General features: G+C 39.9%; 3 protein-coding genes and 1 long non-coding RNA gene across 15 annotated transcripts; 1 reads left to right on the top strand and 3 right to left on the bottom strand.

The window, feature by feature from the left end:
- Positions 1–4,161: 4,161 nt before the first annotated feature.
- On the bottom strand, positions 4,162–12,718 carry CUNH4orf33 (chromosome unknown C4orf33 homolog). Its single transcript, XM_017829928.1, is given in 7 exon segments — positions 4,162–6,656; positions 6,853–8,483; positions 8,591–8,642; positions 8,843–8,893; positions 9,670–9,679; positions 10,941–11,124; positions 12,604–12,718. Coding segments are annotated over 5 exon segments (501 nt in total). The 5' UTR covers positions 11,122–11,124; positions 12,604–12,718; the 3' UTR covers positions 4,162–6,656; positions 6,853–8,276.
- Positions 12,719–12,834: 116 nt separating this feature from the next.
- SCLT1 (sodium channel and clathrin linker 1) lies at positions 12,835–48,098 on the top strand. 5 transcript variants are annotated; one of them, XR_001877194.1, is made up of 20 exons: positions 12,835–13,112; positions 16,153–16,214; positions 17,120–17,189; positions 18,267–18,322; positions 18,691–18,823; positions 19,565–19,687; positions 22,272–22,337; positions 23,626–23,696; positions 27,546–27,636; positions 27,808–27,899; positions 28,535–28,712; positions 32,524–32,622; positions 33,129–33,200; positions 33,863–33,937; positions 34,465–34,610; positions 35,000–35,192; positions 36,543–36,739; positions 40,434–40,488; positions 41,759–41,874; positions 44,628–44,706. XR_001877194.1 is itself a non-coding variant. In XM_017829923.1 (20 exons), exons 2-20 carry the CDS (start codon positions 16,195–16,197, stop codon positions 47,907–47,909), a joined length of 1,920 nt encoding a protein of 639 aa, XP_017685412.1. In that variant the 5' UTR covers positions 12,837–13,112; positions 16,153–16,194; the 3' UTR covers positions 47,910–48,098. The 5 variants fall into 5 exon arrangements, 4 of the variants coding, with proteins under 4 accessions (XP_017685416.1, XP_017685414.1, XP_017685413.1 ...); XM_017829923.1 differs by lacking the exons at positions 40,434–40,488; positions 41,759–41,874 and adding exons at positions 45,797–45,892; positions 47,847–48,098 and having other exon boundaries at positions 12,837–13,112; XM_017829927.1 differs by lacking the exon at positions 41,759–41,874 and having other exon boundaries at positions 40,434–40,497.
- Positions 30,246–40,767, bottom strand: LOC108504645. Its single transcript, XR_001877195.1, has 3 exons — positions 40,421–40,767; positions 39,759–39,919; positions 30,246–30,600 (listed from the first exon to the last, which is right to left on the bottom strand). It is a non-coding gene; the product is annotated as an uncharacterized LOC108504645 (long non-coding RNA).
- A 2,584-nt stretch (positions 48,099–50,682) lies between the features above and the next one.
- JADE1 (jade family PHD finger 1) lies at positions 50,683–107,681 on the bottom strand. 8 transcript variants are annotated; one of them, XM_017829916.1, is made up of 12 exons: positions 98,113–98,157; positions 96,635–96,741; positions 91,312–91,389; positions 75,373–75,455; positions 71,786–71,943; positions 68,533–68,720; positions 61,843–62,054; positions 60,649–60,816; positions 59,965–60,081; positions 56,917–57,441; positions 55,225–55,342; positions 50,683–54,353 (listed from the first exon to the last, which is right to left on the bottom strand). In XM_017829916.1, exons 2-12 carry the CDS (start codon positions 96,708–96,710, stop codon positions 53,464–53,466), a joined length of 2,613 nt encoding a protein of 870 aa, XP_017685405.1. In that variant the 5' UTR covers positions 96,711–96,741; positions 98,113–98,157; the 3' UTR covers positions 50,683–53,463. The 8 variants fall into 8 exon arrangements, with proteins under 8 accessions (XP_017685405.1, XP_017685404.1, XP_017685406.1 ...); XM_017829915.1 differs by lacking the exon at positions 98,113–98,157 and adding an exon at positions 97,914–98,084; XM_017829917.1 differs by lacking the exon at positions 98,113–98,157 and adding an exon at positions 97,289–97,304.
- Positions 107,682–125,121: the final 17,440 nt, after the last annotated feature.

Raw genomic sequence — 125,121 nt, 5'->3', positions numbered from 1 at the left:
TTAGGTTTAGGGTTAGGGTTAGGTTTCAGGTTAGGGTTCGGGTTAGGGTTAGTCTTAGGGTTAGGGTTAGGTTTAGGGTTAGGGTTAGGTTTCAGGTTAGGGTTCGGGTTAGGGTTAGTCTTAGGGTTAGGGTTAGGTTTAGGGTTAGGGTTACCACGTTTTAGGGTTAGGGTCAGGGTTAGGGTTAGGATTAGAGTTTGGGTTTAGGGTTAGGGTTACAGTTAGGGTTAGGGTTGAGGGTAAGTATTAGGGTTAGGGTTAGGGTAATGGTTAGACTCAGGGTTAGGGTTAGGATTAGGGTTGGGGTTTAGGGTTAGGCTTAGGGTTAGGGTTAGGGTTTAGGGTTAGGATTAGGTTTACAGTTAGGATAATGGTTAGGGTCAGGTTTAGGGTCATGAATAGGGTTAGGGTTATCAAGGGTTAGGGGTACGGTAAAGGGTTAGGGTACAGGTTAGGGTTAGGGGTAGGGCTAGGGTTTAGGGGTTAGGGTTAGGGTTAGGCAGAATGTGTGTCAATGTTCGATCCAAAAATCATGGTTTTAGCCCATTCCAGACATGCAGCGGTGCACAATAAGCCACTTTCAGGCTATAACCCTGATTCACTGCCCACCGCTCTCAGAATCTTTTGCTTTTTCTCTTGAGTGTCTGCTTTTGCTGTTGCTATTCTGTTGCATGTCTGGTAGAACACGCACCACCGTCCGGTATGTACTCTGGTTATATAGAGCACTGGCCCCGCCCACTGAGCACAGTCAAGAGGCGGAGTCAGCTCTGATTTGTCCGTGTCACTGGCTCCGCCTACTGGGCAGAGTCAGCGCTGATTGGTCCACAGAGCAACTGCAAGCTATGCCCAAAGCCTGTTCCCTAAGCTTAAAAGAGAGACTGCAAGCTATGCGCAAACCCTTTTCCCTAACCCTAACCTTAAAAGAGAGACTGCAAGCTATGGGCAAAGATAGTTCCCTTAACCCTAACCATAAAAAAGAGACTGCAAGATACTAGGGTTAGGGTTAGGGCTAAGTTTAGGGTTAGGGTTCAGGTTAGGGTTAGGGTTCGGGTTAGGGTTAGGGTTAGGTTTAGGTTTAGGATTACGGTTAGGGTTAGGTGTTAGGTTAAGGGACAGGGTTAGGCTTAGTATAAGGGCTAGGGGTTATGGGTTCGGCGTTAGGGTTAGGGTTAGGATCAGGGTTAGGGTTACGGTTAGGATTAGGGTTAGGGTTAGGTGTTAGGGTTAGGGTTAGGGTTAGGGTTAGGGTTAGGCAGAATCTGTGTCAATGTTCAATCCAACAATCAGGGTTTTAGCCCATTCTAGAGAGCAAAACGGCCTCAGAGCTTTGCCAACACACCTTGCCCCCGTTAAGGCACAAAGTGAAGTGTTCTCTCTTTATAAGGAGAGAAGCAGAAAAACTCCTCCCCCCTCCCTGCAGTTTTTAGATGGGCTATTAGCCGGGAATGCAGGTCTGCGAGCTAGTTTTTTTGTATAGTCAATTACCCTTCCCCCTCCTCGTTCAACCTCCTTCTTTCATAGTGGGAGAGGGGAAAGGAAAATTTCTGCTTGGATTTTTAGAACAAGTAAACCTATGACAGCATAACTGCAGTGTTTCAGCCGTCCCCATTATGGAAATGAAGACCTCGCACAAGGTCACTGTATTTTCTTGCTGTACTAAAATTGCAGATTTTTTTTTGCCAGGCTTCTACTTTCATCTTGAATGTTCTTTGGAAATTTGGTATCAGGGAATAGTTGTCTTCATCTTCTAGGCTACAGAAATGTAGCCTAGACAGGCAGCATTAGAAGGGCATCAGCTGTGTTTTCAACTTTTCCAGCACCTATAAAACTTTGAAACAGATCTTAATTTCTAAGTGGTATAGTATGAAAGTGGAAAATGGTTTCATCACTGCTCTGGGTGATTGCCTGTCAGTGATTTTTGCTGCTATTTTGATATCCGAATATTAAAGTTGCCATGAGAGAGGCACATGGTGTCTTATCTACTTAGTTGTTCTTGCATGCTGATCTTAGTATTTGTAATGGCAAGGAGCCAAAACTTTCAGATTTCATTTGGTCTTTGCTTTCTACTGCTGCAAACAAGTGGGTGGCTCTGATGAAGTGTCATGTTTTTAAAACTTGAGTGGGCAGCCAAAGAACAAGGTCCTAGGTATGCACATCAAAATAGATGATTTATATCCATATCTATCTATACATGAATAAAATTTAACCTGTTATCTTCTTGGGGTAAATTCAACCAAGGCAACCTGAGGATATGACTTGGAACTGAAAGACACTGCACTGGAGCTGTGCTGTCTCCAGTCATGTGTCATTTAGCATTGGCTATTTCTGCAGGCTTCAAGAAAAGCTGTAAGCTTCCTGCCACAGGTAAAAACCAGATATACTGACAAGAGAACATTATACATCTAAACACACAGTAGATTACTTACATTTGAATGAAGCGGTTTAATAGCCACCATCTCCCTTTCCTTCTGGCTTGCCTCCCTCCACACAAAAGTTAGTGGCAAAGCTTATAAAGTAAATAAGGCCAGAATTTTTTCACGACTTGCAGACATATGCTCATGCTATAGAGTTTCAAGAACAAAAAAAATCTAAACCTTTCCCTTTTCTATATGAATTTTTACCTTCTAGAATTAGTCAGATATAGCTTTCTCAGAAATCCTTGTTCAGTAGGAGAAAAAGGAGTATAATGTCTGCCTGCTGCTTAAATTTCTGTAAGAATCTAATGTTTTTAAGCATCTATTGCCTTTGACATTATATTTTATAGATATTTTTCATGTGCAACTCCTGTTCTTTAGCCCCTTCTTCCCCACTACTCCTACCCCAAAGGAGAGATTATACATAACTCTTCTGCAGCAATCCAACAAAAGATTACATGTTCACAGAACAGCTTAGCAAAGCTCTGTTCTAAATTCTAGCTGTGGCCATGCCAGTAAAACATGCTTTAAAACACTTTGTTAATAGTAGATGATGTCCTTAAATTTTAAGTTAGTCAGTTGTGCTTCACTTAACAGTTGTATCTCATTAAATGATTTCATGGAATCAATCTTGTAAGGAAAGGGAGAGAGAGATCCGTTGAATTTTTGCATTAGTAATTATCCTCTTTAAAAAGTTGCAAAAAGGAGAGATGGGGTGGATCAAGATCTCTATGCTGCTGTGAATATGTGGTTCCTCTGAAATAGCTGGATAAAGAATCCAGCTACTTCAGTTTAATCAACTTTTATTGGATTATTCAATATTTCAGATTGATGTATTTCTTTAGAAAACTGTACCTGGATTGAGGGTAGAAAAGAAGCCAAACAGTTGAATGTACAATACTTAGAATTTCCAACAGATGGCACTTTATAGCAAGGAATCTTTATTGTCTACCGGAAAGAGAGCAAAAGCAATTGGATGGCTGTGCGCACTGACATCCTAAAGTCTGCAAGAGAAAAAATGTAATATCCTTAAATCTGAGAGTAGAGTTCTATAAAACTGAAGGAACAAAGAGGGAATCTATAGCCAAACAAAACCACTCAACTAACATTCTATCTCAGATATTAATCACACTGACATGTTCTTCCCAAAAGTGGAATATTTCCATCTTCTTTTCTTCTCACTTACAGCTAAACTGAAAGACAGCAAAGAAAATATGACCATCAGACTGCGGTTATTACTGCATACAAGCTCAGAAGAAAACAGAGAATAGTTTCAATAATATGACTTAGAAAGTCCAGTCTTGTGGAAAGCTTCACAGGCATTTTGATATCTAAAGCTACACAGAAGATTTTTAGAACCACTTATGATCTAAATAAACAAGAAAGGCCTGGAAGCATTTCAGCCTCTGAGTTACAACCCAAATTACTACCCAATTTACACTTTTGTCTGTCAATATTATCTAAGTAGAAGGTGCTTACTTACGAGATTCACAAAAGGCAAACTGAGAATGACAACATTTAAAAAAATCTGTGGGAGCTAAAAGTTATCTTCAGCTACCTGAACAATAGTTCAACAAAGTCAGTCTTCTTGGATATGCACAGAGAAAGGACAAAATGATGTGATCAGATGTGATGATGACATTTCAACAGGATGCAGGGTGTCCTTTTTCTATTAAAGATCCGAGAAACATGTCTTGGTCTGAATCCTCTCACTGAACTAAGTAGTTTAATTTTAAAGTCACCTATGTTTCAGATGTAGAATCTGCTTAGTGGGCAAGCTTCCCATTTTCTAAGTTAATTTATATAGGACTAAGTCAGCAGCCAAAATCAAGCAGTACTTGCTATGCTAGACAAAATAAAAGGAACATGTAATTTGTAAATCCTGTGAGAGTTTACAGATAAGATATTACCATTTAACAGTATTTACTAGTGTTTAAACTATTCATGCCAACATGTAGAAAATATAGCTACATACATGTACAGTATTTCCAAATCTAAGTGGCATGCAAAAAAATTCTCAGACTTCTTTGCTATATCCTTAAGGTGATGTATGTCAAGGGAGAGTGGAAGGTTTAGACAAACTTATTTAAAAAAAAAACCCTGCTGCTGATCACGAGGTGCAAAAAGGACTCCCTTACTTTCTAAAGTCCTTCTCGAAGACGGGCTGAGGTGTGCCTGAAACCTCTCTTAGCCTTGGAGTGTGTCAACAGTTTAAATTTAAGGAATTATAGAGGTGTGATTAAAACAGTTTGTTCTGCAAGTTTTTAATAATGGCAAAATGGATATATTTATATAAAATGAATTATCTATTATCACAAATGAACAGACAAGCGAACAGAAGAAAGACCATAATCAGAATTATACACTACACAATATAAAAGCTAAAAATCTCCTATTAGGGTATCATATAACATAAAGTAACAAAGCTGTAACAAAGCAATTATATTAAACCAATTGTATCAAAGCTAACAAAAGAAACAATCATTAAGTAGAGATTGGTAGAGATGAGATAGCACAAAGATCTTTTAACCCCTAGGGAGTAACCAGGAAGAGGCATCCCTGCTTCAGGGAGAAGCTCCACACTTCAAGGAAGCGTGTGGAAGAGTCTGCCAAATGAAAGGTGGACCAGGCTTTTATAGTTGTGCCAGACTATATAACTATATACTCTGGTAGTCACAGATTACAGGCAAGCAGACTAGCTTATCTGTCAAATTCTGCTTCAGAAAAGCAGGATTCGAAATCTGGTGAACCAGGCTGGTTTTAGCATAATTCAATACCAAGACAGCACCTGGTACCAGCAGTTGAACTTGCATGATAGCTTGAGTGATGGTTTGCATTGCATGCATTCTCTGATCAGATTCTAGGCCTTATCAGGGTGGGCTATCCTGCTACAACAGGACAAACCATCATTTGTAGGCACTCAAGTCTATCAAAAGATTTTATACTGAACATTATGTGTTCCAGAACCTTTTCCTGAAATTCATAAAACCTTTTCTAAATCTATCCTCTGTACCTAAGTATCACTAGAAACTCCACACTGAATTTGAAGCCGAGATGTCTGTAATACAGATGAAGTTCTCACTTTGGCACCAGGCTAGGGAAAACGTCAAGTATAGGAACATAGAGGAAAGGGTAGTGTTATACTTGCAGTGCAAGTACTGGGACACCAAAATCCATGAAAGCTACATTTCTCTCTGTTCCTGAAGGAGGCATTTTTTCTGCTGATTTTGATCGAAAAATTAGGCATATAAGAATGTCATTCAGCAGTCAAGAAACAAAAAAGTAGCAGTGAAAATACAGCAGAAATGCAGCAACTACCAGAATCCAAATGATTTCAAGCCAGGTATTGGCCTTATCAGGCTTTAGAGCTCTCATGAAAACACAGCTGTAATTTTAGCATATTTTTTCACTGTCATTGGTAGCAATAGATTTATCTCTTGCACAGATGAAAAACTCCATACCCAGATGAATTGAAACATGAGCTGTTCATTCATTTAGAATCAACTGAGCCACATACTTTACTGTTGATTTTAAGACTGATTGATGACTTTGGTGTCAAGGAAAGCCTTACTAATCTGATATTAAAAAACTCTGCTCAGAATGGTGTATTTAACAGTAAATCTGAGACAGAGAGAGATAGAAAGAAATAGAAAAAGGGTGGTGAGGGCAAGAAGAGAGTGAGAGAGAGAAAAATAGAAAATGTATTACTACTCCATGTAATTGGGCAGCATCCCATAGGTCCCATTTTTCTGGTCTTGGTGGTGAGAGGGATACCTTGGGGGTCTTTGATTGTTTATGACCCCTTCTCAGCTGCCTCTCATGTGAATGCCCCATATGTACGTGGTCATCCTGGGGGGGGAGGGGGGCAGTTTACTCTGCTTCGTGTGGAGAGATTTTGCCATCACACTCCCGGAACCGTTCTCCTCTGCCACCCACTGAGCTCAGCTAGGTCAGATTCCCTGAGCCTTGTTTACTTCTCCTCAGACCTGAAATGATTAGACAATAGTCTTATCTCAAGCTTCCCTTCACAGTCCAAATTCCAGTCAAGAAGCATATTGAGGAAGAGGGGGGGATTTCAGTGGTTGCAGACAGGCAGTTGCTTCCTTGCAGCTTGACAAAAAGGCTTTCTATGATTTTGACAATGTTTAAGACATTAATAACATCTCAGTCCATCACAGCTACTTCCAGTCTTCTCCTATTACTTCTTTCATGTCTAAATCCTTGAAAAATTCCAGACAATGACTGCAAAGAGAATAGAAATAAACAAAAAAAGTCATAAGTCTTGTAAACATGTCTTTAACAAAAGACAGTATTCTCAATACGCTCAATTCATCTTTATTTTATGGTTTTCTTGGACAGGAATGTAACCGGCATTTCATGTGTTCATTTTCCAAAATTTGAGTTTATAAATAAAAAACACTACTGTGTTTCTGAAAACCTTGTACTGTAAAGCACGGGGCAAAATCCTCAGCTATGAAGAAGTATCACCCAGCAGAAAGTGAAGTTAACAAAGTGCTCGCCTTTTAAACTCCCTCAGCTTATGCTGCCTGGAACCGCTGTCAGAGAAAGAGCAATGACATCTTGCCTTATGACATATCCGCACTCCAGTGGAGCCAAAATTTACAAGTCTTGACCAACTTACAGAGGAAAGGAAGACTGGATGGGATAAGGAAGCCAGTAAATATATTTTTTTTATAAGACTAGAAACCTCATTTTCTTTTAAATACTATGAATCATTTCTTGTTAAGAATTTTTTCTTTAGGCTATCATACAGAAACAATAGAAGGAAGGCACCAAAGCCAATTGCTAATAAATACTTACATTAAAAAACCGCCAAACAGTAAATAGAACATCTGACACCACATTAATCATTTAAAAAGGTGAATGGAACTCTTGTATTAGGAGGTAATTTGTAAGAGTAAAGACAAACTAAGAATAATGAAAGCAGCAAGGAACAGCCTCTTCGTATAATCGCATCTGCTACCAAGGTCTGAAAAATACAAGGGTTTTTTTTGAAAGCAATACTGTAAAAAGAATCCCTTCTTGAAATTATTACAGGCTATTACAGAGAAATAAAAATATCAATTTCTCACAGAACACTGCTAATGTATTTTATTAGCAATAGCTTAGAATTTTTAAAAATAAATAGCTGCAGAACCTAAGTTTTTCTTAAAAAAAAAGGCAACAAAGAGTAATTTATCTATGATTTACCTTACTTGTCATTGTATGTTGTGTGACAAGGTTGCATAGGAAATATAGTCTGTTCTCTAGAGCTAGTTAATTTATAAAAAATGACCAGAAGTAACAAGTTTTATCAGACCAACCATCTCAGCCACACAGCCAAAGAAAATAAACAAGCCCAAAGCACAATTTAAAAATCAAGATTCTCTAGTTCTTCTAATGATACTGGGTATCCTTTTATTATGCTTTTTGGTTTAGTCTGCCTTTTCAATTTTTTCTACAGTATGGAGCCATCTGTAGAGGTGAAGTTGTTTAGAACAGTAGGGGAGTAGCAAAAGAGATTTACAGGAAATATATCTGGTGAAATTATCACTAAATGGCACTTCAGGAGGTGCTGGAGGCAAGGGAAAAGTAGAACAACCTATCTATGATTTAGCTCAGGAAGGTGATCAAGCAGATGTCAATAGTATTGAATGCATTGTTTTCTATACACCTAGGGGATAACATGGAAATCAAGCACTGATTACAGCTATCTGCCTCAGTGCTCTATACAAAATACAGCACCAATGGATCCAGAGCTAAGCAGTACAATTAAAATACTAGTGCCACTCAGTCCTAAAACTAGATTGGTTTTCTTTAAGTATTCCAACAATAGTGCAACTAAAAGAGTTAATTTTATGTTTAAAAATCTGCTTTCTGTCCTTCTTGTAGTTCATGTTGAGGCACAAGATGAAGTGCTTTGTATTTCCTCTCTTCTTTTGAGCCATGAATTGCAAATCATTGAACTTGTTAGTGCATTTATGGTGGAAAGTAATTACAAGGAATATGAGCTTTACCCTCCCTTTTGGTTTTCATTATGGTCACCTCAAACTCTAAAGGAAGTTCTTTCTGTTAAAAGAGAGAAAAAAAAGAGGTAATGTCATCTTTCGATCAGAAAACAGGTACCTAAAAGTAGTTAGTTTTTCTGCACATTGTGAATGTACTTTACTACTTACTTTCCATACTTTTCTTTTGCCAGAAAGCAGCAGTAGTAAGTGCTGCCCGTGGCTGTCAAAAACCCACAATTTTCTTAAAACGATGTCAAGTTATCAGTGCCAAGTTATTACTGCCACAAAGATGTACATTCCCCATATTTAAACAATTTCTGTGTCGAGTATGTATATATGTAATACATACATATATATTACAAGCATTAGAACTAGAAGTGTAAATTAACATTTGTGACTTTTTCAGAGTGCTATACTTACGGACAAAGGTCAACTCCTAAAGAGTGCTCAGTTCTGTCACTTGGAAAAATGCTTCTATAACTAAAAGAAAACCCAAAACCAGGCTGTCAGTATTTTATATTAACTACTTTGTAATGTCCTGAGATCTTCATATCTCATTAAAACCATTCTGTTTTCATGATTTTCATGCCAGAGTTTGACTTGTTTGTGTACAAGCTACTGACAGTTTTCTAACTATTCAAAATGCTGTGCTATAATTCTAACTTCAAGATCTTTTATTTTTCATGCCTCTTATCACAAAATGTGTTATAACGTACTGTACTAATTTTATTAACTTTACCAACTCCAGCTTTGAAAACACTCACCTTGATATAGGAGAAAAATAAGGCAAATCTAGTAAGATTAGTTCTCCCTGGAGTAAGAAATGCATAAGCATACAGTTATTTCATCCTGTATGCTTGCTGTGAACAAAGCTAGCCAAGACAGAGTAATCATACTCTCAAGCAGGCACTCCAGGTAGAGCACTTAAGTGCATAAGTCTTGTGTTTGCTGGTAGCCTGAGGATTCAGAGCATCAGACACTTACAGCAGAGCACACCCCCCAAAACTATGACTGCTAAATCTCAGAAACAGTGAGAAAACATTTAGCTCTTAAATGGTTTTTCCCTGTAGATGGGTGATATTTTGGACAGAGGATTACTGACCAGGTATACCTGAAAGCCGTCTACTACAGAATCGTAGAATATGATGAGTTGGAAAGGATTCACAAGGATTATTCAGTCCAGCTCTTGTCCCTGCACCAGACCGTTCCCAAGAGTCACACCATGTGCCCAAGAGTATTGTCCAAACGCTTCTTGAACTCTGTCAGGCTTGGTGCTGTGACTTCCCTAGAGAGCCTGTTCCAGCACCCAACCACCCTCTGGGTGAAGAACCTTTTTCTAATATCTAACCCAAACCTTCTCTGACACAACTTCAGGCCTCAGTTATTATAGTTGAATCACATTTCAGGAACACAAAGTAGAACTACAGCGGTGTTTGTCACATAAAATTACAATGGTAATTGTAATTATTAGAAACCTTTAGTTAGAATTATGATTAAATATGACTGATATATTTATTTTTACATAAGCCTATTATAATAATATCAAAGAGGTGCTAATACTGTTTCAGTAGAGCTTTAATCAGAATAGCTCAATAATTAGGAAGTAGAGAACTTCTGGAAACATTCAATTCTTGCATTACTCAAAGCAATGAGTAAAAGTGACAGGAAAAGGAGAAAAAACAGCATTACTATAGAATTTTCCCCATTACATTTGGGTACAATTTTGAATTGTATTTTTTGAGCTGCAACTTCTGTGTTTTACACCTTCCTATTCCTCAAAGAAACTTTGGAAAAGCAATTAAAACACTTTACTTCTTAAAGTAGAAGTAGAATCTATCTTTAGGATTTCACTTCTACTTAGTTCCTGCAAAGGAATTTATAGATATATGCCACAAAACTATTTTGATATTCAAATATGTCAATCCTCTGATAGACCACAAGTTATATCAGTTACCCAAAAACTAAGTTTGAGTGCATATACTATTGACAAGATCAGGAAGAGTCAACCTGAACATCACTGAAGTCAATTCAGCTCAATGAGTGACCCAATACACTCGCTTCTTTTCCCAGTTGTCTGAATTGTTGCACTACTACAGACCTACAACTCATGGTTAGCAGTGCCAGTGATGAAAATCAATTCCCTACCTACAAAAAGAGCATCACTCCTGAGTCAATCTGGAGTAGTTTTCATCTGAATATAGCAGGAGGCTTATAGTTACTTGCGGAGCTGTTTAAGGGTAGGGCGATGATTACAACTGCATTCTTTCCCAGTATTCTTTCACAGACTCCTCAGGATATAGCAGAAAGGAAAATTTTTACTTTACATTTTAGGTCTGACCTGTAAAAGCAGTACTGTGACCAAAGAAACTGGATTAGATATCATACAGACACAACTGTTAGATCAGTTTGAAAAAACAACCATTAATGACTGTTAAATAAAGACTAGGCATATTAACTTCAGAGAAACATCAGTGTCCACAGAAATCAGATCTATTTGCAGCAGAACAGTTACATTTACCTTCATAGTCCCACAGCCTATCGAAAGGTTTCCCTGGCTCTCCAAGTGGTGCTTGAGGGTCATTACAGAAGGGACCATGAACTTCCATTAGCAGTCCTGCATTGTCTGGCCTCAGCCGAATCATAACCAGGTTATGGCTCACAGGCAAACCATCCCATCTGTGTTTAATTCTAAATTCCATATACTACATAAATGAGACAAGAAAGTTCTGTCAAAGAAGATCTCAGATTTCATGCTTACCCAGGAAAAAAAGATATGCTTTCGTATAAAGCAAAAAAATAATATTTTTGACATCAAAACTGAAACAGATTAGCTTTGTAAAACCACTAAATAAAAAGTTACATGAAGGCTGCTTCTCATAGGTTTTTATACCTGCAGGGTTACAAATCACTCTGAAGTCTTATCAGGCTTAAGGCTTTTCAATCAAGCATCTAAACCTTCCAAACCCACTAGAAATATTTATCAAGAGAACAGATAAACAAAACAATCTCCATCTCATGGTCTTAGAAGATTTGGTAACACAAGAAAAATAGATTGAGAAAAACCTTTAACGAATGTTCGAGATACAAGAAAATGAAGCAATTAGCTAAAGCTTTTCTTTGCGGTCATTGCAAACCAGACAAACTAAGGGATTTCACAGAAAACTGCAAGCACATCTTGTTAAACACACTGAATGTTTGCAGAGCAGTCAGAATAGAGGATACTGCAATGAACAGCTGATGTTACTTAGAAATAACTGTACAAGCCTTAAGAATAGCCTCAATCTATCTAATAAGCAAAAGAACCAGTGGTACCCAGTTTACAACCATTTTATGGCCTGTTACTCCTACCCTTCTCAGTATTACAAGTTCATGCCCATCTCTACAAAAAGTATCCTTGACTTGTTTCCTTTCTCATCTCCCAGCCATAGGAGAGAACTGGCAGTGCGTAGCCTGACTGAGAATTATGCACATGCTGTCAAATCCTGTGACTAGAGAGGTGCTGGCTCTGTAGCTAAATTGTAACCACATTCCTTTCAGTTGGAAGCACTAGATTGGGTTACTTTATCTCTACTCAGATACCCATTTTCTTGGGAATCACAGACCTTGGTCACAGCAGCTTTACATCTCACCAGCAAGGAGACAGGTACTGTCATTGCCTCCCGTTTCACCTTACCAAGGGGATTTGCCTCTTCCATCCAAAACTGACGGCAAAAAGGGTAGAAACAAGCAGGAAGGAATAAACACTCTGTTTATTAGTTGCTTCCAGGGGGAAAGTTGGAAACTGAGTCAGAGACAGCAGCTTTTACAGTATTTAAGATTTCATTACTTGAATCACAGAATCAATTAGGTTGGACAACTCTTCCTGGAGGTTTTTAAGGAAATGGATGTGGCACTTAGTGCCATGGTCTAGTTGACATGGTGGTGGTTTGCTCATAGGTTAGACTCGATCTCAGAGGTCTTTTCCAACCTAATTGATTCTGGGACTGCCATCCCTAGTGTAGCTTAAGACTGTGCCCTCTCGTCCACTCGCTGACTGCCTGGGAGAAGAGGCCGATCCCCACTTGGCTACAACCTCCAACAGGTGGAGCGGGCTCCACGTCGCTCCCGCTTTCGGTTCCCGCCTCTGCTATTCTAGCCACAAACTAATTTCCCGAAGGGGAGTTTAAATCCTGAGCGCCCACCTTTAACCCAAAAACTCCTCAAGCGAAGTTTTAACGAGGGATTTCTTACACCTTCAGACACCCCGCCGCTGCGGCTCCCGAAAAGAAGCCCGGCTTCACATGGAAACCGAAAGCCCCTACCACCACTCTCCCCCACAGCCGTAGAGCCCCGCCCTATCTGGGCTCCACGTGACCGAGGCCGTCGCTGAGGGCGGAGCGGAGGCGCTGGCGGACGGGAGTTGTCCTGTTCCGTTGTGAGGCTCCGCCGTCGGGTATGGAGGTGGCTGTGGTGGCACTGGGGCTGTTTTCCTCCCGGAGCTGACGGTAGGGAGCGGAGGGACAGCTCCACTCTCCGGTCCCGCCCGAGCGCGTCCCTGGGTGAGGGGAGCCGGTCCCGGCGCCCGCGAGTTGCCGCCTCCACCCATCCAGAACGGCTCTCGCCTTCCCTGCTCGCGAGCGGCTGGAATAAGTGACTTTTCCCCGGGTGTTTGACGAGGGGAACTCTGCGGTGGGAACGCGGGCACAGCCAGGTGAGCGTTGGTGGCAATGAAAATTTATATTCTTCATCAAGTAACAGCGTGAATAATAGTTTTAGTTAACTAAACACTAGTAATTAAAAGCTGCTAATTACGGTAGTAGCCAAAACCACATGCGTTTCTGTGTCAATGCCTCGTTAGTTATGAAACCACGGCATTTCCTATGCTTGGCTTACACCTCAGAGGTAGAAAAAGCGCTCTTGCCGTTTACTTACGAAATTTGCTTTACAGACTAAAATCAGTATTTTTAGTTACACGATACAATTTTGATAGTTTTAATATTTCTTAACATGACAATCAGACTACACCTTAGCAAAATACTGGCAAAAAGAAGTTGCTTCTGCACAGCTTATATTCCTGTAGATAGGAAATGGGTGGATGTGTTGTCCGAAGAACTGTCACTGTCCCTAATTAGTGTCACAGGAAAACTTTATAGGACAGTAGTAAGACAAGGTCACAGTACATGAAGTGCTATTAGCTGTGCATTACTCAAACCTTAGAATCTGAATTGGTACCAAGTTTCTTGTGATGGCTTTAGGTGGCCAAAGATGAAAGACCAGTTCTTGATTCCAAAGACCTCAGTAGCAGAAAAGTTTCTGTTTGAACCAAGAGTCATTCTGGTTCAAAAATCTGTATGTTTATTGAACTTTGCGGGAGTGTTCATTATGCTGTTACGTGACGAAATCATAGTTTTTCAAACATTTGGAATTTTGCCTTTTCATATTTATTTACTTTTTCTGGCTCTACCCTCTTATTTTATAAATCTTTAGGCTCTAAATACAACTCAGACTAAATGAACTGTGAAGTGGTAAGAGTTGCCTTTCCTATCAAAGAACTTTATTCTCTCTTAAAAATAATATTTATACATTTTTATGGGTGCCAAAAGACAAATTTGATGTTGTCCTGTATACCAGCTGAGCCCAAAGTTGTTTGAGGCCTACTCGGAGTCTGATATATGGATTGATATTTCTCTTATTTCATGAATGTAAAATAAAAGTTCTAAAACACTGAATGTGTGTAATACACCTAAAAAGAGATTCTCTAAGCTGTACTGTATTTGATGTTTTAGAATAAGTATATGTTGTGTTAAATATGTACCTGTAAAGAAGGTTCTTGGAGTGAAATTCTAGTCTCTGGCACTGATCAGTTTAAAAGCTGGGTTTTACCTGAATGCTTTTTGAAATATTAGCATCCAAAACTAAAAATAATAGTCCTCCATTATATTACATATTATTGTGATGCACTGGAACTTTTACCAGAATATATTTAATGATTCAGGGTTGAAGATGAGCTTCTATAAGGGATGTATAAAATTTGCCCCCTTTTGCACCTATGGCCTCTTATGTTTACATACTTTGGCAGGTAAGGGCAGCAACTTTCCCCTTCCTGTTCCTTACATTCTTTTACTGTTACCTCCTTTCTATTGCCTCTATCTTTTTCCTATACCCCCCTTTAGAAGATTAGAACTAGAAAAAGAACCGTGGGATATATATCAAGAGAAATAGTCAAGAAGTTGTGTAAATCATTCTTCATTCCCCATTCCAGTTACAAAGGTGTTACTCAGATTCTTACAAAATAGAATAAAATATTTCATTTGGAAGAAACCTACAACTATCACCTAGTTGAACTGCCTGACCAGTTCAGGTCTGGCCAAAAGTTAAAGCATGTTCTTTAGTGTAGTGTCCAAATGCCTCTTAAACATTGAGAGTTTTAGGGTCTCAACCTCCTCTCTAGAGAGTTTGTTCCCGTGTTTGGCCACCGTCTCAGGAAAGAAATGCTTCCTAATGTCCAGTCTAAACCTTCCCTGGCACAGCTTTGAACTGCTCCCAGGCACCGTATCACTGGATACCAGGGAGAAGAGCTCAGCACCTCCCTCTGCATTTCCTCTCCTCAGGAAGCAGTGGAAAGCAGTGAGGTTGCTCTTCAGCCTCCTTTCCTTCAAACTAGACAAACCCAGAATCCAGCTAATTGAATCTGATACACAATGCGATTTGTTGCCCTTAGACCTTGCAAATCATGAAGATATGTATGTGTTTGTGTGTTTTCTAGGCAGAAACTTCATTTTTTAGAATTTCTTAAAACAGAAGGAATATGAAAGGAATGGAATTCATTATTATTACAGTCTCTGTAGGCTTTTTCAAATCCTATTTTCTTTTAAACAATTGTGCTAAATAGAAGAATTTTAGAAACATTTTTTTTGCTCTCAAAGCACTGTACTGTTAAACATATTTCTGACTGGCAGTCACATTTATGTAATAATGTGTGATGTTGTAACCATGATTCTCAAACTTGGTATTTTTTAAATCTGAGGCCAAATATGGCACGTAGACACTATGAAGCAGATGAGATTTATTTTAAGAGTTATTGCTGAGCAGGTATATGAACTCAGGAATGGAAGTAGTAAGAATTTTTGCAATGAGGTTTTGCAACAAACAACATAGAGCACAGCTCACTTCAACATGCCCTGGCCCTGCTTTGGGTCTGTCACACAACTCAAGTTGCTTATTGTTTTTCCAAGGAGAAACAGCAGAACAAAACTGTCCTAACAGTGAATTATGGTATTTTTGGTGCATTTTCAAAAGTTTTATCCCTGAAAGGACATTTGATTTGTAACTTTTTTATTTTTATAGACTTCTCTTTTCTAATAGATTGGTCTCATGCTGAGGTAACTTTTTGTGCTGGGTACCATAAGCCTGTCTGAAAGTCTGTTCAGAATTTAGGGCATCAGCACATTCCTGGTGCTAAGGTGCATGGAAATGGACTTAGCACTTAGACAAACTTATGATTGTTCTTTTAAGATTGAGGTGGTTCCCCTTCAGATGCAATTATGCTTTATATCAGATAACTCCAGGAAAAAAAAAATAGTATTTTTACATATTGGGCCAGAACACTAGGGGTTTTAAACGTAAACCTGAAAGTGATTCTGTAAGATATTGTGTACAATTACAGTACAGACAGTTTTGGGTTACATATAAAAGTTTAAAACTACATACAGTTATGTGCAAGTACTAATATGCGAATAATTCCATTACAGAAAAATGCCCTTGGTGGTGATGACCTATTAGAATCCAGGGTGATGGACCAAAGGAACCAAAGGTAACTGATTTCAAGTGATAAGTTGGAGTGCTACAATGGATTTGAATGCTCATAGAAGTGTAAATATCCAGGTAAACTGAGTCTTATGTACAAGTGTTCAAAGGTCTGAGAACTTATGAATGGAGTCTGTAGAGGTGTTACTGTAGCAGTTGTGTTTAGATAGTAGTGTATTTATTCAGGAAATTAAATTACTGACTTTGCTTCCACAATCTTGAACATAAAGGATGAGAGATGAATGAAGGAATTCTCTACTCTGAATCTAAAGATAATAAACAAAAGTTCTGGTAGGATTGCACTGATCCAGGTAACCCAGGTAACTGCTGTCTGTTGAGGTCAGGTGGATGTTTTTAAAAATGTTTATTTGACAGTCTTACACTAACAGTTGCCCATCAGGAAATGGTTTCATAATCACTGTAATTTCATGTTACAAAAATAACCTAGCCTTTCTTGTTAGCTTTTAAGGCATTATTACTCTAGACAAATATAGAATTTTCAGAGAATTACTTTCAATTATGAAAATATTAGGAAGGAAAAAGTATAGAAGTAGAATTACAGTATTTTACATTGTCTTATAGGCTACCTTACTGTTGTATGTGAAAACAGCAATAAAGTCTAGTCTTTTAACATTTGGAATTCTATGTATGAAATGTTACTGTTGTATTAATGGTCATTTATAGTGTCCCATGTTCTAGTTCTGTTATACAGAACTCATGCTGTTAATGATCATAGTTTAAAAGTAGTAATTAAATTTGTTCATTAGATTCTGGGGAATGTCAAGCTTGGAACTCAAGAAAAGTGACTGTTCCGTTCTGGTCTCTAGATTAAGAATTCTTTAAAAATAGTCAATTATCAGAATGTTTCAACATTTACAAAACTTATCCTAAGCATGTTTTTCAACTTTATAGCGTGTCAACTCTAGTCACTGAGTATGATAAACACTTGGAGGAAATGAAAGAACAGCTGCAGCTTTATCAGGTATGGACATTCCTAACATTTCAGACTGTGTATTGTTAGTGGTCTTAATATCTAGGCCACTAGTTTTTGTCATGCTCCACAAACCTGCTGGACTGCAGTCTGCCTCAAGCAGATGAATGGAGAGCTTTCTGTGAAAAGATTGGGACATTGTCCAAATTGCAACAGTTTACTGTTTGGAGAAGCAATGTGGTGAAATGAAACGTGCACACTTTATTTCTCTAGATGCTCTGATATGGTTGCAGGCATATTTCTAGGTAACATTGAGACAAGGTAGCTGTTTCCCTCTTTCCTTCCAGGTCTGATCTGATGCAGTCCAACTCAGTCTTGCAAGTATGGAATACACCCAGCCTTCTTCATTCTTGTTAATTCTTCAGATTCAAATATTTCTTTAAATGTGTATTATCATGGAGACTGAAGTGGAAGGGAACTGTCCTCCATTCTGTCACAGAAAATGAAACTTTTTAATGCTTTGTAACATGACTGAAAAATGAAGTGATATGTTTAAAACCTGTGGCATACAGAAAGCAATTTTTTACTTGTGATCTACACGCAGAAATTATACAGTGGTTTTGGTTTAACACACTGAATTTGTTTGATCTGTCCATCATAAAGATTTTGCAAATAAAGTCTTCAAGCTTGGCTGATTTCAGAAGGCAGCAGAAGCAATAAGGTTTTGTTGCACTAGTTAACGGAACAGCCAGTTTGATTAACGTTAACTGAAGTTTCTCCTCAGTTTCCTAAACTTTTCTCAAATGCTTATGGCATGAAAGATGAGAGGTATCCACTGTGCCCCTAAAAGAACTTGAGTTAATTAAAAATCAAACTGTAAGACTGATAAGAATTTCAGAAGGTTAAGTTTAATTCCTGAAATAACATCTGAATGCTGAGGTATAACAGGACTTTGCAGCTGTTAAATTTAAGTGGCATCCCTTAAAAAAGAAATTGACTTTAATTTACTGTATTATGCTGAATTAAGTTGTCTATCCTTTACAGTATCACTCAGAAATAAAAGATGAAAGAATTACCAGAGTTTGTGTAACTTAAATGAATGCTTACTCTTGTATGTGTTGGTGTCAGGTACAAATGAGCGAGATGAGGCTAAAATTGGAAGAAGTCACCAAGGAAAATGAAAGGTAAATAATTGCACTGGCGTGTTACTACTGCTCTTTCTCTTGATTTTTGAACATTTAAAAGCCTTTTTTCTAGAACCTTGAAATCTTTGAAATCTTCAACTACTAAGTAGATTCAGGATCTTTAATGTTAGAGTCTTAAAATGCTTAATACAGATTACAGCACCAGGTATAGGAGATTTAACCATAGCACTAGAAGAACTAGATATGACACTATTTCAAACTGTCTTTTGTGTTTATAGAATGTAACTTAATAGATTTAAATTTGACTAAGAAGTAATATGTACAGATGGAAGGCACGGTATATTTCAGTTGTTAAAAAAATACCTGTTAAAGAAATACTTTCCTGAACTTAGTTCTTTGAATTTCAGGCTGCATGCAGAGTTGAAAGAGGTTCTTGAGAAGCAACTGGAGGCTTTTCCTTTCATGCATCTGGAAACTGATATTCCTTCAGATAAGGGCATAGTGAGAAACCTTCAAGAACAACTACGACTGGCAAAGCAAGTGTGTGAGATGAAAGATTTATACTGTTTTATTTCTCTTGTTGTGCCTTCACAGATTAGGGAAAACTGTTTTATTCATTTTTTCAGAGTTCTTGGAAACTGTTTCAAGGCCCTCTTGACATGGAATTTGAAGACCTGAAGGAACTTCTTTCCTAGATTCACAGAAGAATTTTTTAATGTTAATTTGTGCCAGTAATTTTATCTAGTTGACTTGATCTGTATGTTGAATTCATGACGAACAACTTAATGATATATTTTGTTCAATTCACGTTTTTTTAGTAGTTTATCAGTTTAATCAAAACCACTATAATGTCCTATGAGGAGGCCAAGTATATGTGAGATATAGAAAATAATATTTAAATCTGAAAATACAATCAAATTTTGTTCAGCTTATTACAATGATCTATCAATCCAGTTGTGTATGATTAAATTGAAGTTAATTTGATTGCTGAATTTGGTATTTGAATATTATCTATACTGTAGGCCTACCTTAAAACCTGTGAAAGTTTGAGTTCTTCAAAAAAAAAAGCAGAGAACTTGTGATTCACTTGTAAGTGGAATTTGAAATTCTAAGCATGTTTTCCTTCATCTGAATTTGCTCTGTGTATTTAAAATGTGAGCAGAAAAAAGTATAGGTAGTGGCATTTCTTCAAAATAGGAGTTCTCTCTTTTTAGAGAATGATAGATGAACATAAATATGCTATAATAGAATATTTTTACAAGGTATTGTTCTGTAACTTAGGAAAAAGAACAAGCAGTTGAGCTCTGGCAGACGTTGTTACAGGAACATGATCGACTTCAGCAGCAGTACCAGGAACGCCTGACTGAAACGCAGATTCACGTAACTGAAAGGAAAAGGCAGAATGTAATTTTCATTTATATTTTTGTTAATTTTGGTGTGTCTTCCTATACTGTAGAGATTCTGGATCTATGTGTAGTCAAACTGAAGTGAGTAGGTTCTGACAGTACTTTTATGATTTGGTTATTAAAATTATTAGAGATGCGTCTGCCTGAATTAAGGTACAAATGAGACCAGATGCCCAAGGCAGTAGTATGGGTTTTATTTAATGGTAAATGTGAGACACAGAGATAGAAAGAAATAGGAAAAGCAGTTGGGGGAAGAAAGAAAATGACAGAGATTAAAATAGAAAATGTATCACTGCTCCATGTAAACTGTTGGTGTCTTATCAGTCCAGTTCTTCTGGTCTTCTTGGTGGTGAGGGTCCCACAAAACATAGAGTCCAGTGGATTAAGATATGTTCAGGAGATGCTAGGCACCTCCCCTGGGGGTGGGGGGGAAGCTTTGCAATCTCTTGCGACAGGCTCTGAGTTTGTTGTCTCACTTGGATCACATGCAGTCCTTTAGTGGTGGAAGGCCTCAGGAATGAGTTGTGGGGGCGCTTTGGGGATCTGATAGTTTATGACCTCTTCTCAGCTGCCTCTCACATGAATGTCCCATGTGTACGTGATTTTCCCGGGGCAGAGGGTGGGAGTTACTCCTTTGGTTTGATGTGGAGAGATTTAAGAAAGCACCATCACACACCCAAAACTCTTCTCCTCCACCAGCTCCTGGGCCTTGTTTATTTCTCCTCAGACCTGAGATGATTAGACAGTAGTCTTACCTCAAATCCCCAGTCACAGTCCAAAGTCCAGTCAGGTTTTAGTGGTCTCAAACAGGCAGTTGCTTCTTTGTTTAACAAAAAGTCTTTCTATGATTTTGACAATGCTTAAGACATTACTGACATTTCAGTCCATCATGAGTACTGTTAACTATTCTCTATAATAGTCATCTAAAGTTGAGTGGTCAGATGTGGTCACTGATTCATCAACTAAATGCACTATTACGATTGGAAAAGTTCTTTATTCCAAAAACATGGGCAGAAACATTGGGGAATGCCCTGAGTCTGAGTACATATGTATGTATATGTATACATACACAAGATATGCATGTGCATATAAATAATTATGTATTTGAACTGCATGGTTGGAAATCTTTAGTAGAGTAAAACATCTGAAAAAGTTTCCAGAGATTTCTGAAGTCTCAAGTGAAAGTCTTTCATCTGTTCTCCTGTGTTTGAATAGTGGGAAAAGTAGTTTCCATTCCCTATTGCTATTCAGTAAGGAAGCATTTGTAAACAGATGAAAAATGAAGTTGACCAGTATTTGTCCAATGTTAGCTTGTTTCTCTTCTGCTGTGTCTGGGGAAGACCTTTCAGGAAATCTTAGAAAAACTCTTCTGCTCTGATGAGCTATATAAAGATGCTCAGTGTGTGAAGAACTAATAGAAACTTTATGCCTATATGTACCTTGCTACATGTATTTCTATGTCTGTAAAGAGAAGCTACAAATTTTTAGTATTTCCTTTCTATTTTCAAGTGCACTTGATTTAAGGGCACAGTTACCTCAGAAATATTTTTTTACAGATTTTGGGGGTTTTTTTCATATTAAGTTCACCTTAGCAATGTGATCTTTTCTGAGAAACAGGATAAATATCTGTATAGCTACTGAGCTCTGTCAAGTTTCATAATTATTTCAAGGAATGAGGACTCTTATCTTTGTGTAGTTCCAGCTTTCTACTCTTATTTCTTCTATTAAGTTATTTCTTGTGTTGTATTGTTAGTTACTGCTAACCCACATAGTAGATTATAGAGATCCATTGGTAGCTGTTGAAGGGTTTACGGCTGTCAAGTTCCACTTTTCCTTAGTAACTAAATTTTTGGTGGATTTTAATGCCGTTGGAACAAGAGTGAGGTTAATCAGCCTTTTATTCTTAAATGCTATTGGTCACCCAGCAAAAACACTTTTTAGTTAAATAAACTTTTATTTTAGGGTTGCTTTTATAAAATAGCTGTCAGAAGTAAATGGAAATAGTTAGATATTTCAGCTCAGGGACTTCAGTTCTTTCTATGCTCTGAAGGCACTTCGCATGTTGCAGATGATTTTTCTGTGTTACGCTAGTTTTCCTAGGATGACAGATTTCACATCCAGGGACTCAGGCTTAATTGAGCCATTTTTTCTATGGACTCAAGACATCCTATATGGCAAAGAGCAAATTAAACACGTCTGTACAAGCATTTTTTTAATTAATGGGTACATGTCTGTTACCGTACTTAGAAAAAATGCTTGTAGTAGCATCATAGTTTGTGTGGCTCTTTATAGGCACTGCTCATGTGTGCTTTCATATTTTGAGAGTAAGTGCGTTATGAGTATTGGAAGGAGACAGTTTGTAACTGAGTGACAATTAGATACATTGTTCAGTAGTATATCTAATTTTCTGAATTATGAGGTCAACAGCTAAAAGCAACCTAATTAAAATCTACAAAGGCATACTGAGTTTCCTGCTACATGTAGAGTTTTTTTGAAAATATTTTCAGTTGACTATGAAATTTTCTAATTATTTACTTTTTATTATTATGATGATTATAAGAAGCTTTGAATTCTTGTTTTAGGATCAACTGACTAGCTTTCAGCAGTTGACTCAGCAACTACACAAAGCCAATGAGAAAATAGAGTTGGTAAGTAAAACCTTCTGAACAGTGAGCTAGTAATTTTTTTTTCCTCAGAGTATAAAACAAAAGCAAAAAGGCCTTCATAAATATCTGGTTGAAAAAGAAATTGTGCCACTGAAATTTGCAAACTTCTCCAGGGACTAGACAAAAATCAATTAGTGATGGCTTTATTCCTAAACTCCAAACACCACGTCAATGTAGTTGAGAGGTTACCAAAGGCATGTCATGGGATAAAGCAGCATGCCCTTTTTTTCAGCTAACAAACTGAAAAATAGAAAGTGAAGAGACAGAGTAATTAATCAGGTTTTTTATTGTGATAAACCAGCTGTGTTTCCTAGATGTGCTCAGGTTGGAGCTGTTTAGTATATTTATGTGTGTTCTAGAAATGAGATTCAGTATTAAGGCAACAGCGTTCACTGCTGATGTTAAAATATTTAGAGTAGTGAAAACTGAAGTAAACTGCAGAAATTTGTAGAAAGATCTCGTGATGTTGATTATCTGATGTAATTTTATCAGACATTTTATCGGTATCATAAAACCAAAGTAATACATGTGGGCAAGAGGGGCTTTCACTTTGGGTATTCCATGATGGTCTTGAAATTAACTTACCATTCAGAAAAGGTATTTTAGAAGTAGGAAGTGTTTGAAAACAATTCTTAGGAACAGTCAAAAAAGCAAGAAGAATATTAGCAATTAATAGGGGAGGGGAGGAAAAGGAGAATATTGTGCGTTTTGAATGCTGTCTGCTGTTACGGTCATCTTTAATATCTCAATGTAAGATATATGTAAGCTCTAGAAAAGGCTAGTAGGGTAACAAAAATATGAAATTATTCTCAAATGGGAAGACAGTTGAAGGAGAATGACACCTCCAGCACTCTGGCTTGCATACAAAAGAATGAAGGAGGAGCAATTGCTCATTGTTCCTTGTCCCTAAAACACAGGAATTTTTTGCAGCATTTGTGGTCTGCTGTGGTACTAAGTGTCACAAGGGATTCTAGGCACCTAAACTACATGGAAGTGCAGATGACAGGTCTGAGCTACTACAGTTTTTGTCTCATGAAGTTGTTCTATTACTAAAATATGGACAAAGAAGGGAAGGAACATCACTCTGCTTTTGCCTTTCTAAAATACTCTACATAAATCTTGGTACTTGAAGACCAGCCATAGTGTTAAATAGACCTTGTTGGCTATTTTTATTATATAATATTCTGTAGAAATGTCCTATAAAAATTCTGAATACATAACATTTTCAATACTATAAGGAACATGTTACAAATATTTCCTTATTTTGCAGACCAATCAACAGTTTCTGAGAACTGTGATAGAACAGAATGTGGAACTAGAGCAGCTACGACAAAAACTGAGGTATAAACCAGGCAATTAAAAACATATTAAATATCTTTTTGTATCGCTTTTCCTAGCCTGCTACTCTATCATGGGCCTTGTTTGTAGTGCTAATTTCATTCTAATAGTTACAATGGTTCCAGTTAATGCCTCTGGAGCTTGTTAGACATGTGTGCATCATTAGTGTTAGGGTAATGCATTTCCAGTTAGTGTTGTTTGGTTCAGCTTTTCCCTGAAATGTTCAAGATTTGACCTTTGATTTAAAAGGAACAAAGTGTCAGTATCATAGCACAGTTGACTCTGAAGAGAGGTTTTCATTACAATACAGTTTGCTCAAAATCCAATTACATGGTTGCTCATTACTGTTCTGAAATCTGAACGTTCAAACAAGCTTCAAGTTTTAATGCTTTTAGTAAAATTTACATTAATTTTTCAGTAAAGAGCTCTAAACCATACATTCTATGGAAGTTAGAGGTAAGAATACTGTTAATTACATTCCTGGAGTATATCAAGGAAACTGTGGAACAATATCTGTGACACAGTTTCATGATTATTTGTGTTTACAGCCAAAATCTATTCAATGCTAGTTTACTATGTCTGTTCTCTCTTTAAATTAGTGATGTTTGAGGTCAACATCCAAATTTAATTTCAGTACAGTCGATTTGTGGACTGAGAATAGAAAAAGAAATGGAGTCATTATCCAATGATTTATTTTCTTTTATAGCAGTACCTAAAGCGTTAAATAAGCTTTTTAAAATGAAATTTTCAATTTATAAACTTAAAATGTATAATGTACTTAAACTTTGTTTTAAACATTGTTTATTTTTATGTTTTCTTTGTACAATACCTTTAGGACTAGAATCTAGTTACAAATGCTGATTTACTTCAGTCACTGAAGATGAGTTTTTATGCGGGATTTACTTCTTAGCACCTCTCATTTTTATTATCCAGGATTTTTCCATGGAAAAACTATTTTCCAGAGTAGTATGTTTTGAAGAAGGAAAATGTTGTGATAAGCAATCCAAGATTAATGGGGTATACAGTGTATCTAGTAAAATAATATGTTTTCAAACTCAATCATCACTTGCAATTTGTTTGTGTGTGTCACTGTTTAATTCTTCAAGGGAACGAATGATATTTTTTTAAATTTCTTTCCTTGCAGAACATACAAATGCTGTTTTGGTATCTCATTAATCTATAAATCTTTGTCTTGCATTGATATGCTTAAATTGACTCATGTAGTTAGTGAGGACAAAAGCAATTACCATTCGTTGAACCCATTTTAGACATCTAGTAAATTCTATCAAGATTTAGTTTATTTATGCATTTCTACCACTCAATGGTTTTGATCAAAAACAAAACAGCAAAAAACCAACAACCAAAACCAAACCAACAAAAACTTTAAAATCATTCAGGTTATGGTTGAGCAGTTGAGTGTTTTTGTCAGAATTACTGATAATCATGATTTCCTTTGGTCTCATCTCTGTTTCATTTTTTAAAGAGAGACCCTTTTTAAGTTTGATCCTTGGACTTACCTGAAATTCTTTAATGATACCACTTTGATCAAATAATTTAGAATAGGGCATGACAACCAAAATGGCCAAACTCTTTTTTTCACAGTTATGAAAACACACAAGGATTTGTAAGACTGTCTATTCTACTCTCTAGCAGAAAGTAGAAGGGAGAAGTGTATGTTTTTTGCTTATACTACAGCTTCGGGAAGAAGGTATATTATAAGGTGACTTACTGAAAGCTGGTGGATTATCTTGCTCTGAACTTCTATTCCCACATGCCCAAATATGTATGTGTATTTTTGATTAGTTGCTGTTTTATAACTAGTGAAATTGTGAGTTAATTTAGCCTTTCATTTAAACATCCACAGGGCTGGATTAGTCATTGTCCTCACTTCAGAATGTTAGGTTTCTGATTTAGTATGTTCCAGGTGGGCAAGACTGCTCAACACATTTGTCTTGAGTGTTTTTGTAACTGTTTAGTTTGTCTGGCGATGATCATGAGCAACCTTTGAAATTGTTACTTCCCAGTAGTATTTTCGGTTTGGGTAAAGAGGCTCCCAGATGAACTTCGCGTCTCTAATTACAGGTGCTGATTACGCTATATTCCTCTCAGATCAGCTAAAAGTCCTTGCAACCCTAAAAACAGTACTATGTCTTATAATAATGGCCAGTCTTCGCGAGCGAAGATTTGGGAAAGGTCATTAACCCTTCGAGCCTGCGCAGTGGATTTTTTTTAGGTGAGACACAGCGTGCGCTGAACTGAGCCCACCCTTTAATCCTGAGGTTCATCTGCCGGGGCTGAGCAAGCTTGGACAGTGGCAGTGAGGTCCTCAGAACGTAGGTTTGTTTAGAGTGACCTTCTCTTAGATGGATTGCCTCACAGGGCTAACGAGCTCCATCTGCCCGGGGGGCTGGGAATCGAACCCAGGTCGCAGCGGTGAGAGTCCTGCACCCTAACCACTAGACCACCAGACTCCCAGAGTTAATGACAGCAGCTCTACCTACCCCTAAAGTAAGTGCTGCAGTGGTTCTCCAAGAAGTCTGGAATATTTTCACTGGTTGCTTCTCTAAGATGAAGTTACATAGACATAGGTCACATGGATTATGTAGCATCTAGCACAGACAATTCTAATCCTTTGGGATGTTTTTAATAGATTTACATGATTTATGGTGATTGAGTAGTAAGTCTGGAATGGAAAAAGAGATTTAAAAAAAAACAACTTGTGTATTAGAGAATTAAGGTTTGACTTAGGTTTGTGTGGACTAGACAAAACACACAAACTAAGAAACTTGGCATTACTAGGGCATATATCCGCATTTCAGAATCTTAAAGCTTGTAAACAGAGATAACTTGCCAAGATTATGTTAAATATGCATTGTACAGTAAAGAATAAAAGCTGCATCTTTGAAATCAATTTGTTGCCTGTAAAATTTACACCTCTGCATTTGATCTGAATCTGAATTTGGTCATTAAAATGCATTTTTACTACTTAAGCAGTTCTCATTTTTATGGCCTTTTTATGTTTTTCTTATTTTTCCCTTCTTATGCTGCCTTTTGAGTTTTTATTTTGTTTTACAACACCTTTTAAATATTTTGGGGAAGCAATTTAATGACCTGAATTTAACAGTACTTTTTGTAGGAGAAAGATGCATGATTCAGATGGAGTAAGATCAAAGTTTTGAACCTGCAGTGAAGACCTGTGTTTGGGAATAACGTTTTTATTGTAGTTTTTTCTCTTTAAAAAAATTGTACTCAATTTAACTTTCCCAATTAATTAGGCTGAAATAAAGCATTCACTCTAAAATTGCTTGGATTATGTATACTTTGCTTAAGGTTTTCATGTAGGTATAATATGCTTGTCTTTTATGCTGTTAATTCAAAAATTTTATTTCTATAAGAAATTCTTGCTTGAAGTTGATTGTTAAAAGTATTAAGTAGTTTTCTAGCACATAATTTAAATTCTTTAGAAGTGTTTAATGATTTTTTTTTTAATTCCTAGTCCTATTACTTTAAAAAGTCAAATCTAATTCTGTAAAAGAGTTCTCTGTTAGGTATCTGTGATTAATTATACTTAAGCTTTTGAATCACCTAAAGTTTTTGATTGCCTAGTCCTTCCAAATATTTAATCAATGCATACACCTTCCTTTTAAGCTGACTTTGAGAATTCATTTCCACAGGACTCTGGAATTTAGTATTCCTCTCTTACTGTACCACATAGTAAGAAGGTAAAGGGGGAAACCTCTTCTGCCCTGTAAGAACAGTATTATGAAATCTGACTGCCCTTCACAGCTATTTCAACAAAGTTGTAATGGAGCCATTTTTTTCCTCTATAATAATTGTTTTCTTTATATACAGGCAAGCCAAAATAGATGGGCAGGCAACAAATGCTAAGCTTGAGGAAATGACCAAATTGAGAGAGAAGCTTCAGAGCCAATTGGAGAGAAAGGTATTCTAGAGAAAGGAATAATTTCTGTTGCAACTGAATGGCCAGTCAGTTTCTGAATGCCGATGTTAAATTATTTGCAAGTTGTTATTTAGTTTGTTTTATGTGAGTATATCTTTATTTTGTTTAGGGAAGCTCAGATCCTGTCATGGAGAATACATTTATTCTTTCTAGGAAGAAGACATGATATCTGCTCGAGAAAGAGAAACAGCATCTGACAAACGCTTGCAGCAAATGCAATCTAGTTTAAAACAATTAGAAACCAGGTAAAGATAACTCATTGGGTGTTACTAACAGGATACTTGCAAAAATTATGCTTTGATTCTGCAAAAAGAGAGTGGTTGTTTTATGACAAACACGTTAGAAGGAAACAAAGCACTGCTGCTTGCGAAGGCAGCCTGAGTGTTGCTAAAGTGCTCGTTGAGGATATTTAGAGCTGTGCTCTTCATTGAACCAGCAGCACTTGTGAACTTCGAGATTTTTTTGAGGATCGCTCTGAGGCTCTCTTGCCCTTTCTCATGCTTACTGGTGCAATCATAGGAATTTCTGAGCTGTTGTTTTTTTCTTCTAATAGTCTAGCTGCAACTTCGTTGCCCACATCAAATTATTCCGTTTCCTCCACAGGGGAAAACTTTATTTCTTTTGGGGCTCTTCTATTCTGGTTTAATATAGAATATTTTCAGAGATGTATCCCAGGATAGCAACTTTCTTCTGAGATTAGATATCTGAGTTAACTCCTTTAATTCTGTTTCTTTCTAGGACTTGATTAATATCAAACTCAAAAACAATGCAGTTTTGGGTAGCTCATGAATAGATGCTTCCTATTAGTTCAGTCTGAATGGATTAGTGTCTTAATTAGCCATGTTATTGTTAAATGAGTAAAATTAGTACTGTCTTGTAGATTACTTGTTACTGTCCAAGATGCTGAACAGCTGAGAACAGAAAGAGCAGTCCTGGAGGAACAAATCAGAGAGCTTCAGGCCAAGGCTGCTAATCTAGAGAGTGAGAAGTATGATGCTGTTGTAAAAGTCCAAGACTGCATACAGCTCTTGGAAGAAGCTAACTTGGAAAAAAGTCAGGTAAGTCATTGGATAAAGGTATTTCTTAGAAATTAGAATACTTTCATCACTTACAGTTGTGAAGAGCCTGATTGCATATTCTCACAGGCATATACACATGCACGAGCTGACTTCTTTTATGTCTGTTGTACTAAAATTAGTAACGCACAGATAGCAAACTGGGATATGACATTACTTAGGCTTGTCATAGAGTATAAATTTCAAACAATATGTTGAGTGCCTGGATAAATGTGATCGAAGTGATAATACTGTACCTGAACATGAATTTTCCAATTTTTTTGACAGTTTCTTATCACATACATACTAACAAATTCTGCTGTCAGACTGAAAAGGAAGGTTCTGTTATGAATTTATCACTTAAAAATGGCTAGGAAAGAACAGCTAAACTAAAGGGACTTTTTTGTTCTATGAGGGACATAAGGCACCAAGAGAGAGATCTGTGTTCAGAAAAAGTGACTGAGTAATGAGTGGGTAAAGTCTGCAGTCAGGAAAAATTTGAAAATATGTTTATTAGTCTATTATAAAATGGCAGAAAAAATTCAAACATACCATATTGGCTGCTGAGTTTAGTCTTATCAGTCAAAAAACAATTTAGGAGATAGTGTGGATCTCTCTTAAGAACACATTCACACAATCCTCAGTGGTGCTCGATACAATTAATAGGATGTTCATAATGGGAGTTTAAAAAAAAAAAGCCTTTAAACATAATGCCCCTTCATGTGCAGTTTAGATCAGCCCATTTCAGACAAGACATAGGAAAACTAGGAAAGTGTAGGAGGAGTCAACAAAGAAATCTAGATATGTGGAAAGGCCTTAAAAGAAATTTTTATATACAATGTGTGATTAAACTGTCATAGGTTGATGTGTATACCAGAAGTATAGATATGAAAACAGTAACATGCACAACAGGGGGATCCACCAAAACTTCCTAAAGTACAGGACCTAATCTAGCAAGTCTTGATAAGCCTGTTGATCAAAAAAAATTAGACCCCCTATTTTCACAGTTCTTAACTTTCTTAAAGTATCTGCTCTTTGCCCCTTTAGAAAATAGGATATAGGGCTTGGTAAACTCTTGTCTAATATGGCCTCTTTGTATTTTAATGCTAAGCTTCAGTTCCAGTCAGACTTTTGGAAAATTGTGTTTGGTTCCAAGGCAGAACTTTAATGCCCATCCAGAGGTTGTAGCCATCAGTTGGTGAAACCCAGTTTAGTTAATGTCTGTGGGAATAAGCGGAGGATCTTAGAACTGATTCTGTTTCGGCTTAACAGTTCAACACTGTTGAGCAGTTAAAAAGATAAACACTTCCTTTTAGCCTGGAGTTGCTCTTCAAACTCAGAGACAAAACAAAGCAGACAATTCTTAATTTAGTGCTCTGGCTAAAACGTCCTGAATTTTTCAAACTGGGAAGTCTATTAATGAACAAGATACAAAAAATGCACATAGCTGTGAACGCTTTGTGTTATAAACTGTTTTCTTCCTGCTCTGTTAGGGGTTGTCTTGGGTTAAAGACAATGTTACTGAGGAGGTGGGACCTTCAATGGGAGGTCCTACATCCCATCCATTAAAAATAATGGGACTTAAAAGGAAGGAGTATAAACAAAGTAACAAATTTTACTAAGAAAAAGGGCAAAACCAAAATAAAACAACAAACACACAATTATAAAGAATATCACCCAGAAAATCACTCTGTCCACTTCCGTGAGCCAGCAAAGCAGTTCCACGTGGCCCCTGCGGCACTGTCACACAGAAAGCAACAACAGTGGCAACAGCAGCAGCGGCCGGGAGAGCTCCAACATGCAGCGCTGGTGCTGGAGCGGGCAGGAGCGGAGGGCACAGAGAGGGCTGGGACCAGTGGGAAGTCCAGAACGACAGGAGGCAGGGAAGCCCCTGTGGGAAATATCCCTCTCTTTAAACTTAGAAAGACGGCAATAAACTTAGGGAACAAAAACAAGGCAGAATTTATTCAACGCGTTGGGTCTTTCTCGGGGGAAAAGACACCTTCGGTTTAAATTCCATACATTTTATAGTTTCACAAAATCCCCTCCTTTTCAGATAAGTTTTAATGTATTTTTTTTTTACCTAAAAAGGTTTCTTTTCTCTGAAAAGGGGCTTTCCCTTTATCCCAATTGGCTGCAAGCCATCCCCTGTCAAAGGTGATGGATATTTCTTTGTTCTTAGCCCAAAGAGAAGAACCCCGTGTACAAAATGGCCCTAAAAGATTTAATTTTTAAGAATTTTCTCATTTCCCTTATCCCGTCAAAAGAGACCCTGATACCCGAGTTCAGGTCTTGGAACTTGGATATCTTACAACTTCACGATACGCCTATTTATAAAAAAAACCCGTATTTTTAATTCTCATACCCCAGTGGGCACAGTGAACCAGCAGACGCCTATAGTTGTAGCAGGTGAGGGGAGGAGGGGGGCGGCAGCGGCTGCCGTCCCGGCGTGGAGAAGCGGGCTGCAACAGGCCGGCTGGAGGCTGCGGCAAAAACTGGTGCGAGTCTGGTGGGGGCAGCCCCTCAGGAGCAAGCGGGACAGCGGTGGACTAGCAGGATACTGGCGTGGGGGAGAGAGATGGTCTGGGTCGGGCAGGCAGCGGCTTCTTGTCAAGTACTGAGCAGGAAACAAACAGGTAGTCCCCATGCCAGCAGTGAGTGGGTTTTATCCCCCCCAAACTCCCATGCCACTTCACGCGATAACCCCCTCTTCAGTCGGTGTGCCGTGCCTCTGTGGGCAGGCCGCGGTGTTATCAGCGGGTGCCCCCTAATGGTGGTATGGGAAAATTACAAGAGAATCTAAAACCGTAGCAGAGGTTGAGGTAGAAATTGTAATAATGCTGCTTCTGTTAACATTAAAAAGCACAAAAAGCTAAGCTTGTAAAAGGACATCAGAAGAATTTTAAGAGTAGTTTGAGCAATAAAGAGCAAAGTTGAATTATATAGGATCAGTAAAGGAGATTATGACTAATGAAATGGCATGTTATTGCCTGAAGTGAGTAACCTTCTACAGGCTTAGCTTATTTCATCCATTAGGGACTTTTTTATGTCTTTCTCCCTTTGTGCATATACACATTCTCTATGTGTCACCTAGGATTCTTGATAGGTGACATAAAAAATCCTATATTCTGTAATCTTTTCAGACCAGTATCTTGTGTTATACTGTAACATCAGTAACTTTCTTGCATCCCTCAGAGGAAGGGTTCCTTGCTACACTTTCTTCTGTAATTCTCCCAATTTTTTTTATGCTGAAGAGCTGTTTCGTTCACTGCATCCAACATGAAAGGGTCTGCATACCTGTTCCTTAGTTGCCTGTACATTTTTATTCCTTTACTTTTAGTTTTCTCGGAGATGAGTAGTATATGAACCATAAAAAATGCTTAGCTTTATGTAGGAGTGTATGTGTGTATACAGGTATTCAGTTTCCTAATAGAAACCTTTTGCATGCATCATTGTCAGCATGTTTTTATTACAGATACTGGCACGAGATAGAACACTGGAAAGTAGCTTTGCCATTTGCTCTGAGTTCCTGTGCTTGCTTCTGTGTGAATTCCATGCTCAGCCAAAATCTGCAAGTCCCAATAAAAAAGGCACCTACTGATACTCTTTGTGTGATTCTGATTTACAAGAATGTGCATTTAGTGCAACATGTTTTCACTGTTCTTGTTTTCTTGTTGAGTCTCAGTGTCAACTGCTCCAAAGTAAAAAGGAGAAAAAGTGTCTTTTGATCAGTGACTATATGTGGTTTCTTCTCTCCATGCTAGGTACTGTGTCGCATTAAAATATCAGTCATATTTGTTATTTTTTTTTCTAGGCACTCTTTGGGGAGAAACAAAAGGAAGAGGAGATCAAAAAAATGAAAGATGAAATGTCTCAACTTGCAGAAGATACTGCTGCAAGAATTAGAAAGGCAGTAAGTTACGATGTTTAGAATGGGAAGATTTTTTGGTTTTCCTCAGGGTGAAAAGCCCTTGCTGGTGCATGGTCATCATGAGCAGTTTTCTTAAAAATGTTTTGATAATATAAGTGACAAGGCAGCATGCTGATAGTACATACTCTTCAGCTTTGTTGTCTAGACATGTATTCCTCTGAACTAAGTGGTATTCTTAAATCTCTCAAGAACCAAAACTGTTGATGTCTGTGCAGACACTGGTGTAGACAAGGCTGCACTGTGAAGATGTAAAGAATGATACTCGTGGTGTCTTCATGTGTGCTTTTTTTTCTCGACACCCTCAATTAAAGTAGTATTGATAATAATAATTCTTCTGACATTTACGTCATAAGATTTGTCAGTTACTGCAGTCCCAGATATTTTCATGCATGCACCACATATAGGCTATATATGTGTATATCAAAAAGCAAGATGGAAAACTAGTTTGTGGGACTAATTTTTTAGTTTTACTTTGTTTTTACTCACAGGTAAACACTGCAAAGAAGCAATGTAATATGCAGGTTTCTCGGCTAACAGAAGAAATTTTGGCTCTTCAGATGGTAAGGAGTTGACTGATAAAAACATTTTTGATAGCAAAACATTTGAGACTTCTAGTTATTGCTAATCAAATAAAATACTATATTCCATTAAAAGGAAGCCTACTAACATGATTAATGAGTAACTGTGTAGGACAATACGATATTACTATAGAGCACAATGCATCCTGTATGTTTCCAGACATTAGTTCACAAACATTTTGTCAATGAGATCTGTGCTCTAGAAAATATTTTCTCTGTGATGGCATTTCTTAAGTATCCCTGTTTCTTTCAGGGATAAGCATAGAAAGCTGAGTTTTGCATATCTATAGATGAGTATGTAGAAATTAAGTATATGAAAGCTGATAAAGTATCCTAAGACAAAGTCTGTCCATCACAATCATTGTATTCTTGAATGAACCAGGAACTTATAATAAATTATGCAGGTGACCAAAAGAACTCAGTGCTTAATGCGCCTATTTATGCATTCAATTTATTTTTAAAAGGTTTCATTTTACGTTTCTTAATTTGTACATTGAATGATCCTATAGAGAAAATAACGAACAGGTAAATACAGTCAAATGCATACATAGCAGCAAGAACTGCATTTACAGGTTTGGTTTTGGCACTTCTTGAATTTTTACTTTGAATTATTAGATCTATTTAAAAATTACTTTTAAAAATAGGAATGTGGAGAAAAACAGAGTGAAATTGAACGAGCCATTAGAGAAAAGAGAGCAGTGGAAGAAGAACTTGAAAAGGTAAGGCAATTGTATGTATTTTTACATCACATTTAATATCTCTTTTCAGAAGGAAAAGTTATATTGATTTTTCCCATTTTCATGTGTTTTCCCCCTAATTTTCTTATTTTATTTTTTTAGTAGCTTTTCTTAATTGTAAATTTTCATGTAATTACTTTAAGGTTGGTTGGTTGGTTGTTTTTTTTTTAATCCAGAAAGTGTTTTAAAGCTGCAACACTAAACTGAAAAAGAATGTTCTTTGAAAAGTGTAAAAAAGTAAAAGAGAGAGATTTAGCATAATCTGAAAGAATACTGGTCCAGTTAAACTCAATAGACAGAAAACTAAATAAATGTCAGGTCAGATCTTTGAAAACTTTTTTTTTCAAGTAGCAGGAGCAGCACAGATACAATGACAGAAATTCAGTTTTGTTTTAAATCACTGGCAAATAGGATGCAATGAGGAGTAAGTAGCCTCCTTGTCAGTACTACACTGCCAGTCACCAGGGCAAGGTAAAGATGATCTTACATGTACATTTACTCTTCTTCAGATTTCGAGGGAAGACAGAGGGTATGAATCTAACAGTAGGAAACTAGAGCAGCTGTATCAGAAGTACTTACTTGCAGAAGCTGCAAAAGATGACCTTCAGCTAAGTCTACAGACAACACAAAATAAACTGAAACAACTGGAAATTAAGTAAGTGATGTTACAGAAATACAAGAGAAAGCCAGAGAAATTATTTCTGACAATTTAAATTATTGAATATGTGACAGGGTTTTGTCACATCTTTTTAATCAGTAGCAAACATAGTATCAAGATACCATAATTCTGAAGCATAATTCTGAAATCTAGTATTAGATTGATTTTATCAATTCCATCATCTTGATAAAATTCTTTGCTGACTTTTGCATAGTTCTAGCTGTCAAGCCCATTAAACATGTTGAGCTAATAAAAACTTTCAGAAGGAAATGGGGGAACAGCTGTACTGGGTCATACCAAAGACCTGCCCTGGTCTATATATTTTGTTCTCTAATTCAGTAGTTGTTCAGTTCTTGAGTTACAACAGGACTTTCCTTCTCTTTCAGCTCTGAGGAAGAGAAATCTCGTTGCCAGGAAGCTATCTGTAAATTGCAAAGCATTCTGGATTCAGAACGAGAAAAGAGTGCCTTTGTCAGTGAACAAAGACTAAAACTTCAGCAAGAGAATGAACAATTGCAAAAAGAAATAGAGGGTTTGAGAAAACTGGCAATAGAGGCTCAACAAAAAGCTAAAATAAAGGTATGCTTTATATGTTATTTTAATTGTAATGTAAAACTTATATTTGCTTAACAAGGCAGCAGTTCTAAGAGAAAATCATTAAGTGTTTAAATTAAGGTTAGAAGTTTCAATGGTGCTTCCTGGTTGCTGATTAAAAGTAGTTTTATTGTAGGATTGTGTCCTCAGAATCTGTTGGGTAACTCAGTCTCTGCTAATTAAATTGTATTTCAATGTGTATTAAATTCTCCTTCATAAGAAGACCCCAAGTATTCTTTGTTTTTTATAAGATGAATAGATTAAATAATATTGTAGTTCCAGATCTTCATTTATTTATTGTCTCTAATGTGTTAGAAATATCTCTCTGACTTTGAGCTCAGAGTGTTCCTCTACTTGTGTGTCCACCATGTTGCCAGGGCAGTGTGTAACTAATAAATAATTTAATAGAGTGGTTGTGAAACTTTTGTTCTGTATTTTCTGGACAGAGAACATTCTTCTATAAGAGTAGTTGCAAACAAGGTAATTAGCTGAAAGATGGTTGTTCTTTTTGAACATGTTCCATTAGGTGCACCTGAACAGACTGCATGTAGGATAATGAATCAGTAGTAACATCAGCAAATTCACGATACCTTTGGCTTCTGGAGAGAGGGAACAGCTTTGATCCTTGGTGTGCTTTCTGAACATATATAGCTGGTACTTTCCTCTCTGCAATGTAAAGATACTGAAAAGGGATCTAAGAATCTGCAGCAGTGAAGACAAACTCAGTAAGCAGTTTTCAAGTTATGAATGGGGACCATCTCAAATCTAGTCTCCACTTTGCACCACAAGATATAAAGGAAGCTGTCAAATTTAACAGGAAGTCTTGTCCAGCTCCAGAACCCTTTGCTCAAACATAGCTTAAAACCAAAGGATTAGAGTCTTGTAACAGATAGGCAGTGGTTATAAAGCATATACCAAATCTTTGTCTCATTTTAGTCAGACAGGCTTCCATTATAGTCACAAATAACATTTACTGCTTGCTTCTATTTCCCTCTGATGTACAAAGGATTTCAGATGCAGTTAAGAAACTCCTAACACATTTTAGCTAGATAAAAATGGAAGAATGTGTTTCTGTGGAGAAAACACAAGGGAGAAGGATAAAGATTGTTTACAAAAAATAAGCATACACAACTCATTATCCTTTATTGTCAATTATACTATTTGCTTAAATCAGCTTTGGGAACATGTATCTCTGAGCATCTAATTACAAGTGTAATTATTGTATGCTATATGCTTTCAACAAATATTTATAAATTTACCTCAAGCATTGTAAAACAAAACAAAAAAAGTAAAGAGTGAGAGATTTGATTGTACCCAATTTGTGCTTTTTTGTAGATAAGCACAATGGAGCATGAGCATGCTGTGAAAGAACATGGGTATGAAGCTCGACTCAAGGAAATGGAAGACACCAGTCACAAGTCCACTGCTGAGCTTCGATGTCTGTTAGTAGCTCAGCAAAAAGCAACCAACCAGTGGAAAGAAGAAACAAAAAATCTTACTGAAACTGCAGAAGCCAGGATCAGAAAGCTGAAGTAAGTGCAGTTTTGTTCCTCTTCTGCAAAGTGTTAGTGTTTTAGCTACTGTGTGGTATAGGGCAGTAGACCTGCCGTGAAAAACCAACTGGACTAGATGATGTGCTTCCAACAAAACAAGGAAGAATGATCTAAACAGAACTTTTGATGCTCTCTGTGAAGTTAGCACTGAAGTAAAAATTTCACATCTTGCTGATAATGTGTGAGTTTTTGTAATGACAAAATAAATGGAATGTATTACTTTTAATTTACTCTTTCAAGATACAGCACACTCAATTTAGAGAATTTTAGCCTTGGATTATGTAAACTTCTATACTTATTTCGAAAAGTCACCATAACATCAGTTGTGGAGTTAGTCTCCAGACTTCTAGAATAAACTGGACAAAAACCTATTGGCATACACATCTAATGTTCTATTCTGAGCAGTTGCTGTCATAATTGAAGATACAAATGGGTTGTGTGATTGTCCTAAGAAAAAATACGATATAAACTTTACTTTATCCTAGTTCATCTATGTTGCCAAGTAACTGGCTGATACTTGGATTTGCAGCACAGAATACAAGAATATTTTCAGTTTTGCAAGTTTGCCTTATGCTTTATTTCTTCTTAAGATCAGGAAACTCTGTCAGCTCAAGTAGACTATAAATTAGAGATGAGCCTGATATTTTTATAGAACTGGATAGAAGTTTATGTCCTCAAGATCTCTTCCCCTTCAAAATTGGTTGAAAGTTGGAAGAGATTGACAGACCAGTACACAGTAACTTCTAAACCAGGAAGCTTGATTTCATAAGTCTCACTTCTTTAAAATGTTTCGAGAAGAATATAACTTTGCATATATCATTATCGTTTAGGGTTTTGTGAAGAAAAATTAAGGATATGCCACTCTGTTAACTTTATAAATTTGAAACGACCCTTTAATCACTTAAAGCACAGGATGCAGTCTTGGATGGTTCATGGCTCAGATTGATTTTAGAAGCTGCTTACTATCATGTTAACAAGAAAGCAAAGCTTTTGCCCTATTAAAATTGGAATGCTACCTTTCATTTCCTTTAGAGTAATCTTGGGATATTTTTGTGTTTTATTATTATTATAAAGCTTTACATAGTCTCTGCTCAAACCATAATATTTCCAGTATCTCGTGCAATTTTTGGAGTCACAGTTTTTTAAGCGTAGCTTGGCATTTCTTGGCTGTCAGAATGCCAATGGTTTGAGTGGAATTAGAATCCAATTTTCTAAACATGAGCAAGGAAAATAAATTCCTGAAGATGTTGCCTACAAAAAATCTACCCTACCATTACTCCAACCTGGTTTTCCATCTTTGTAGAGAAGTATGTGGTCATCTTTACCTCTCCAAAGTAAACTGTTACAGGGTTTTTTTACCTTACCTATTCAGATATAGGCTGGCTTTATTTTCCCTTAAAATATACTGCATTTTGCCAATATCAAAGAACAATTCTTTAAAAAGGAAAAAGTCTCTTTCAGAGGAGACTCAGCATCAGTGTTGAGCATGTCTGCAAGGCACTGGGAGCTGTGCCTATTCACTGACAGTTTTAATAGCTTCACTGTATGTAATTAGCTGGCTCTTACTAATAGTTTTTTAACATCTTTTGTAAATGCTGCAGTAACTGGAGAAGAAAAGTATTTTGCAATGTTTCATGCTAAGGTGAATTTTAACTCTTAAACTTGTAGTTTATTTTCTGTAATCAAAATACAAAAACTCACAGTTGAGCCATCTGGATTCATAACTAGATCCTGAATGTAGTTCAGCAAGTTCTAATTAAAAGGGAAAAATTGCAGACTTTCACCCATTAAAGTTGTCTGTGAAACAGCTAACCTTTAATGTTAAGTGTTAAGTGTTAAAATGTTGTTACTGCAGACCAAAAAATTTAGACCTCAGTTATCTGCAGCAAAATGCTGACATAGAAAATACAACAGACATGACAGGAAGTCTGCTTTGTGAATTTGGATGTAAAATAGGTAGTAAATTTTGAAAATGTCCCTGTTTATATGACTTCAGTAGATATTTTAGTGCAAGTCTAAAAGCCAAGTTGATTACTTTTTAAGATGATTTTGCATGTTATGCTTTTTCATACTGTATAAGCTAGAAATAGAAGTTTTTATCAGGTATATGCTCTACCTTGCAAGGAAGCTGGCAGTAGGAACAGAAAGGTTGTCATTTAGACTGACATGAGGAATTTCATATTAAATCTGTGCAGTGATGCACTGATATTATTATGAGAAGTGGCCATAACAGAACCTATATGTATTATCTGGAAATACTAAAATTAGCCTACTTTTCACATTATATACATTAACAGATACTGAGTTATATAGTGTGGAATGCAGTTGGTATGAAAATTAGCTCCTGACTTACGCTCAACACGAAAGTCCTTGCTTGTAATATAAATGAGTACTTATCATTTTTTTTTAATCTTACCACAATAACAATTTGAGTATTTTGAGTGCAAGTGCAGAACAGCAAATCACTTCTTACTATGTTGTGAACTAAAATCAAGTTGCTGATTTTTTAAAAAGCAGAATGATTTTGCAGCAAATGCACTTATCAGAGAAATTTCAGTAAGAGCACTAAATACAGAACACTAAAACCAGACTGATACTGGTAATATATTAATTAATCTATTATTATTTAAAGGCTCTGTTTGAAAGTCCTCTTGAGGCTAATGAAGGAAATGGTCTCACCAAGTCTCCCAGTGGGGTCCAAGAGAACGGGGGATTCATGTAAATATATGAGCAAAGGCAGAGGTTGTGTTGGTGGCTTATAGCAGAATTTCAGTTTTTAACAAAAACACAATTTTAACAAAAATCATTACTCTCAAAGCATACTAATGTGTTTTATAACTGAGTGTTTTTCAGGAAGTTATAAACTTCCTAAGAAAGTCCTATCATTGTATACCAAGGAGGTAGTTTACATTTCACCAGGAGTTTGCCGTTGGTGCAGCTCTCATAAGCACTGAGTCAGTGTCCCATTTGTTAGTGTAGGTAGTTCCCGTTCCTTTACCTTAAATTCATGATCTCTTGGTGTTTCTCCACTTCTGTCCTCCTTGTTTTCATTTTCCATGTGAAGGAAACATTGTGGCTTCATTATTAAGTTCCCAGCAGCTGCTACTAACTTTTCCACATTGTGCTCCTCATTTGTCATCTTTTAAGTCTGGAAGTGTTCTGTTGGTGAGGTGTAATCCATATGTATGAAGGAGGTATTAAAGAAATAGTTCTAAGCAATGAAGAAACATCAGTGAATGTTAGGTGATTTTTGATTTTAAAAAAATTAAGAAGGAAAAGTAAATTTTGCAACCTGTAACAATAGAACAGAGTAATGATTTTGTAAATTAAATGAGAATCTAATAGATCCATGAAAAACCTGTAGATAAAAATGTTGTTAAGTTAACTGATAGTTCCAGGCTTCATTGAAAATTAGTCTGTGCTTCCCTGGACGTTTGGATCTCATTCAAGTTAAACATGATAAAGTTGCTGATAAAACTGAATTTGAAATTCAGAATCACTGCTGAAACAGTAGGCAATGCGTTGAACTTGTAGACTAAATTGCACCATTTTCTTCATAAAAATATATTATAGTCTTAATTTATGAGAAGTTTTCTTCCCTCTAAGCATTTTAAGATGCTTTATGCATCTTAAGGAGGATTTATTGGTAATAGACCTCACCTTCACCTTGCAGGAGGGCAAGGAACCGGTTTTGCTTCACTATCCTTGTGCCAAAGTCAGTCTTGAAGGTAAATGAGGTCAGTGCTGCTTGCAAAATGGATCGCGGTTCCATTGTAGATACTTCGAGTTCTAACTACATGTACTGAACATAGACAGCAAATATTTACAATTATAAAGTAGCAGCAAAATAGAGTGATTACAGTTAAAGGTTTTAAAAAAGGTAATCTTTCATATTCTTTATAGGGGTTTAAATGGAAAACAGAAGTAAAGAAATTTTATAAAACTATCAAACTTATTTCAAAATGTAATTTCATTCATAACACGAAAAGAGCTTTTAAGTCTTGGTGAATAATTTAACTATTGTATGTTCATTAGTTTAATAACTGATACTTGAGTTTCTATTTGATTTCTTATTTATTCTTCTCTCTATATAGCTGGAATGTTGTCCAAGTAATCTAAATAACCAAATTGGGAATGTTGTCTAATTAATCTAAATAACAAATCAGAACTAGATTTAATGTTGAAAATGTTATTTTGATCTTCGATGTCACTTCTATACCAATGTGTGTAGAATTTGATAAGAATTAGAAGTAATCCAAGTTGCTGTTGCTGATCTACAGGGTGTAGAGCTTCCAGTTGTAAAGTTGTAGGCTCTAAGATCAGTTTGAATGTTCCAAAAATTTAAGTTGCCTTTGACAACTGTGGTAAAAAATCTGTAGCAAGTGCTTCCAGCTTTTTACTTTTCTTGTCTTCATTTGAAAGAATTTACTTTTGAAAGAAGTGGGGAATACATGTGCAAGTTTTTACAGGCTCTGTAGTTCTTCAGACTTCAGCTGAGAAGAATAAATGACATCAGATAGAAAATGGAATCAGCAATAACAAAGGAACATTTAGGAAATCTGTAAATTGGAAGGAAACAAACTTCAGTAACGACAGAACACAGTACAGAATGAGAAGGGATGAGAGAGACAGTTCTAGCAAGAGAATGTAGGCAAAACTAGAGTAATTCAATCTGCCAGCATTTGCTCAAAGAAAATAAAGTGCCCATACTGTATGCAGGTTTTAAAAATAAGGGTAGATTATTCATTCATTCTGTAAAGTCTTCCCTGACCGGTCTGTGCTAAAATGAATGCACAAATACAATAGATGGTTAATCCCATCTAATTGGCATATCAATGTTTTCCATAGATTTTTATGTCCTAATCCTGAGAATGAAGTAAGAATTGGGGTAAATAGAGAGGGAATTTTGCAGATAACCAGATAAACTCTTACCAGACTCTGCACCAGTGGCCAACACCATGAGCTTATTTTTGTTGAACATGATTCTGTTTGGAGCAGGCATCAGGATAAGATTCGCTTGGATAAGCAAAGTGTCATACTGAATCAAATAACTGAATTATCCATAGAATGCACTTCATTGGAGTAGATCTGGAAAACTGCAGACAGAGAAAAAGGTAGGTCTTCTAACTTGAAAACTTGACAGGGCATTGACAGTTTTCTCAGCTCTGCCATGAATATTGCTTTGGCCTGTCAGACGTGGATGTTTGCTTGGTTAAGGTACGGTTTAGCTTGAATTGGGTAGAAATAGGTATGCACAGGTCTGTTCTTCTACGAAACAGTACATGAAACAATTCATAAACATTACCTTAAATGATAAAGATGATAAGTGTACTTCCATGTAACATTTGAGGAGTTTTAAAAATCTGAACTCTTTAAATAAAAATGTAATAAAATGTAATAATAATACATAGTATGAATTAGTAAATTAATAATCTTACCCATCTGCCATTATGTCTAGTAGATTCAGCTTTTTGGGGGAAAAAACCAAAAATACTTGTTGTAGTATAAATCCATTATATTTGAATAACTATACTGAATGGCTTAATTTTTTTAATATTCAATTGAATTATTATTGTCAGTACTTAAAAAAAAGGAATCCTTGCCATATTGTTTTTAAATTGAAATACTTAGCTTAAGTGGTCTGATTGCAGCTATTTTGGGTGTCTGTGTTCGCGTTTCTGCCTCTCACACATTTCTGTGTCATAGTTGGGAATCCCTGTAGCCATGTGTGGGGTTTGGAGTTCTCAGTTTTATCTCTTTTGTAATTGAAAAGAATCTGCCTCTGAGCAATGACCTTTTTTGGTGGCAGTGTATGAAATGTAGAGTACATGCAGTGAATTGCACAGCATTTGAGATGAAGAAGTTTCCTCCATTTCTAAAACATTACTCTTGGCTGCACTTGTGTAATGTTTGGCAGCTGTAGCTGCTTATTTTAAATTGTTCATTAAAGAAAAAAATTAGCAGGGTAAGAGACAGATGCAGGTACTGGCAGTATACAAAATTCGTAATTACTAAGAGTAACTGAATCATATTATAGTATAATTCAACCAAAAAAAACCCAGCTGGCACATGCTATATTTATCATGAGAGCTTTGCAGAAAGTACTTGCTGCAGCTGGTGGATTTATCACCTGTCTGCCAAAATGCTAAAAGCTCACCTTTTGTTTCCTACTCACTTGTAGACAATGTACAGTGGGGGCTGATTTAATTATTCAGCAGTTGGGGGGTTATTGCTCAATTCTAATATTGAGATCTCATAATGTGTATTTGGGGAGGGTTAACACTCAGAATGAATCAACTGTCTGGCTCAATAGGCATCACATTTCCTTATGCTTACAAGGTTAAACTGTTTTCTTTAAATATGTGTTCAGTGTGATCTCATTATAAATATAATTCCTTGACCACAGCTGTATATGAGCATGTAAAACTGTTTATGGGCTGTGCTGCTAAGCATGCTAATTCCATACTCAAGTGCAAGCATAGGAGACAGACTGTTTTCAGTAATGAAGAATTTTTAGGCGCCTTAAAATTGGTCTCCTATATTGAAAATGCCTCATCTTGATGCTTGATATTGATCATGGAGGACAAATTGCAATAGTGTTACATATTAACATATTCTCTTGATCCTGCAGTCTTAATCCATCTGTAATTCTTACTTTATATGAAAGTGTTCACATGTGGTAACACAGGCAGATATTTAAATCCTGTTAAACAGTTAAAATTATATAGAGATTATACCTATGTACTTTTATTTTTATGAAAGTTAAAAGTTGTTGAGCCGTTTTTGTGATATCTACCTGGGATTGGTGAATGGGGTTGGTGGAGAACAGGGGAGTGGAAACTACTCACCTGGTACAGTGGTGACCTGATGTGACAAATACATTGCAACCTTGTATTGCAAGTGCTGTATATCAAGTTTTCAAACTTCTATGAAATACTAGGTTTAAAAGTTTATGAGTAAATTGCTGAGAACTAAGTGTCATCATTAAAATATCAGAGGCTTTTTAAGATTAAGATCTGAGGCTAAAGTATCTTCTACTTTACCCCCATTCCCTCAAAAAGAATAAATGCTTTAGGTTCCATTACAGTACCTGTAGTTTTGGTAGAGCATCTAAAGGTGAGGTAGTGGAGTAGAGACTGGTCAAAGGTTAGATCAGTTCAGTTTTGCACCTTCCTCTGGCTAAAATTACCAAAGTTTCATCTTTAGTCATCCCTCTTCTTCTGTGCCTTGTGATGACAGGAGGCAAGGACTGTTTCCTTTAAGCACTAGGTCAAAGATGTCTGTCATAACCCAGATGGTTTTTGTCTTCAATACTATGCAAATTGAGGATCACTAAAACTCATTCAGTATAAAAGTAAAAAGACTGCTTTGAAGTAGGTGGTATTTTCCTTTTCCTCATGAAGTGTCACATTGTTGTCTGTCTCACAAGTATAGAATGATTTATTTTCAGGTACTTCAAAGCACCTTTAAAATGCCCACGTTGAAGTCTGGTAAAGAAACACCAATTAGAATGTTAATCTCAATATTGAATGCACTGTGCAAATGCAGCTTATATTTACTACATACTAGATATCATGCCTCCGAAATAAGATTCAATAAACAGAAATAAAACCCTGTAAAATGTCAAGTGCTCTTGACAAACTCCTGCTGATTCCAACAAATACATTTCATTCCTCTGCCATTACAGTTTTGAATACACAGCATGAAGAAGTGATGTGTGGTGCTTTTGAAATCAGTGTTTTAAGAGCAACCCTGTAATTAAAATCCACTATAAGCCCCTACAATGCAACGAAGGACCTATGAAATTATGTTCCAATAACTGAAGTACTACTGTGTGCTAATCAGCATCTTTTCTTCTGATTCATAGAAGTGAGCTGTGTCAACAAAAACTTCGTAGCCAGGAGCTCATTTCCCAGCTGGAAATAGCAAATGAGAAGGTAACTGAGGTAAGATAATGACTGATGTGACAGCTACTTTCAGTTACAACCTGATGTGTGTACACTTGGATCTTAAAAAAAACCTGTTTAGGTGAGTTATGTTGCTGGTTTAGAGAAAATTAAGGATATTTGACAGGGATAGTCAGTAATAATTGGAAAACTTCACTGTTTCTGCTGACTGACATGTTCAAACGGCAGGAAGACAAATGAACTTTACTCTCAAATTACCAAAGTTAAAGGAGAGATCATCTTTAAGGTGACTAATTTAGACAATTCAGGAAGTGTTTCTGAACTTACTTATGCCTGTGGATTCATGCAAGCCTCTAAACAGAAGCAGGCATTGACATTGTGGATAATGTGGCATAGACAGAGATACCAAGTTCTCCACATGCTATGTGGACAGTGGAATTTACCTTCTGTGTCCATATATGCATATAGCAAAGGTATTATCCCTTAAAGATTAAGGACAGGGTTGTTTTGGAATGTGCATTGTTCAATAATTAAGGTCCACTTTAAAAAAGGACTTTCCTGTCAGCCTCATAAATCTGGGAAAACATCCAGTTCTACCCAGGATAAGTCCTTCTATCTTGTTTTTTGTAGTGCTGTGTTACTTAGAGGAGAAAATTGGGTCTGATGCAAGAATAGATTTCTTTGAGTAAACGCTGGTTAAGAAAGGCTTTGTGCGGACCCTTTGAAGAGAACAGAGGAGGTCTGTAGCAGGTTTATCAGCCCATTTGTATTATCTAGTATATTCCTTTTCCTTTTGAGTATAGCTAAAACATTTACATGTTTTACCTTACATGACAAGGTTGCGTGAATTAAATTACTTGAATTAAAATGTCAGCTTTTATGCATCTTGCTTCAAGATGGTGAAATGAGTAAAACTTCCCCTGCAAATTAGTCTGAGTGGAAAAGTCACGTCATGTCATATCTGAGCTGGAAATTCTCTATAATGTGTCAGCAGTTTGTCTTCAGGATTACTGTAAAGGGAAAACATTTCCACTTCTGACATTCCTTTGTGTTAAGCTTTTTTGCTGCAGTATGTGTGGATTCAGTGAAAAGAACTTGGCATTGGTAATGAGATATTCCATTTACATAGGATGAGACATTAAAGATGGAATATCGTGAATACATCGATAGGCTCCAAAGACGACTGAGCCAGGCAGAACAGAGGGCAGCCACAGCATCTCAACAGGTACACAACTCACAGAAAATGTTATCTAAGCACATTGAATACAAAAAGCACAGAAGTACTCACTTTGCATCATTCCTGAGGCAGAGATGATCATTTACGTGCATTATTACTAATATAATTTTAACAACAAACTTGTATTTTGAATGTGTTGCCTTCTGACAGGATGCCTATGTGACAGTGTAGGTTTGTTTATGGAAACCAGTTTGATATGAATTAAACTTTAAAATGTGTTAATGAAGGTGTACGATCATTTCCAGCTTCAGAAATGGCAGCAAGCTAGCAAAGACAAAAGAAACCCTTTCACTAACTGCAGCTCCTGTTTGCACAGAGCAGGTTGTTTATCTGTTGAAGAACACCCCACTGCAGTTACCATCAGCTACGTGTAACAGCTGCAATAACTCCTGCAGTGACAAAAATACTGAAAATTGTGCAGACAGAATAGGAAATGCTTGTTTTTTTCCAGGCCATGGGAAGAGGGAAAAGAGAGGTGGTGTATATGTATGTCACCTTAATTTTTCCATACTCTTTAAGCTATACAACTCTAAACAAATCCCCTGGATGTTTATACCCTGGGATCACTTATTTTCCAAGGAGGTTAATTACTCAAGTTGGCCTCCTGTTAAGTAAAGATGGTCTTTTTGCCTCCCACGTTTTTTTACAGTGATTTAGGAAACTGATTTGCAAATTATAACTTGTTAATATGGGTGACCCCATGTGAGCTGCAGAGAGAAAATATTTTACTGACCTAAATTGTCCAGTTTTAGGACAAATGGCATTTTTTTCTCAACAGGAGAGAATAAGAGGGCATAGCTGCCAAGCCGTAATAACATAAGCTATGGTTCCTGGCTCTAAATGCTCTCTGTCATGACAAGGTCTACTCAGCTGCTGAAGATTTGCTCTGAAAGAGTAATTTATTTATTTATTTAACCTCGTGTTTGTTATAGGGATCTGTTCAGCTCTCATACTTCTGGGATGCTGTCTTCCTATAAAAAAACCAAACATGGTCATGTCACATTTCAAGGGAGTAAACTTGTGGCCTCCGTGCCCATAGAGAAAGAGGTCCTGCTGTTCCAGCAAAGATTGGTAGTTAGCTGTTCCTCACCAGGCTCCCTCTGAAAGGTAACAAAGAGATTTGATAGACGTTCAGCAGCTGAACTGTTGCCCATATCTTGTTGCCAGAGTTCAGAATTGCCTTGACATCTTCAAGCTTGACAGAGGTCAAGCTTGAAGCTTGCTGTCAGCTGTCAGGCCTGGCTGCTCTGTAATGACCTCAGAACTGCTGTGCCAAGCCCCAAGAAAAGACATACCAGCAGTGTCCTACTAAAGTCTGGAGAAAGAGGTCTCCGGGAGTAGTGTTGCAAGAATGTCCACTCTTCTGAATCTGGGTATTCTCGTCCAGGTCTCCAAACACTGAATGTTTGTGTGTGTGTTCCCTCAGATTCAGAATGGGATTCTCTGTATCCTCAATCTGTAGGCTGAGGGCTGCTTTCTGACTTAATTGTGTGTTCTCATTATATTATCCAGCTTACTTGTAAAATTAAATCGAATATAGGTTAGAGGTGGACTACTAGGGAGCCTAGAAATTACACTGTTATTGTGGACAGTTCAATTACTCTAAATTTTAGCTTATTCTCAAATAATAGTAATTCAACAAGAAACATAAAAAATACAGGATAATGGCTGCATAGGTTTAAAACATGTCTATTCTGTAGGTGTTCTTTAAAGTCTACTCCTGATACCTGATCTTTCATCATCTTGAATTCTTTGGAACCTAAAATAAGATAAAAGCAGTAGTCATCTATAGAGCACATTGTAAATTCTCTTGTTTATCCCAAATTCCCATTTATCTGTGCTTGTTCTCTCTCCTTTGTAACACCTTCAATATAGAAGTTCTACTGTTACTTTGATCCTACAAAGAATTATTAAGAAACTGTTTGCTTGTGTTTCATTACAGCTCAGCCTGATAACTACACAGAATAAAAAAGCTGCTTCTCTGAAGGATCTGGAAAATATTTAAATGTATGTATTGCTCATTCACCATACTGGAGTTAAGAAGATTGCTGGAGAAACTTCATATTGGAGCAATAAAGTAAAATACACAACAAGGCTTGTAAAACTTAAACATTCTCTGGTTTATTCCGGTAAGAAAGGGAGTGGATGAAGGTCCTGTTTCTGTATGCACAATAAAGATTGGAAGAAGAATGCAGAATGTTGTTGGTAAAGTCCTTTAATATAGCAGATGAAAAAATCTGACACAATGCTGTGGCATGTTTGGGTTTTTTGGTCTAAAATGTACCAGCTATGACAAGATTGTGTACAGAGAGTAGGTAACACTTATACTGAAATTCATCTTGGCTTTGGTCATGTACAGTCAATACCTTTAATTTTTCTTTATAGTGCAGTAACTTGGGAACAATTTAAAGATCCTTTATGAGCCGTAGCAAGACTAATTACATAACAAATGCCAAATAGTTGCTTGTTTTGTGGTCAGTGTTTGAGCTGCAAGATGCCTCCATTGCCTTCCAGTTTTAAGAATTTTGTTCCGTTTGGTCTGGTGCCCCTGGCATACAGGTAGTAACTAAAATGCTGTCATGGCTCCTCAGACAGCTCATTTCTAAGGACTGTAATATTTCTGCAGTTGTATTTTTTCTTCCTAATTACTATTTTGCAATTACTTTACAATTCCTTGCTTTTCTGTTGATCTGCTCCCTTGGTTTGTATGTGTCTGGGAACATCCATTCTCTGACTTCAGTTTGCACAAAGGTGACATCATCCAGCTTTTATGCCTTTTAAAATAGGGGGATTGAATTCTACAGATGCCAGTATGTGGGATTCCTCTTGTCTACGTGTTTTTCCTTGATAGTTGAGAAACTTCATATCTATCATTCTAAAATCAGAGCCGAACTCAATTTTCTCTTTCAGCACATATTATAAGCACTTGATAGGTGTTAACTGATTTTGAAATACTCCGATCTTAGCCTTAAGTGACATAATTTCTTGTCCTTCCTCTTGAATGTCAAGAGTATAATTTTGCTTTCTAACTTCTAGTTCCGTTGATGGGTAGTGCTTACCCAAAACTGCTGGTTTGGACTAACAAACCTGTATGATCATGGCAGTGGATCTTCACCATATTTGTATTTTAAAAACGCAGAGCTGGGTTGATCAGCTCAAGACTTTGTGCCACCTCCTGAAACCCTGGCTGTGCAGGTAGAGCCTGCAAGATAGATGCAACTTCAGGAACAATTCCTTCTTACTGCAAGGGGAAGTCACTAGTTCCTACAGTGGTACGTGTCTTTACTAGTGCTTTTTTCATTTGATATAAACCCGTACTCGTTGCAATCTAATTTTGCTAAAATGATATTGAAGATTCTTCAAAGTGACATGGATACACTGTTCAAAAGCTCCAGAATTCTGTAGAGGTCAAGTTTCATTAATCAGCCATGTGTATGATACAGAGGGAGGCAAGTACCAAGCACCTTATTTTCATTTCCATAATGCACAGCTGAGATGATGACCAACCACCTGGGAGATTCTGTGTGAGCTATTAATCCCCTTCACTCCTCTAAGACAGGCTCTGGCTGTGAAGTGAAGGCTGGCTGGAAGCATCAGGCAAGCCTGAGTATTTGTTTTTGTTCTTCAGGGCACAGAAGGGCACCTGTGTGGTTCCTCATTAATTATGGATACATTCTAGCTCTTGTGTGATGGCTGTTTGCCAGAACAGAAATTGCAGTGATGACACAAGCACCTAATAGTGAAGTTAAGGGGCAGGAGAGCAATTACAGCACATGACACAGGAAAGGAGAAGGTCTGCCTAATCCTCTGAGCAGCTAAAAACAGACCAAATGCATTTGGCTGAACCACGAGCAGGAATGTGGTCACATGGAGCTCATCGTACTACCACCAACTCCTGTCATTTTCCTTCGGTGTCTAAAGGAGACTGCTTGCATGTTGTTCCCAAGTTGGGCATTCAGAGGAAAGGCAATTGCTAAGGCAATTAAAACTTGAGACTTGCTAGTTAGGTAAGTTTTGCTCCTTTCCTTGATATGCTTCATGGCATGGAGCTTTTCATTTAGCTGTCCTGGTTGTTTTACATTTGTTTCTAGCTGCGTATTTCTTGTCCCTCTTCCATTGGAAAGTTTGTTTCTGCAAACTTCCTTTCTCCACCCCCGTCAGCAGGTTTTGAGTAATTTAAAGATTCCTTACTTAGTGTGATAGTACTGCCTCCCATTGACTAAAAATGTTTTTGACTATTTAGGAAACACTTCTAGGTGATCAGATTCTTTGCATTCAACAGGTGAGATTTCATTTTGCATCTTCCCAAGAGCCCTACCCCTTGTGAAACAGGCCAGACAGTGAAAGATCTATCACTGGTGTTTTTCAAGATGCATTGCTAGATGTGAGCCTTTACAGCCTTGTCCTTTTCTTGCTCTGCTCCAAGTCCATTCTGCATTTCTGTATCTTGAGTTTAGAGGAATCCTCATCTTCTAGAAATCCTGCTATAGCAGGATATCTCCAGGCAATTCAGAATGTGAAATGAACATTCAGCCTAATTATCCTGAAAATCCACAGGTACGAAACCTGGTGTGCCTCTTCCAGTGGAACATGAATGAAGATTATGGACTTTGGAAAGACATCACAGATCAACAAATTTAAACATTTTGAGGTAAGCAACATCTCTTGAAGGATCTAAAGGGGAAAAAAAAAGTGTTCTGTTGATGGGATGGGCACAGCTATCAGTAAGAAGTAGTCCTTAAAAAAAAAAAACAACTAAAAAAATCTTGCAACTGCAGTCTGCATTGTGATATCTGTACTAATCCAAATTAAGTGCTTGTTTTAACCATGAAAGTTGTTGACATCACTGTAGTGAAATGTTTCTGTCAGAACCCAAAGAAGAATACTGAGAAGTCTAAAACACTGCTGGCAAGGATATTGCAAAAATGTACAGCATTTATTCACATACAGACAAAGGCACAGTTCTACCAAATATTTTAACAAAAAATACAGCTGTCTTCACCTAGGTCTTTAGAAATACTTCCGAAAAGGGAGAAAATAAATACAGGATCGGGCCATGTCATATAAAATAGTCATTTCTACATATACTTTTTATTTCTATCTGTTTCTCTTCATGCACCTTTTTTTAAATTAATTTCAGCTGAAGGGACACCCAAACTAGGCACATAGTGAAAAATCTTCTGTACAAGTTTTTCAAATATAATGACAATTTTCTTAGATTTCTGAAATTAGGATTTATACACAACACACAGAACCCTTCATTTACATTTGTCTGAGTTTATAACCTAACAAATGGCATTCCAGGCAACTTTACAGACATTCAACTAGCCTACAGCTTGACAGAACACACTGATCACATCAAAGATCTCTTGGTCAGTCTGCAGAAGGAAAGGGAACGCTTGAAAACAGAAATCCAGCAAATCCCAATAAAACACAGAGGTGGGTTTGTACTATAACTGCAGTACTTAAAACACCTTCTGCTGAGAGCTAAGTATGGAGACAAAACCAACCTATGGAGATGGTCGTAACCACAGCTGGCTCACAGCCTTTTCAGTTTTCGTTCAACTCAACTGGAAACATTACAAAGCTTTTTACCCTAAATGTAAGGGGATAAAACAGGTAAGGCATTAACTCTGCATTCATAATAGTGCAAATTAACAAGGTACCTCTGTCCAACTGGTGTGAGGTTAAAGGTTTACTCAGAATCCAAATTTAGGTTACTCCATCTATGGCTTGACAATTCTCATGTGATTATGAGCTGCTTGCTTACAGCAGCCTATCTGTCAGTGCCTGTCTAGAGAACATTGCTGGATGTTGAGTAGAACTTACCTGCTTTTACCTCTTGTCTGCTGTTTGTACTTTGAACACATCCCAAGAGTGATTATGTAACCTCAGGCACCAGTGCCCTGCCTGACTTTCACCTTTGCAAGTCACATAATTAGTCTGACAACTTGGGACCAGCAACAGGAATTTAGACGTACATAAAATTCCCCTTCCTCAAAAGGTTAAGACTTCTGAGTTTTAAACAGTAATAGAGATGCATTCTGCTGAAATATTTACTTGATAATGATAACTTGCATAGAAAGGGTGTTAATAAGCCTTTTTTATTTTCTGATTGAATCCTCTGGAAGACTCAGTTATGGCAGAGGAATTCTGTGTTGTCAAGTGTTCCCTGCACAGGAGGCAAGGGTCTGACATTCCGAAGTGAGTGGACACTGTAACAGCAGGCTTGGAGTGGGAAAGGGGAGAAGGAGGTTCTTTGCACCTTTCATTGCTGCTAAAACTTTTTCACCAGTACATACCTGTCTTACATCTATGCAGAATTCCAAAATCTACAGGCTCCTAACAGTCCACTGTGCTGTGTGCGCTCTACTTGGTACAAAATGGTGTCCTCACAACCTGTTAATATTATTGCTGACAGCTTAATAATTATTGCCATTTGCAATTATTAAAAAAGTACACAATCAGAACATGAGTTCCCTCTTCCATCAAATCTAGTCCAGAATAGAACGAAATAATTTTTCTTCATTTGACTGTAAAGAGCTAATCACAGTTTATTGCCTTTGCATTTTATTCTATTTAAAAATATATATTCATGTCCATTTAAAGCAATCTTTTCAGTGTCATTAGCCTGGCTTTCCCAGTACATACTATTAGTGCATCTGTGGTGGCCTTTGGGAAATTCTCCTGACTAGTGCTTTAGGAAACTTCTGTCTTGAATTGTCATCACAAGCCCAGAGGACAGTGACTGACTAACAGTGAAGGATTATTCCATGGGGTGCTGGAACCCACAAACCTGCCCCTTGCTCAGAACTGAGCCAGCTGGGAGCATCGTCTGTGCTTGGTCTGAGTCTTTCCAGCCCTGCCCTGTCCCTTCCTCCTTCTCTGGTACAACATCATGTCTACTCCTGGTCATCATTTCCATGTAAACTCTGGAGCATACAGAGGGGTTTGAGCTGCACCTGTGCTCAAACTGAATGCAACAAACACATTCTGCAAAGAGAGGAGAAAGAGCTGCCACCATCCAAGGACAGTGACCATTTGTAATGGGATTTAGCAGTGCAGTGCAGTATGGTCTAACAACCATCTTCCATTCAATACATGAGTTAAATTAAGAGCTTGTGCTTTTTCAGAAGGCAGGGGAAGGAAGTAAAATTTTCAGTACCTTGTAGCTAAAAGGGATGAATGCAGCCTGATTCCTCCTACCCACCCTAGCCCCTTCTAAAAGATTTCTGTGAGTTATTTTACTGTTCATCCCAAATCCTATTTAAGTAGTGATGACATTTCTCTCTTACTCAGGAAAGTTGCAAATAAAAGAGACTCAAACTTCATTTCTGTGAGAGAAATGGAGGTAAGGGAGTGAGGGGATGGAGCAGAGCAAAAAACAAAAAGCTTAAAACAGCTTTAAGTGCATGTAAACATATTTAAAACAACTCAGAAAGAATGGGTTATTGTCAGTCTGTAGCCATGTCTAAGAATGCTCCTCTCTCGCACCAATGAATAAACATGGAGTTGGCTTGTAGGCGGTGACTCTACTGACACTGTCTCCCTGTGTCCAGTCAGGATGCCAGGATGCTTCTCCTAATAATGTCTGTCCTCCTGCTGATAGTGCTGTTTGGACTGAGCCTCTGCTGCCTGCACTTTTTTTCAACCACTTCAGTCTCCGAGTCGCTCATTTCAGCATCAGGGACATATCCATCATTCTCACTGTCAGGCTTTAACTTCCTTTTTGTCCTGTCCTTCGGCGGAACTCTGCCCATGCCCATGTAGGGGTAGCTGGAGTTCTGGCAGCAGGACTCCTCCAGGTTTTCACCCTGCTGCTGCCTCTCTCCCTTCTTTGGAATTCGGAATCCACCCCAGTTTTTCACTGGGGTCGTGGGCGTTGTAGGCACTTTAACTACTCTCTGATTAGAGTTTACTTTGATGAGACCCCCATTGCATTTAGGCACTATATCCCTCCCAGTGCCAGGTTCTGACCTGCCACTGGAGTGGTTCGCAGCCCTTTTGTTTTCTGATTGCCTCTGAGAGAGTTCTGTGGGTCTCAGTGGTTTGTGGTTGTGTTTAGAAGTCTTTTCTTTTAGTTCTGCCTTGGCCACCTCGGACTGTGAGCGACTGTCTCTCCTCTTCCTGTGGTCTGGTATAACTATATCATTTTTCTGCTGTGCTGACACAAACCGTGTTTCTGCAAAGGTCTTGTCAAAATTTAAAAAGCTACCTGAAGCAGCACTGCCTTCCCTCGGGCTGGGCTGCCTCAGCAGGGATTTGCTGTCATTCCCAGACCTGTCTCTCTTTTGCAATTTTTTCAAGGAGTGGGTTAGAGATGTGCCCATCTGTTTCCTGAAGAATGCAGAATGCCACTTCAGATCCTCGATCTTAGGGGCATTGGGGCCCAAAGATGGACTGTTGAACAACACTGTGTTTTCCACTGAAGAGAATGAGGAAGGCACACCTGAATGCAAACAAATTAAATTCAAGTCATGCAATTCCATATCTGTGTAAATAGCAGTTTTGAACAGCAGTTCCTCATACCTGACTTCCATATCAGAAATAGGTATTTAGTTGCCTGTCATGCACCTTTACACCACAGCTCCATAGGTATGTTATGGTTTCACCACATCCTGCTGGTGTAGCTTGTTTTCCTGTAGCCAAGCTGCACCTTATTACACTTGTAGCAAATACAAGTCATAGCATTACTCTATCCACTAAGACAGAGATGCTTCTCAGAGAGGAAGGCAAAAAGCAACCAGCAAGTGGATCTCACTGATTCCATCTAAAATATCGTTTATTAGTTACTGAATACTTAAGGGATAATCTAGTCACTGCAGTTAATTTTGAAGGTATTAATCTTTCTGAGAAAAGACTGTCAATAAGATTAGGCATAAAAAAGCCACGGCCTTAGAAAAACAGAGTGCTATCTTTTCATGTCTTTAAACTGCCATGGATGCTGCAGAGCAGCACATGCTAATGCAGTGGCACTAACAAACCACAGTGGCACTAACAAACCACAGCCTTGCATGGTGCCATATGGCCCCTGAATGTGAGTCATGGTCTCCCTGTCCTAAGGAATCATTAAAGCATCACACCAGCAAGGAGCAGAAGCAGCAACCCAGGATATGGATATGGACAGACACAGCAGTTCCTACAACAATGTGCCCACCATTCCAGCTACACGCATTCTCATTCCTCCTCCTGATGCATGGTGAACTCCACCACATTTTAATGAGAACAAATGAGGTCCTGTTTGTCCTTCACAATCAGCTGTCACCCTGTAAGCAAACCTTGTGCCTGTGCTCTCACATGAAGAGAACACTGAAGCATACCTGAAACTCTTTCTTGTTCCAACTGCTTGGCGTAGCTATTAAATATCTGTTCTTGAACTTTGCAAACAGATCTCTTGATTTTTTCCCTCCGTGTCACCATGTAAGTGAGGTTACGCACCTGGAAGGCAGCAAGTCAATGAGTTTTACAGGAATTATGTTTCTATGATGTTGTCTATCTGTGCTTTGAATTAATTCAGTTGAAGTACTATACACCATTTAAACAAGTTAGTAATGTATTTAAATTTAACCACCTTCAACACATTTCTTAGAAAAGAGTCTTAAATACCATTTAACTGACAGAATATTCTATCAGATTTGGAGGGCTGCAGCACAGAACTAACTTCTATGAACACCTAAATCACACACACATGAAACTTAAACAAATGTTGGAAATCCTTAAATGTACTCAAATATTAAATATTTCCCAGATGAGGGAATCACCGAATAGTACACATGGATGATTCCAAGGCTTCTCACTCAGTTCAGCTGCATACATTGTGGTGCCCTGTGAACCTTGCAGGCTGATCTCAATAAATGTAAAAAGTGTAACTGTTTTTGTAGAAGTCTCTTTTTTAAAAAATCCAAATTATCTTGGGGGTACAATCAGCAGAAACACAGAGTAGTAAAATACTAAAAATACTACAAAACTCATGTATCTTGTTTTGATATCACATGTAGAAATGGAAAGGATACATACAGAATAATTTAAGATCCAGAGAACATAGTTACAAACTCTTAATTATTTAGCAGATCAAAGAGAGGATGAAAAGAAATCTTGAGCACATGGAGCAGGAACAAAAGATCCCAGGTAACAACTAAGATCTTATTGAACTAGAGAAGGCCCATAGGCTGGAGTTGAAACTAGAAAATACTCAGAAGAACTGCAGCAATGACAAGAGTAAGTCATCAGGATCCTTTACAAAGGATGCAGTAGATGCATAAGCACCTGCTGTCTTGATTTAAAGATTAGACAGTATTCTGGAAGAAAGGCTCTCGTTCACCTACAGGTTACTGAGTAGGACTCATGCTTGTAGGGATGTGAAAAACTGATTTCAGTACTTTTTCTGTCTCCTCTAACAGCTCTTAAATTCTACTAGTTAACCAGAAAAGGAAGGAATTTGGGTCATTACAGGACTAGATGTACTTAAAACACCAAAATGATCCTACTGAACTGTTCTTTAAACATTCAAAACCTAAATGACTCGAACATAATTTGCCTCTCAAACCTACTACACAGATTGTCCAGGGAAACGTCATCTTACTCTGCTGTGCCAATGAAAACCAGATCTGCTGCAAATCAATAATCTTTTCCTTCTTGTGCACCAGCTGAAAGGAACGTGAAAGGAATGTGCCCTTAAAGGCAAAGAAGGCTCCAGCTGAGGGCTGCAGTGCAGTCCACAGCCATCAGTGTTAATCAGTAAAAAAGCACTAAAAAAACCATCAGTAACAAATCACAAAAAAAACCAAAAAATCCAACAGTCTACCTGTAGGAGACTGAATACCACAAGCCAAGACCTGCTGGCCCCTGACCCTTGGTGTGCAAAGGGTAACTGCTATGCTCTGGAGAAATTCAGTGTTAATGGTATTTTCTGACAAGGCAGCATGAGGTGCCCTGCTCACACAGGCCATCACCAGGAGAGTAATTTGGCATCTTGGCCAACTCTAGCTGGCACAGGTGATGTTGTGTCTTACCCGCTCCAGGTCCTGACGGAGGTGTGTGAAGAGCTGCAGCCTTCGGAACAGAACATCCTGTTCCCGTTTAGCCAGATTGTCCTCTTCATCCTTCTTTGGGGTAATCAAAGGTTTATTGAAGTTGGCTTTTCTCTTCAGCTTCCAGTACTGGTAAAGAAATTCTACCGGCTCCTCAGGTAGCTGCAGCACTTTAGCCACTTCCAAAGACTCAACAAACGTATAGAACTCATCCTCCAGCTGCTGGAGCTTTTGCTTGCGAAGGCTGACTCTGTGGGCCTCCTCCTGGTTTTGATCCATGCTGTGGAAAGGGTCAATGCAGGCAGGAAGAGAGCTGTCCTGAATTCCCTTCTCCTGACCTGGGCTTTTATTTGAAATCTCATCATCAGCTTTCTTGGTGGAACTGTGCTTGGGACAGTATGACTTGAACTTCACTTCGTCATTCTCTGCCAATATCGTCTTCATCTCCAAGCCACGGTCAAATGCACAGGTGACGTGAAAGGCTGTTCTGCAGTTCTTCACTGAACACTACAGAAATTAAAGTTAAACAAATAAAGTTAAGAAGCCACACTGCCTAAAACTATTCAAGGAGCCAGGGCTGCTTTGGAAGAAGAATGCTGTTACCATGTTCTGCTTCTAAGCTGCACATACTTCCTTATTCCTTTTTAGTTAGGTTTATGATTTAGTGCTTTCAGGTCAGGAAAGGATCAAGTGGCCCACAGGGACAGGAGTGGTTAACCTCTCACAGCCCCATCATGCTATTCCATAACCAGCAAAGCCACAAAAGGAGCGTTCCTACTGACACCAGAGCCACTCGTCTACGGCAGTGTTACCCAAAGGAAAGTGTTCCCCCTTGGACTGTGCCAGTATGAGGGGGGGAAATATCTTGGTGGCTACAGGCCAGTCTGAGACTTTTAATTAAAAGTCCTTCCTAGCACCTTTTGCTACACAAAAGGCCTCAACTGAGAGGCATTTTTTTTCTGCTGTTATGAGGAGGAGAATAGGAAATTCAATTTTTTGTCATTTTTCTTGCCTCCCAGTGAACCCAGCCATCATGGAGTGATGGGCACTAATTCACCTGATTTGGCACTTCACTTCCATCATATCTAACTTCCTTTTGCAAAATGTTGTCATAGCTATTGCCAGACACCAACTGAAAGGTTTAAAAGTATACACACACATATGTGTTTGTATCGATTCACACCTCTGCCTCTGGTGAAGAGGATTTAAAGTGGAAATGAATATTAGTGCTCCTAACTAGGAAACAAAACTATGCTTAACTCAAGCCATCGACCCTGAACGAGCAACACACTGCACTAGGATGTTTATACAGCAATTTGTAAAGAAGCCAAATCTCTCTCTCGTCTGGGTTTTCCTGCTTAGGTTGATTCAGCAGCCAGATGGCTTATAAAGGTACAGCTTGGTTTAAACTGCACAAGCTTCAAATGAACAGTCTTTAATAAAATCAACATATAAAAGGAATTAAAAAATATCAAAGCACTTTTTGCCCTTTACTCTCCTACTAACAAATAGGGCAGAAGCATCCCAAATGGAACACTGAGCAGTATAGAGGAGTACTTCAGCCATAATTAGCTCTTACTGCCGACCAGGTTTTAATTGGGAGAAGAGGGGAAAACCTGTCTCATCAGAAAGAAATGTGCTGAACCTAGGAGAATATGCAGTCTTGTTTTTTCCCAGCTTATTGCAGCAGCTATCTGCCCAGCCCGACACACAGTTTCTTAGCTTTCCTAATTGTTGGGCACATCTCAGAACCTGGTGTGGAGAACAGAACAAAACAGTTTCAACTATGAAACAGTGGCCAAGAGGAAGGGGACGGCTCTGCAAGGAGGTACTACGACTGCAAATTTATATACTGTGGACAGATTTATTTTCTCTAGTTAACATTTCGTATTTCAGACATTCCTTACATGGAAGCAGATTCATAGGTTTCATTGGAATTACTGCTGGTCTACAGCTCTTTCTGGCAACCTCATCGATTGACTTGGAACAGGGGGGAAAAGGGAAATGGATATAAACTAATTTCAAAGTAGTGTGGGATTTGAGCAATTTGTGTGCCTTAATGATGGTCTGACCACCATGGGTACTGTAACGTCAGGCTAGACCCCAAAAAGAAAGGGTTCTACTTCAGCGTCCTTATGAGACTATAGTATCAACCTCTCTGTCTCAGGGAGCTTCCTAAGGATCACTTTGCTGAAGTACTGGAGGTGCTTTGAGGATAAAGAGCATCACCACAACAACTAAGCTACATCTTACTATCTTCTTCTACACAATCACAACATTGCCCAAAGGGTCACCTGTCCTTACACTCCCTCATCATTTATTCTCAAATAAAGGAGATCAAAGTTTTGTCCAGTGTCTCAGGAAACTAAATACCCCCTCTTACAAAAATCTGAGACTTGGAAATGTGTTTTCTCCATCTTTCTAGATTTTAAAATTTACCATTTCTGAGTGATTTTCCACTGTAAAGGATCTGCAGGTGCTTTAATGGCAACAACCCAATGCAACTATGCACATGAAATGACACTGCCCAGTCTGAAATGCTCTGGTGCGATCAGTTCAGTTATTTAACAGTGACAATTCAGAGGCTATGGTCAGAAAAGCTGAACCCAAATCCAACTGAAACTGCAGAGAGAACTTAAAAGGTAGGCCATGAGACAAACAGGCACTGACTCAAGAATGTGAGCTGTTGGTATTCAACAGTTTAGAAGTCACTAAATAGGGACAGGAAGATAGGTTTTAGTATTCAAGCTTCATTTTCCCATGTGGTACATCACAGAAATATATTTTTTTCCCTCAACAACATTGAAGTTTTATTTCAGCATAGTAATAAAAGTATCAGCCTATCAACAAATTAGGAACTCTTATGGGATGACCTGGTTATTATTATTAAAATTTTACTAGAAAGTAAAAACAAGCTAACACTCCAAAGCCCTTTGTGTGCACTTAAGTCCATAGTAACAACCAGGAATACATTTTGTTATCTACTAAAAACTTAAAAAACCCCACAGTGTATTTGTATGATTAAATTACCTGTATAGAAGCTCCAACTTTTTCATTACAAAGACTGCACACAAGTGCCCATCTACTACTGGGAATGTGCGAAACTTTTGTGATGGGCTCCATTTTTTCTGGACTTCCAATGCTCACCTAAGAGAAAAAAGGTTAAAAAACCAGTGACTATACACTGTTAACTGGAAAGAGAAACAATTTTATCAAAGAAATCAAATTCACTGTGTGCATATGCAAACTTAGTGTGTTCCAAATTTCTCAGTTTATAAGGAATTAAAATTCTTTTTTTAAAAAAAATCAGTTTCTCACTTCATGAACAAACCAGTTTCAAGGTGAAGCCCATGAATTTAAGATTATCATGCAAGATGAATACTTTGATTATAAGAACCTGCAGGAATTTTCACTGTCACATCCAAACCTTCCTGATTCACTTCTACAGTTCCATTTACAAAATGAAACCATACCTTGTGTCCTTGTTAAATGAGCTTTGCCAGCAGAAAAGGTCTCATTTTCCAAAGCCTAATTTTGGCTGACAAAGGAAATGTAATTACTTTCTTTACTGATGAAGCATCATCCTGACTGACTCTATATTTAACCAAAATTCTTTTATACTGCCTTCCTAAGTCCCGCTAAATCTATACTACACACATTGAAGCAACTCCCAGAATCGCCACAGCCTCAAACCCCCAGAGGATCGGCACATACCTCTGGAATCCACAGAGCACAGCTAACATGCACCCACTTGGTGCCACTCCGGGTTGGCTTCATGGCACCGCCCTTCTTGGGACACAGGAGGCACTTGGGCTGGACACCCAGTGCGCAGGTCCTGCAGAGCCAGCTGCCTTCTGGCACCTTGAGGATCCCATAACATGCCTGCATTCCCACATACAGCACAGAGAAAAAAAAAAACCAGAAGAAAAAACATTCATTTCTGGTACTTCTTAGCTGTTTACACATAGCCTCTCACGACTCTCAAAATTTTTGTATTCAGAGGGAAAAGTGCAGAAAAGCGATTGAGAACACACTTTTCAGAAGATTGCATCTTTATGGAGACTTCTATCCAAATTACTGTCAGTTTTAGTGCACTTAAGTTTCAGGTTTGATGTGATCAGAAAACCACTACAGGTCTAAAAACTTCTGCTTTACTCTGCATACCTCATAGGGTAGCCATTTGTACCTTACAAAGGTCTTCTAGGTTTGGTTCTTTATCATTAGTACAAATGCATTTAAGTAATGAACATGCAAGAAAATGTGTTTCCTGCTCACCAGACAACAGTTTTCCGAACACAGAATGACAACACAAATTTGTTAAAGCTGGGAAGGAGGGACAGGCTGATAGGAAAGCATCTGCCACAGTAAGAGGCATCCATGGAAACAGATATGCTAAAACTGTATCTCTTCTTTCATTTAAGAAAACTGCCACAAAAAGGCATCACATAGTGGTGCTTCCTTAGGTTGGCTCAGTAGGTTCTCTATGAAATTATCTGTAATAAATCCTGTGTACCTACTGACTGCCTTTTTTTCCCTCCCTGCTGAGCCTAAGCTGCTGATCCTAAAGGTGTGTTAGGCCCAGAACTGCACAAGGAGAGGAAAATACAGGAAAAAACGTGGCCAGGTGAGAATGTACAACAATGCACAATGTATGTTTTGGGGAGGGCAATTCGTCACCTTACAGCTTCCTCCACACATGCACAATACCACTTTTAACCTTCTTAGCATAACATTTCTAGAATTACTCCTTCTTATTTACATAATTTCTGAATTCATCCCATTGCTCAATGGTGAACCCTGCAACAACTTAACTGTCACTGAAAAAAAAATCTAACCTGTTATCTTCAGTGGTTTGAAAAAGTTTCTGTCACCACCCTACATCCCCCTGCTGTGCTTGGGCTGCCATACCTGGTGCACACAAATATTGCATTTGTCACAGAACACCATTTCATTGCCATCTTCTCCATCTGGAGACTGACAGACATCACAGACAACATCTTCATCATATTCAATCCCGAGTCCTTCTTCTGTCTCGATAGCATGATTCATGTTGTCGTAGCAGCGCTGTTCAAACTCCTCCATGACCCTTTCCATCGTGTACTCATCCAGCTCAGGCATCCCTGGAAGACAAGAGTTGTTTATTAAAGGAAAGAGTGATAGCCATCGCCACACACAACTCCACTTTCTTTTTTAGTAGCTGAGTGGATACAGCCAACCCCCACATGTACACATTTCATTCCTAGAAAATCATGCCTATTCCAGCATAAATCAGGGAAATTATAAAAAAAAGTCAAAGTTGTTTTCTAACTGTATTAAACTAACAAAAGTGGAGTATCCAAATCTTTCAAAATTCTGACAAAATCTTCCATAAACTGATTTTGGCTTCCTGATTTTGTTCTCATTTTCCTTCTGGGACAGCACCATCTATGGCTTTTGCTCCAATTCTGCCACCCAGATGTTGACTCTTTGGTGAAAGATTTGAAACAGTTTTGAACTGAAAGTGATGGGGCAAAATCCAAAGATACCAAAATCTGCTATGATACTTGGTGCAAACTTGCAGTTTCTAACATCAGTTGTTGGTTTATCGCAAGTTCCAACCCAACAGGGTGCAACCCCAACTAAGGTCTCCATCAGACCCTACTACACCAGTAAATTAACTTGTTTTAAAAAGTGAAAACCACAGCTGAAATAAATGCAACATCAAATCTGGAATTTGCTCTTTTCCAACAGAATCCATCAGAAAATTAATCATGACATAGAGCTCATTATGTCATGGTAGTCTATCATTCACTATATTAAATGACTATTATATACCTGGAAAAAATATCTATCACAGAAATTGCAAGAAAAGTATCAAAAAAGAGCACAGTGCTTCTGGCTTCCATCTCCCACTTGCTGTGACAAGAAGCTGGCTGTAATGCTTCCAAATTGGTACTACACGAATCTTTCCCACAAAATCGTGCAACACAAACACCTGTGAAACCAAGCAAGTTCTGCTACTGCAAAGAATCACCTTCATTTTGCAAGGTTGGTTTAGCACAAGAATTTCCATAGACTTAAATCACTACAGTGAAACGTAGGCTTGGGATATCCTGCTTTTAGTCTAACTCCCATAGAATGTTTACTGTAACACTGTTGTGGTTTAAGCCCAGCTGGAAATGAAGCACCACACAGCCACTTGCTCAACCCTGCTCTCTTCCCTCCCACAACAGTGCAATGGGAAGGAGAATCAAAGTAAAACTTGCAGGTTGAGATAAGAACAGTTTAATAATTGACAATAAAGTAAAATACAGTAATAATGGCAAATGATAATAATTATAATAAAAAGGGAAAAACAAGTGATGCACAATACAATTGCTCACCACCCACCGACTGATGCCAGACCCCCTTCCCGAATCCAAATCAGCCCCCCTTCTTGGTTACTCCCCCTAGTTTATATACTGGGCATGATGTTCTGTGGTGTGGAATACCCCTTTGGTCAGTTTGGGTCACCTGTCTCAGAGGTACTCCCTCACAGTTTCTTTTGCAAACCTTCCTACTGGCAGAGCATGAGACAAGAAAAAAGTCCTCGACTTAGCATAAACGTGATCTAGCAACAACCAAAATGTCAGTGTGTTATCAACACCATCCTCATTCCAAATCCAAACCGCAGCAGAAATTAACTCTATCCTAGCTTAAACCAGGACAGACATATAGGAGACAGCAACTTCACAATGGGTGTTTAGCAAAACCTCCTTTCGGCTCTCTCTGTGAATAACTGAGCCACAAATTCCACAAAACAAAGGTTTTTTTATTAAAAACCTCTCTAGCTCCCCCTAATCAGAAGACAAACACTCCACAAAAGTACTTCTAGCTTTCCTTACTGACAGGTGGCAGAGATCAGTGCATCCCATACTACCCGAACTGAGCAGCTGAAAGGTAGCAAGAGGGAACATCCAAAATCCTGCTGATAAAAAGAGAGTGAATTTTGCCCTGCATGCCAGAACTACTGCACTAGCAAAGCAGATGATGGCAGGTTTTACAGCAGTTTGCAACTGAACTCTAGCCTCATAAATGCTATGGCTTTCTAAGCTTTTGGCAGCAACTGAGGTAAGCACTGGGAGTGAGATCGAGGTGTATGAGGTGGTCCCTGAGCTCAGGGACACCTGAGCAGCAGCCCCAATCCTCATCAGTACACAGAAAGCCTCAGCAGCCAGCCTGGAGAGGAGCAGGCAGTACTGAGAGCATCTGAGGGAGATTTAAAGGCAGCAAACAGACTCAGTAGCTAGTAAGGAAGAGTAAAGAGATCCTTTCAGATCCAACCTTATTAGCACACCAGTTTAACCTTCCTCAGTTATGGCATTGACAGGCCATAAAGTTCGATCCCCTGTAGGTGCAGGAGTCACTGAACCACCCATTTTTGGAAGCCTCCAGCCAGAGGAGGCCTCCAGCAGATGCAGCTCTCCAGGACAAAGGCTGCCAGGAGTGCCTGGCAGAGGAGTGCCTCTCTTTGTGAGACTGGGGCCAACAAACAGTTCATTTGCAGAAGGTGTGCCGTGGTTGAAGAGCTGTGTTGCCAGGTGAAGGAGATACAGGAGGAAGTGAACAGGCTATGTAGGATTCGAGCAAATGAGAAATAGATTGACTGGTTATTTTCAGAGATGCTACAGTTTCAAGACTCTTGGGAGTTGTGATGGACTGAAATGTTATTAGTGTCTTAAACATTGTCAAATAACAGAAAGAACTACAAGGAAGCAACTGCCTGTCCAGGACCACTGAACCCTGATTGGAATTTGGACTGTGAAGGGAGACTTGAGACAAGACTATTGTCTAATCATCTCAGCTGTGAGGAGAAGTAAACAAGGCCCAGGGGGTGGTAGAGGTAAAGGGTTTTGGGGGTGTGATGGTGAAAGCTCTCCACACCGAACCAAAGGAGTAACCCCCTCCTCAACCTCTGTGAAGGCCAGGTACACACAGGACATTCACATGAGAGGCAGCTGAGAAGGGATCATAAACCATCAAAGACCCCCAAAGTGTCCCCCCAACTCATTCCTGAGGCCTTCTACCACCAAAGGACTACACAGGATTCAAGTGAGGCAACAAATCCAGAGCCTGTTGCAAGAGACTGCAAAGCTTCCCCCCCACCCCCAGGGCAGGTGCCTGGGCATCTCCTGAACATATATTTATCCACTGAACTCTATGTTTTGGAGGACCTTCACCACCAAGAAGACCAGAAGGACTGGACTGACGGGATGCCGCAGGGTTCCATGGAATGGTGATTCAGGCAGAGGCATTTCTAATAAGTTTAATAACCGGATCATAACAGGAGTCTTGAACCTCTGTTGTAGTGGAGAAGCAGGTAGACTCAGAACTCTGCAGAGTACTTAGTCAACAGACTGTTAATCAAGGGTCTGTTAAAGATGAAGACTGGAAGCTGGTCACTGCAGGAACAGGAAGTAAGTTCCTCTTCCTTCTCAGAATTTGACAAGTAGGACTGGAATCTTCTACAACACATATGAGGCCCTGGAACTAGAAGGCCAGACAACTGATGAGGTGGGCAAAGGTCCTTCTTGGGGTAATGGGCCTCCTAAAGCAACACCACCTGTACCCTGCATCAAGACCTCCTCTGTTAAGAGATAAAGAAGGGTAGTTGTAGGAGACTCCATTCTGAGGTGAATGGAGGGCCCAATATGCAGACTGGAGCCAACTCAGAGGGAAATCTGCTGTTGCCCAGGGGCTCGGGTAAGAGACATTACTAGAAAACTCTCCAGTCTTATAAGGCCCTCTGATTACCATCCACTGTGGGTTGTTCAAGATGGCAGCGACAAAATAACAAAGAAAAGTTTCAGGGTGATGAAAAGAGACTTCAGGGCACTGGGACAATTGGTAGAGGAATAAGGAGCACAGGTAGTGATTTCCTCATTCTTCTGGTAACAAGGAGCAATATTGATAGGAATAGGCAGATCCATCAGGTCAATGAGTGGCTCCGAGGTTGGTGTAATGGGAAAAACTTTGGGCTTTTGACCATGGGATGATCTATTCAACATCTGGTTTACTGACACCTGGACAGGATGCACCTATCTCAGAAGGGAAAAAGAGTTCTAGCACAGGAGCTAGCAGGGCTTGTTGACAGAGCTTTGAACTAGCTTGGAAGGGGGAAAGGGACAAAACCAGCCCTGCCAGTGATGAGCAATAGGACGGTGTGCTGAAACTTGAGGAAAGGAGCACTAAAGGGATCCCTCAATCTGCCTCAGCAGGTATTGGCTACAATGTACCACTCCTGAAATGTTTCTACACTAATGCATACAGCATGAGGAACAAACAAGAGGAGCTCGAAGCTTTGGCCCAGTCCCAGAGATTTGACAGCACTGACATGACTGAAACCTGGTGGGATGAATCCTGCGACTGGAGTTACAGGCTCTTTAGAAGGAACAGGCAGGGCAGAAGAAGTAAGGGCTTGGCACTGTATGTAATATAAGGGTTAGAATGTAGAAGGGTTAGAAGGCATGGAGCCCACAGTTGGCAATGGCACAATTGAGAGCCTCTGGGTAAGAATCAAGGGGAAAACAAATAATGCAGATGTCATCATGGGAGTCTGGTACAGACCTCCCAGCCAGGACGATGACACCAACAAATTATTCTCTGAGGTACTAAGGGACACTTCCAACTCAACTGCCCTTGTCCTTATGGGGGACTTCAACTTACCAGAAGTTAACTGGGAGCATCGCACAGCTGGTACAACCCAGGACAGAAGATTCAAAAAAAACCTGGATGACAATTTTATGGAACAGGTCCTAAGGGGGCCAACTCAGAAAGACACTCTCCTTGATCTGCTGCTTGTCAACAGAGCAGACCTTGTGAGCAAAGTGGAGATTGGTGGCCACAGCAACCATGGGCAACTGAGTTTAAAATCGGTGTTCACAGGGGGAAAAGTGCCACCAAAATCTCAACTCTGTACATGAGGAGAACAGACTTTAGGCTGCTCAGGGAATCAGTAGGTAAGGTCCCCTGGGAAAATGATTTTGCATGTGCTGGGGTCCATCAGTGCTGGTCACAATTTAAACATCACTTCCTAAGGGCACCAGAACAGCAATTCCCAAATGTCGGAAGTCAAGCAGGCGAGGCAGAAGGCTGGCTTGGCTGAGCAGGAGTCTTCTCTTGGATAGAAGGTGAAAAAGGAAGATGTATGCCCAGTGGAAGCAAGGTCAAGTGATGTGAAGAATACAGAGATTCTGCTTACCGCTGTAGGCAGAAAACTCATGTGGCCAAAGCTCATGTGGTCAATGTGTTATATGCAGCATGTACTTTAAAAGGTTATGCTAGTGTAGCAGAATGGCTACCACAAGGCTTCTTGCAGAGGTACAAATCTGCTCGAAGAACAGCCCCTCTTGTGCTGCTCATACCCCAGTGTAACACTGTGGGAGCTCTCCTCTGCTTTTGGCAAAAGACAGGCAGACTGGATAGATGGATATCAAACAAGCTTTGAGGAAAGCTAAGGGATCTTGCTGCTGCTGTTTTCCTGAAGACAGCTGGAAAGGTAAGCTAAACTGGAATCGTAACTGAAATCCTCTAAGCCCTACACTAAACCTGAGCAGGATTGATGTGAGATCTGCAAAAAAGACCTGGTTAAGAGACTAGGTCCAGACTCAGTCATCTGTTTCTTTTATGTGTGGGTTTAATAAGGAGAAATAACTGTAAATGGTCACTTTGTGGTTGACCAGTTTTTCAGCCATGCCACGTATGGGCTACAGCCAGGTGAAACATGTTTGACTAAACTGCAACCCAAAGCAGGGAACTGCCACAATGCCAAAACAAAAACCAGCAGCGTTCACTAACATGTCTCAACCTCTTCCATCTGGGACAGCATCTTTTCCCTTATCCAAACAATCTGGTGAAAGTTCTGGGCTGACTTACATCCTATTTATTTCCACTGAAATCCTCTCATGAAGCACACACCTTACCAAAGAAATGTTCCTGTTCTTGCCCCTCTCCCCTGTCTTGTCCCACGCACAACCCACTCTGTAGAAAATGGAACAGCTGTTCCCCTTGTGACAGCTCCTTTTCCTGCTTTGGAACTAGAGCACACGGTGACAGTGAGGTTTGGCACTTTCCTCCAATAAGTCACTCAGGAATTCCTTACTGTCTCATTCCCTGTACCATTCAGGTGGTGTAGGTTCTCTAAAACTCTCAAGACTCATCATCTTGCCTTCTTCACACTGAACACCACTAGCTAAAAAGATGATACAGATTTGTGCTGAAGATAAAAACAAATAAGCAAGACTACCTGGAAAAACTACCAGAATGGTCTATCTGATGTTCTCTTTGAGAACTTGGATGGCAAAATGGGAACTTTGTCAGAATTCTTTTGTAAAAGGGAAAGCAGCAGAATGAAAAAAAAACAACACAGGGCCAGATTAAGACCACGTCTAAGCAGATACAACACAGCATATATCTTAGGGCTTAATCACATCAGGTCTAGTTTCCTGTGGCTCATATGATTATTATTTTCTCATACCTCTACCATCTCTTGCTACTGCTGCCCTCCCTAAAATTATTCTTAAGATTGCCAGCTTTAAAAACAAAAAGCAAAAAGAAGGCAACAAAACATTCGTTGCTCACCCATTTCTTTGAATTCTTCATTGGCAAGTTGCAACCATTCTACATCCACATCATTGAGATCATAGCGACACGTACTGTCCGCCAAGGTTCGAATGTCAACATAGCCCAGCTCTGGAGGCTCCGAACCCGAGGAAACAATGTACTTCCTGGGACGTGTAAATGTGACAGCTTTTGTCTCGGACACAATCCTGAAACAGACAAGCAGACATGAGGTGTGCTGGGTTGCTGAGAGGCTTGTTTCTAGAGAATTCAAAATGCCTCAGTCTAAGTGACTAACAACCATCAGAGCAGCCAGATGGTTAGACATCCCAGCAATCATCTGGCACCACTGAGATCAGAAAACAGTACCATGCACTTCCATAACAGATTGGTGGCATTACAAGAACTGGAGTTGTCTAGAAATCCAATTCATTACCAGCATTCTAAATAAAATTAAGTATTAGAGGACAGAGCTGTGCTTACTCTTATCTGAAATTCACACTTGTTCAAAGCTAAAGTAGGAATGCTGTATTTACACACTGATGGCTGCCATACACACAGATGTTAAACTCTGGTTTAAGTCTTTTTTTAAATCAATCTGTTTAACTACAACACTGAGAACAAGAAGATTCAAGAAAAAAAGTAATACTCCAACTGTCTCAGTAGAAGACATTGCACTTTCTCTTAGTTAACAACATGCACTGAAATTCAGTTTGGATGAAACGCCCTTCATGACATAACCCTGGTACCTCCACGAGCAACAGGCCATGCTGCCAAATGTCTGCCTCCTGCAGTACCAGTGGACGTGATTTTTTGTTGTGCTAAGGCTACAAGGGAGGAGACTGTACCACTGTGGGGCTGCAACTGTACGCTGGAAACAATCTAAGCTCCACAATAAGCAGGATATTTCCCCCATCTGAGGTCCACTGTGTTAACTCCTTCTCCTAGCAGAAGACCCTTATCTGCCACTACTGTATTTGCACAAACAGATATCAGTAAATCCTCTACCTATTTCAGTCTTCTGCACAGCACTAAAACTTCTCTCTCTAGCTTATTTCAGACAATGAACAGAAATGGTAAGCAAGAGCCAAATGATGAATTTGGGGCTTTTGAAGTGCTGTGAAAAAATACAAATATGAATGACCTTGCCAGCCTAACTGCACTCCCTGAACTGTTTCTGGTCACACCACACAGTATTAAAATGTCACAGACTACTGCATCTTCACAGAGAATTTACTTTCAACTGGGCACTGCTCTCCAAATCTTCCATATTGTAAATTCCTTCCTGAGTATCTCTCCATGTGGAAATCATAACCTCTGGGTAACACCCTACACATGCTGTCTAAATATCATGGTAGTGTCACAGAAGAAACAAGCGCAGCTGTTCTGACCTCAAAACAAACCCCTTTCCTGGCATTATTTCCATGAGAGAAAGAAGTAAAAAAAAAAAAAACCAACCCTTACTACATACTGAAAACCATTCGACTGAATTATCTATCCGACCACACGCTTCCAGTGAATCTCCAAACGGCCTCAATCCTTTCCCCCAATCTGCGCCTACCAGTCACTACAAGGCCAAACCTTTTATTTGCTGCTATGTATCTCAGTAGCATCAGTTACTCGTATAGTCTTGGCTTCTGTCTTACACCAGGTATGATTTGTCTATTGCTTATTCAACGTACAGAACACCCCCTTCCCTCCCAAAGTTAGGCACAGAACAGCTCCTGTACTCCAGCACCACCATGGCAGGACTCTCTGAGTCTTGTGATCAGGAGCAAAGAGGACAATAATCAGGCATCAGAGGGCCATTCTGACAAGCAGGTGCTCAGCAGCAGGACTACAGCAACTAGTTCAGCAGCTAAAACAGGAGCAGTGCCTGCTGTGCTGATACCTAGAACTGCAGGTGCCTCCTCTCCCTATCCTTTAACATCTTAATTTGGAGCAATATATCTGTTGGCCTTTGGCAGAGCAAAGCTCTCTCCCAAGTAAGTACCTGAATCTGATATAGTCACCAAACCACCTCCCTGACATACAGAGCGGGAATCCCCTGGGAGGTTTCCCTCTGTTCAAGTCCACAGGTCTCTCATCCCTCCACACCCTTGGGAGATGCTTGAAAGAGAAATCAGTAGGCAATGTGAGTACATGTAACATGAGTGTGCATCTCTGCAGGGACTGGGTGAGGTCAAGGTGGAACAGGGAAATGGTATGTTCCCATGTTCTAAACTGCAGAGCAGAGGGGAAAATGCTGGTTCTCCTTGGAGCTCCAGGTCCAATCCTTCAGAATAAGGAAGTACAGGGTTTACCTGATGAACAGGCAAGTTCCTCATTGTACAGACCTAGTGGGGCTGCATAGAGGTCTGCAGGTTGCTGCACAGAACACAAACAACACTAACAAATATTCCTGTAGCCCCTCTAATCCAAGCTGACAAATGCAAACCTAACAAAAGCAGTGTAGCATCATCACAAATTTTTTGCTATATATCAGGCTGTTCTGGTCCCACCAGCACTGGTGGGTCATTTGGTAATGCCTTATGGGCCAGCCTGGACTTCCTCAAAGAGATCTAGTATGATTAAATGGCAAAAATCTGTGTTCTTACATTCTCCAACTCCATCCCAATTAAGCATAAAATAGGCTGCAGCACACTCCCACCCTTACAACTGCACTGTTTAATTTGAAACAGCAAACAGTATCTAAGTGTAGCAAACAAGGTAAGGAAAATAAGGGTTTCTTGGATAAGAGCTAGGATAGCTCGCATTATTTAGCTTCATGCGCATCTGGATGGTTCTTAAAACAGACGAAATGTTGTACAACAATCCATTTCCTAGGTTAGTAAACGAGATAAAAAAAACCCAAAAAAACAGGAAAACAAAATAAATGCTGTATTTTCTCTAGCCTTTAAGCTTGGTTTGTCCATATGTACCATTTGAAAGCAACCTATGGCTTGGAACTAAGAAAACAGAGCACCACACAAGGGCTCTTCCAGCAACGATGAGTGAGCTGAAGTCTGGGCTTAAAAACAGAAGATATTTTTAAGGTTCTGTCATCACACTCCATGCTAACGTAATGCCAAAATCAGTTCTCTGACATTTGTATTTCACACAGGCAGAACAGGTCTGACTCTTGACTTCTCTGACCATTCAAAAAGCTGAGGCAGGTTGCTCTTTCTCTCCAAGAACCAAGACCTTCCTAGACACTCAGGAAGTCAAGGCAATGTAGGGCATAAGATGCTAGCATAAACGTGTACGTATTTGTTCACATTCCTCCAAACTGTACCTGGCTACTGGTTCTGGGATGGTCCCTGGGCTAACTGGCACCTGAACTCCCTTTTCCCACTCCTGCCTCCAGGGATCTGCCAGGACATAGTATTCATCAGGATTCAGCTGGAAGGAGTCATGTAACTTCATGGCAGTGATCAGGTCCGTTCTGAACACCTGCAAAGAGAGTGACCAAGAGAGAAAAATAGAGACATTGACATTTGATATTTACACTCTGCGATTCACAGCTTCAGGGTAACCATGGAGCACAGCGTGTAACAAGGTCACTGTACCAACAGTGCACTAACCCAGCCCACTGCAAGACAGGAGTTTGGTTTCATGGCAGGGAAGGGGGTGGCTAAGGGCATGAATCCTGACAGGATAACTTCCAGCTAACTCCACTACAGGTCCTGGCACTCCACCTGCACTGGAGACATAACGCTAAAAGGTGTTACCTACTTTCATCTCCACTTTGGCTGCAATAAAAGCTTCAGGAGCTCTGAGTTGTAAAACAGCAGCATAAGGAAGATCCATTTTTGTTCTAAAGTTTTTTGGTTTTGTTTTTTTTAATTATTGGAAGCTCTGACTAATCCTAAAACATTCTATAAATTCCTTATGGCAGAAATCAAGGCGTGATTCCACCATGACCAGCTGCAAAAGGAAATTCTAAGGAGATGACTCTTTATGTAAGTGTTTAAAAAAATAACCCAAAAGACGAAATAAGACCCAAACTGGAATTCTGGTGGCAGCTCCCCTGTTCAGCACAGGTGCTTGTTATTCTATCAGCTAGAGACAGCTCTGTCATAGCTGTAATTTTACTCTGCCTTGGCAAAGGTATCCAGCTCTAAAATGAGCAGAATGTTCGGCAACTTTTGAGCCAGCAGCTGTGAATAAGCAGCCATGCTGTCTTCAACAAGCCACAGAATGAAATAAAAAGGGATTCACTCCTGCAGCAGGCATGCTGTGGCACTGCTGGGGCAGCTTCAGCCTGACTGGCCACGACCTGTTGGCGCTGCAGAAAGCAAAGTGTGCTCCTATCACAGGCATCCCAACTACAAGCCTGCACTTGCCAACACCAGCCCCCGCACTCCCCACCCTGATCCCCACAAAAGGAAAGACTGTTATAGGGCTCCAACATTGCACTCCTCACCTCCATAACCACTAATTTGTAACTACGCAATGCTATGTTCAAAGGAAAGCGTCAAAAAGCAACCAGGTGACAGAAAATAAGCTTCATCAGAACAAGAAGACGGGTAACATCTTAAGAAGAACTTCCTGCAGACTTCTCAGTTTGTGGTGGTCAGAGTCAACATCCACTCAGCCCCATGTTGCAGTTACATAGGAAAAGATGGTTTATCAGTGCAGTGCTCCTAGATTCCCTTATTAGACTGCTAAGGTGGCAGAGTGACCCACCCTCCCATCCCCAAACCAATGATCACACTGGTTAGCTCAGCTTCAGCCTGCTGTTTCATGTGGTTGAGGAAGAACCAGATGGATACAGAGAGCTAACTAGGCAGGTCTCCTCAAAACAGCCATTTCTGTCACAGAGTGTTCACACATCTGAAAACTCCAGGATTTTGGGGAAGTATTTTAAGCAAACAGTGTATCTGATGGCTAATTATACTTCTGAGAAAATTTTCAAGTGTGATTTGCCTTACGACACTGCATCATCTTGAAACCTTTCCTCCCTCTCAACACAGACATAACTAGCCCACTTCTGTCTCCGTATGTTTCCATTTCACTCTGGTTTTGTCATAAAAACAGCACAAAATCATGACACTTTTCTTAACATTTGTCTTGACATGTTCAGAAAAACTGCCAGCATTAAAAAGTAAATAATGATATTACCATATGAAGAACAGGGTGAATGTAGGTAATGAAATATAATGAAATGTTTTAAACAATCCAATTAAAAGTCCTGTGAGGCTTCGACCAAGAAATGAAAAGTAAGCCATAAAGTAAACAGGCTCACAAAACAAACAAGCACAGTTGGACAGGGGATTCTGCATTATTGAGTGATTTGACTTAAAGCAATCAAAAGTCAAATGGAAAGAAGACTAAAAATATAAAATGGGATGCAAACCTTGCTCAATCTCAGAGCCAAAATAACTCTGGGTCTTAGATAAATTTGTAACAAAACACCCTCAGAAGCAAAGCTAATGCAATACCTGACAGCCAAGAAATTCCTTCCCAGGCCAGTTGCCCTGTGACACCATTCTTTCTGCTCTAACTTCTGATGCAGAGTGCCTGGAGCAAAGCTGAGCTTACAGAAGTGCTGGCTCTCAGAAGCACTGAAGACTTCAAAGCTAAAGGGCCACACTGAAGTCAATGGGAATTTTGCCGCCAATTTCAATGAGCCCAGGATTTCAACCGGAGAGTTTAACAAGTGTCACTTTTCTGCCAGTGTGCTTCTCATCACAATAGTGTGCTGTGGTGAGCAGGGACACTGTACAGGGAAGAAGGAAGAGGGGAAAAGGCTGTGAAACAGAGTCAAAGGGAAGTATAAGAGAATTTAATCCAGCCTTAAGAAACATGAGTGAACAGCACAAAACTGCAAAGATTCTGACAATAGCAGCAAGGTAAGGGAGAGAAGAAAACAGAAGCACACAAAAAACAAAAGCAAGACTCATAATTATCTCAGATTATTTCTTGATAGCCTTTCATGAGGTAGTTCTCAAAACCAGGTATAAGGGGCTACTTCTAAGGGATGCACAAATGATAACTAAGGGAAACAAGGCTATCTCTAGCAAGAATAAATTCACCAGGGATCTCCACATTCATTAAAAAAAAAAAGTCTTTACTGGCCTACAACCAAAAGAAGTTGGAAACCACTAGTACTAAGTGTAGTTCACACTGAACAATGAGTAGGATTCTCCTTGTGAAAACTCTTCTCTGAGACTTAGGTATACTGTCATTAGGGAGATTAATAAAGCATATTTTCCTCAACATCACTCACTAATGCATTAGAAATACATGTACAGGGCAAGCAAGTCAAATGAGAAATTCCATCTCCCAGAGCTAAGCTTCTACAAAGTCTGCAGTGTAGTATTTGCCTGAAGACAGGGAGATTCAGCAAGAACATTTCCAAAGAACTGGATCACATTTGTGTGTTACTAACAGCTGATCCATCCTGGAAAGTTTAAAGATTTATATCTCCCTTGATAGGATTTCTTCAAAGCATTAAGCGAGACAACTCTCAGGAAGAAGATTCTAGTTTGACAAGCATTTTAACAAAAATCACATACCAAGACTCAATACCAACTTATGAAATAAATGCAACTAATGTAAATCTCCACTGTTCACAAATCAAACTACAAATAAATCCCAATGCCTAAAATAGTACAAGAAGGACTCTGCAGCTATGTTGAATGGGTGTCAGACTACAACAAAATTCACAGATAGAAACTGGTGCTGGCAGTAGCTGTGTCAACAGCTGAACTCTCTAATCTTTGGGGAGGGAGGGGCATGTGCCAGCCAAAATGTAGCAAAAAGAAAAGAAAACGTAAATGGGAAGAAATGGATCCATTACCAGAACACGTATGTATACACTGTGTGTATACATACTGTGACAGATGTAACAAAATACAAATCAAATTCCAGAAATACCTCAGAAGGTTTCTGATCTTCATCTCTGGAGCATGAAGTTCTATGATGTTGAGATCTGGAATGCTGGGACCAGGCAGACAGACCTAAAATACAGAAATAACCATTTACAGGGTTCTGTGACAAACCTCCAGGAAAGTCTTTCAAATGTAGCAGACAATAAAAGTTACTCAGTCCTAAGCTTCTGTGATGACTCTCCTGGTTCTGTTTTGTTTCTCATTCCCTAACTGAGGTATGCATGTACTGGCTGCACTGCACTTACCTGCTTTCCACCCAGCATTTGAAGAAAGCCACCTCATAACATCCTTCCCTCCGAGCATCAATAAACAACTTTCTGAGATAGACCAGAAGCTCTGCCAATAGCCTGACTGCAGTCTTTGAAGTCAATGTATTGATGTCCTAGATACCTATATCGGTTTACCAGATTTCTGTCAGCACAAGCCTTTTGCAAATGAAGCAGTACCACGCACACACAGCAGAGCCCACAGAACAAGCTGTTGTCTCTTCTCCTGAGCAAATCTCACAGTGTGGTTGTACGATTTTTGTCTGCATAATTATTCACTACGCTCCAAACAAATGATATCTTTTGCCTTGAAACCTTTCGAGAGTCTCTGTCAGCTTTCAGAAATATTGTAACAGGAAAAAAGGGAAAAGAGGGAGAATCTGCACTCCTATGACAAAGTAGTGCTTTGACACCAGAATATATTATATCTGTGCAAATCATCTAATTTCAACACAGTATGATTTACAGGTACAGCAGATATTTTTCACTGCCAACTACACAACAGTAATGAAAAAAGTCAATGAATCCCTCTGGGTTGGAGAGATGAAGGACTTGGAATAGGTTTATCTGATAGGGAAGCTCAAACCTGTATGTTGAGCTCTGAAGGATGCACATAGATTTTGCAAATCTGGGCATTAACTGTAGAAAAAAAATCAAACCAAACTGATGCAAAGGCCTTCCAACACTGCTCATTCCTTCACAGCCTGTGCACATACACAGCAGGAGTAAAAAACAGTATGGCTACAGCCTCTAAGGGCAGCATATAGCCAGCAAAAACCTCTCAGGGATCAGAAATCACTGTTCAAAAAGCACAAGATAAGTTCTCTACTAAAAACAAAAAATAATTTTAAAAGTGAAGTAACTGTCCGAGACTTTCATTGGAAAGATATGACTGAATAATAAGTCACTAGAAGAATTCATTATGTTTTAGTTATCTATCTGCCTTCTCTTTTCAGTTAGTAATATACTAAGGAATCTGCTCCAGTAAAAACTCTCTGGAACACAGCAATGAATAACATACTACACAGAACATGCATAATGGTCAAAATTTAAGCAAGGTTCACAGCAAACAGCTAAAAATCTTATCTTCTGAGGTAAGAACACAGAAAAGATTATTTTAAGCAAATGTTAATGTTTTAATGTAAAAGATGGTGAAGTTATTAGCACTCTTCCTAAGCCCTCTATTTTACAATTACCATTTGCTATTTCTATGAAGGGAAAAAAAGAAAAAAAAAAAAGGAAAAAAGTGACTGACTGCCATTTACTGATCTGTGAGGAAAGCCAGACTCCCAAGATCATTTAACTACCACTCTATTTAAATGTTCTCTTGAAAACTAAATCAAAAACACAAGCAGGAGTATGAACCCTTTGTGAGGATCCTGTCCGCCCATACTCAAACTCAACCAAAAGTGAGAAGGGAATAAGTGAAATCCCTCAAAAAGATATACAGCTAAAATGCATGAAAAAACACTCAACATTTTTTCCTGCAATGTAAATATTAACATTTGAACATTCAGACAAACATGATTTCTTCAATGAACAGCCTCACTAGAAGACACAGACCACATACATATCCACACAGATTCAGTTCTCATGGGTTCTGATATTTTCCATTGGCAAGACATTAATATCTGCCACTGAGGTGTTCAGTGAGTTAAACCACTGCACCAGCAAGTCAGGCATTTGGAAATTTCCAATTCATTTATGGATCGGAGTGGTTTTGTACACTATTGGACCTGGGAGAGGGATGGCATACAAGGTAACGAATTAAGAACAAGCTGTACTGGCAAGGAAAAGAGCTGGTGAGTCTGGAGGCTTTAATGCAGTTGTTCCCAAGTAAGGCAAGTATCTGGCAAAATTAGATACAGTGGCAGTATGATATATTTCTGGGTCTTTACCAGTGTCCTTTAATACAGCTCTGATTACAACTTATCTTAAATTGAATTTAAAAAGCATATAGGCTGCCTTTTTTATTTTTTTTTTTTTTAAAAAAGCATATTAACAGATGGTCTCTCTTGTGTCACAAAGAAGATACAAAAATGAGGAATAAAACAACCCTTGCCATATCTGCCATCTCCATTTCTTTACTATGACATCTTACACATCAGAACAAGTGTCTTACTTCTACGTCCATGTACACAATGGTTTGGACACTGGATTAATTAACTATTCCATATAACATGAAAGGTCAACTCTTGTCACCAAAACTAAAGGATCTTCATTTTAAGTGACTTTTTAAAAGTGCTATAAGAAAGCACACTACATAAAATTTCCATGGGTAAGGGACAACTCAAATGCAGCCAGTCTTCCTCATGATTTATTATAATGAGTATTTTTTTCCATGCCAACTAACTTCCTACACTGAATAAGGGAACAAATTGTTTCTTACATAGTTCTTTAATAGCCACTTCCTTGCACATAAAATTGGTGAATGCACAGGGAAAACACATACTGTTTTCACTAAGTTACTGAAGAGACTGTTGTATTTTTCTGAGCAATGTAGACCAACTGTACATAATATTAGGAGAAAACAGTGGAAGAATTTCTCACAGGACTGAGATTTTACTGTGCACTGCAGCCAATAGATGACCTTTGGCAAGGGCTTTACTTCAATAGGGAAAACATTTACTCTGAATAAACAAAGCCCAACTGTAAGCCTTGAATTCATAGATTCAAACTACCACCACTACTTCGACACAAAAGTGTAAGAAATTGAAGAAGCCAACCAAATGATAGTAAAATATCCATCCCATAACAGTATTGAATTTAACTACTTCTGAAATCTCAAAAAAGAGTTTCAATTCTGCTTCCATCAAAGCTAATGGAAAAATATCACTGCTTTCACCAATGCCAAGCCCAGGTCACTGAATTTCTCAAACCTGCTCTCATTAATAAGCAATCCGCCCATTCTGAATACAGCAGTGCAGGAGGAAAATGAAGGATGTTATTTGTCTTTTAAGCATCCTTTTTCTATTTTCATACCTAAGCCAGGCAAGAGACCTCACTGAAAGCAAAAATTCACAGGCAATTAAAACTCCTTCAGTGATCAATGATCTGATTTTTACATGTAAATGCATGAAGTAAGAACCATTCCTGGAATATAACAATCTACTGTGGTCAAAACAAATACAGGATTTAAAACATCTCTTCTGTACTATGAAAGCACATGAACTTGAGTTATTTTAGAAAGATTCCAGGCATTTCTCAACAAAACTATCCTCTTGCATTAAGTATCCAAAATTACTATATTCATCAATGGTTTTCTGAATACTAGCCTTCGTTCCAAACTAGATTAGGACCACCAAAACTAGGAAAACAACTAAAGATCAAGACAAGAGTTAAATTCACTTTTAGTAAAATAAAATTTAAATTTCAAAAAAGAAAATCATAAGGGAAGCCTGAATCACTGGGATTTGGAAGATATAGAAGTTCTGTAAGATAACATTATATACCTCCATGGGAAGAATGAGTTCCACAGCAGATATAACGAGTTGTTAAGTGAGCTCATACTACCAAAAGCAATGTGAGAAACAGTAAATATGAGAAACACACAATTCCAAACCACAAAGCTAAATAAACACATCCAAAACATGCATCACCATCATTGTCAGACATCAGAGACAAAAGGTATCTTACTGAGTGTTACATGATCACGCAAGTTAAGGATGAACACAAAAGCCTAGTTAACATCAGTCCAGAAGATACACCAAGCTCATTTGGATTCTTTTACAGTTAGAATCCTTTCAGATGGCCAAGGATTTTGTCACTGAGAACAATGGGAGAGTGATGATACTAATACTATATGCCTCAGTTTTCCCTTTGTATTTATCTACTTAAAGACAAAAAGCAAAAAGAAATCCCAAACCACTTACAACATGTAACTCACAGCAAGGGAGGAGAGCTCTAACACACTACTGGTGCTGCAAAGGCGACTTCTAAGATTCAGGTAGGAATTTTTTCTTTTCCCCAAGGCTACTTTACATTTCACACTGTAAATACAGTGTTTTTATAATATCACCACATTCTGATAATAAAAGAAAGCAATAAAGGAGTGTGCATTCTTCTTCCATAGTTATGAAGAACACATGCTTCCCAAAAGGAAAAACATAAGCAATTTTAACTGTATCAATTTATTAAATGATCTGTCAAGAATATGTTTTGATTCCAAAAAAGTCCATGAAAACAGAAAATTGCTCAAGACCAATTCAAGCCTCCAGGTAATTCTACCTCACAACTAATATACTGCTCGGCATGGGGCTGGAGGGCTGGGCCCAGAGAGTGGTGGTGAATGGGGCTGCATCCAGTTGGTGGCCGGTCACTAGTGGTGTCCCCCAGGGACCAGTGTTGGGCCCAGTTCTGTTTAATATCCTTAGTGATGATTTAGATGAGGGGATTGAGTCCACCATCAGCAAATTTGCAGATGACACTAAGCTGGGGGGGAGTGTCGATCTGCTGGAAGGCAGGAGAGCTCTGCAGAGGGATGTGGACAGACTGGAGAGTTGGGCTGATTCCAACGAGATGAGGTTCCACAAGGCCAAGTGCTGGGTCCTGCACTTTAGCCACGACAACCCCCTGCAGCGCTACAGGCTGGGGACAGAGTGGCTGGAGAGCAGCCGGGCAGAAAGGGACCTGGGAGTTTGGATTGACAGGAAGCTGAACATGAGCCAGCAGTGTGCCCAGGTGGCCCAGGTGGCCAATGGCATCCTGGCCTGGATCAGGAACAGTGCGGCCAACAGGTGCAGGGAAGTGATTCTTCCCCTGGACTCGGCGCTGGTGAGGCCCCAGCTGGAGTAGTGTGTCCAGTTCTGGGCCCCTCAGTTCAGGAAGGATGTGGAGGTGCTGGAGCAGGTCCAGAGAAGAGCAACGAGGCTGGCGAAGGGACTGGAGCACAAGTGCTATGAGGAGAGGCTGAGGGAGCTGGGATTGTTTAGCCTGGAGAAGAGGAGGCTCAGGGGAGACCTCCTCACTCTCTACAACTCCTTGAAAGGAGGTTGTAGCCAGGTGGGGGTTGGTCTCTTCTCCCAGGCAGCTCTCAGTAAGACAAGAGGGCATGGTCTTAAGCTCTGCCAGGGGAGGTTTAGGTTAGATATTAGTAAGAAATTCTTTACAGAGAGGGTAATGAGGCATTGGAATGGGCTGGCCAGGCAAGTGGTGGATTCTCCATCCCTGGAGGTTTTTCAGATGAGATTGGAGGTGGCACTCAGTGCTATGGTCTAATAACCACAGTGGTAGTGGATCAAGGGTTGGACTTGATGATCTCAAAAGGTCTTTTCCGACCCAGCTCATTCTATGATTCTATGAGCAAAAAAGGCTCAGCTATTGGGTATCATGCACAAGGCTGTTGTAAAGACACCTATAGGCACTCAGCTGTGTCCCTGGAGAACTACCTGCTGCCAGAGCCTCTGAACACTTCGAAGCCTCAGATCACTGTAAGCACTTCTCGCACCATAAATACACTCCTGCTACCCAGCACAACAGAGCAAAACAGCCCTGACATGGATCTAGGTCTGGCTGTCACTTCTGCTTAACACTGCTGTTTCCAGATGCCTTTGCCATTCCAAGACCAATGAGGTGCTGCTGTCAAAAAGATCAGAGGAGAAAACAGAGATGCTCAGTCTCCCCATTTAATGCCTGGCCCACAACTCCTTACAGCAGGGGCTCTTATGGTAACTTAGACATGTTTCCATGTCTAGACCCAAATTCCAGCACAAAGCAAAAAGAAGTAGATTATTCTATGGGCAGTTTCCATTATGTCGGGTACAGAAAGAGCTGGCTGGGCAGAAGTAGTCTTCAGGCCTTATCACAGAGAAAGCAGCATGCAAGCGAACACAACTTGTGATGTCGTTTCATATAGCGAAACTTCCGTTCTCACTTTTCTGTTGTTAGAGGACTTGCTCACCTATCTTTCTTATCTTTATAGTGTATTATTATACAATAATCTCATTCAAGATCAAAATAGAAGCAGCAACGACCTTTTATCTCTTGTCAACAGCCATGTTACTTAAAATTTAGTGTCATTTGACAACTCCCCAATTGCAGCTGCTGAACACTGCATGGATCCAAAATTTCTTCAGTGCTTTACAACAACACAGCACAATTGCTAAGTCTCCGACACACATAATGAACCGTCCTTGCAGCTCCCTACCACAGCAGTTTAATACAAACTCCCTCCTGTCATTCCTTTCCTCAGTAGCACACGTTTGAGTTTTATCATCTCAAAGAACACACACAAAACCAGGAATAGGCATGTGTCACTCTTCTAACAGTCAAGAATTCCTACACCCCATCTTATTTTTCAGCACAAGATTCAAGTGCCATTCTAGCTGCCCAGCTCAATTCCCATGGTAGTCATGTTTTACCATAACAGTACAGTTTTAACTCAAGTTACTACAGGTTATCAATTTGAGACCTCCCATGTATGCATTTTTAGATTGATATCATGATGTTGTCAGGCCTTAAAAGTCCAATGGAGCTAGGGGTACTCAATACTAGTGGGTCTTATAAGAAAAATATGTCTTTCCAAAAACAAATCGTAGAATATGCTGAGTTGGAAGGGACCCACATCAGGACCACCAAGTCCAACTCCTGGCCCTGAGCAGGACACCCCAAGAATCATGTGCCCAACAGTATGGTCCAAATGCTTCTTGAACTCTGTCAGGCTTAGTGCTGTGACTGCTTCCCTGAAAAGCCTGTTCCAGTGCCCAACCATTCTCTGGGTGAAGAACCTTTTCCTGATATCCAACCTAAAACTCCCCTTACTCAGCTTCATGCCATTCCCTTGAGTCCTGTCACTGGTCACAACAGTGAAGAGATCAGTACCCGCTCCTCCACTTCCTCTCATGAGGAAATTAAAGATCTCCCCTCAATCTCATCACAATGAGATCTCCCCTCAATCTCCTCCAGGCTGAACAGACCAAGTGACCTCAGCTGCTCCTCACAAGGTTTCTCCTCCAGACCCTTCATCATCCTCATGGCCCTCCTTTGGAGGAGCTGTCTAACAGCTTAATATCTTTCTTATGTTGTGGTGCCCAAAACTGCACACAGGACTCAAGGTGAGGCCACCCCACTGCAGAGCAGAGCAGGACAATCACCTCTTTCCACTGGCTGACGATGCTTTGCCTGATGCCCCCCAGGACACAGTTGGCCCTCCTGGCTTGCCAGGGCACTGCTGACTAATATTCAGCTTGCCATGGACGAGGACCCCCAAGTCTCCTTCCACAGCACTGCTTTCCAGCACCTTGTTCCCCAGTCTATACATACAAACATACAAACCTGGGGTTGCCCCACCCCAGGTGCAGAATCCAGCACTTCCCCTTGTTAAACTTCAAACAGTTGGTGATTGTCCTCTGACTTTTTGAGGTCTCTCTGCAGGGCCTCTCTGTCCTTCAGGGAGTCCACAGCTCCTTCTAATTTAGTGTTGCTGGCAAACGTAATTAGTATTCCTTCAAGTCCTGTGTCCCAGTCATCAATGAAGATGCTGAAGAGAACTGGGCCTAAGATAGAGCCCTGCAGATCCCACATCAGTCACCAGCCCAATGTTACCCCATTCACTGCAACCCTCTGTGCCCAACCCATGAGCCAATTGCTCACCCACTTTGTAACGTGGTTATCCAGCTGTATGCTGGACATTTTGTCCAGAAGGATGCTGTGAGAGACAGTATCAGAAGCTTTGCTGAAGTCCAAAAAGATTACATCTACTCGTTTTCCTAGATCAAGTAGGTGGATTACCCAGAAATCAGGTTCGACAAGCAGGACTTACCCCTCATGAAGCCATGCTGGCTGTGACCAATGACTGCATTGTTCTCCAGGTGTTTTTTCAATACCTCCCAGAATAATCTTTTCCATGATTTTACCTGGCACTGAAGAGAGACTGATAGGCCTGTAGTTTCTGGAGTCCTTCTTCTCGCCCTTCTTGAAAATCAGGACAATGTTTGCCAGCTTCCAGTCAGCTGGGACCTCTCTGGATTCCCAAGACCACTCAAAAATCATTGAGAGAGGTTTGGCGATGACATCAGCAGCTCTTTGAGGATTCTGCGATTGATTGTATCACACTCCATAGATTTGTAGGGATCCAGCTGGAGCAGCAGATCCTGCACAGTTTCAGGGTCAACTGGGAGTTGATCATTCTCACAGTCATGGCCCTCCAGCTCAGGGCACTGAGACCCCCTTGGTCCATCATCCGTGTTGAAGACAGAGGCAAAGAAAGTGTTAAACACCTCTGCCTTGTCTCTGTCCCTGTCTGGGAGGTGACCATCCTCATCCTGTAACAGGCCTATGATATTTCTACACTGCCTATTGCTATTAATATATTTGAAAAAACTCTTATTGTCCCCCACATTTTGACAGCTGCAACTCCAGTTGAGCTTTGACCACACGGATTTTCTTCGTACAGCGGTAAGCAGAACCTCTGTATTCTCCATGTCACTTGACCTTGCTTCCACTGGGCATACACTTTCTTTTTTTGCCTTCTATCCAAGAGAAGACTCCTGCTCAGCCAAGTCAGCCTTCTGCCTCGCCTGATTGACATCTGACATTTGGGAATTGCTGTTCTGGTGCCTTTAGGATGTGATGTCAAAAAGTGACCAGCACTGATGGACCCCAACACCTGCAAAAACATTCTCCCAGAGCACTTTACCTGCTAGTTACCTGAGCAGCCTAAAGTCTGCTCTCCTCATGTCCAGAGCTGAAGTTTTACTGGCACTTTTCCTCCTGTCAACTTTTTTTCCTGTCAAATGACGGTGATGATTATGTGAAGTCCCTTCCTCAGATGTGATACCCTATCAGTCCAGATAAGCCTTTCAAATCTCTCTTCCAGAGTGCTCAAACAACTTCACCAAAAGCCACCCTGCCCCAATGAGACTAACGTTCAGGTAAGATCTGTCATCACTCCAAATGCCTTTTTCAAAAGTGCAGTAGAGACTGCTTAACTTGCTGCTTTGCCCAAATTCTTAGCACTGTAATGGCATTAAATTTTGTTATTTAATCACCATCCCTCACCTACCAGCCAGTTTAACTGAAAAGCAAAAAATGTTCTTCATTCTTTTTCATAAAATACTGCACAGTATTTCAGTATGTAATCACCACATTTCAGGCCAGCAGCAGCTACAATTCCACAGTAAATGACACACACACCTAAGGTTACATACTCAGTAACCTTTGTGAAAGCACTCTGGGGTCCATCTCAAACACTACAGGAATCCACTGGGATTCAAAGCCCTTTCTAAATCTAAGATCCCCATCATTCAGTCAGAGCAATGGATATTGGCAAAATTCGTTTAACTTTAAAATAACATTTGTTTAGCAATGACAGAATAAGGGTCTGCCTAAATTACAGAGCTCTATTTCATAATCCATAAGTATTAAATCTTTCATTTCTCAGAACTCTGAACCTCTGTACATCTTACAAGTATTTTTCATCTGCAAGCGTCTTCAGTTCTTCTCTCAGACACACTTCATGTAGGAGTATGATAAATTGATAACCTCTCCAAGAAAAAATGAAGAAGCATTGTGGAAGCAAGTAAAGTGTGAAGAAAATCATGCTCTGAATTCCTTGCTCATGGAAAACGGCAAACAAACTTTCTTTGACATCGAGTACCCAGATTTCACCCTATCTCGCTACAGTACAACTGTACTGTACAGTACAATGTCTGAGCTTCAGACATTTCTCAAACACAATCTGTCCAAGTGTCCAACCAATTTGTGCAAAAAAGAACAGTTTGAAGCTATGAATAAGAACTAATCAACTGCACAACTTGATCTCACCAGGAAACAAAGCATATGGAATATTCAGCACAAACCACCTTTACAGATTTACAGACCAACCAGGCAAAAAAGTCAGGTCAAACACCGATTAGGAAAGCTTACATGGCTTCAGTATTTAATTGAAGTGAGACCTGGAACCATAAAGAGAAGGTTTAGCAACAGAGGAGCAAGCTGAAATGCAGTGTAACAAAAATTGCTTAAAAACTATCAAAACCCTATCCAGCCACCAGAAAACAGAGGCATAATTGCCTTGAGATGAATCAATTACTAATTTCTTTAATACAGGCTTTGAAGAAGTTACCATGCACATCACAAGGCTTTTATGATGGGCCTGGCTAATATTAATGTCTATTATAATTGCTGTACTACAGTATCTGCAAAGGGACAGAAACTAAAAAGCTGCAAGGTGACAGAAAAAGGAAAGCTTCCAGGAGCCAACACTCTTAAACAGTTCACCAGGCCCCCCTCAATATCATTCCTTTGTATTAAGCCAAAAGTTCAAGATCTAGAGTGCTGCCTGCATCACATTTTTCATTCAATTATATTTCATGGATAAAATGTTCAAAACTGACCTCTAATTTCAGAAAATAAAATCCCTGAGAAAACACCTAGATATCCGGGGACTAAGTGCAGAACTGTTGGGCACAGCTGGCACTGACACCTCTTGCCCAGTGCTTCAAATACGCTATTTTGGCCTCATGTTGAAATGAGGATTTGGAATTCCGATTTTAAGGGGACACAGCCTAACAATTTTCAGTAGTTAGGCTGAAGGACACAAAATAAATACCTTTGGGAGCTTAAAGTCTCCACTTAGCTTTTGGGAAAGAATCGAGTCTGAGGGCAAAGAAGTGATGAGAAAAGTAAGGGTGCTGACTTTAAGCTGCAAAGCTTTAAAATACTGCAAATAACACATAACGACCAACAATAAAATAACTTACATAAGTCAGTAAATACATGTATATACTCTAGGACTGCAGTCATGTTGTTAAGCTTTCTTCTCTTCTGTATTTCACCCCTACATGAAAACCACTCTCTCTTCTTTCATCTCACAAAATGAGAGCACCTTTTTTTCTTCTGAAGAACTATTATATTTTCAGTATAATGTATTTTTAGTGCTTGCGGTATGAGCTCTGTTTTTCTATCACCTTGTGACTATCAAGGAAACTGTCATAGGTTTACTTGTTCTAAAAATCCAAGCAGCAATTTTTCCTTCCCCTGTCTTGCTGTAAAAGAAAGATGTTAAATGAGGGAGGGGGAAGGGGTAACTGACCCATACAGAAGAACTAACTGGCAGACCTGCATTCCAAGCTGATGGCCTTTCCTAAAACTGCAGGGAGGGGTGATGTGTTTTTTTTCTTCTCTCCTCCGAAAAGGGACACTTCACTTTTGCCTTAACTTAGGCAAGGTGTGTGTGTTGAAAAGATTCCAGGGCCATTTTGCTCTCAGCCTGGTCATCCGGCTGTTTTCTGGCCTCAGTTTGTCTGTACCCTGCTCTGCCCTCGGCCCGGACTGGCTCAGACTTCATCAGAAAGGTTTGGCCCACCTGCAGAGGAACTTTTTGGGGAGGGGGTCGCCCTTTTCCCTCCTCCACTTCCCTGTTTTGGCAGTCATTTGTGCCCATCCATGAAGAGGGGAAATCCTGGCCACAGCCAGTCGCAGACAGCTGATCCAACAGTGCCCCCTGCTGACTGTGATTAGAATTGCACCAAAGGACGGGAAGTATCGAACTGTTTCTTTTTTGAAGGAGACTTTTGGGTACAGGATTATTGTATAGTTGCATTTGTGTTCTTTTGTTGTCCTGCCAATACACATATATCCTTTAATAAAGGGCTGTTATTTTTTTCTTTCTCCATACTTCCTCGATTGGAGCCTCTTAATTTCAGATTTACAATTGCTGAGAGAGAGGAGTTTGGTCTACCCCATAACTCATCCTCCTTAGCAAAACACTTCTGTCTCATTAAACTGAGACAGAAACTGATTCAGGTCAGTGACCCAATGGAAAACAACACTTTTTTTTTAAAGATAAATTCTATTATTAGTAGCATCATTATTATTGTATTACAAATATTCAGGTTCCTGAGTTTAACAGAATAAATAATAGATTTTTTTCATACCAAAGTATTTTCCTGGTGGCGCTACTCTACATGCTGGAGTTCACTCCATAAAAGCGCCATGATTTCAGTTACTCCAACCACATTTATCCACTGACACACATGATGAATCTGAGATGTCTGATCAGCCTAGTAAGGCACAGTATGAAAACTCAGCTTCAGAACTGCAGAAAAACAACAGCTGGAGGCCCAATCCTCACCTTGAGAGATAAGGGAGAGCAGTGCTGAGCCCTAAACTCAAAGACTATTGAGTTCAGAATGATGGGAATGCAAAAAGCCCACTGGAGGGTCAAGAGGTACCACTGACTGAAGGGAAGCAGATGTTTGGCAATAGGATTCCAAGTGTTGATTAAAATTTCAACTTTTCAATTAAAAGACGTGTCTGAAGCTCCCAGAATAGTCAATTTAATTGTTTTCTGTCTCTGGAAATTCCAAGAAGGAAAAATAGCTAGTGAACTTAAAGACTTCAATAGTGAGTGCAAAAACTTGCTTACCCTTCTAACATTACTGCAAGTACAGTGGATTGGAGATACTACTGGCAGAGTAAGAATACAGAAACAAACAGTAAGAGTAATCAGTAATTCTACTAAAGGCAAGAAAAGAACCCGTGAAGGTGAATCTGTAAGAGGAGCCCCTTGACATTCAAACATAGTTGCAAGGAACAACTAGTATCTTCTATAACAGGAAAAGTGGAGAGAAAGGGTCTGAATGTCAGTCGTTCTTCTCAAGGAAGCGTGAATGACAAAAAGCCCTGGAGGTGCTGACACCACATTCAAAGTTATCTGGGCTTCTGATTAATAACCCTTAATCTGTTTGAATGCGTATAAAGTAATAGAATGAATATGCAGGAACCTGTATCTGAATTTGCCAACTAACTTCAAAAGAGGAAAAAAAACATAATCAAGAAAAAAAAGCGTAATGAAAGGGACGTGGTATATATTTCAAATAATCCTTGAAAATATTTTAAATTCACTGCCTTTGCCATGCCATTTATTCAACAAAGTTATTTGTAATAAGTAGGCTTTAAAATAGAGACACCCTAGCAGGACACGGGGTTTGCTTTTCTTTTCCGAACTCATTTTCTTAGATCTTGATCTATGGAACAGATTTTGTGGAGAACATATTTCCAAAGTCAACAACTCTATTCTGAATAGTTATATATCAAATGACATTACAAACAAGCGCTATAATCAGCAACAGGTCAGTCAATTGTATCTATTTCAGGACTTCAATTACAAAATTAGCTGCTTCAGATTTTATTTGGTAAAGCCTGTAACATAAGGTACATGAAGGGATGGAAGAAAGAAAAAACGCAGCTAAGGGAGTGGAAATAAAGACTATTATCAATATGAAACACTTTATGAAGCTACTAGGGAATAAAAAAGGGTGAAGCAAAATTCTAATGGAAGACATCATGTTTGCTGCTACTTGCCTATTTTACAAATAAAAATACACCTTTGTTTTTGGGAAGTACACATCGCCTTTGAGGAAATGCACCGACTTCAATTTTTATAACCCCAAGTAAACTTCTAACCAAGAAAAACAGGTCTATTTTGTTTGGGTTTTTCTTATTCCAAAATTCCCCGACTGCAGGTGGTTCTCCAAAAACAAGGGAAATCCCTCACCTCTAATAGATGTTACCCAATCCTCATTTGGACTAATTCCTAATCAGCTTGCTAGTTCTTACCTTCTCTAATAATTTACTGCTTCATTTCAGCAATAGTTTGCCTAAGATTGTTTTAAGAGGAAGATCTAGCCATACCTGAGCAGACTCCCATGCAGCAAAGACACCCCTAGAAATGCATGTGGGTGAAGCATTCATGTACAGAGCCGCAGCACAGCACAGGGCTAAGTTCTCAGAGCAAAGCTTTCAAAAGGACCTGGAAAACCACCTCGACCATTTTCTGTTACATTTCAGACTGAAGTTTTACAAAAGACTTCAGATTTGAAGACATGCACCCAGACAGATCATATTAAAACTAGGAAAATTTCTGACAACAGGCTAAGCTGCACTATTGTCAAGTACAATCTTATTTGGGCAAACAAAACACCTTAGCACATTTCCCAAACTGCCATTTTGCCTCCCCCTCCTCCTTTTTTCTGCTTAAATGAAAGATTATCAATCACTGGAATCCAAACACAAGAGAAAGATTACCCCTGCATTGGGTTTCTGTGGCCAGGTTTTGGTAGTGGGGGGGCTACAAGGGTGGTTTCTGTGAGAAGCTGCTGGAAGCCTCCCCCATGTCCAGTAGAGCCAGTGTCAGCCAGCTCCAGGATGGGCTTCCTGCCGCTGGCCAAGGCTGAGTCAATCCAGAATGACAGTAACGCTTCTGAGGTAACATATTTAAGGAGAAAAAAATTGTTGTGCAGATGAACACTGCAGCCAGAGAAGAGTGGAGTGAGAACATGTGAACAGCTCTGCAGACACCAAGGTCAGTGGAGAAGGAGGGGGAGGAGATGCTCCAGGTGCAGAAGCTGAGGTTCCCCTGCAGCCCATGGTGAAGGCCATGGTGAGACAGCTCTGCCCCTGCAGCCCATGGAGGATCTCAGGAGTGCAGAGGTCCACCTGCAGCCTGTGGAGGAGACCCACACCAGAGCAGGTGGGTATCTGAAGCAGGCTGTGACCCTGTGGGAGGTCCATGCTGGAGCAGGCTCCTAGCAGGAACCTGCTGATCGGTGGAGAGGAGTTCGTGCTGGAGCAGGTTTTCCTGGTAGGACTTATGACCCTGTGGGGGACCCACGCTGGAGCAGGCTGTGCCTGAAGTACTGCACCCCGTGGAGTACTTTGCAGCAGTTTGTGCAGAACTGTTGCCTGTGGGATAGACTCATGCCAGAAAGGTTCATGAAGGACCCCACAGGGAGCAGGGAAAGGACTCCTCTCCCTAAGCAGCGGGAGAAACAACTGACCGCAACCCTAGTTCCCTGTCTCCCTGTGCCACTAGGGAGGAGGAGGTAGAACTCAGAAGAAGGGAGAGGTGGGGAAAGGCGTTTTTGAGATTTATTTTACTTCTCACTCTCCTGCTCTGATCCTGTTAGTAATACATTTAATTAATATTCCTACTTTGCGTCTGTTTTGCCCATGATGGTGATTGGTGAGTGATCTCTCCCAGTCCTTATTTCAACTCATGAACCCTTCGTTATGTCTTGTCTCCTCTGTCCAGTTGCAGAGAGGGGCAAGAGTGAGTTTAGTGGATACCTGGCATCCAGCCAGGATCAACCCACTACAACCACACAGAGCTCAGTCTTAGTTATATCAGTACAGAAACAGTTAAAAAACATAAATACATTCTGTATCCAAATTACTGATTTACTGAATTCAAATTCTTGAAAGTTGTTCCTCAAAGATAATCTTCAAATGAAGCAAGGAACACTTTCATGTTCCATCAATCTTTTCTGCTTAAGCTTGAAGCACTATTCCACTGTATAAGAGAGTATGAGAACACTGAAGCAAATTTAAAATCCTTATGCAAAATTCTATGGACAATGTCAGCAGATGTCTCCATGCTTGTTCCGTCCTTGCAATGATAAATTATGCTACTTGCAAAGACCTTTAAAGATGACCACTGACTTCTCCTCTTATCAACTAAAACTATATAATTCAACGGGAGGATCCTGAATCTACTGTCCATCTGTGCTCAGAATAACTGAGTTCAAAACTAGATCCTTACCATACACATTTCTACCAGTTCAACAAATATGCAAAATGCCTCTGGCACATAAAACACTGCATTAAAACATGTTTTCAAACTCATAACCTCCTGCACTCTACAACAAAGGAGCACTTACTGCCATCGTCATCAGAGTCCTCGCTGCTGCTAGGAAGCCGATGTCGTTTCATGATCTCCTTGGAAAACAGCAGGGAGCCTATGAAGCAATGAGACAGCACTTAACCCAAGGTAATAACACACCATCATCAATTGTGTTTCTGATGGAATGTGAGGATTTACACAAAGGAAAACAAACAACTTTAAGCAGCAGCTGAAATATGAACAGTGAATCTCTCAAGGATGCTTAATTAGGTAGTCATTATATGAGCAGGTGAACAACACTGGAGAGTATCAGTGACAACCCCACCAATCCTTTCACCCCACAACAAAAGCTTATTTTGTCCTGAGAGGTCTTACTGAATATCTACAGTTAATGTGGTAAACTTCCTCTGCCCATTCTGACGTTAGATTTGCAACAGAATAACACTTTTACTGCTTGTGTAAATATTTACTTTGGCTAATATGTTTTTAGAACCATTTTATGCCTGTTTAAAATGCCAGATTTACAATATCTGAGATTAAAGCCATCCACTTATACATAAAAAATTAAACATAGCAGTAGCAAGCCCAGTTTTCCCAGATTAACTAAACATGCATCATCTATGCCCTGGAAAGCACCACCCTCTAAGGTGCACGCATATTTCTAGCGTCATTCCTAACACTAACTGTTCTTTGTGAATAAGACTGATTATTCAGAAGTTCTTCCAAACCATCAGATTCCTACCCATATTGAGTTCAACTGCACACAAGCCAGTGATGTACAGGGAAAAAATTCCCAGTCTTTTTAACTGCTATTCTCAGGGTGCTGGTACTTTCGTGTGTATTCTCTCTGGAAGAAAACCAAATCCAGAAAAATCAAGGAAGCTGTAAATAGCTAGTCAATATTGTAAAAAGCTATTAAAAAGTATAAGTTGAAGAACAGAAAAAACACGACAAGTGCAGAAAGGCATATCCACCATAAGTTAAACTGACAAGGACTCTACATGCACATCAAAACCCCTAAGTCTTTGCTTACCACGTATCAATCGAGATATCAACAAGGTTTGGGCATTCTGCTACGCCTCTGGGGTACAGATTTACAGATCAGATGCCAAAATATTTTTTTGCTTCTAAGTAGGTGTAGAAAATCTAACCTTCTTATTTTCACATGCATTTGTATTTCCTCAGAACCTCTCAACAAAACTCTTTTCATTGACCCTTCAGTATAAGAATTAACTGCTTCAACTTTGTTCACTGACAATATGGCTCATTGTAGGAAACTCAATAATACTTTTATGAAAGTATTTTACACACTCTTATAAGACTAATCCCCAAAATAAGGAAATCCAAAAAGCCTAACGAAAGCCTGACACTATTTCCAAAAGAGCACAAAAATATCTGTTCTTCTTAATATAAAAAGAAATTAGTATTTTTGAGGGAGTTCATTTTAGCAAATCACAAGCAGCTGAACCTGAGATTCTATTTTACACTTCCAATGAATTTGATATAGTTGTAAGAGCCCAAGCATTGCAGGATTGCCTCCTTTTTCATATTATACCTGCAAACAAAGTTAGGGGGAAGTCTCCCTCCCACAGAGTGGCTTTTCAGAGTGGGATTTAATACCTCTGTCTTTGAAACATGTAACAGTTTTCAGCTGCAAACTTTGTTCACTAAAGAGAAACTGAATGGTTCACCTTACCAAGACCTTTTGTCACCATTTCATAGAGTAAAAGTTGACATACAATGTCTGATGCCAGGGAATAAAGAATCATAAATGACAGCCTCTTACAGTGGTAGAATTCTCTCAAAAGGACTGCTTTGAAGCAGGCCAAAACTTTGTGTGTATGGCAGATGGAAATGCTGCAAGTGAATACACACACAGATCAGTCTGGACCACCAAAATCTTCTGAATACAGATCTCATATAAATGCAGGAGATTCAGAGCCAGTCAATTACTGTATCAGTTCTGATACAGTCAGTTATTAAGATAGAAAGTCAAGATTCAGATCCAAGACAAGCTAAGACAGAACTGAAAAATCAATTAACTGTTATGAGGACAAAACTAGGGGGATAACTATTCTGTAAGGTACTTTTTCTATTAGTTCACTTATTATTAATAACAATGTAAAAGAAGATACTCACTACCAATGAAAACATCCCATAAACAAAGCAAAGAAGATATGGAACAAAATGAAAAATTGCTCTATCTCAGAAACCTAATTTGTATATTTCTGGTCCAATTCCTCACTTCCTGGTTCATTCCTATAGAGTCTGAAAAGATGCACCATAAAGCAATATAACAAAGTGTATGTACACTGAGACACACTTGTGAACTTGCGATGAACAAGAAAATTCTAAATTCTGCTCTTCCACATCTTCCTGGGTTAGTGCATTTTGAGTTGATCTTCTCCTAGCCACACTTTCTGCAAATTCAAAAAAATTATGAGAGATGGAGGCTTCTTCTTCCTATCAAAGTCTTTAAAAAACAAACTACACATCTCTTTGCTGTTTCAAGGAGAGAGTGGTATTCACACCTCCGAATTCAAGCACTCTCCAGTTTTTCAGGAAATAAGCCAGAACAGAACCCACTTTCCTGGAGTACAGAGTACTAGATAAGGTAGCTAATTTTCTTGTCCACTCTAGTCAGGTTTCTGAAATTGGTCATGCTGAAAAACCTGTGTTCTCAATAGTAACATTAAAAGAAATATGTCATTTGATGAAGCTCCTGTGAGATTGCTTTATTTGTGCATGTGAAAAAAATCAAAACACAGAGATCTCATTTTCCCATCTTTGATCCTAACCTGAGTTTACAGGGAGCTAAATCACAGATGAAAAAGAATCATTTGGCTTCTAAGAGTAAGACTCAAATCTAATAAATTAGCCACCTAGAATTTTTGTCATTAGAAGTAATAAAACACCATTTTTTCAACTTCTAAAATAATTTTAAACTGCTCTCATCAGATGTTCATATCCATAGTTCAGAACACAGGTTCTAGAGACAGCACTGGGACAGCTAATAAAACCACACAGATTTAAATGCTGCTGCTTTTAAGGGTATCACAGCGTCTCTGCCCCAAAGACTATTGGTTTCTATCAGGCTGTTGATGAGTCAAAGTCACACAAGAATTGCATTAAAAATATACACAGATTATGGATAGCGACAGTGGGGTGCAGACAGAGGGTGCAGGCTTTTCCTATTTAAGTAGAGACCTACACTGTGATCACAATGCCTATAAGCAAAGAGAGTTCACGTGCAAGCATAAAAAGGGTAAAACATTTGAGCCCAGCTTTAAGATTCATACCAAGAGTAAGTAAAAACTATGCACCCAGCCTGCAACATTTGGAGGACAGGAAGAGACCATGCAGGTTACTAAGCTCAATTCCCAACTGCATGCAACCACGTAATTGCTATCCAGCCCAGAAGTTTCCACAAAACATTAACTGCACCCACACATGCCACAGGGTAACTTCCCAACCCCCTTCGAAAAAGAAACACTCCTCTAAAACAAGGAAGCAGACAATCAAGCAGTGCCCTTGAATCTTGGATCTTCTATCAAATGTTTCTACAGTTGTTTTTCCCAAATTCTGACACCACTCCCAAAAGGGCATTTGCCCACATACTGTTCAACTGAAGAGAAAGCCCAACACTAGGAAAGCTACCACAGAGTTCAGCAACCCTAAGGTGACAAAAGCTGCATTAACAAGCCAAACATTCTAGGAGTTTTCAGTGAAACCTGTTAAGTCTTAAAAACTCAGACTTAAAAATGTAGGTAAACTTTCAGTTTCATTTCCTTGAAAGATGATTGTTTCTTTGTGTTAAAATCATCCTTTCAGAACCCAAACAGACCAACACATAGCATGCTGATAGTGTTTTCTCCTGAGGACTCTACTATAACATTTACCCATTTACTGGGGAGGGGAAGCCAAAAGACTCAAAGTAATGCCAGCCTTAACCAAACACAGTTTTTGAGAAACAGCCATGACTCTGCTGGCAATGTTACTCCAATTCCAAGGGCAGACAAAGCATGTAAAAGCACTTCATGCAATCACACCACTGCGATAAATGGCATAGAAGGGACTGAGATTGTGACTGTTTTACAGAGACACATCACCAGTGGCTTTTTGTCCTTTTGCATCATGCTTGCTCTGGAAGTTATGCTCTGGATTTTACTCATTGATTAGGTACCAACTTTAAACATACAAATGCAACTCTGGACTCCAAAGACACAATTGCTCAGACTGTTTTTAAAGGCAAGATTACACTGCCTGAAAGTGGCTACTGTATTTTGGAGACAGCAGTAGGCCTTTTTCAAAATACTTGTAAAATGCTATGTAAATGAAATGACTAGATGATAATCCAATATAATCAAAGGCCACAAAACAGCACTCGAATTTACATATCTATGTGGAGGTGAGCAACAAGCATCTAAGTCTATACAATTTATTACATACAGGTAGTAACACAGACTTTTCTGACCACTTCCCAATATTTGATGGCAGATGCAGCGCAATGGGTTAGACTCAGCACTATGACACAGTGCAGCAAATTCGTTATATTTAGCAGTATGCATTACCCTGCTAGTCCATTCTTAACTCTGCAAGAGATAAAATTATCAACAAGACCCAAAGACCCCACTGGACAGCAATGCCAAGACCCTTCCTTTTTTCTCCACAGTGAAGTCCCAGGACTTGTACAGATAAGAGTGAAAAACATCCAAGCCCTTTTTCCTAGCTTCCTCGGAGCAGAAATCCAAACACTACCCCATAAAATTGGCACAGCAGAACGTGCACACGTACATTCACGAGCCACACATCACATAGTCAGGAACTATGCACACACCACGCATTTAGGAACACCACATAGTTTTTCACTCAGTTTGACCCCACGTAGAGTGAAGATCAAAGAGAAAGATGTAAAGTGTGTCAGTCTTTGTTATGCAAATAGCTAAACAGAATGAGATGTAAAAAATAATTACACATGAAAAAATCTACACCCTCAGGTCAAAGGTTTTACATAGCACAATTCTTACTAATGTATTTTCAAGGGTTGTATAAACCTCCAGGTAAAAAGAGTGTATCATTCAAACTCTGACAGACAATTAACTGTAACCGTGTTTAACGGGTGCCACAACAACAAACTGCACTGAACAGCTGCAGAGACAGAATGGGAAGAAAGCAGAATTATGACAGATGTACACTCTGAAGACAAACTGAAAACTGGCTTTTCCTGAAAGTAACCCAGTAACTGCAATGAAATGAAGACCTAATTATCTATAGTAGACAAGAAATCACTTCAAAACACTTATTGTACAAACGGAAGTAAAGTGTGACACAGCTTAACAAAATGGATAGTAGATTAAGACCTTTGGCCTCTATTACTGCACTTCTTTTAAATAGTTTATTTATGACACCATCCTGGTCTTCAGTGGCACCTGACATTGCAAAAAGCTTTTTAGCTTCTATCCCAGACCTGAAACAAAAAAAAAGGAACTGCATCAGAAGTTATACTACTAAAACCCACTTAAAACTTTAAAATTCCTCTTTACCACCCATCAAGCTTTGATAGCAACACTTTATAGTCACAAAGATACATGAAGAGTTCTTAAATTAAGTACTACAGTATTATGGAGCACAAAAACAGTATGGTCCAAGGACAAGAGTGTTCTCCAAAAGGAATATTTCTACTGACTTCAGTACACATTCAAAATTTCACAAAGAAAGGGAGAAGCGCAATCTGGACATATCAGCCCAACACTTCTGAGGAATCCTCATGCTCATTTATGCACCTTTGCAAGCCAGGTCATAATGTTACCTTACTACCCAGGCAGTGGCAGCAAATTATTCCCAAACTGTGGTGGTGAAACTGACTACCCAAAATCTTGAGCAAAGACCAACTGGGCTCCATGAATTAATGCAACCCAACCTATACCCACTGCAGTTCATCTCTTCCATCTAGCAAAAGGGGTCAACTTGATCAGCTACAGCTGAAAACAGGAATGTGAAGCAGCAGTACTAACCACACAGAGAAAACATTTGAGGAAAGACTGAAGGTTTTTTTTCCAATAGTCTGTCAATCAGGAATGAAACCAGAGAAGCTGGAAGGGAAATCCGCAGCTGTGAGGGGAAAGGGGAGTCTATTGTTATGATTTTATTTTAAGCATATATGTCAAACATAGCTCAAAAGGAGGGATGAAGTGGTATCGGAAGCCAGAGGGAAAATCCTGACACTAAAACGTACAATCCTTGCTGTTTCAAAAATATCCCACTGGGTGTGAGAAACCTGTAGAAACAGAATCATAACAAGCATATTTTGGCCTAACTTTTATGAAGGTTTTAGGTTTGCAAGTGTGGGCAGCTTTTGACTTAGTTAAAAGACAGGGCCTGCTTAAAAAGGAAATTATTCCAAGTGACAGCTAAATCTTCGTCTAAAAATGTGGCTAGTATAAAAGCATCTTCAGCCTTTTACGTTAAAATGTCCACTAAAACGTGTTGCTAAATGCTACCGTAATTTCTAATACTCCCTCACAGCTACCCAAGGAGAGACAATCTATTTTTAACGCCTGCGTATGGCCACTCAGACGAGGTCACACATGCCCGCTTTTACTGGACGACTGACAGGTCTCAGGATCCCCTGGATCTCACCTGTGGGTGAATCTAATAAACTTTCTCAAAATAAAGCAGGCAGCTGAAGAGCAGGAAAGACAGGGAGAAGTTGGCCGGCAGCAGGCACTGCTCACAGGTGCGCGGAGCCGCGCCAGTGGCTGCGGGCTCGCGGCCGCCTCTCCAGGGGGTGGGAAACGAGGTTTCGGGAGTCAATTCAAAAGCGGCGCCTCACGTTCACCCCGCTCGCCGGCCCTGGCTCGGCCGGGTGCCCCTCAGGGCGGCTCTCCTCCTCCTCCTCCTCCTCCTCCTCCTCCCGCAGCGATGCCATCTCAGCAGCCACCCCGGCGCGCGGTGATTGTCTGCACTGCGCCCGCCGAGGGTTCGCGGTAGCACCGCCGGGGCACGGCCGGCGCCCAGGAGAGGAGACGGAGCCGCCTCCTGGCCCGGGTGCCGCCAGGCTACACCTCCCCCACGGGGGTGTTACCCTCCTGACCAGCGGCCCGGCCTCGGCTTCCATATGAAACGGCCCGGCTCGCCTCCTCCTTATCCTCCTCCCTCCCGGTTCCCGTTCCCGCTCCTCCCTGACTTCGGCCGCACCAATCCGCTCGGCCCCGGCTGCAAATCAAACTTGGTGCCCCCGGCGCCGCTGCCCCTCCCTAAAACCCTGTCACTGACGACAACGGCCACGGCATCTTCTCCGCCCGCCCCCGTCGCTACGTTGCGATGGAGGGGGGGACGCGACGGCGGATCGAGCGGCAGCTCGAAGGAGACTTGAGCTCATTTTCTGTGTCTGTCTCTCCTCCCACTCCCAGACAGTTCTGGAAACTGTGTTATCACCTCTTGTGACAGGAAACCAACCAACAAGCGGTGCAAACAAACAAACACCCTTTGCCTCCACCCTCCCCAAAATCATCAGCATCCCACCGCCTATCAGGAACGAACGGGCGGGCGCGAACTGCAAGGGAGAAGCAAAACAAAACAAAACAGAAAAACAAAACCCCCAAACAAACAAAAACAATCCCAAAATTCTATTCTAAGCAGGCGACTACCCGAACCCAGGGACGGGCAGGATGGCAGCAGCAGCAGGGCGGCTTTGACAAATTGAAGCAAGTGGAATGGTGGCTGGACCCGCACTCACCTCCCCGCCGAGATGCCGCAGCCCGGACCCGTCCCGCTTGCCAGGCACCGAGGAAGAGCCAAATCGCGGAGCTGCCCTGACCGCCGCCCACGCAACTTCGGGCGCGCGCCGCGGCTCCCCGCGCTCCTTCTCCTGTGATATTACGTTCGCGCCCCGACACTGCCGGCAGCGTTTCCGCTCCCGCGCCTACAAGCTCCAGCCCGGCCACGCGGATTAGCCCCGGCGTTCTGTCCCAGGCACGGCCCGAGCGGCAGGAGGGGGCCGGTCCCCTCCGCGCCCTGCCGAAGTTAGCACCGCGCCCCCCCGCCCCGCTCCCGATTCACCTCCCGGACCCGGGGCGGTAGTCGGGCGCTGCCGGGCCACCGTGCACCTGCCGGCTGCTGCCCCGATGCCGGCCGCCCCGCGCCCCTGCGAGCCCGGGCAGCGCCGCACGCCTTTCCCCGCCTTTTCCCACTCTCAAACACGTGCACTTAGGGCCTCGGGCAAGTTGTTCTCCAGCTGGAGACACCACGCGCCCGCCGCGGGGGGATCGGGGCACGTCTGACAGTCCGGCGGTCCGCGCCTCCAGCAGAGGCCCATCCTGCCCATCGAGTAGGCGGCTAAACCGGCTGCAGCTCTCTCGCTCCGAAAGGCAACTTTTGTCTAATTTCACCGATGAGCAGTTTTTATGCTTTCCAAGCATATTTTCTTCTATAAGCCAAAGCCAAGTGCGCCGGGGGGGAAGGACGGGAAAGATCAGTGTAACTTACAAAGCTGCTTCTGCAGACAAACACCTCCTCCCCCATGTACACGCTCCCCGCCCGCGGCGAAAGGCGACGGGTAGGGTGGACATGTGGGTGACACAGTGACAGTGGCCATGGCTTCCCCCGCCCCCTTCCTACTCATCTGTATCCGAGTAGGACTTGAGCTCTGCCACTGCCATCTGGATACCAAGTTGCTCCAACGCTTCCTACTTTCCGGGGCGGATGATGCCCGGCGCTGCCCCCCCCGCAGCATAGCCTGCAGCGATGCCCGGGGCGCGGGGCTGGCGGCGCAGAACGGCAGGGCATGGCACAGCAATGCACGGCATAGCATGGCAGGCACGGCACGCCCGCAGATCACTTGGCACCTGGGAAGCTGCGCTGTCCTCCGCAGCGGAACAAAAAGGCGGCCACCGCTGCCCGGCACTGGCCCGCCGCGCCGAGCGGCAGCGCAGCCCTCCCTCCCGCCTTCGCTCGCCCCAGCCCCGCACAAGTTGCTTGTGGGATAGCTGAGCCACAACTCGGCCGCCTCCCCTCGCCCCGTACCGAATCGCACAGCTTTTGGCGCCATGTTAATGACGTACTATCTTATTTCCACTAGGCAGCGACCTTCGGCACGAAACTGCTCTCCCGCCGCCTCCGGAGCGACAAAAAACCCCCATCAAATATGGCTGTGCTGGCGGCTCCCCCGGCTGGCGCGGCGGAGGGCTCGGTTACCTGCTGGTGGCGGCGCGGCGGCGAGGGCGGGCGGCGCGGCCGGGCTCCCCCTGCGCGGAGGGCTCGGGGCCGCCGCATGAGTTTGGCGCGGCGTCGGGGAGCGGGCGCAGAGAGCGGCTCCCTCGGCCACACGCGCACACACACACACACGCACACAAAATACACGCACAGAGTCCCTCTGACTGACGTTTGTACTTGTTATGGAGGAAGGACTCCGTGAATCAAACTCGTTTCTGGGTCACTGCTGCCACAGGGGGGAGCTGCTTTAATCCCATGCCAAAACTGGAAGGCGAGGGAAGGGGGGGAAATAATAATAATAATAATGCAGCGCCGCGGTGGGGAAGCGGCGGCGGCCCCGGGGGAGCCGCCGTTAACTCTTGGCGGTCCCGAGTGCACAGCTCCCGCCGCTCGTCGCTCCCCGAGCTCGGGGGTGCGCAGCCGCCCGACTCCGGCCGCCTCCTCGCTTGTATTCGAGCGGGCTCGGAAATGCAGCTGGGATGTAACGTTGCGCGACTGGCAGCTGGGAAATGATACGTGTCTGCACCCGGATCCCGCCTGCGGCACTGTTGTTCTTACCCTGCAACAATTAACTCTTCTCTCCAAAACATTTAAGCGGATTTCAAAAGCAGGAGTTTTAGTGCTGCACTGGCTCCCTATGTAGAACGCATCAGTCACTATTTGTCAGGCAGAGAAACTGGGACATGTAAGAGTTAAACGCTGTGGCCACATACATAGTGCATAATTGTCGGGGCAAGAATAAAACCGCACGCTCTCTGTTCTCAGCCCCCAGCGTTATCCCTCTGGCTCCTCAACTTTGATACTTTTCAAAGACTAGAAAGAGCCAACACATACTGTGGTTCAGTTCACATCTTTCTAGCAGGAAAGCAAATTATCTTAAATTGGCACCAAATTACATAGTGCATTTGCCATTATCAAAAAAAGCATGCTTGAATGTAGATTTCTTTATTTTTCCACATAAATCGCTTTACCTCATGCCATGCACTTGTGGTCCCTGCGTGAAGAACTCCCATTTGAGCAGAATTCCTGAGCAAATATAGTCTGAGGTAATAAACACAGAGAAGATTCAACATAAGCTCAGACACAGAATTAAGGCAATCTGTGCAAAGAAATTCCCATAGTATGCAAATATAAATTAATGCAGCCTCCACAGCAATATTGGTCTGCCAAAGAATCATACCTTAGAGGAATTGGGTTGTTACTCATCCATGCAAACCGAGCCATTTATCCTGCTGTCTCACCCACCCACCCACCTACCCAATAATGAAACATTGCTGTACATCCTAAAAAGTTGTACTTTACTACAAAAACATCCTCCCCCGGAGATATTTTTTCACTGTGAAAATCAGACAGTTGGAGTTTGCTTTACAAAACAGTCTGAAGCACCTTCAGATATTAGAGCCTAAGGCTTTGATTCCCTTGTTTTCCACTACATGAAAATAGGAAAATGCATACTTTCTCTACACTCTCTTGCACTTGCCTTGGCATCCAGACCTGTAAAGATACCTGTTGGCATAGCAGCCTAATTAGAAGCAGTTCCACTGATGCCATTCATATTCGTAAGATCAGGGCCTTAGCTTTTTGTCTTTCTTGGTTACAGCCATCAGCTGTGGTCATCCATGTGATACACCACATCACATTACCTGATAATAATCCACTTATTGCCAGAGTTACATTCATACACCTTACCCCTGAGCTTCCAGGGGCATTATTTTTCAATACTGACTGGAGACTTAGTTGTTCTGTATTATCTAAACAACATGTGCCTGCTGCTGTGCTACAATATAAACCCCAGAACAGGATAGGTCAGAGTTTTTCCCCCTAGTGATCTGCAGACCCCTCAGGACCTCATGGACTACTTCTCATAAATTCATAAAAAGTGATTAAGATTAGCAAAGCTACTGTCAGTTGTTATTTATTATACACAGGTATATCCAGTACCTCTACTGGATTAAAATTATTATTTTCTTTTAAATAGTTTTAAATAATGTTATTCATTGTAAAAGACTGAAGAATCATAAGAAATGCTATTTGTCCTGCTTCTCCGAATTCTTTCCAAGAAGTTCAGAACAAGCTTCTGAGAACAGCTTAAATGTGCTTTAATTTCTTAGGAGGAATAATAGAAACTTTTCTGTCTCAAGCTCTTTGGATTTGAGGCAATATTTTTGTTTTTATGTAATTAGCTTTTCTTTGCATATACAGCCAAGTTTAAGCTACACCTTGTATTTGAGAAAACATTTCTCTTGGAAGCCATGCAAAGCCATACATTTAAGAACATAATATGAATGTTTTCAGAATGGCAGACTGTGGTTTTAGAAACTAGAGACTATCTAAATTACTGTAAAAAACTCCCGAAATGGGAGTCTTCCATGCTGTACAAGTAGCTAGCCCAGTCTTTACTGGAAGGTAACACAACTGGAACAAAGATGCTATTTTGTCTCTGAGTACAGTATCTCACGGAGACTCTTCTGGAATAATGCACTATGTTTTAAAAGGAAATATTAAAAAATTGAAGTGCTGGTATCTGGAAGTATAATTTTGGAAGTCAGTGGAAAACAAAAAGGAAAGGTTACATCCTGCACTACTACAACATTACGTGTATGAAGTTGTATACCAATATAGCTATGGTCAAACAGGAGAGAACATAATAGAGCATACCAGAGTAAGCTACTGGCACCATTAATATGAAACAGTGCTACTAAAAATGGATTTACCTATAATCTACATAAAGCAATGAGTTGTTCACTGCAGAATCAGCTTTAGCAGCTCAAGACACTGTTACAACTTTAACCTGAAAATGCCAGCAGCAAGCACCAGGATGGACTGTGTGAGTGATCCTCACCTGCTTTTCTACAAACTCTGTGCCCAGGTTAACCTGCCAGAGCAGGCAGGCTGCCAACAGAGAAATAGAGGTGGATGGTAAAAGCAAGCCACTCAGGGCAAAGAAAGAAATTTTAATTATGCATTAAACATCTGACCACAGCCTAACTTTAAAGATTAGAAACCAAAGCAGTGGGACACAACTTCACAGTCTTCTGCTATCTGCACTGGCTAAAAGTAGAAGTTTTGGCATCAGCCTTCATCTCTAATAGGTATTTACCCTCTCAGCAAAGCAGGCACTTTTGTTAGAATAAATAATGTCATTAGGCTCTGTGCCTCACTCACTTATCTTTATATCAGTATTAGCACTCGTTCCAGGAACACTCAGAGAATATGTATCAGGCTTAGAGTTAGGCTTTGTGCTAACACACAACACTTCTTGTGCCTTCTCCAAGTTGCTTCATCAGATATAGTCACTCATATATTAAATTTTATTTATTTTTTTTATTTTTTTAATTAGTTTTTTAGTGTCTCCCTCTTGAATGTTATTTTTTAGCAGATGCACAAAGCCAAGAAAAGAATATGTGGCTTTTTAGCACTTTTTTCCAGCTTTTTGTGGAAATCTGTTGCTGATAAAATATTACTTCTTTCTTTCTTTCTTCTTCCTTTTTTTTTTATATTTGATAATACTCCTTTTACAGTTAGAATCTTTTCCACTAATTCTTGCGGTCTCCACACGTGAAGATGTAGCTTACAAAGCTGAGTTTCTCCCCACTGTTAAATTTAGCTCAAGTATCTCTTAAAACTGTTCTTTTGCTCTTTTGGCTCCAGCTTTTTCTCATTTTTTATTTTGAAGATCAGAAAATTGCAGAGAAGAACAGTAAAGATCCAAACCAGCACTGTCAACACTAGCTTGTACTAAATCTTCAAGAGTAAGAATTTCCAGAGAGCTTTCACGTTTCCTCTGAGAGATGTTTTGTAGAGCAGAGTGATAAGACAGATGCACAGTTGGGCAGAATCCTGTTGAGGTCCATTTTGTGTCTAGCTGGTCTACTCACACAAGCAAGGGGAAAAAAAAGGTTTTGACTCATGCATATGTAAATCTATACCACTTACAAGTTACATAAGTGCATTATTTTTAACTCCTACAGAAATAAAACTTGCTCACATGGCTTACGTATGGACCATAGAGGAACACAGTTGTCACAGTTTTGTCTAACCCAAATACATCATTTATGCAACATGGCACCTGACCACTTCACAAAATTATGCACAAACCCCCCCACTATTTAGTGCTCTGGCTTTTTTGTCCTTCTCCTTATCTACAACCACCCGAATCTGGTGTGTCTGGATTAGAGAGGTCAAACAGACTAAGCTCAGGTAGTATGTTATTTCCTTTGCCTCTGAAGCTGAGGTTTACAGCTACTAGAATTGCTTATTTATAAGCCATACACCAAAGATGTGATTTCTCCTGGGCTCACAGTCCTTATTCTTCTGGTTTATAGTTCCTTTGGTTTATTGAAATGTAGTTGTGAGAGATTACTAACTGGGTGTATGAGCCAGTACCCCAGTAATTAGAAGCTGTGCCATTAAAGGATAAGGATGGAGAGGGATGAAAATGAAACCTTAGAGCTGACCTTTATATTTGACAAGCTATCAAACAGGGCTTGAGACAGACACTAGTGTAGTCTTTTTAATGATAAAACTTGAGAAGTAAAGATTATAATATTAATTTTATCTGTGGGTAGGCAGGGGCATTGCAAAGGTTATATCTTTCACAAGTTAAGTCAGCATTAAAACCAAGAATAGAAACCTAAAGTAATGCCTCTCAGTCCAAAGTTTCTAATCATTAAACTATATCCTCTCCTTTGGCCTGGTCTATAGAACATAACACAGTACAAAGTATACCTCCATGACATTTTGCACATAGAGATCTTAAAATATTTTTGCAAATCAGATACAATCATTGCACAGATATGCAACTGCTGACACTGTACATTCATCTGAAAAGGAAGTGGGAACAGGTATGCCCAGTAGGTAAAATTTATTAGATTTCAAAACCTAAAAGTAGAGTTACGGAAATCAAGTGTTTCCAAATTATTGTAATTGAAAAGTGGAAACTGACAGGAAATCAGTAGAACAAGAACCTCAAGGGAACAACTGGAAGCAGGCAGTTAATTACATTGCAGGTCTGCAAGTTAAGCTGGATGCAGCTGATGCATCACCTTTAGGGGAAACAACACAGTTTTGTACAAGGATGAGTGAAGTAATCAGCAGCCAAGGTAATGGCCTAAGTGCAGGAAGAATGAATTGTAGAAACCTCAGGCAAGTTAGTTTAGCAGCAACAGATCAAATCTCAGCTGAAGTATCTACACGTGCCTATTTGGCAGCTCATCAAGCAATATTACACCCACTAATCTAAATGAACTTCAATATTAAATTGTGTTTGTGAAGGCAGAAATCACATAGTGAAAGAAAGGTGCTGTGACAAGACTTGTGGAAGAGTTCAAAAGAATCTGATTACAGATTTTCTGATTGCAGAGTGCGGGCTGATAGCTGGTTGCTAAAAGTGGAGTAGTGGTACAAGTTTATTGGGGAAGCACAACAAAAATCAATTTCTTTGATTTGGCACTAACAATCTAGTGCCAAAATAACTTTTAAAAAAATTTGCAACTTCAACTCTGGATCTTTAGGAGTCAGAAATAGATTAAGCATAAAAAGAAAAAAATCAGATGTTGAAATAGCTCTGAGCAGTTTGTGATAACGTTTCTAGAAAGTAACTTCCCACATGGTCCTCTTGGATTCCATTTGGTACTTGATTGAATTGCCCCAGAGTTGATTCTATTTGTGGTCTCTCCTGGGACATCTTCCAAATGCAATGACTCACAGTTCATTAAATTTAAACCTGTTTCCAGACCATGACACTGACGTCTGCCACAAAGTCCAAGAAATCCTACACCCTCCACAGCAAAAAGCAAACCTAGGACAATTAGCCATAAGTTACAATGCAGAGGAGATACTCTGTCCTCAATAGGTATAACCCCTTTTCCTCAGTTTCCATGCTTCCTTCCTAGGGGATGCGTCAATCATAGTTTCGACAAAGGGCAAATTTTCTCCTTAAATAGACAGAGGTCCACTGATGCAGTTGTCCCAAAACTGATGTCAAATATTAGTAATTTCACTCAATAGTACATAGATGTAAGGCACCAAGGGTGTAAAAAAGCCATCACTACTAAAAAAAGAAATGCTAGTCAAACAGGCAACTGTTGTTTATTTCAGCTATATTACTTTACCCTTTTTATGTTTTATAAATTAAATTATTCAGTGTTTAACAAGTAGGAAAAATTATTGAGAAAACTATACTAAATGTCTTTTTCTTGTGGCAATATTGACTGCTGAGCTTTTCTACAAGTTCCACTGTGTAAATAAGCACAAAAACCAGTTTAGAAAGTTTTAATCAACATAAATGTTATAAAAGCTGTCTCCTGTACTTCCATTTCACTGTTGTATATATGCAGAGGTTCAACAGTACCAAATGGGACTCAGAGGCTCAGAATATCCAGCACAAAAGAATGTTTACACAATAGGGGAAGCTGAGCCCTTATCTAACCTCCCTCTGTCTCTCACACCCAAAAAAGGCGGGGGGCTATTGGGATAAAAAGGGCAGTTTATCCCATATAATCATGGGCCACACAACATTTCAGCGAATGGGCTGACTGTCCTCTATCTGGCATTAACACATACCCAAATCAACACAGTTCACACTGTTATGCTTCCGCTTTGCTAAGAGTTTATCAAAAATACATACCCAGTAAAGAATCCATCAACATAAGAAAAGCCTCAATACCTTTATCAGGTGAAGAATTATTATTTCTTTTGCAAATAAGACATTGAGACATAATTGTAAAGAGATACAAATAAAAAATGCCCCTGACAAAGGAAAGAGACTCTAATTCATTATTCAACCCTAACAAATTACAACAGAATAATTCTTCAGTGCTGTTTGAAACATACACAATACAAAAGGTCAGCTACCCTTAACACTGCATTTGCACAGTGGATGTGTCTAACCCCAAATTTCTACTTCATATTCTATGAGAACAGTGACTTACAGGAGGTGGGACAGTTCTTGCATGTGAAGATGTTCAGAGGCAGAACCCCAAACAGCTGCATGGTGAATTTTCAGGGCACATAAAGCAAATGCTCAGGATGTCAACAGCCCTCGAGACATGTCATACCATTTATATCAGTTACTTTTTCTTTTAATGGACAAAGGAGTTTATTGCTTATTTGGAAGTTACAGCTTATTTACTCAAAGCTGAGACTGCCACAGTTATATTTAACTAAGCACACAGGGAATAATGAAGAAAAGTTGGAAATCAGATCATTACTCTGGCTCCTGTGAACTTTGCTTCACTAAGCAAAAAAAAAAAACCTGCAGCAAACAAAATAGTCTCTGACCTTCCAGAACAACATTAAAAAAAAAAAAAGTCCGATCTGCTTACGTGGCCAGATTTTGGCACAGGGTAAACACCCATGTTTGCTCCTCAAATTGCACAAGTCAGAAAAGATTCTCAATTTCATCCAGGACATGCTTTGAAACCATCACACATTTATGTTTCTTTGACAATCTGAGGCAGGTTACTTTCTTCATGTAGAAGAGCAAGTACTGGGGCAAAGCAAATGTGCCAACTGACTGTAATCCAGTGTCTTTAAGGGAGAAACAGGCACATCCTGCAGTGAACACACAAATCCTTATATAAGTGCCAAACCTGCAGTTCCGGTCTACTCAGCTTCTCAAATATTTAGCCAGCCACAGCAGCATCTCTGCCCTCAGCCAAAGCTAAAGGTGAGCCCGCAATGACTTAGATCTCTTCTGGGAAAGGGCCTGACTACTTAAGGGAGTCAGGCAGAGTCTCCAGCCACAACACAGATGGGAAAAAAGAGTTTACGGAAGATAAGTTCGAGAAAGCCTGATAGAGTGCCAGACCCAGTGCAGCCAGTGCCGTGCCAGAGTACATCGTGTCCTGGCACTCTGGTGTGGTGCTTTGGATCAATAATATGTGCAATAAAGCACATATTGACTAACTGGCTGGACAGGCCCACAGAGGGAGCAAAGGAATTTTTCCTCTCCCAACATGTTGATGTTGGAGCCTAGAACCACAGTTTGCCTCTATCCTTACAAGTTTATCTTTTCCAAGAGCTGCTCCTGTGGATTCTTTGGGGTCTGTCTCTTTCAAGAAAATTAAACATCCTTCATGACTACCTTAATAAAATGTTGTGGGTATGGTGCGCTCAGTAGTGCCTGACACATGGCTCAGAGATCCTAGTTATCTTGTTTGCAGGAGTTTGATTTCAGTGAAGGAAATCAGGGACAGCAAAAAAGTCCCAAACCTTGGGTAAGGTAATAAGAGATGAAGATCACTGATTGTGTGAGCCCTGTCAGTTCATGTGAAGGAAATGAATAAGTATTGGAAATACTATCCTCAGCGAGGGAGTCCCATTGACAGACTAAGATGCTTATCCTTCAGAATGCAATTAACATCACCTGGTTAAATGTTTTAAATCCTTTTAAAAGTTGACAAAGATACACTAATATCGTGAGTTCTGTATTTTTCCCATGAAAAAACAGCAGTCCAGAAAATGAAGCTACAACATACACACAAAATCCTTTGCTACTCCATACACACCTGCATGCTGTGTTTTCACAAGTATCACAAAGTCCGGAGGTCTCCAAAGCCCAGCTAAGGAACGAAGACACCAATATTTGTCTTACTTTTCAAATTGCTTCCATGTACTTACAGTTTGTAAGCAATCACTGAAATCAAAAGTATGAGTTTGCAAGTCTCTTTTCCCTGGGAATGAGTGTTTATGCCACTAACTTTTGTGGAGCTAGGATTTTTCCCAAGCCTACGTTTTATAATTATAGAGAATTCTATAAAGACATTGTCATTCTATCTGTATGATATTTCTTAATAAACTGATGTATCAAACACAACACATCATACCCTGATTGAAAACCACCATCTCAACCTGAACATCCAAGAAGTTTAAAAGCTGCATGTCATTTCCAGCATATGTACCAAAGGAAATCTTACTTAACAAGGTGTTTGCTTATCCCAACCCCGTTCACAATTCACAGAAGAAAAATGGACACATTCAACATTGTGAAAACTTAGGCCAGGTCTTAGAGCATTAAGCACAAGTGGAAAATGTGCTAGGTTACCGAGACTAGGTTCAAAGGACTTTGATGCCCAAGGCTAAAAATGTAGCTCAGCAAATTCTTGCACATTTGTCTGGTTCTGGCATAGTCTAAACTTAGTTCTTGCCTGCATGGTTATTACATTCCTTGAAGATCTGCAGCTCTGATTTTCTTGGTGTGATCTAAACTGCCTCAGTTTGCATAACGAGGTCATGGCTTCAGCATGAGCCCAGCAAAGCCAGATGTGATGGTCAAGGGCTACCTATGGGTTAGATGCTTCCACTTTCTCCTAGCTGAATTTCACAACAGTGTGTTGCAGAGCCAAAGGGACTGCTTGTTCTCATCCCACTTCCTGACTCGTGTGCTCTCTTGCACAATGTCTCAACTTTGACAAAAGAGATGTAGAACGGACATTAAAGCCTAAGTTTTGGGCTAAATAATTTCATATCTTTGTGCTTTGTTCTGACTATACAACTTTTTAAAAACAGGCGGAAAAAACTCTTAATGCTTGACTTTTTTTAAAACAACACATATTTTAGGTCTGAGAATTGCATAAGACTTGCTAGATATGCTACAAACATAGGCCACCAGCTAAAATATCTTAACTTTTTGGACTTTAAGCTCTATTAATAATACCAGTGTGTTCATCTTCCCTGTTGAGAAATCATTTTGTTTCACATACAGGAAAATCTCCTGCATATTTGCCTGCAACTTCAAAAATAAACAAATAATCCACTTTCTAAGAGATTTGGCAGGTGGAACAAGTTAAAACATGGGACAATTACAGAGACAGTCAAGACTCCAGGCTCCAAATGGCTCATCCACTGAAGTCTGATCTAATTGCCATCTTGACTGGACTTGATCTTAAGGGTCTTTTCCAACCCTAATGACTCTGTAGTTAAGTTCATAAGTTTGTTATGCTGCTTGACTGTGACAACAAACCACATGAATTTCCTCAAGGAAAAAAAACCCACTTTTGCAAAAAACAAGTGCAGTTGCCTTTTTTTTTTCTTTGCACGAAGGGTACGTCACTTATCTCTTGGGTACAGATGACACTAATAACCGTGTGCCTGGACTCCAGCTAAACTATCAGTTTCCTTTAAATAGTTGGAGGGAAGAAAAACAACAAGAATGCTGTATAAGGAAGTAGGAAGGATTGATCTTAAGCCTAATTTCAAACTTTTTTTTAGTTTAGCCTCCAAACTTTGTTCTACACATTTTCATATACAAAAAATTTATCAGTTGTGCAGGCAGACTCAGTAGCTGCATGTGTAGCTGCCCAGACTATACACAATGTGGGCACAACACCTGCTGCACTAAAGCTCTCTGTAGACAGGTTCTAGCTATTCAGTCCAAGCATTTTAAATGATCTCCACCCTTTAGGAGACCACTTTTTGCCTTTGTTGAAAATACTTATGTTAGGGGACAGAGTCCTGTCCACGTGGATTCAGGTCCCATTCATTACTGGAAATTCACAGCCAAATTCACAGTAGGTAGTACCGAAAGCATTCTAAGATTTCTACAGCAAAATGTAATGACTTCATTTTAATAGGTAAACATGATGAGCTCCACAAACGACTCCTGAGTCATTAGAGATCATTAGTCCCACAGAGAAAGAACCATTGTCCCGCACTATCAAATTTATCACTAATTTACAGAGACTGAATCCACAAATACATTTCTATCACTTTGCAGTTGCTTAATTAATTACATATATTAAGCAAATTAAACTGAAGGATGCAGCGAGTACTCCCAGGGCAACCAAAAGCTATGTTACCAGTAATTTGCTGCTTTTCCATTCAGAAGCCCTCCCAATTTTCTTTTAGTGGCAAAGAGGATCATAAAAGGATGAAAGCTGTGATCTCACTAGTACAGCAGAAATCAAAAGAAACTTCTATCGCATTGAAATTAGTGAAATAACCCCAAGAGAAGAATTTAATAAACATGTGCAGGAGTGAAAAACTTCCTTAACACATGTTCAGTCTTGAACCATGTTATCCCTGTTGTGTGCACATACATATTTTGTGTCAAATGGACAACAGAACCTATTGAGTGAAATATCACCACAGTCAGTTTATTTAAAATATATACCCACTTTTGTTAATTTTAAAAAATACTGATTTTTCATGAAAATCCAAAATCATCTTATAAAAATAATTTCTGATTATTCTGGAGCTCTATTTAGATTTTGAAAAATACATTATTGGCATTCCTTTTGCTTGTGCTACAAGAGCACAGGACATTTGAGGAGCACAGGACATGTCATCTGTCTTCACACACAGAAAAACCAACCAAATAACCAACACAAAACTAACAAAACCAAGCTAAAACAAAAAAACCCACCAAACAAAAACCAACCAACCAACCCACCCAAACTGAAGAGAACATACATGAAGGGGAATTCCACAGCTATTTTGTGGTAAATGATAAACCACAAAGTGTCCCTTAGTGGATGTACAAAATGTGTGATCCAGAGTTTGGAATGTCCTCATTTCCTAACACTTTTTTTCCTTTTTTTTAAATCTATGGAAGAACTGCTGACTGCTACATTTCATAGGGAGAGGCAACTTTATTCTTTGCTGCTTTAGGTGTCAGATTTTGGAATGACTAATTCTTCTGTTCTAGTATTAAAGTAGCAGTTCTGAAAAGAAAAAGACATAAAATGTGTCTCCTCATCTTTTTTAACCCCAATTTTGAGATGTAATTTTTAGAATCTTCTTGGAATATTCTCTGAATATTAAATGTGCCCCATGATACAAGGTCAAAGCCCTTCTTGTATTTTATTCATACCAGCCTTTGTACTTTGAATTAAAGATCAAATGAATCAAACAACTTAAATCTGACATAACTAAAAGAAAACCAGAATATTTGAACTCTTTCACTCCATATCCTCCAGACCTTTATAGTGATTTTAGTTTAATGTCCAAATCTATGCCATGATTACACTAAATCTTTCTTGAATGAACAGAAAGTCCTCTGATAAACAGCTAAGAAAGTAAATGAACTGAAGAAGCAATAACATTTTCAGGAGAAAATTACTTGTTACATATAACAAGCTCCAACCATCTAAGAAAACAATCTGCAGTTTGGTTTCTTACTTCAAAGCAGGAACTGGCTAAAAGTTTTCCTGGAAAATGCACTAGCTTAAACCCAAAATCTGGTGAGCCATTCCTTCCTATGAATAGGTAATTAAAACACAACAGCATTTATCCAATATATTTTTAATCTACATGGTCAAAGTAGATAGCACTTTTCACCAGAAATCACAGGCTAGATCTGTCTGCCAGAACACAAACTATATGTTCCCTTAAAGGTTACTCTGTTTCAGTCAACATAAAGTTTCCTCATCAAAATTCTTCTATTCATTGAGGAGAACCTATCTCGAGTCTTTTCTTTCATTTTAATGCTTCCTATTTCCTCTCCTCCTGTTCCTCATGGATATTCTTTATGTTGTTTCCATTCTTGGCAGCTGTTCCTCCCAGCAGCTGCCATGACACTTGGACTCTGTTGACAAGTCAAAAGCATCACACTCGTGGTCCCCTGGGTACTAAATGCAACACAGTTAGTTAAGCAAAAACACTCCCTTTTTGAAGCAATTTTTGTACCAGGAACTCTCCTGGTAAGTCTGACCATTCAGCATTGATCCCAACTTAAACTGAAGGGATATTACAAATCAGTGTAATTAAACAGGAATTCTGACATACTGAGCCACTGCCATCTCATGTGTGTAACTTGAACCCAGGCCCATGGACCTAGGCATAGTAAAGATATCAATACTATTTTGATACCAAGCATTGCTACTTATTGATTTCAATATCCATTGGCATCACTACCCATTGATGACTGTTGATTTCCAAACTGTGATATTGACTGGCATTGATACCTATACACATAGGTATACCTTTCGATATCAATAGGCACCAATACCTGTATTTTTTAATGCCAATTTCCATATCTATCTAAAGGCATTGATACCTACTGATAAGTACAGTTATCAGTACCTCTTGATTTTGAAATCAAATTTCAATATTAGTAGCATCAAAACCTATTTCAATATGACTTTTGACACCAATAGGCATATAAAGAGTATGGTACCTTTTTAAAGGAATCAATACCTTTTAATATCAATGTCTGTCAAAGCTAATCTCAATATTGGTAAGCATCCATAGCTATCAATTTCAATATTTATTTTTATATCATTAGGCATAGATACCTACTGATATCAAAAGGTAAGAATTGATACCTATCAATTTCTATACTTATTTTGCAATCAGTAGGCATCAATAGACATTGACAGGCATGAAAATCTCTCAATTTCAAGAGCTACTGATTTCAATAGTGATCTATACCTATTGATTTTGATAGTTATTTTGATATCAGTAGGCATCTATACCTATTGATATTGATACTTTCAATATCTATATTTTTTAATACCTACTGAGAGGTAGGTTTTGTAGACTGATTTAGATAAGCATTGATACATATCAATACCTATCAATATTGATACCTTTTGATAGACAGAGAGACTTACTGTTACAGGAGTCATCAGTAAGATATCAATACCAATTGATAGGCATAAATACCTATGAATTTTGAAACCAATTTACTTTTATACCTATCCATATCAATCAATTTAAATAACTGGGCATATTAAGAGGCATCAATTCTTATATATGTTTATATACTGGCCAAAGAGCCATGTGAAGTTTCGGTGTGTAGGTTATAGGTGATATTATTTGGTATGGAGCTTTTATTTATGAAGGCTGACAACACAGCCAGCCATCAAACATCATTTCTCAGTCCCACACACCTCCAAATCCAGCAAAGCAAAACAGACACAATTCCACTGAGCTGCCTAAGAAGCTACAGTGCCAAATGAAAAGGCAGTTGGATTTACTGGCATTGTTTTGCATTTTAAATATTTTGTCAACTCTGGATTTTGCTTATGTGACTACAGAAAACCCGACAGCTACAAAAGCTACTGCTTGCTTCTGTTATCCCAACACGGACCAGCATGTGTGATGTTGTGCAACTGGCACGTCCCAAAGAGGCAAGTTTTCAAAGTTCACCTCTTGCCTGCTGGAGAAGGCTAGGATGCCCAGACTAACACTTCTTGCTGATGGTAAATGTCACCATGGTATCGCATTACCACAACTAGTTTAAAACAGTCTGACATTTAAAAGATACCAACTTAGAAATCGCCTCCCAGCTACACCACTAATGTAGTACTGAGTAGCAAGGAAAACCCACTGCCTAGCAATTCAGATAACCTTCCTTCAGCACTTTTGTTTTTTCCAAGGGCATTTCCCATGCAAATAGTGACCTTGCCCAAATCCCATTACCTTAAAAACATTAACAGGATCACAACCTTGAGGAGCATGACTGATGGCCAACTCTGAATCAGGGAATTCAGGATGGATATAATATGTCTATATTTTATATATATATATATATATATCACTGTAGCAACACCTCCCACACCAAACCTGAGAATGAAAACTAAGAGTGGTCCTAACCCATCAGTAATGTATATCAATATAAATGGGATCCCTACAGCCGTGCAGCTGCTTCATTAAGAAAATAGTCATGACACGAGACAGAGGTTTTCCATAAAAACTGGTGTAGTTTTCACAAATCATACCAGATCCCTTTGTGAGTATTTAGCTACAGAAACAGGGTGATGTACTTTGCAAACAAAATGAGTTAGAGGAAAAACATTAAATGGCTCAAATGACTGAGGGCCAGCCTCTTGGCTTTTAAGTTATTTCTCATCAGGAAATATCTTAGCTTGAAGAGAGTGTTTAGCAGATCTATGAGATTGGTGCTGAAATGCCTCATATCTCCATCATATTTGGTTTAGGAGGGTTGCACTGGATCAGACCATGGCCTAAGGCCAAAGCATCTTCACAAAACTTCAAAACTTTCTGAAGGGTAGCTATTCTCCAGGGCTTCACAACCTAAACTAAGGGTCTCTCCAAGCTTGAAGAGGTGAGAAAGGACAAGAAGGCACAGGCGAAGGAAAGCTTCATAAGAGCTGGTAAAGCAGCAGCCTTAGCACAGCAGAGGGAAAATTAATAACAGGTAGTCAGCTTGAGTGGGAGGAATAATACCCTCTCAGCATAAAAACCTTCTCTTTCTCCCTTTTATTGAGACACGAACTTCTGTCCCATTCAGCGCCCCCTACACACACTTTGTGTAGCCTGTGCCATAGAGGAAGGAGGTAGAAAATCTCCAGTTTCCCAACAATAATAGGTGATCACAGCCCAGCAGCAGCCTTTTATCAGCATTTGCTTGAGTCTCTGCAGACTCCCATGCGAGGGAACTCGGAAGAATGCTGTGGGCTGCCCTCTCTGGCATTCCTGCCTATATATCCATCCCAAACTGGTAAAACTATGGTACTACATGAATGCAACATCCTGTTTGGAGTGATAGCCTGGCAGCACACAATAGCGAACAGCCCTTTCTCTTTCCCATCTGAAGAGACTTATAACTGACCCTGTCTGTGAGCTCTCTGCTGAAACTAGGAACCAACAAAGCTCCTGTAACAAGGGGGATGACCCTGTGCTGCACATTATTTCTTCAGAGGGAGTCCCAACTACAGACGGTCACATCCTTGTGGGTCCTGTTGAGGGGCTGATGGGTGGCACAGCAACTCCTGCTTGTTGAGACATGGAGGGGAGAGAGGAATTGCTGCAATCCACCAGCCCCTCAGCCAATAACTGCTTTCTAAGTCAGAAAAATGGTACCTACTCTTGTGTTGTGGGTCAGGGACAGGCTCCACAAAGTTACTACCCTGTGAGCGAGCTAATCCCTGGCAGTTAGTGTGAGAAAGGGGCTGCATTGTAGGCACTCAGCACAGAAGCCTGGGAGAGGCGTGCTTTTGCAGCATGCATTAAACACAGTTCCCCAACACTGGGGCTCAGCTAGGTACCCAAGAGCTGGGACTGGGGAGAGAATTCCTGAGGTAGCTGTTCCATGGAGGAATTTTTCCACAGCTGATGACTCTGAAGGAGGTGTTTTAAAGGTATCAGACCAGCAGTGCACAGTGTCGCTGTGGCTCTGAGCCTACCAGAAAGGTCAGGCACCGACTCCCCCCCTCCTAGAGCAACATACAGAAAAAGCAGCACACTTTGTGGGGCTGGGATCCAGGGCACTGGCACAAGGGCTCGCTGACTCCAGGGATGGCTGGAAACATGGAACAAGGTATTTCGTGGCCTGTCCCTTCTAAGGGAACTGGGATCTTGGAGCAAACATCAGAACAGGCACTCTCATCTGGATTCTCTTGCATGGCGCCTCTGTCATAGAGATGCGGGAGTTCAGCCATGGCACCAGATGGCTGGAACGCTCCCAAGTAAAGATCCGTTCAAGCTACACATAAAGAGTTCACATCTGCTCTGGTGTTCCCAAGCACGAATATTGTTCCTGACCTTCAAGGACTCTACCTTCACTTTTTTAGCTGGTTGAATTCCTTATTGCTTGCCAGTCTCCTCTATCAACAGCCATCATGCCATAAATGACTTCCAGGGAGACAGCAGGATTATTTGATGACACTAAAATCCCAATCCTTGCACAGATCAAATCAGAGCCTTGAGGCCCCAAAGCTGAGGGTTTCTGAATTTTATGAAGTAAGACAGGTAACTATAAACTTGGCAGCAGGTGGTGAAAAAAGTAGAAAAGGCATTATACAAAGTGGAAACAAAGAGAAATAGGAATTCAGCACGGAAAGACAGAAAGATGGACAGTTACGGAAGGAAAAGGATTTCAACTCCAAATAGATACAGATGAATGAGGAAGGATTCCTCAGGCTGCTGTGAGAGCCATCAGCATTTGAGAGCCTCATCTTGACCCTCGTGTCTTCCAAGATAACCTCACAGTGGCAAAACCCAAACTGAGGGATAGAGCCTAACAAACTCCAAAACAAAAGCGTATTCAGACCTGAATTCCAGGCCAGATCCTTCCTAGAGGGATCCAGTTGTTCCTAGATCCCTTTGACAACTGAATCCATATGCAGTAAATTGGGATAATCAAGGGCTTCATTTCAAATCCATACTCATATTTAAAATCCAGCTGCTAATATAGACACAGCTTTAGTCTCCCCATTACTGTTCTAAACCTTGGCCAGGTATTTTCTCTCTTCTGTTTTTATTTAAAAATAGGTAATTATTTTCTTGTACTTATATCTGGATAACCCAGTATTTGATATTTACACACATTCTTATCCACCACTAAATGAACTGCACCCCTTGCCTGACTGCAAACATCCCTTCTCCCCATCACCACAGGTCTCCAAATAGTCATTTAATCTCTTAGTTTTAGGATTAAATAGACACAGAATCTTATGTGAAAAATATGGTTTCTATTGAAAACCAGCTAAAGACTAAAGGATTATGCTCCCTTTGTACTTGTCACTGGATAAATATGGTATCCAATCCATTTAGTTCCCATGCTTTCAGAATAAAAAAAATTGCAGGATCTTGAATCACAGCACTTGAATTGTTTGGGAGAGGTGGGTGGAGCGTGTTAGTTTTTCACTTTGCTCTTAGAGTCAGGGTTGGAGGGATGTATTAGGCAGTGTAAGTAAACTTGTAAAATCATTGTCTGTGTTATACATATTTTAGATAGTAATTTCACCTTTTGCAGAAAAAAAAAGGCATCTTCAAGTTTCATTTTAAAAAATAAAAATCAGTCACTGTAAATCTTAAAGACTGTGAAGTCTAACCAACATCCTCAGTTTTGTGGTAGGAAGGGTCACAATGCAATATCTGATCTACACAGTCACACCACATATGCATCCAAGGCCTCAGGGCTCTGAAAAAAGAGGAAAGAAGGGCCATCCCCAAAGAATTTACCTGCCAAGTGCAAATCTTATTGGTTATAGCTCTTGTGCACAGTACACCTGAGAAAACCTTTAATTGCAAAACACTACTGATCTTCTTGTGGATATAGGAACCTCTGGAAAATGAAAAGACCAAGTTGCAATTCAGCAGCTGATAAGAACACATAGAAAATAATTCTCTTAATAGAACTGAAAAGCCCACATAATTTCAGTGTCCTTGAGATACTGTAACTACACCCAAGGTCAGTTCCAACTGATGTTGCTCCCACAGGGAATTTCTTTAACTACTGTTCACTAAGCTGTAATCATTTCTACTTTTTATGCCAATAAATAATGGTATTCATCCAATCAACTAAAAGTAGCTGTGGCCTGTCTCATCATCATATTGGGATCTACTATAATCTACATAACCAGCACAGTACAGGCCAAAATATGCCAAGTGAATCTTGCCAAATATTTTGTCCATAATTAGACACATGTTCACTCAAATTTGGTAAATTAATTTTTGATTGAATCTAGTCTAGCTACAATTAGATTCAAACCAGTATTTTCAAAGTTTTGTTGAAAGTCAAGGAGAGATTGACAGTAGTTCTTTTTCCAGTAGCACCCTTTAAATAATATATCTTCTCCATTGATTTAAGTGAGTCCCAAGAATCTTGAAGGAAAATAAAAGAATCAATCAAATTAACCTTTTGGCCCTCCTGCACTCTCAATCTGCTTACCCACTCCTACTTCTAACTTGGGATCTATACATCTCCTAGCAAACACATTGCTTCCAGCACTGCTTGGGACTTTACTACTATTATTATACTTACCCATTCATCTGCATCATGTTCCTAACCTGTTTGTCTATCTTGTTGAAGAATTTCTTTAAAGGGAAAGTTCAGATTTGCAATTGCTACTTAGGAAGACTCTATCTGGCAGAATGCAGGTTTTTCTCAAGATGGTGCACTTCTGTTAAGCTCTTTCTGTAAAAATATTTAGGACACCACATAGGAAAAGGTATGGGACCATACATACACACTAAGACAAGCCTGTATCATTTACAAATATCAGAACTAGGCATTTTTTCTTGTGATGGGATTACCACAGGAGCACTACTTAAACGTCTGGCTTATTCTGCAGCCTCCTGAACTTCGGGTGTCAAAGTGCCACATTTTTTGCAATTTTTTTTTCAACAATAGGCTTTGTCAATAATCTTAAAATTAAAACTTTTTAAAAAAAAAAAGAAGAGATGAGGGAAGAAAAAACACTACAAGGCACTTGTAGCTTTTGAAACACTGTATCTATTTAATATCAGAGCTGTTTCAAATACTGCGAGTCTTCACGCACATTATTGCTGTCTTGACTGCCAGAAATTGGTTTCTTTTTTTTATTCACTAGTAGTGACAGTTTCTAGTCTATAGAGAGTCTTTAGTCTTATCACCAAACAAACCAGATAGTCAGCCATGAGCCAATGAGTGCAGTGAACCCTGTCCTTAAATGCCCCTCAGCAACAGCCTGCCTCCCTTGGGATTTCACAGTAGGTGGCTCATCTATCACAGGTAGGCAAAGCCTGAAACCACATTACTGCTGCTGGTAGAACTGGGTTTTTCTCTATGAAAATCCATTTTTTTCTGAAAAGGCAAAACCCAGTACTTGAGAACTTGTCATTTCTAATGAACGTTCTGGAGAAAATATAGACCCTATGCAGAATGAAAAGGATACGTTAATGCAGATGTACTTCAGCATAAAAAATGAGTGATGCAACCAAGGCCTTTTGTCTTGGCTCTCAAGAGGCATCTAAAACTTTATGTTAATATAATGCAATGCAAATACATTTTGTGTATGTGGCATGGGTATAACAACTCTGTTACTCAAATTTAAAGTAAATGAAAGAGTCCTTAAGCCCAACTGCTTGTAAACTGACCGCTTCTGACATTACTAGGAAGGAAGCATGGAAAAAAATTCTCTATCAAAAGGAACACAAAAAACATGCACATTACCTCAAAACTATTCACCAAAGAAACAAAGCCCCAGAACTGAGACAGAACCCTTGTGTTACCATTAATCAGACACAAAATGGAGCAGCCTTGTTGTACTGAGTTGACATTTTTTGCCTGAGACTAGCCTGTCCTGCCTCGACATGCTCACATGTTGTGGTGCTCACAGCAGTGTAACCTGCAGCCCACAGCATCCTCAAAGCCCAATCTGATAACTCCCAGAGCCCAGAGGAAATCTGTCTCATACTAGAAAAGAGATCATGCCATTTTGAAGCAGATGTATGTTCTTACCATCACTTGCTTGAAAGCTTTCCATCTACTGATATATAACAGAAAATGGAATGCTAGCAGAAGGAAGCAGTGCTTTTTTTTTTTCATAATCTTTGCATTAAGGAGGTTAAGCAATACACATGTTGGAATACATATATTTAAACAAAGTAATTTAAGTCTTACATTGCCTTAAAATGAAGCAAAGCTTAGAAAGCAAGAAAACACATACCTAATATACCCTGAGATTCTCTTTGTAGATCACAGTACCACAGTCTGTTCACTGGATCACAGCCTTCTCTAATAGACAGTAAGACNAAACACATACCTAATATACCCTGAGATTCTCTTTGTAGATCACAGTACCACAGTCTGTTCACTGGATCACAGCCTTCTCTAATAGACAGTAAGACATATCGACCATCATCTGACACCTCAGAGTTTGTGGTGCACTGTTGGGAACTAGGTGAACTACCATCAGAGCTTTGTGATGCAGTCATCATCACCTTGTATAAGAAGGAAGGAATTAAATCAGACTGCTCAAATTACCGTGGTATTACTCTGCTCTCCATTGCTGGCAAAATCCTGGCAAGAATACTCTTGAACAGACTAATACCCGCTATAGCAGAAGGAATTCTACCTGAAAGCCAATGTGGTTTCAGAGCCAACAGGTATTTGTTCTCAGACAACTGCAAGAGAAGTGTAGGGAACAGAACAAAGGTCTCTATGTAACCTTTGTTGACCTCACCAAGGCTTTCAATACTGTGAGCAGAAAAGGTCTGTGGCAGATTTTGGAACGTTTAGGTTGTCCCCCCAAGTTCCTTAAATGATCATCTCACTCCATGAGGATCAGCACAGCCAAGTCAGATATGGCAAAGCACTTTCTGAGCCCTTTCTAATAATCAGTGGTGTGAAACAAGGCTGCATTCTCGCACCAACGCTATTCACAATCTTTTTAAGTATGATGCTCCAAAGGGCCACGGCAGCCCTCGATGATCAGGATGGTATCTACATTCGAAACCGTACTGATGGAAGTCTATTCAACCTGAGGCGACTGAAGGCCCACACCAAGACCTTAAACCATCTTGTCCGGGAGCTGCTCTATGCTGATGACGCCGCCCTTGTTGCCCACACAGAAGCAGCTCTGCAGTGTTTAACATCCTGCTTTGCAGACGCTGCTGAGCTCTTTGGGTTGGAAGTCAGCTTAAGGAAGATTGAAGTTCTCTATCAACCCACACCCCAGGATGTCTTCCATCATCCCCATATCACCATTGGCGAATCAGTGCTCAAATCAGTCCAGCAGTTTAATTACCTAGGTAGCCTCATCTCCTCAGGTGGAAAGATTGACTGAGAGATAGACAACAGGTTAGCAAAGGCATATAGTGCCTTTGGAAAGCTTCATAAAAGAGTTTGGTGAAATAAACACCTGAAAAAAAGTACAAAGATCAGTGTTTACAGAGCCATCGTGCTGTCTACTCTCTTATATGGATCTGAATCATGGGTCATCTACCGCCACCACCTGCGTCTCCTAGAACGCTTCCATCAACACTGCCTCTGTACAATCCTAAATATCCACTGGTCAGATTATGTGACCAGTACATCTGTTCTAGAACAAGCAGCAGTCACAAGTATTGAGGCCATGTTGCTGAGAACACAGCTGCATTGGGTAGGACACGTCTCCAGGATGAAGGACCACCGCCTCCCTAAGATCCTGCTCTATGGTGAACTTACCACCGGCTGCTGCAAGAGAGGAGCCCTGAAGAGGAGATACAAGGACTCCCTGAAACATCTCAGCCTTGGCCATATTGATCACCATAACTGGTCTACTCTGGCCTCAAATCGGGACGCCTGGAGACACGCCATCTATAACGCTGCTGCTTCCTTTGAGAATGCCCGCAGGATCACTCTCAAGGAGAAAAGGCAATGCAGAAAGAACCGTGTCTTGCAGAATATACCACCTAAGGAGTCTTTCTGCTGTGCCTTTCGCAACCGGTCATGCTTATCTCGTATTGGCCTTTTTAGCCACCAGCGCACTTATAACAAACGTGGGTAGAGCCCTCCCCAAATCTTCATTCGCGAAGCCTAGCCACGATGATGATGATGCTTGAAAGCAATAAAGTAACTTACTCTTGCCTAATCCATCTCAACTGTTAAGGGTAAACAAACACATTGGCTTTAGACATGGTCTTTATTGTTAAGCTACTACTGCCTCTCTCTCTTCTCCTACTTCTCTGAGGATATAAGAACATTGCTTTATTTTCACACTCAAAAATCAGAACAATTCCTTTTCCCCCTTTCCTCTAGGAATAGCAATACAGTAATTTCTTTCAAATTTATTTCCTTGTCTCTTTCATCATTGTGACTTTGTACATAGAAACTTAATAAATTACAACATTGAAAAAATTATGATATTGTATTGAATTTTAAACTTGCATCTACAAGATAGAAAAGAAAGAGCCAATGGATTTCCGCCCCAAACCTGAAAGATGTTAACAGCTACAGCCTAATCAGTGTTTTTCTCTGCCATTAGATTACCAGAGGTCATATCTTGCAGTTCTCAGCTACAGCTTCTCCCTTCCAGATGAACTACTGTGTACAATTCAAAAGCCATTTACAAAGCCAGGTAGTGTCAGCACTCCATTTCTTTCAAATGCATTTTTGATCCTTTTTTTACCTCTTCTGGCCATGGTATTTAAGGAACTTATTTTTGCTGATTAAATTATTAAAGTATTTGGGAAATTTGCCTTAAAATAACTGAGAAAAGCATGCATCTGTAAAAACCAAACCAAACATAAACTTTGTTCGAGATCATGAGCAGCTGAGCACTAGGGCAGGAATACCACTAAAAGGCAGATGTGCCCGCTCTGCTGTCACCCCAGTTTGGGAACTTACAAGCTAGTTCTAGTTTACTGACTTTTAGGACACACTAAAAGGCCCATTTGTTCTCCCTAGCTGTGAGACGATCGCGAGGACTCTGGTGAGAGATCATAAAATTGACTCAATTTTCACTTCCAACAGCAGTGATTTGTATGTTAATAATATGAAAACTGAGGGAGAACAGTCTCTAGAGAAGCCTGTGTGTAGAACTATTCCAAAGTGTGTCAGAAACAAAGCCAGACACTTAATTTCTAAACATTGAGTTGAAAAGAAAGAAATTCATGCTGGTGCCTAAATAAATAAGTTCCCTTATTTTCAGAGATGCACAAATCACACACAGATCCCGCTTGCCCAGCAGTCATTTGCACAGAACATCACATTTGCTCAACTTTTTGATTTGACCAGGCAAGATAAGACTATACCAACCATTACACTAATTTAGTACATGTGCTCAATTTAAGAGAACCGTAGGTCTGCATTTGCCTACACAACATTTTCCAGTGCTCCAGTCTCTCACAACTGGTAACACTCCTTCAGCCATAAGAGGTTTTAAATGTGGCAACACCACTTGGTTTCATTATTTCAGTCAAGTTAGAGATCTTTTCTCCACTGTGAACTGAACATGGATGAAAGCAACTGTAAGTGGAGGAGGGAGGAAGATGAAGGAAGATGTTCTAGTTAAAAGCATTTCTCTACCTGAATATGAGAATTGATGCATTCAATCAGTTAGAATTCTTTCTAACATTCTAGATGTAAGTGGGCAGGACTCCAGTAGTTTTTGGTGAGAAAGAGAAGTGGAATGGAAAGAATTAGTAACAGTGGCATTGCTGAAGGAGCACGTGAAAACTAGGTAGGGACACACAGAGCAGAGGGACTTCAGCAGTTGTTACTGGAAGGGAGGAGCTACCAGAGGCATCATGGCAGGCAGTCTAATGCACAACTAGGAACCACTGGCAAATTAACTCATAAAATCATGGCACTTTCATGAACTAAAAAAAGAATCATAAAATAAGATTTTAAACGCAACAGCATTAAGAACCTTTGTGAAGGTGCAATGAAAGAAAGTAATATGATGAACAGTGAAATAAATTTTGAATTTGAAAACAAAGATCTTCAGAAGCTAAATCGTATACATTAAATTTTTTTTCCACAGTTCTTGGGACTCATTCTTTTAAATATGTTTATTAGCTGGTATGCAGTTGGCAAAATCCTGCACATATTATGCTCTAGAGAAAGAGAATGAGAGGTAATTGCCTCAAACTTTCATCCCAGATGAAGGTACAATAAAGACCTTCCCTCAAGGAGATACATCAATGAGAGCCTGGGAGAAAAAGTGTGATAGTACAACAGCAAAGACAGACACTTGTTCTACCTGAACAAATGGCTATGACAATTTGCAAAGTGAGCTGTACAGACTTATTTTCCACATTTAAATTAAAAATTGCAGTAGAAATTCCTTTTTCAGTTAAATCTGACAATAAAAGTATCCAATTTAACAATACAGTTCCTCTAATGGTTTTCTGTTTAGATATAAATGCAGATTCTCTCTCCTGGGTCATCACAAAACAGAAAGGAATAGTATCATTGGAGAGGAACATGAGGTACTGAATGAATTACAAATGCTCAGTTGACAGCACTAAACTTCAAGTA

Source organism: Lepidothrix coronata, unplaced genomic scaffold (assembly GCF_001604755.1).
Source record: "Lepidothrix coronata isolate B3197 unplaced genomic scaffold, Lepidothrix_coronata-1.0 Scaffold171, whole genome shotgun sequence".
In the NCBI taxonomy this organism is placed as follows: Eukaryota; Metazoa; Chordata; class Aves; order Passeriformes; family Pipridae; genus Lepidothrix; species Lepidothrix coronata.
This window is presented reverse-complemented; position numbering and strand designations above follow the sequence as displayed.

Coding starts and splice junctions, on each gene's coding strand:
- SCLT1 (XM_017829923.1), top strand. CDS start 16,195: ATGGACCAAAGGAACCAAAG. Junction 18,323..18,690: donor GTCACCAAGGAAAATGAAAG/GTAAATAATTGC, acceptor TTTGAATTTCAG/GCTGCATGCAGAGTTGAAAG. Junction 45,893..47,846: donor CAGCCACAGCATCTCAACAG/GTACACAACTCA, acceptor GTTTCATTACAG/CTCAGCCTGATAACTACACA.
- JADE1 (XM_017829914.1), bottom strand. CDS start 96,767: ATGCAGTTCCTTTTTTTTTGTTTCAGGTCTGGGATAGAAGCTAAAAAG. Junction 71,944..75,372: donor AAGATCAGAAACCTTCTGAG/GTATTTCTGGAA, acceptor CTCTCTTTGCAG/GTGTTCAGAACGGACCTGAT. Junction 62,055..68,532: donor TGAAGAATTCAAAGAAATGG/GTGAGCAACGAA, acceptor CTTGTCTTCCAG/GGATGCCTGAGCTGGATGAG.